The sequence below is a fragment of the Salmo salar genome, chromosome 05, assembly GCF_965601325.2.
Source record: "Salmo salar chromosome 05, fSalSal1, whole genome shotgun sequence".
Taxonomy (NCBI): Eukaryota; Metazoa; Chordata; class Actinopteri; order Salmoniformes; family Salmonidae; genus Salmo; species Salmo salar.
Window position 1 is genome coordinate 84,891,124 of NC_138295.1, and position 139,600 is coordinate 85,030,723.

General features: G+C 42.8%; 3 protein-coding genes and 1 non-coding gene across 10 annotated transcripts; 2 read left to right on the plus strand and 2 right to left on the minus strand.

The window, feature by feature from the left end:
• Positions 1 to 35,570: 35,570 nt before the first annotated feature.
• On the minus strand, positions 35,571 to 35,645 carry trnat-ugu (transfer RNA threonine (anticodon UGU)). The gene has a single exon. It is a non-coding gene; the product is annotated as a tRNA-Thr (tRNA).
• Positions 35,646 to 48,301: 12,656 nt separating this feature from the next.
• LOC106573674 (transcription factor Sp8) lies at positions 48,302 to 54,233 on the plus strand. 3 transcript variants are annotated; one of them, XM_045719151.2, is made up of 2 exons: positions 48,302 to 48,609; positions 51,738 to 54,233. In XM_045719151.2, the coding sequence occupies exons 1-2, from the start codon at positions 48,526 to 48,528 to the stop codon at positions 53,073 to 53,075; spliced, it is 1,422 nt and encodes a 473-aa protein (XP_045575107.2). In that variant the 5' UTR covers positions 48,302 to 48,525; the 3' UTR covers positions 53,076 to 54,233. The 3 variants fall into 3 exon arrangements, with proteins under 3 accessions (XP_045575107.2, XP_082831920.1, XP_082831919.1); XM_082975794.1 differs by lacking the exon at positions 48,302 to 48,609 and adding an exon at positions 51,061 to 51,209; XM_082975793.1 differs by lacking the exon at positions 48,302 to 48,609 and adding an exon at positions 51,365 to 51,502.
• Positions 54,234 to 56,302: 2,069 nt separating this feature from the next.
• Positions 56,303 to 80,060, minus strand: LOC106591193 (ATP-dependent translocase ABCB1). Of its 5 annotated transcripts, none has more exons than XM_082975796.1 (29): positions 79,926 to 80,060; positions 79,152 to 79,229; positions 78,456 to 78,573; positions 78,304 to 78,346; positions 77,956 to 78,106; positions 67,432 to 67,525; positions 66,865 to 67,056; positions 66,516 to 66,687; positions 66,095 to 66,219; positions 65,794 to 65,971; positions 65,523 to 65,636; positions 65,254 to 65,364; positions 64,926 to 65,051; positions 64,048 to 64,251; positions 63,594 to 63,764; positions 63,185 to 63,346; positions 62,685 to 62,915; positions 61,855 to 62,013; positions 61,505 to 61,609; positions 61,232 to 61,309; positions 60,969 to 61,052; positions 60,563 to 60,766; positions 60,174 to 60,274; positions 59,931 to 60,071; positions 59,310 to 59,466; positions 59,004 to 59,201; positions 57,856 to 58,062; positions 57,444 to 57,590; positions 56,303 to 57,245 (listed from the first exon to the last, which is right to left on the minus strand). In XM_082975796.1, the coding sequence occupies exons 2-29, from the start codon at positions 79,201 to 79,203 to the stop codon at positions 57,048 to 57,050; spliced, it is 4,023 nt and encodes a 1,340-aa protein (XP_082831922.1). In that variant the 5' UTR covers positions 79,204 to 79,229; positions 79,926 to 80,060; the 3' UTR covers positions 56,303 to 57,047. The 5 variants fall into 5 exon arrangements, with proteins under 5 accessions (XP_082831922.1, XP_082831923.1, XP_082831921.1 ...); XM_082975797.1 differs by having other exon boundaries at positions 61,855 to 62,010; positions 78,304 to 78,349; XM_082975795.1 differs by having other exon boundaries at positions 78,304 to 78,349.
• Positions 80,061 to 93,437: 13,377 nt separating this feature from the next.
• LOC106573372 (metastasis-associated in colon cancer protein 1) lies at positions 93,438 to 99,367 on the plus strand. The gene is made up of 5 exons (XM_014148377.3): positions 93,438 to 93,602; positions 94,924 to 95,049; positions 95,431 to 97,484; positions 97,648 to 97,836; positions 98,122 to 99,367. The coding sequence occupies exons 2-5, from the start codon at positions 94,932 to 94,934 to the stop codon at positions 98,323 to 98,325; spliced, it is 2,565 nt and encodes an 854-aa protein (XP_014003852.2). The 5' UTR covers positions 93,438 to 93,602; positions 94,924 to 94,931; the 3' UTR covers positions 98,326 to 99,367.
• The last annotated feature ends 40,233 nt before the right edge of the window (positions 99,368 to 139,600 follow it).

Consider the following 139,600-nt stretch of genomic DNA (forward strand, 5'->3'; position numbering starts at 1 on the left):
GAGTTAGAGGAGAGGAGTTAGAGGTGAAGAGTTAGAGGAGTTAGAGGAGAAGAGTTAGAGGAGTTAGAGGAGAGGAGTTAGAGGAGTTAGAGGAGAGGAGTTAGATGAGTTAGAGGAGAAGAGTTAGATGAGTTAGAGGAGAAGAGTTAGAGGAGTTAGAGGAGTTAGAGGAGTTAAAGGAGAGGAGATAGAGGAGAGGAGTTAGAGAGTTAGAGGAGTTAGAGGAGAGGAGTTAGAGGAGAGGAGTTGGAGAGGAGTTAGAGGAGAGGAGTTAGATGAGTTGAGGTGTTAGAGGAGAGGAGGTAGAGGAGAGGAGTTAGAGGAGTTGGAGAGGAGTTAGAGGAGAGGAGTTAGATGAGTTAGAGGAGTTAAAGGAGAGGAGATAGAGGAGATAGAGGAGAGGAGTTAGAGAGTTAGAGGAGAGGAGTTAGAGGAGTTAGAGGAGTTGGAGGAGTTGGAGAGGAGTTAGACGAGAGGAGTTAGATGAGTTAGAGGAGTTAAAGGAGAGGAGATAGAGGAGGTAGAGGAGAGGAGTTAGAGAGTTAGAGGAGAGGAGTTAGAGGTGTTAGAGGAGAGGAGTTAGAGGAGAGGTGTTAGAGGAGTTAGAGGAGAGGAGTTAGAGGAGTTAGAGAAGTTAGAGGACAGGAGTTAGAGGAGAGGAGTTAGAGGACTAAGAGGAGAGGAGTTAGAGGAGAGGAGTTAGAGGAGAGGAGTTAGATGAGTTAGAGGAGAGGAGTTTGATGAGTTAGAGGAGAGGAGTTAGAGGAGAGGAGTTAGATGAGTTAGAGGAGAGGAGTTAGATTAGAGGAGTTAGAGGAGAGGAGTTAGAGGAGAGGAGATAGAGGAGTTAGAGGAGAGGAGTTAGAGGAGAAGAGTTAGATGAGTTAGAAAAGTTAGAGGAGAGGAGATAGAGGAGAGGAGTTAGAGGAGTTGGAGAGGAGTTAGAGGAGAGGAGTTAGAGGAGAGGAGCTAGAGGAGTTAGAGGAGAGGAGTTAGAGGAGAGGAGTTAGATGAGTTAGAGGAGAGGAGTTAGATGAGTTAGAGGAGAGGAGTTCGATGAGTTAGAGGAGAGGAGTTAGATGAGTTAGAGGAGAGGTGTTAGAGGAGTTAGAGGAGAGGAGTTAGAGGAGAGGAGTTAGAGAAGAGGAGTTAGAGGAGAGGAGTTAGATAAGTTAGAGGAGAGGAGTTAGAGGAGTTAGAGGAGAGGAGTTAGTGGAAAGGAGTTAGAGAAGAGGAGTTAGATGAGTTAGAGGAGAGGAGTTAGAGGAGAAGAGTTAGATGAGTTAGAAAAGTTAGAGGAGAGGAGATAGAGGAGAGGAGTTAGAGGAGTTGGAGAGGAGTTAGAGGAGAGGAGTTAGATGAGTTGAGGTGTTAGAGGAGAGGAGAGGAGTTAGAGGAGAGGAGTTAGAGGAGAGGAGTTGGAGAGGAGTTAGATGAGAGGAGTTAGATGAGTTAGAGGAGTTAAAGGAGAGGAGATAGAGGAGATAGAGGAGAGGAGTTAGAGAGTTAGAGGAGAGGAGTTAGAGGTGTTAGAGGAGAGGAGTTAGAGGAGAGGAGTTAGATGAGTTAGAGGAGAGGAGTTAGATTAGAGGAGTTAGAGGAGAGGAGTTAGAGGAGATGAGATAGAGGAGTTAGAGGAGAGGAGTTAGAGGAGTTAGAGGAGAGGAGTTAGATGAGTTAGAGGAGAGGAGTTAGATGAGTTAGAGGAGAGGAGTTAGAGGAGAGGAGTTAGAGGAGTTAGAGGAGAGGAGTTAGAGGAGAGTTAGATGAGTTAGAGGACTGGAGTTAGAGGAGAGGAGTTAGATGAATTAGAGGAGAGGAGTTCGATGAGTTAGAGGAGAGGAGTTAGATGAGTTAGAAGAGAGGTGTTAGAGGAGTTAGAAGAGAGGAGTTAGAGGAGAGGAGTTAGAGGAGTTAGAGGTGTTAGAGGAGTTAGAGGAGAGGAGTTAGAGGTGTTAGAGGAGTTAGAGGTGTTAGAGGAGTAAGAGGAGTTAGAGGAGTAAGAGGAGTTAGAGGTGTTAGAGGAGTTAGAGGAGTTAGAGGAGTTAGAGGAGATAGAGGAGTTAGAGGAGTTAGAGGAGTTAGAGGAGAGGATTTAGAGGTGTTAGAGGAGTTAGAGGAGAGGAGTTAGAGGAGTAAGAGGAGTTAGAGGAGTAAGAGGTGTTAGAGGAGTTAGAGGAGTTAGAGGAGTTAGAGGAGTTAGAGGAGTTAGAGGAGTTATAGGAGAGGAGTTAGAGGAGAGGAATTAGATGAGTTAGAGGAGAGGTGTTAGAGGAGATAGAGGAGAGGAGTTAGAGGTGTTAGAGGAGTTAGAGGAGAGGAGTTAGAGGAGTAAGAGGAGTTAGAGGAGTAAGAGGTGTTAGAGGAGTTAGAGGAGTTAGAGGAGTTAGAGGAGTTAGAGGAGAGGAGTTAGAGGAGAGGAATTAGATGAGTTAGAGGAGAGGAATTAGATGAGTTAGAGGAGAGGTGTTAGAGGAGTTAGAGGAGAGGAGTTAGAGGAGAGGTGTTAGAGGAGAGGAGTTAAAGGAGTTAGAGGAGAGGAGTTAGATGAGTTAGAGGAGAGGAGTTAGAGGAGAAGAGTTAGAGGAGAGGAGTTAGAGGAGTTAGAGGAGAGTAGTTAGAGGAGAAGAGTTAGAGGAGAAGAGAGAGGAAAGGAGTTAGAGGAGAGGAGTTAGAGGAGAGGAGTTAGAGGAGAAGAGTTAGAGGAGTTAAAGGAGTTAGAGGAGAGGAGTTAGAGGAGAGGTGTTAGAGGAGAGGAGTTAAAGGAGTTAGAGGAGAGGAGTTAGATGAGTTAGAGGAGAGGAGTTAGAGGAGAAGAGTTAGAGGAGAAGATTTAGAGGAGAGGAGAGGAGTTAGAGGAGAGGAGTTAGAGGAGAAGAGTTAGAGGAGAGGAGTTAGAGGAGAGGAGTTAGAGGAGTTAGAGGAAAAGAGTTAGAGGAGTTAGAGGAGAAGAGTTAGAGGAGTTAGAGGAGAGGAGTTAGAGGAGAGGAGTTAGAGGAGAGGAGTTAGATGAGTTAGAGGAGAAGAGTTAGAGGAGAAGAGTTAGAGGAGTTAGAGGAAAGGAGTTAGAGGAGAGGAGTTAGAGGAGAGGAGTTAGAGGAGAAGATTGAGAGGAGTTAGAGGAGAGGAGTTAGAGGAGTTAGAGGAGAGGAGTTAGAGGAGTTAGAGGAGAGGAGTTAGAGGAGAAGAGTTAGAGGAGTTAAAGGAGTTAGAGGAGAGGAGTTAGAGGAGAGGTGTTAGAGGAGAGGAGTTAAAGGAGTTAGAGGAGAGGAGTTAGATGAGTTAGAGGAGAGGAGTTAGAGGAGAAGAGTTAGAGGAGAAGAGTTAGAGGAGAGGAGTTAGAGGAGAGGAGTTAGAGAAGTTAGATGAGAGGAGTTAGAGGAGAAGAGTTAGAGGAGAGGAGTTAGAGGAGAGGAGTTAGAGGAGTTAGATGAGTTAGAGGAGAGGAGTTAGATGAGTTAGAGGAGTAGAGTTAGAGGAGTTAGAGGAGAGGAGTTAGAGGAGAGGAGTTAGAGGAGAAGAGTTAGAGGAGTTAGAGGAGTTATAGGAGAGGAGTTAGAGGAGAGGAGTTAGAGGAGAGGAGTTAGAGGAGAAGAGTTAGAGGAGTTAGAGGAGAAGAGTTAGAGGAGTTAGAGGAGAGGAGTTAGAGGAGAGGAGTTAGATGAGTTAGAGGAGAAGAGTTAGAGGAGAAGAGTTAGAGGAGTTAGAGGAGAGGAGTTAGAGGAGAGGAGTTAGAGGAGAGGAGTTAGAGGAGAAGATTGAGAGGAGTTAGAGGAGAGGAGTTAGAGGAGTTAGAGGAGAGGAGTTAGAGGAGTTAGAGGAGAGGAGTTAGAGGAGAAGAGTTAGAGGAGTTAAGGAGTTAGAGGAGAGGAGTTAGAGGAGAGGTGTTAGAGGAGAGGAGTTAAAGGAGTTAGAGGAGAGGAGTTAGATGAGTTAGAGGAGAGGAGTTAGAGGAGAAGAGTTAGAGGAGAAGAGTTAGAGGAGAGGAGTTAGAGGAGAGGAGTTAGAGAAGTTAGATGAGAGGAGTTAGAGGAGAAGAGTTAGAGGAGAGGAGTTAGAGGAGAGGAGTTAGAGGAGTTAGATGAGTTAGAGGAGAGGAGTTAGATGAGTTAGAGGAGAAGAGTTAGAGGAGTTAGAGGAGAGGAGTTAGAGGAGAGGAGTTAGAGGAGAAGAGTTAGAGGAGTTAGAGGAGTTATAGGAGAGGAGTTAGAGGAGAGGAGTTAGAGGAGAGGAGTTAGAGGAGAAGAGTTAGAGGAGTTAGAGGAGAAGAGTTAGAGGAGTTAGAGGAGAGGAGTTAGAGGAGTTAGAGGAGAGGAGTTAGATGAGTTAGAGGAGAAGAGTTAGATGAGTTAGAGGAGAAGAGTTAGAGGAGTTAGAGGAGAGGAGTTAGAGGAGAGGAGTTAGATGAGTTAGAGGAGAAGAGTTAGAGGAGTTAGAGGAGAGGAGTTAGAGGAGAAGAGTTAGAGGAGAAGCGTTAGAGGAGTTAGAGGAAAGGAGTTAGAGGAGAGGAGTTAGAGGAGTTAGAGGAGTTAGAGGAGAAGAGTTAGAGGAGAAGAGTTAGAGGAAAGGAGTTAGAGGAGAGGAGTTAGATGAGTTAGAGGAGAAGAGTTAGAGGAGTTAGAGGAGTGGAGTTAGAGGAGTTAGAGGAGAAGAGTTAGAGGAGTTAGAGGAAAGGAGTTAGAGGAGATGTGTTAGATGAGTTAGAGGAGAGGAGTTAGAGGAGAAGAGTTAGATGAGTTAGAAAACTTAGAGGAGAGGAGATAGAGGAGAGGAGTTAGAGGAGTTGGAGAGGAGTTAGAGGAGAGGAGTTAGATGAGTTGAGGTGTTAGAGGAGAGGAGTTAGAGGAGAGGACTTAGATGAGTTAGAAAAGTTAGAGGAGAGGAGATAGAGGAGAGGAGTTAGAGGAGTTGGAGAGGAGTTAGAGGAGAGGAGTTAGATGAGTTAGAGGAGTTAAAGGAGAGGAGATAGAGGAGAGGAGTTAGAGAGTTAGAGGAGTTAGAGGAGAGGAGTTAGAGGAGAGGAGTTGGAGAGGAGTTAGAGGAGAGGAGTTAGATGAGTTGAGGTGTTAGAGGAGAGGAGGTAGAGGAGAGGAGTTAGAGGAGTTGGAGAGGAGTTAGAGGAGAGGAGTTAGATGAGTTAGAGGAGTTAAAGGAGAGGAGATAGAGGAGATAGAGGAGAGGAGTTAGAGAGTTAGAGGAGAGGAGTTAGAGGAGTTAGAGGAGTTGGAGGAGTTGGAGAGGAGTTAGACGAGAGGAGTTAGATGAGTTAGAGGAGTTAAAGGAGAGGAGATAGAGGAGATAGAGGAGAGGAGTTAGAGAGTTAGAGGAGAGGAGTTAGAGGTGTTAGAGGAGAGGAGTTAGAGGAGAGGTGTTAGAGGAGTTAGAGGAGAGGAGTTAGAGGAGTTAGAGAAGTTAGAGGACAGGAGTTAGAGGAGAGGAGTTAGAGGACTAAGAGGAGAGGAGTTAGAGGAGAGGAGTTAGAGGAGAGGAGTTAGATGAGTTAGAGGAGAGGAGTTTGATGAGTTAGAGGAGAGGAGTTAGAGGAGAGGAGTTAGATGAGTTAGAGGAGAGGAGTTAGATTAGAGGAGTTAGAGGAGAGGAGTTAGAGGAGAGGAGATAGAGGAGTTAGAGGAGAGGAGTTAGAGGAGAAGAGTTAGATGAGTTAGAAAAGTTAGAGGAGAGGAGATAGAGGAGAGGAGTTAGAGGAGTTGGAGAGGAGTTAGAGGAGAGGAGTTAGAGGAGAGGAGCTAGAGGAGTTAGAGGAGAGGAGTTAGAGGAGAGGAGTTAGATGAGTTAGAGGAGAGGAGTTAGATGAGTTAGAGGAGAGGTGTTAGAGGAGTTAGAGGAGAGGAGTTAGAGGAGAGGAGTTAGATGAGTTAGAGGAGAGGTGTTAGAGGAGTTAGAGGAGAGGAGTTAGAGGAGAGGAGTTAGAGAAGAGGAGTTAGAGGAGAGGAGTTAGATGAGTTAGAGGAGAGGAGTTAGAGGAGTTAGAGGAGAGGAGTTAGTGGAAAGGAGTTAGAGAAGAGGAGTTAGATGAGTTAGAGGAGAGGAGTTAGAGGAGAAGAGTTAGATGAGTTAGAAAAGTTAGAGGAGAGGAGATAGAGGAGAGGAGTTAGAGGAGTTGGAGAGGAGTTAGAGGAGAGGAGTTAGATGAGTTGAGGTGTTAGAGGAGAGGAGAGGAGTTAGAGGAGAGGAGTTAGAGGAGAGGAGTTGGAGAGGAGTTAGACGAGAGGAGTTAGATGAGTTAGAGGAGTTAAAGGAGAGGAGATAGAGGAGATAGAGGAGAGGAGTTAGAGAGTTAGAGGAGAGGAGTTAGAGGTGTTAGAGGAGAGGAGTTAGAGGAGAGGAGTTAGATGAGTTAGAGGAGAGGAGTTAGATTAGAGGAGTTAGAGGAGAGGAGTTAGAGGAGATGAGATAGAGGAGTTAGAGGAGAGGAGTTAGAGGAGAGGAGTTAGATGAGTTAGAGGAGAGGAGTTAGATGAGAAGAGTTAGAGGAGTTAGAGGAGTTATAGGAGAGGAGTTAGAGGAGAGGAGTTAGAGGAGAGGAGTTAGAGGTGAAGAGTTAGAGGAGTTAGAGGAGAAGAGTTAGAGGAGTTAGAGGAGAGGAGTTAGAGGAGTTAGAGGAGAGGAGTTAGATGAGTTAGAGGAGAAGAGTTAGATGAGTTAGAGGAGAAGAGTTAGAGGAGTTAGAGGAGAGGAGTTAGAGGAGAGGAGTTAGATGAGTTAGAGGAGAAGAGTTAGAGGAGTTAGAGGAGAGGAGTTAGAGGAGAAGAGTTAGAGGAGAAGCGTTAGAGGAGTTAGAGGAAAGGAGTTAGAGGAGAGGAGTTAGAGGAGTTAGAGGAGTTAGAGGAGAAGAGTTAGAAGTTAGAGGAGTGGAGTTAGAGGAGTTAGAGGAGAAGAGTTAGAGGAGTTAGAGGAAAGGAGTTAGAGGAGATGTGTTAGATGAGTTAGAGGAGAGGAATTAGAGGAGAAGAGTTAGATGAGTTAGAAAACTTAGAGGAGAGGAGATAGAGGAGAGGAGTTAGAGGAGTTGGAGAGGAGTTAGAGGAGAGGAGTTAGATGAGTTGAGGTGTTAGAGGAGAGGAGTTAGAGGAGAGGACTTAGATGAGTTAGAAAAGTTAGAGGAGAGGAGATAGAGGAGAGGAGTTAGAGGAGTTGGAGAGGAGTTAGAGGAGAGGAGTTAGATGAGTTAGAGGAGTTAAAGGAGAGGAGATAGAGGAGAGGAGTTAGAGAGTTAGAGGAGTTAGAGGAGAGGAGTTAGAGGAGAGGAGTTGGAGAGGAGTTAGAGGAGAGGAGTTAGATGAGTTGAGGTGTTAGAGGAGAGGAGATAGAGGAGAGGAGTTAGAGGAGTTGGAGAGGAGTTAGAGGAGAGGAGTTAGATAAGTTAGAGGAGTTAAAGGAGAGGAGATAGAGGAGTTAGAGAGTTAGAGGAGAGGAGTTAGAGGAGTTGGAGGAGTTGGAGAGGAGTTAGACGAGAGGAGTTAGATGAGTTAGAGGAGTTAAAGGAGAGGAGATAGAGGAGATAGAGGAGAGGAGTTAGAGAGTTAGAGGAGAGGAGTTAGAGGTGTTAGAGGAGAGGAGTTAGAGGAGAGGTGTTAGAGGAGTTAGAGGAGAGGAGTTAGAGGAGTTAGAGAAGTTAGAGGACAGGAGTTAGAGGAGAGGAGTTAGAGGACTAAGAGGAGAGGAGTTAGAGGAGAGGAGTTAGAGGAGAGGAGTTAGATGAGTTAGAGGAGAGGAGTTTGATGAGTTAGAGGAGAGGAGTTAGAGGAGAGGAGTTAGATGAGTTAGAGGAGAGGAGTTAGATTAGAGGAGTTAGAGGAGAGGAGTTAGAGGAGAGGAGATAGAGGAGTTAGAGGAGAGGAGTTAGAGGAGAAGAATTAGATGAGTTAGAAAAGTTAGAGGAGAGGAGATAGAGGAGAGGAGTTAGAGGAGTTGGAGAGGAGTTAGAGGAGAGGAGTTAGAGGAGAGGAGCTAGAGGAGTTAGAGGAGAGGAGTTAGAGGAGAGGAGTTAGAGGAGTTAGAGGAGAGGAGTTAGATGAGTTAGAGGAGAGGTGTTAGAGGAGTTAGAGGAGAGGAGTTAGATGAGTTAGAGGAGAGGTGTTAGAGGAGTTAGAGGAGAGGATTTAGAGGAGAGGAGTTAGAGAAGAGGAGTTAGAGGAGAGGAGTTAGATGAGTTAGAGGAGAGGAGTTAGATGAGTTGAGGTGTTAGAGGAGAGGAGAGGAGTTAGAGGAGAGGAGTTAGAGGAGAGGAGTTGGAGAGGAGTTAGACGAGAGGAGTTAGATGAGTTAGAGGAGTTAAAGGAGAGGAGATAGAGGAGATAGAGGAGAGGAGTTAGAGAGTTAGAGGAGAGGAGTTAGAGGTGTTAGAGGAGAGGAGTTAGAGGAGAGGAGTTAGATGAGTTAGAGGAGAGGAGTTAGATTAGAGGAGTTAGAGGAGAGGAGTTAGAGGAGATGAGATAGAGGAGTTAGAGGAGAGGAGTTAGAGGAGTTAGAGGAGAGGAGTTAGATGAGTTAGAGGAGAGGAGTTAGATGAGAAGAGTTAGAGGAGTTAGAGGAGTTATAGGAGAGGAGTTAGAGGAGAGGAGTTAGAGGAGAGGAGTTAGAGGTGAAGAGTTAGAGGAGTTAGAGGAGAAGAGTTAGAGGAGTTAGAGGAGAGGAGTTAGAGGAGTTAGAGGAGTTAGAGGAGAGGAGTTAGATGAGTTAGAGGAGAAGAGTTAGAGGAGAGGAGTTAGAGGAGAGGAGTTAGAGGAGTTAGAGGAGAGGAGTTAGATGAGTTAGAGGAGAGGAGTTAGATGAGAAGAGTTAGAGGAGTTAGAGGAGTTATAGGAGAGGAGTTAGAGGAGAGGAGTTAGAGGAGAGGAGTTAGAGGTGAAGAGTTAGAGGAGTTAGAGGAGAAGAGTTAGAGGAGTTAGAGGAGAGGAGTTAGAGGAGTTAGAGGAGTTAGAGGAGAGGAGTTAGAGGAGTTAGAGGAGAGGAGTTAGATGAGTTAGAGGAGAGGTGTTAGAGGAGTTAGAGGAGAGGAGTTAGAGGAGAGGAGTTAGATGAGTTAGAGGAGAGGTGTTAGAGGAGTTAGAGGAGAGGAGTTAGAGGAGAGGAGTTAGAGAAGAGGAGTTAGAGGAGAGGAGTTAGATGAGTTAGAGGAGAGGAGTTAGATGAGTTGAGGTGTTAGAGGAGAGGAGAGGAGTTAGAGGAGAGGAGTTAGAGGAGAGGAGTTGGAGAGGAGTTAGACGAGAGGAGTTAGATGAGTTAGAGGAGTTAAAGGAGAGGAGATAGAGGAGATAGAGGAGAGGAGTTAGAGAGTTAGAGGAGAGGAGTTAGAGGTGTTAGAGGAGAGGAGTTAGAGGAGAGGAGTTAGATGAGTTAGAGGAGAGGAGTTAGATTAGAGGAGTTAGAGGAGAGGAGTTAGAGGAGATGAGATAGAGGAGTTAGAGGAGAGGAGTTAGAGGAGTTAGAGGAGAGGAGTTAGATGAGTTAGAGGAGAGGAGTTAGATGAGAAGAGTTAGAGGAGTTAGAGGAGTTATAGGAGAGGAGTTAGAGGAGAGGAGTTAGAGGAGAGGAGTTAGAGGTGAAGAGTTAGAGGAGTTAGAGGAGAAGAGTTAGAGGAGTTAGAGGAGTTAAGGAGGGAGTTAGATGAGAGGAGTTAGAGGAGAGGAGTTAGAGGAGAGAGTTAGAGGAGTTAGAGGAGAAGAGTTAGAGGAGTTAGAGGAGAGGAGTTAGAGGAGTTAGAGGAGTTAGAGGAGAAGAGTTAGAGGAGAAGAGTTAGATGAGTTAGAGGAGAAGAGTTAGAGGAGTTAGAGGAGAGGAGTTAGAGGAGAGGAGTTAGATGAGTTAGAGGAGAAGAGTTAGAGGAGTTAGAGGAGAGGAGTTAGAGGAGTTAGAGGAGAAGAGTTAGAGGAGAAGCGTTAGAGGAGTTAGAGGAAAGGAGTTAGAGGAGAGGAGTTAGAGGAGTTAGAGGAGTTAGAGGAGAAGAGTTAGAGGAGAAGAGTTAGAGGAAAGGAGTTAGAGGAGAGGAGTTAGATGAGTTAGAGGAGAAGAGTTAGAGGAGTTAGAGGAGAGGAGTTAGATGAGTTAGAGGAGAGGAGTTAGAGGAGAAGAGTTAGAGGAGTTAGAGGAAAGTAGTTAGAGGAGAGGAGTTAGAGGAGAGGAGTTAGAGGAGAAGATTGAGAGGAGTTAGAGGAGAGGAGTTAGAGGAGTTAGAGGAAAGGAGTTAGAGGAGTTAGAGGAGAGGAGTTAGAGGAGAAGAGTTAGAGGAGTTAAAGGAGTTAGAGGAGAGGAGTTAGAGGAGAGGTGTTAGAGGAGAGGAGTTAAAGGAGTTAGAGGAGAGGAGTTAGATGAGTTAGAGGAGAGGAGTTAGAGGAGAAGAGTTAGAGGAGAAGAGTTAGAGGAGAGGAGTTAGAGGAGAGGAGTTAGAGGAGTTAGATGAGAGGAGTTAGAGGAGAAGAGTTAGAGGAGAGGAGTTAGAGGAGAGGAGTTAGAGGAGTTAGATGAGTTAGAGGAGAGGAGTTAGATGAGTTAGAGGAGAAGAGTTAGAGGAGTTAGAGGAGAGGAGTTAGAGGAGAGGAGTTAGAGGAGAAGAGTTAGAGGAGTTAGAGGAGTTATAGGAGAGGAGTTAGAGGAGAGGAGTTAGAGGAGAGGAGTTAGAGGAGAAGAGTTAGAGGAGTTAGAGGAGAAGAGTTAGAGGAGTTAGAGGAGAGGAGTTAGAGGAGAGGAGTTAGAGGAGTTAGAGGTGAGGAGAGAGTTAGAGGAGAGAGAGTTAGATGAGTTAGAGGAGAAGAGTTAGAGGAGTTAGAGGAGAGGAGTTAGAGGAGAGGAGTTAGAGTGAGTTAGAGGAGAAGAGTTAGAGGAGTTAGAGGAGAGGAGTTAGAGGAGAGGAGTTAGAGGAGAGAGAGTTAGAGGAGAAGAGTTAGAGGAGTTAGAGGAGAGAGTTAGAGGAGTTAGAGGAGAGGAGTTAGAGGAGTTAGAGGAGTTAGAGGAGAAGAGTTAGAGGAGAAGAGTTAGATGAGTTAGAGGAGAAGAGTTAGAGGAGTTAGAGGAGAGGAGTTAGAGGAGTTAGAGGAGAGGAGTTAGAGGAGTTAGAGGAGAGGAGTTAGAGGAGTTAGAGGAGAAGAGTTAGAGGAGAAGAGTTAGAGGAGTTAGAGGAGAGGAGTTAGAGGAGAGGAGTTAGAGGAGTTAGAGGAGAGGAGTTAGAGGAGTTAGAGGAGAGGAGTTAGAGGAGTTAGAGGAGTTAGAGGAGAGGAGTTAGAGGAGTTAGAGGAGAAGAGTTAGAGGAGTTAGAGGAGAGGAGTTAGAGGAGTTAGAGGAGAAGAGTTAGAGGAGTTAGAGGAAAGGAGTTAGAGGAGAGGAGTTAGAGGAGTTAGAGGAGAGGAGTTAGCGGAGAGGAATTAGATGAGTTAGAGGAGAGGAGTTAGAGGAGTTAGAGGAGAGGAGTTAGAGGTGTTAGAGGAGTTAGAGGAGAGGAGTTAGAGGAGTAAGAGGAGTTAGAGGAGTAAGAGGTGTTAGAGGAGTTAGAGGAGTTAGAGGAGTTAGAGGAGTTATAGGAGAGGAGTTAGAGGAGAGGAATTAGATGAGTTAGAGGAGAGGTGTTAGAGGAGTTAGAGGAGAGGAGTTAGAGGAGAGGTGTTAGAGGAGAGGAGTTAAAGGAGTTAGAGGAGAGGAGTTAGATGAGTTAGAGGAGAGAGTTAGAGGAGAAGAGTTAGAGGAGTTAGAGGAAAGGAGTTAGAGGAGAGGAGTTAGAGAGAAGATTGAGAGGAGTTAGAGGAGAGGAGTTAGAGGAGTTAGAGGAGAGGAGTTAGAGGTGTTAGAGGAGTTAGAGGAGAGGAGTTAGAGGAGTAAGAGGAGTTAGAGGAGTAAGAGGAGAGGAGTTAGAGGAGTTAGAGGAGAAGAGTTAGAGGAGTTAGAGGAAAGGAGTTAGAGGAGAGGAGTTAGAGGAGTTAGAGGAGAGGAGTTAGCGGAGAGGAATTAGATGAGTTAGAGGAGAGGAGTTAGAGGAGTTAGAGGAGAGGAGTTAGAGGTGTTAGAGGAGTTAGAGGAGAGGAGTTAGAGGAGTAAGAGGAGTTAGAGGAGTAAGAGGTGTTAGAGGAGTTAGAGGAGTTAGAGGAGTTAGAGGAGTTATAGGAGAGGAGTTAGAGGAGAGGAATTAGATGAGTTAGAGGAGAGGTGTTAGAGGAGTTAGAGGAGAGGAGTTAGAGGAGAGGTGTTAGAGGAGAGGAGTTAAAGGAGTTAGAGGAGAGGAGTTAGATGAGTTAGAGGAGAGGAGTTAGAGGAGAAGAGTTAGAGGAGTTAGAGGAAAGGAGTTAGAGGAGAGGAGTTAGAGGAGAGGAGTTAGAGGAGAAGATTGAGAGGAGTTAGAGGAGAGGAGTTAGAGGAGTTAGAGGAGAGGAGTTAGAGGAGTTAGAGGAGAGGAGTTAGAGGAGAAGAGTTAGAGGAGTTAAAGGAGTTAGAGGAGAGGAGTTAGAGGAGAGGTGTTAGAGGAGAGGAGTTAAAGGAGTTAGAGGAGAGGAGTTAGATGAGTTAGAGGAGAGGAGTTAGAGGAGAAGAGTTAGAGGAGAAGAGTTAGAGGAGAGGAGTTAGAGGAGAGGAGTTAGAGGAGTTAGATGAGAGGAGTTAGAGGAGAAGAGTTAGAGGAGAGGAGTTAGAGGAGAGGAGTTAGAGGAGTTAGATGAGTTAGAGGAGAGGAGTTAGATGAGTTAGAGGAGAAGAGTTAGAGGAGTTAGAGGAGAGGAGTTAGAGGAGAGGAGTTAGAGGAGAAGAGTTAGAGGAGTTAGAGGAGTTATAGGAGAGGAGTTAGAGGAGAGGAGTTAGAGGAGAGGAGTTAGAGGAGAAGAGTTAGAGGAGTTAGAGGAGAAGAGTTAGAGGAGTTAGAGGAGAGGAGTTAGAGGAGTTAGAGGAGTTAGAGGAGAAGAGTTAGAGGAGAAGAGTTAGATGAGTTAGAGGAGAAGAGTTAGAGGAGTTAGAGGAGAGGAGTTAGAGGAGAGGAGTTAGATGAGTTAGAGGAGAAGAGTTAGAGGAATTAGAGGAGAGGAGTTAGAGGAGTTAGAGGAGAAGAGTTAGAGGAGAAGCGTTAGAGGAGTTAGAGGAGTTAGAGGAGAAGAGTTAGAGGAGAAGAGTTAGAGGAAAGGAGTTAGAGGAGAGGAGTTAGATGAGTTAGAGGAGAAGAGTTAGAGGAGTTAGAGGAGAGGAGTTAGAGGAGTTAGAGGAGAAGAGTTAGAGGAGTTAGAGGAAAGGAGTTAGAGGAGAGGAGTTAGAGGAGTTAGAGGAGAGGAGTTAGCGGAGAGGAATTAGATGAGTTAGAGGAGAGGAGTTAGAGGAGTTAGAGGAGAGGAGTTAGAGGTGTTAGAGGAGTTAGAGGAGAGGAGTTAGAGGAGTAAGAGGAGTTAGAGGAGTAAGAGGTGTTAGAGGAGTTAGAGGAGTTAGAGGAGTTAGAGGAGTTATAGGAGAGGAGTTAGAGGAGAGGAGTTAGAGGAGTTAGAGGAGAGAGTTAGAGGAGAGAGTTAGAGGAGTTAGAGGAGAGGAGTTAGAGGAGAGGAGTTAGAGGAGAGGAGTTAGAGGAGTTAGAGGAGAGGAGTTAGAGGAGTTAGAGGAGAGGAGTTAGAGGTGTTAGAGGAGTTAGAGGAGAGGAGTTAGAGGAGTAGAGGAGTTAGAGGAGAGGAGTTAGAGGAGAGGAGTTAGAGGAGTTAGAGGAGAAGAGTTAGAGGAGTTAGAGGAAAGGAGTTAGAGGAGAGGAGTTAGAGGAGTTAGAGGAGAGGAGTTAGCGGAGAGGAATTAGATGAGTTAGAGGAGAGGAGTTAGAGGAGTTAGAGGAGAGGAGTTAGAGGTGTTAGAGGAGTTAGAGGAGAGGAGTTAGAGGAGTAAGAGGAGTTAGAGGAGTAAGAGGTGTTAGAGGAGTTAGAGGAGTTAGAGGAGTTAGAGGAGTTATAGGAGAGGAGTTAGAGGAGAGGAATTAGATGAGTTAGAGGAGAGGTGTTAGAGGAGTTAGAGGAGAGGAGTTAGAGGAGAGGTGTTAGAGGAGAGGAGTTAAAGGAGTTAGAGGAGAGGAGTTAGATGAGTTAGAGGAGAGGAGTTAGAGGAGAAGAGTTAGAGGAGTTAGAGGAAAGGAGTTAGAGGAGAGGAGTTAGAGGAGAGGAGTTAGAGGAGAAGATTGAGAGGAGTTAGAGGAGAGGAGTTAGAGGAGTTAGAGGAGAGGAGTTAGAGGAGTTAGAGGAGAGGAGTTAGAGGAGAAGAGTTAGAGGAGTTAAAGGAGTTAGAGGAGAGGAGTTAGAGGAGAGGTGTTAGAGGAGAGGAGTTAAAGGAGTTAGAGGAGAGGAGTTAGATGAGTTAGAGGAGAGGAGTTAGAGGAGAAGAGTTAGAGGAGTTAGAGGAGAGGAGTTAGAGGAGAGGAGTTAGAGGAGTTAGATGAGAGGAGTTAGAGGAGAAGAGTTAGAGGAGAGGAGTTAGAGGAGAGGAGTTAGAGGAGTTAGATGAGTTAGAGGAGAGGAGTTAGATGAGTTAGAGGAGAAGAGTTAGAGGAGTTAGAGGAGAGGAGTTAGAGGAGAGGAGTTAGAGGAGAAGAGTTAGAGGAGTTAGAGGAGTTATAGGAGAGGAGTTAGAGGAGAGGAGTTAGAGGAGAGGAGTTAGAGGAGAAGAGTTAGAGGAGTTAGAGGAGAAGAGTTAGAGGAGTTAGAGGAGAGGAGTTAGAGGAGTTAGAGGAGTTAGAGGAGAAGAGTTAGAGGAGAAGAGTTAGATGAGTTAGAGGAGAAGAGTTAGAGGAGTTAGAGGAGAGGAGTTAGAGGAGAGGAGTTAGATGAGTTAGAGGAGAAGAGTTAGAGGAATTAGAGGAGAGGAGTTAGAGGAGTTAGAGGAGAAGAGTTAGAGGAGAAGCGTTAGAGGAGTTAGAGGAGTTAGAGGAGAAGAGTTAGAGGAGAAGAGTTAGAGGAAAGGAGTTAGAGGAGAGGAGTTAGATGAGTTAGAGGAGAAGAGTTAGAGGAGTTAGAGGAGAGGAGTTAGAGGAGTTAGAGGAGAAGAGTTAGAGGAGTTAGAGGAAAGGAGTTAGAGGAGAGGAGTTAGAGGAGTTAGAGGAGAGGAGTTAGCGGAGAGGAATTAGATGAGTTAGAGGAGAGGAGTTAGAGGAGTTAGAGGAGAGGAGTTAGAGGTGTTAGAGGAGTTAGAGGAGAGGAGTTAGAGGAGTAAGAGGAGTTAGAGGAGTAAGAGGAGAGGAGTTAGAGGAGTTAGAGGAGAAGAGTTAGAGGAGTTAGAGGAAAGGAGTTAGAGGAGAGGAGTTAGAGGAGTTAGAGGAGAGGAGTTAGCGGAGAGGAATTAGATGAGTTAGAGGAGAGGAGTTAGAGGAGTTAGAGGAGAGGAGTTAGAGGTGTTAGAGGAGTTAGAGGAGAGGAGTTAGAGGAGTAAGAGGAGTTAGAGGAGTAAGAGGTGTTAGAGGAGTTAGAGGAGTTAGAGGAGTTAGAGGAGTTATAGGAGAGGAGTTAGAGGAGAGGAGTTAGAGGAGTTAGAGGAGAAGAGTTAGAGGAGAAGAGTTAGAGGAGTTAGAGGAAAGGAGTTAGAGGAGAGGAGTTAGAGGAGTTAAAGGAGTTAGAGGAGAGGAGTTAGAGGAGTTAGAGGAGAGGAGTTAGATGAGTTAGAGGAGAGGAGTTAGAGGAGAAGAGTTAGAGGAGAAGAGTTAGAGGAGAGGAGTTAGAGGAGAGGAGTTAGAGGAGTTAGAGGAGAGGAGTTAGAGGAGAAGAGTTAGAGGAGAGGAGTTAGAGGAGAGGAGTTAGAGGAGTTAGAGGAGAGGAGTTAGATGAGTTAGAGGAGAAGAGTTAGAGGAGTTAGAGGAGAGGAGTTAGAGGAGAGGAGTTAGAGTAGAAGAGTTAGAGGAGTTAGAGGAGTTATAGGAGAGGAGTTAGAGGAGAGGAGTTAGAGGAGAGGAGTTAGAGGAGAAGAGTTAGAGGAGTTAGAGGAGAAGAGTTAGAGGAGTTAGAGGAGAGGAGTTAGAGGAGAGGAGTTAGAGTAGAAGAGTTAGAGGAGTTAGAGGAGAGGAGTTAGAGGAGAAGAGTTAGAGGAGAAGAGTTAGAGGAAAGGAGTTAGAGGAGAGGAGTTAGATGAGTTAGAGGAGAAGCGTTAGAGGAGTTAGAGGAGAGGAGTTAGAGGAGAAGAGTTAGAGGAGAAGAGTTAGAGGAGTTAGAGGAAAGGAGTTAGAGGAGAGGAGTTAGAGGAGTTAGAGGAGTTAGAGGAGAAGAGTTAGAGGAGAAGAGTTAGAGGAAAGGAGTTAGAGGAGAGGAGTTAGATGAGTTAGAGGAGAAGAGTTAGAGGAGTTAGAGGAGAGGAGTTAGAGGAGTTAGAGGAGAAGAGTTAGAGGAGAAGAGTTAGAGGAGTTAGAGGAAAGGAGTTAGAGGAGAGGAGTTAGAGGAGTTAGAGGAGAGGAGTTAGAGGAGAGGAGTTAGAGGAGTTAGAGGAGAGGAGTTAGAGGAGAAGAGTTAGAGGAGTTAAAGGAGTTAGAGGAGAGGAGTTAGAGGAGTTAGAGGAGAGGAGTTAGATGAGTTAGAGGAGAGGAGTTAGAGGAGAAGAGTTAGAGGAGAAGAGTTAGAGGAGAGGAGTTAGAGGAGAGGAGTTAGAGGAGTTAGAGGAGAGGAGTTAGAGGAGAAGAGTTAGAGGAGAGGAGTTAGAGGAGAGGAGTTAGAGGAGTTAGAGGAGAGGAGTTAGATGAGTTAGAGGAGAAGAGTTAGAGGAGTTAGAGGAGAGGAGTTAGAGGAGAGGAGTTAGAGTAGAAGAGTTAGAGGAGTTAGAGGAGTTATAGGAGAGGAGTTAGAGGAGAGGAGTTAGAGGAGAGGAGTTAGAGGAGAAGAGTTAGAGGAGTTAGAGGAGAAGAGTTAGAGGAGTTAGAGGAGAGGAGTTAGAGGAGAGGAGTTAGAGTAGAAGAGTTAGAGGAGTTAGAGGAGAGGAGTTAGAGGAGTTAGAGGAGAAGAGTTAGAGGAGAAGAGTTAGAGGAAAGGAGTTAGAGGAGAGGAGTTAGATGAGTTAGAGGAGAAGCGTTAGAGGAGTTAGAGGAGAGGAGTTAGAGGAGAAGAGTTAGAGGAGAAGAGTTAGAGGAGTTAGAGGAAAGGAGTTAGAGGAGAGGAGTTAGAGGAGTTAGAGGAGAGAGTTAGAGGAGAAGAGTTAGAGGAAAGGAGTTAGAGGAGAGGAGTTAGATGAGTTAGAGGAGAAGAGTTAGAGGAGTTAGAGGAGAGGAGTTAGAGGAGTTAGAGGAGAAGAGTTAGAGGAGAAGAGTTAGAGGAGTTAGAGGAAAGGAGTTAGAGGAGAGGAGTTAGAGGAGTTAGAGGAGAGGAGTTAGCGGAGAGGAATTAGATGAGTTAGAGGAGAGGAGTTAGAGGAGAGGAGTTAGATGAGTTAGAGGAGAGGAGTTAGAGGAGAAGAGTTAGAGGAGAAGAGTTAGAGGAGAGGAGTTAGAGGAGTTATAGGAGAGGAGTTAGAGGAGAGGAGTTAGAGGAGAAGAGTTAGAGGAGAAGAGTTCCAGGAGTTAGAGGAAAGGAGTTAAAGGAGAGGAGTTAGAGGAGAAGAGTCAGAGGAGTTAGAGGAGTTAGATTAGAGGAGAGGAGTTAGAGGAGAGGAGTTAGCGGAGAGGAGAGGCACCACCGTGTGAGAAGTAGTGTGCCTCCTTCATGGTGGCTGATGACGGAGCAGCACAGATGGGCTTGGGGTTGGGGCTCGTTCCCCAGCATGCTCCTTTGTATGGAGCCCTGCTCACTAATTACAGCTGATGACTGTGTGTGAGGGGGAGCGAGAGGGGCGGAGAGGGGAGACTGTGGGCAGTAGAGGGGGTGAGGAGAGGGGTAAATGATGGAGAGGGGAGCAGAGGTAGAGGAGGGAAAGGCGAGGGGAGCAGGTGTAGAGGGGGAGAGGGTATGGGAGGGGAGCAGGGGTAGAGGAGGGAGAGGGGAGGGGGGCATGGAGGGGAAGGAGAGGGGTAGAGGGAGAGGGGAGGGGAGCAGGGGTAGAGGAGGGAGAGGGGAGGGGAGCAGGGGTGGAGGGGTGGAGGAGGGAGAGGGAAGCAGGGCGTGGGGAGGGGAGAGGGGGGAGGACTCAGGCAGGTGACAGGATGAGGAGAGGAACCTGTGGCAGATCACGGCACCATCAGGCACAACGGAGGCGCAAGCTGACAGCTAATTAGGAAAGACAGGGATTTCTCCCCGTGTAACAGATGTTGTCTAATCAGTCCAGCTCGGTAGAGCCCAGCGCCAGCGACATTTCATGCACAATTTAACCATCTAAAAGGGATGAAATACTTAATGCATTGTAAGGCCAGCACAGCTGTTTCTCTCTCTCATCAGAAAAAAAGAATCTCCCATGCAGTCCAAAAAATATACATGTTTTATGTAACTCCAACCAAGTGTTTATAATGCTATAATAGCTGATGGGGAAAAATGAGCTTCTGCACATCTGCCAAAAGATTTCAGCTCTGTTAGTTACTAGTACAATGTTAATAGACCAACAGATGAAAAGCAGAGTTTTGACTGTGTCTGTTTGACACTGCATAGCTTCTGTCTCACAGATAATCAGAGCAATTTTATTCTGAGCTTCTGTCTGTCTGCACAAAGCAAAAGCAATATCATTTCAAACCATTTCAAGCCAGAACCGTCATGTCAATAGATTTGGAAACACTTTAAAATGATTGCAACTCATGTGAATATTTTACGCATCATTAGATAAACCATAGAGGTTTCATGAAACAAAGATATTTATCCTCATGTCACTTTTATCACAAAATAAAATTAGGGTCACAATAAGTTGTGATCCAGGATCAAATAAGAGTCTTAAAATAATTGAAGAGACTATTAAACAAAGCTTTTAAACAAACTATCAACAAGCTATAGGGGCTGCTAAACAGATGCATAGCCAGCATGAAGGGACTCTAAGGTACAAGCCAACAACAACAGCCCACGCTGTATGAAAGGGCAGGACTATTGTAGGTCACAGAGAGACAGACTCATACCACTCATAATGATGTCCCTTTCTTCCACACCACTATCTCCTCTCTCTCTCCCTAGCAGCCCTGCTATTGGCTGGATCCCATCCCCCTGATGTCCCAGCTGTGCATGTTTATCTGATGTTCTGGATGACAGGTCATCTGGCTGAAAGTTCCAACAATTGCAAGCAGAGAGAGAGAGACAGAGAGAGAGAGAGAGAGAGAGAGAGAGAGAGAGAGAGAAACCCTGGCTGATGAAATCTGTGCAGTTATCACGCTAACCATTACCTGTCAAACCCTCCGCTTCAATTTAAGGGTGCATCAATTTTCTGAGGAGGAAATCAAGGACGAGGAAGACAAGCAGAGCAGATAAACAGTGACAAAGGCACCTCTCTCTTTCTCAGCTCACTATTTTATTTATGATGGGTTGCTGTGTGTGTGTGTGTGTGTGTGTGTGTGTGTGTGTGTGTGTGTGTGTGTGTGTGTGTGTGTGTGTGTGTGTGTGTGTGTGTGTGTGTGTGTGTGTGTGTGTGTGTGTGTGTGTGTGTGTGTGTGTGTGTGTGTGTGTGTGCGTGCGTCCGCGTGCACGCAGCCAGAGACCAGGCAGGCTGACGGCTTCATCAGACCCAGTGATACATCCCTGATAGCCAGGACACAGTCAGTCAGTCAGTCGGTCGGTCAGTCAGTCAGTCAGTCGTGAGGGTTTGTGGTGTTTGTGTGTGTGTGTGGGTAGAGAAGAGAGATTAGAGGGGGAGTATGAACAATGTGGTCCACTTGTGTTTGGATGGCAGGGAGACCGTTTTTATTTTTAGTTTTATTGAACCCTTATTTTACCAGGTAAGTTGACTGAGAACACATTCTCATTTACAGCAATGACCTGGGGAATAGTAACAGGGGTTAGGTGGGGGATGAATGAGCCAATTGGAAGACAGGGAGACAAGGAGACAGGCATGGAGGGAGGGAGGGAGGGAGGGAGGGAGGGAGGGAGGGAGGGAGGGAGGGAGGGAGGGAGGGAGGGAGGGAGGGAGGGAGGGAGGGAGGGAGGGAGGGAGGGAGGGAGGGAGGGAGGGAGGGAGGGAGGGAGGGAGGGAGGGAGGGATACTCTGTTAAACTCAATGGGTCCCGTCAGTCTGAGGCTCTATTTGTGATTCTCCATGCAAGCTTTCAGCCTCCCAGTATAGTTACTAATGTCCTGTCCAGGAAGTGTACTGGTACATCAAGCTGCCTCACTACAGTAACAGGAGATACACTAGTGTCCTGTCTAGGAGGTGTACGGGTACATCAACCTGCCTCACTACAGAAACAGGAGATAGACTAGTGTCCTGTCCAGGAGGTGTACTGGTACATCAAGCTGTCTCACTACAGAAACAGGAGATAGACTAGTGTCCTGTCCAGGAGGTGTACTGGTACATCAAGCTGCCTCACTACAGAAACAGGAGATAGACTAGTGTCCTGTCCAGGAAGTGTACTGGTACATCAAGCTGCCTCACTACAGAAACAGGAGATAGACTAGTGTCCTGTCCAGGAAGTGTACTGGTACATCAAGCTGTCTCACTACAGTAACAGGAGATAGACTAGTGTCCTGTCCAGGAAGTGTACTGGTACATCAAGCTGTCTCACTACAGAAACAGGAGATAGACTAGTGTCCTGTCCAGGAGGTGTACTGGTACATCAAGCTGTCTCACTACAGAAACAGGAGATAGACTAGTGTCCTGTCCAGGAGGTGTACTGGTACATCAAGCTGCCTCACTACAGAAACAGGAGATAGACTAGTGTCCTGTCCAGGAAGTGTACTGGTACATCAAGCTGCCTCACTACAGAAACAGAAGATAGACTAGTGTCCTGTCCAGGAGGTGTACTGGTACATCAAGCTGCCTCACTACAGAAACAGGAAATAGACTAGTGCCCTGTCCAGGAGGTGTACTGGTACATCAAGCTGCCTCACTGCAGAAACAGGAGATAGACTAGTGTCCTGTCCAGGAAGTGTACTGGTACATCAAGCTGTCTCACTACAGAAACAGGAGATAGACTAGTGTCCTGTCCAGGAAGTGTACTGGTACATCAGGCTGCCTCACTTCAGAAACAGGAGAAAGCTTGGGCCGTTCTGTCTTGGACAAGGCTTAATAACTTACTAACTTATAGCTACTAGTTAGTGAGGTCAGACTGAGAGGGACTGGATGACTCTGAAGATGGAGAGTAATGAAAGATGGCCAATACAATACAACACAACTTTATTTGTTCATTTGTTACAACGCAAATTGCTTGCCTTCTGCTTTGCACTCCCATGCACCAACATATTTTATGACCATTCCAAGATCATACGTGTCGAATGCACAGACAGATCTCACTGACAGGACTAGAGAGAGATAGGAGGAATGTGGTTTACAGTAATCATCCCTAGAACAGTTAAGTGGACACTTATACCATGCTTCACTGAGCCATCTCATTTCACCTACCCAGGCAAAACACGTGTCATGACAATGACATCACTTGTCATAAAACTATTTGGAATGTAAATTAAATTTGTTCCAAATGGCACCTTATTCCCTATATAGTGCACTACTTTTGACAACAGCCCCATAGGCAAAATAAGTGCACAGTAAAGGGAATATGGTGCCATTTGGGATATAGACATTTACATTCCTAATAGTCTAAATTAAATGTTTAGTGTTCTGCTGTATGGGAGCATTGTGAATGGTTTATGACCTGGGTTAAAGTAGGGAGGTGGGAGACTAACTACTAGACTGTCCTAATGTTGTGACGTCTCCCTCCGGGGGCTGGGCTTGTTAAGAGTTCCCGTGGTGACAGTAAACAGGAGAAACAGAGAGGAAGCGTAATTAGATGAATCTACTGCTATTGACAGACAACAGGAGACCCTCAAACTGATCAATATATAGACACACAGTGTCCACATTGTCCCAAATAACCAATATCTCCCAATAGTACTGTAGGACCAACTGAATTAGTTAGAATGAGATGAGTAAACCAGCTGGGATGAAAGTGATTCAATAGCCTATATCTTTATGTGCCAATACAAAGACAATATACATAACTGTAAGGGCTGCGTACTGGCGGCAGAGAAGTCAGACGCAGGAGAGAAAAAACAGTGTTTCCAACGGCGCAGTTTAATAATAAAAACCCATCGGAAAACAGAACAATCAATAAATGGGATCAAAACCCGACGCACACCAGACATAACGTGCACAAGCACTTACAATAAACAATTCCGGACAAGGACATGGGGGGAACAGAGGGTTAAATACACAACATGTAATGAATCGAATTGGAACCAGGTGTGTGGGAAGACAAGACAAAACAAATGGAAAATGAAAGGTGGATCGGCGACCGCCGAACGTCACCCGAACAAGGAGAGGGACCGACTTCGGAGGAAGTCGTGACTATAACGGGTTTCTGTGCTATACCTTTATGTGCCAATACAAAGACAATATACATAACGGGTTTCTGTGCTATTGACAGCACAATGACGAATGGAATATTTAGCTAGAAGAGAGACGAGCCTACCAGACGAGCTAAATGCCTTTTATGCCGGCTTCGAGGCAAGCAACACTGAAGCATGCATGAGAGCACCAGCTGTTCTGGCCGATATGAGCAAGACTTTTAAAAAGGTCAACATTCACAAAGCCGCGGGGCCAAACGGATTACCAGGACGTGTACTCAAAGCATGTGCGGACCAACTGGCAAGTGTCTTCACTGACATTTTCAACCTCTCACTGTCCGAGTCTGTAATACCTACATGTTTCAAACAGACCACCATAGTCCCTGTGCCCAAGAAACCGAAGGTATCCTGCCTAAATGATTACTGCCCCGTAGCATTCACATCGGTAGCCATGAAGAGCTTTGAATGGTTGGTCAGGGCTCACATCAACACCATCATGCTGGAAAACCTAGACCCACTCCAATTTGCATACCGACTCAACAGATCCACAGATGACGGAATCTCAATCACACTCCACATTGCCCTTTCCCACCTGGACAAAAGGAACACCTATGTGAGAATGCTGTTCACGGGCCTCCCGAGTGGCACAGTGGTCTAAGGCAATGCATCGCAGTTGCTAGCTGTGCCACTAGAGATCTTGGTTCGAGTCCAGGCTCTGTCGCAGCCGGCTGCGACCTGGACACCCATGGGGTGGCGCACAATTGGCCCTCAGTCGTCCGGGTTAGGGGAGGGTTTGGCCGGCAGGGATGTCCTTGTCCCATTGCGCTCTAATGACTTCGGGACGGGCGCATGCACACTGACAGAGTCGCCAGGTGTACAGTGTTTCCTCCGACACATTGGTGTGTCTGGCTTCCGGATTAAGTGGGCATTGTGCCAAGAAGCAGTGCGGCTTGGTTGGATCGTGTTTCGGAGAACGCATGGCTCTCGACCTTCGCCTCTCCCAAGTCCGTACGGGAGTTGCAGCGATGAGACAAGACTGTAGCTACCAATTAGATACCACAAAATTGGAGAGACAAAAAGTTAAAAAAAAGAGAATGCTCTTCATTGACTAGAGCTCAGCGTTCAACACCGTAGTGCCCACAAAGCTCATCGCTAAGCTAAGCACCCTGGGACTAAACACCTCCCTTTGCAACTGGATCCTGGACTTCCTGATGGGCCACCCCTAGGTGGTAAGGGTAGGTAACAACACATCTGCCACGCTGATCCTCAACACTGGGGCCCCTCAGGGGTGCGTGCTTAGTTCCCTCCTGTAATCCCCGTTCATCCACGACTGCGTGGCCAAGCACAACTCCCACACCATCATTAAGTTTGCTGACGACACAACAGTGGTAGGCCTGATCACCGACAACGATGAGACAGCCTATAGGGAGGAGGTCAGAGACCTGTCAGTGTGGTGCCAGGATAACAACCTCTCTCTCAATGTGAGCAATAAAAAAAGGAGCTGATCGTGGACTACTACTAAAACGAGTCCTATATCGACATAACCTGAAAGGCCGCTCAGCAAGGAAGAAGCCACTGCTCCAAAACCGCCATAAAAAAAGACAGACTATGGTTTGCGACTGCACATGGGGACGAAGATCGTACTTTTTGGAGAAAAGTCCTCTGTTCTGATGAAACAAAATAGAACTGTTTGGCCATAATGACCATCGTTATGTTTGGAGGGAAAGGGGAGGCTTGCAAGCCAAAGAACACCATCCCAACCGTGAAACATAGGGGTGGCAGCATCATGTTGTGGGGGTGCTTTGCTGCAGGAGGGACTGGTGCACTTCACAAAATAGATGGCATCATAAGGTAGGAAAATTAAGTGGATATATTGAAGCAACATCTCAAGACATCAGTCAGGAAGTTAAAGCTTGGTCGCAAATGGGTCTTCCAAATGGACAATGACCCCAAGCATACTTCCAAATTTGTGGCAAAATGGCTTAAGGACAACAAAGTCAAGGCTTTGGAGCTGCCTTCCCAAAGCCCTGAGCAGAACTGAAAAAGCGTTTACGAGCAAGGAGGCCTACAAACCTGACTCAGTTACACCAGCTCTGTCAGGAGGAATGGGACAAAATTCACCCAACTTATTGTCTGAAGCTTGTGGAAGGCTACCCGAAACATTTGACCCAAGTTAAACAATTTAAAGGCAATGCTACCAAATACTAATTGAGTGTATGTTAACTTCTGACCCACTGGCATGTGATGAAAGAAATAAAAGCTCAAATAAATCATTCTCTCTATTATTATTCTGACATTTCACGTTCTTAAAATAAAGTGGTGATCCTAACTGACCTAAGACAGGGAATTGTTCCTTGGATTACATGTCAGGAATTGTGAAAAACTGAGTTTAAATGTATTTGGCTAAGGTGTATGTAAACTTCTGACTTCTGCTGTAGACTCGTTATTGTTATGTAATTTTCTTGTGTTACTTTTGATTTGTTTATTTAGTAGGGGTTCTACTAAGCTATATGGAAATGTTTTAAAAAGGTCATACCAAGGATCATTTAGCTATTTGACTTTGAATTCTAAGACCCCTTGAAGTATCCTAAAAATATTTTGGCCTCACTGCTATTAGCCCATACAAACACATGAAATAACAGATTCACTACATGGAACAACAGATAGTCCCAAAACAATATCAAAACAAGGTTTGTTCTGAAGTGTCTGTCGTATATCCGAGAGATAGAAGATAAGGATCACCCAAAAAGAAGGTAAAAAAAATAATGCACAAACTAAGTCACTCTGGGTACGAGCGTCTGCTAAATGAATTAAATGTCAATGTAAATGCTGGCTATATTTTGTGCTTCTCTCTCCAGTCCAGACACTAATGGAACAAAAGCAACACATATTTCTGTAACCTGACGTTGTGTAAAAACTCAAGCAACAAGAGCGCTCTGAGAAGCTAGTCCTCTGGAAAACCATATGAGTTGGCCATTACAGAGAACGCTTGAGTGAGGTTGATTGGCCAAAATGGCCTCTCTAGTTGGGTAACCCTTGAACTGATTCAGAGTACAAACTCTGATTTTGAGTACAGACTCAGTGTACAAATTCAAAGTACAAACTTGGTGCACTAAAAGCCACCTTCGGTTGACAACAAGATTATAATGTCATGCAATATATTTTCCATAAACCAAAATCACAATGTTTAGGGAATAAATACTGTGCAAATAAAGACCTTCCTCAATTGATAGTATAGTGTATTCAGAACAGAGAGCAGTGAGATTATACAGGATCTTATAGTGACTTTACCTTATACCGTCTCTCTGTGTGTGTGTGTGTGTGTGTGTGTGTGTGTGTGTGTGTGTGTGTGTGTGTGTGTGTGTGTGTGTGTGTGTGTGTGTGTGTGTGTGTGTGTGGTGTGTGTGTGTGTGTGTGTGTGTGTGTGTGTGTGTGTGTCTGCATGTGTGTGTGTGTGTGTGTGTGTGTGTGTGTGTGTCTGCATGTGTGTGTGGTATACGTGTAACCTATCTCTCTAGAACAGCACTAACCCAGCCGCCCCCCCAAAGCTCTTTCCTCAGACTAATCTCTCTCTCTCAATCACCCCAAGCTATTATTGATAACAATCCCTCCCTCTCTGATAGTCGCTGCCATTGACGTCTGACCCCTTTAGTATTTTCCCTCTATTCAGTATCACTGATGCTATAACTGCTCTACACTTATGCCTCTGCAGATAGAGTCTTGCATTGATTGGCTGAGTGACTGAGAGCCGATAAGATAGCTGCAGGGAACACAGTGCATAACATATAATAGATGTGATATTTTCAAGCCATTTAAGAATAGAATACTTCACAGTTAAAATCAGTTCAACACTGAAGATCTTCCATGAAAAAGGAGGGCAATATGTATTTTGTGTAATTTGAGACACAATTAGTTTTCACAGCAAAATGAAAGGCACATGGTATGAATTGTTATTACAGCGAAGGCTGGGCTTGTTGTGTACCTTCCTTTTTTCGGGGATTATTTGTGTCTTAAGTAATGAGTGAGCTTTGCATCAACACATGAAACACATTCATTCTGTCAACAGGTAGACATACACCAACACATTCTGTCAATAGGTAGACATACACCAACACATTCTGTCAACAGGTAGACATACACCAACACATTCTGTCAATAGGTAGACATACACCAACACATTCTGTCAATAGGTAGACATACACCAACACATTCTGTCAACAGGTAGACATACACCAACACATTCGGTCAATAGGTAGACATACACCAACACATTCTGTCAATAGGTAGACATACACCAACACATTCTGTCAATAGGTAGACATACACCAACACATTCTGTCAATAGGTAGACATACACCAACACATTCTGTCAATAGGTAGACATACACCAACACATTCTGTCAATAGGTAGACATACACCAACACATTCTGTCAACAGGTAGACATACACCAACACATTCTGTCAATAGGTAGACATACACCAACACATTCTGTCAGTAGGTAGACATACACCAACACATTCTGTCAACAGGTAGACATACACCAACACATTCTGTCAATAGGTAGACATACACCAACACATTCTGTCAATAGGTAGACATACACCAACACATTCTGTCAATAGGTAGACATACACCAACACATTCTGTCAATAGGTAGACATACACCAACACATTCTGTCAACAGGTAGACATACACCAACACATTCTGTCAATAGGTAGACATACACCAACACATTCTTCACACTGTCAAACAACAGGCCGTATGAAAATCACTGCTACTTAGCTAGCTAAAAAAAGATAGAATTGCCAGTCAGTGTACATATACCATATAGTATATAGATGTTATAAAGAAAACATTTAATTGAAAATTACATAAATAATAACATTTTCTGCCTTTCATAAATAATCTATTTTCTCAGAGAGTTCCCAAAGTTGACGACCACAAAGTAAGATGAAGAAAGCATAGCAGCGACAGAGACATGGACGGTAAATCCTTCGACACATGAAAAGAATGGACCGACCATCTTTTAGTGCAGAGTCGGCATGCAAAAGTTGATAGCGCAGGGCTTTTTGTCACGGGGCCGTGGGACTTTTAAGCTTTAGAAAATACTATGTGTAGGTTGAGGTTAGTCAGTGTCTGACCAACTTCACTGGGCCTCAGGGTTCACAGGCTGTCACAGGTGATTGCTCATACTAACAGCTCATTGTGAGAGGCAGGGAGACGTTCATATTTGATGAATGATTCATTTGCGTTTTAATTTCTTCTGCCCTCTGACCTGTAAGGCAGGCTAATGTCTTTGGGTCAGTACACACACACACACACACACACACACACACACACACACACACACACACACACACACACACACACACACACACACACACACACACACACACACACACACACACATAAACACCCCATACAGAGAGAGAGACAGAGAGAGAGAGAGAGAGAGGGGGGGAGAGAGAGAGAGAGAGAGAGGGGGGGAGAGAGAGGGAGAGCAAGAGAGAGAGCGAGAGAGAGAGAGAGAGAGAGGGGGGGAGAGAGAGAGGGAGAGAGAGGGGGAGAGAGAGAGAGAGGGAGAGAAGGAGAGAGAGAGAGATAGAGAGAGGGGGGAGAGAGAGAGGGAGAGAGGGAGAGAGAGCGAGAGAGAGAGGGTGAGAGAGAGAGGGAGAGAGGGCGAGAGAGAGAGAGGGGGAGAGAGAGAGAGAGAGAGAGAGAGAGAGAGAGAGGGGGGCGGAGGAGTCACAGTTAATGGGATTACCGGGGCAGAGCAGGGCCGTTCCTAACCTCCCAGCCCACCCCTCCCCTCCCTCTCAAGTCCCAGTGTGCCAATCAGCCCCAGCAGTTCAGGGATCGCCACCTCTCTCTACTCTCTATCGCATCATGGAGAGTGCTTGTGTTAGCCCGGTGTGGGGACCCGCTGCTCTCTAACCTCTTCACCACAGCAGCACTTTGACTGGAGTGACCTCCGTTAGCAGAGAGAGCAGAGCTAACCGCTACCCCCCAGAGGAGACTTAAACACGGCACCCTACTGGGTCATAGGCTAGTGCTCTAACTATTAACCCAAACCTCTCAGCTCAGTCTGGACTCAATATGCACTGCCTTGTTCAGACATCCCTCCTACCGCAATCACACTACCATCAGAGTCCTTTGGCTTGACCCCAAGATATTACTCAGACGTCTGCAGGAAGCAGTAGGTGCAGACAGTAGATTTGTGACAGGAAGGTCAAAGGTTGACTTCTCTAATGGGCTCTGGACTTGTAGCGTGTCGTGATCCAGGCCGTGGTTGACTAAAACGGCAGCTTTTCCCTGCTGTTTTGATATGTTCAAAAACCCAGCCTGGCCAGTAGGCTAGTTCTATAACACATTCCTTCCACCCTTCTCTCCTTTTCCGGATTTCCCCCCGTCGCTGATCCCTCGGCGACGGCTTTGAAACGAAGCGGAAAATGGAAGCGATTTATTAACGAGACATTAGGGGCACTTTTTTTAATAACCTTCCCATCCTGCCCAGCGGGGTGCTGGGGGATTACACCACACAGGTTTCGGTGACACCAGAAAGGAAGTATCCCGCCAGGCGTGTGAAGAGTGCGGAGCAGGGCACAATGGCCGGCCCGGGGTTCTCACATCCCGCGCTGGGCCCTCACCCCGGGGGAAGGACAATGGGCTAAAAAGGCATGAATGTCCCTGCCCTTCCAGGACATAATGTAGGTGCTGCCACCAGGCTGAATGGGCTGACAGAGCAGCAGAGGAGGGAGAGAGAGGCACAAAGAAGGGCCATAATAAAGGAGATTCCTCGGGTCAGTAAAGCATTGCATTCACCTCTCCTCTAGGCCTCTACAGCTAGCTCTCTCTTCTGTTGGCTCTCTTTCTCTCTCTCTCTCTCTCTTTCTCTCTCTCTTTCTCTCCTGTCGTCGCTCTGTCTTTCTTTCTCTCTCTCTCTTTCTCTCCTGTCGTCGCTCACCTCTCTCTCGCTCACCTCTCTCTCTCTCTCTCACCTCTCTCTCTCGCTCTCTCTCTCTCTGTCTTCTCTCTCTTCCTCTCTCTCTCTCACACACTAGGCTGCACTCTAAAGCTAGATGCTGGATAGAGACAGAGACAATGAGGTGGACTTGCTGCCCTGAGATCAGTGGGCATGAGGATAAGTTATGGGCAGCAGTAAGATAAGTATGAGGGTAAACTACAGACAGAATTAGTCCTAATACTTGTCAAATATCTCAGCCTTTGACTACTGTTTATGTCTTACCAAATATTTGTGAATCAGTCTGAATTTTGTTCAGATTTGTTCACAGATTTGTTCGGATGTACATAACAGGCTATTCAAGGAAAATCTATTTGTCATTAAATTGAACAGGAATTAGGTTGAAATCAAAAGTCTGTTGAGTGTTTCTGACAGATTATGGTCAGTCTCTGGAGAGAGGGTGTTTGACAAAGCACAGTTAGAGAGCTGCTCCACTCCCTTCAAAGGATTAGAGACATTCCTTCCTAGGTATCAGATGGCATATGTTCGTGCAGAGGTGTGAGAAATGAACAGCTTTACAACAACACATTACTTCCCCTGTTAGAGGTCTGTGCTTATTCACAACACTGTAATTACTAAGCCTTTGTCCATGTCCATCTGTAGCTTACATTTCAGTCAGTAGGTTATAGAATTCCCTATCAAAATTAAGTTGATTACATTTTCTTTACGTTGTTCAAAAATAGTACTGAACGTGTTATAACTTATAAATTATGCTTATAACTTTGTATATTTAAAAAAAAAACAACGATATGTTTATTATTTTCATTCTTCAATGTATTGAAAACATCAACCTACCCCCTTGAATGGCATTGACCACCAATACATGTCACTGAGACTGAGTGCGTAATCTTTAAAATGTTTAGCCATTGTCTGATTCACTGGCCGGATGGATCAGATAATGGAAGGAGACAAGGGAGCTGTTCCCAGACAGACGCATGCCTTTAGCACACTTTAATCTAACTAAAGGAAATAAACTTACAACTGATCACCTTAGTGACAAAACGCTGCTGAGAAAGCTAATTTGCTTCCTCCCAATGGCTCCTGCAACAGATAATACAGTTTTATTACACAAAGGTCACTGGGGAAATTAACTTCTGGGCCAGCAAATAAAAGAAAGGCCTTGGCACTCAGAATAACAAGTATATACTGATTACATTGAATCAGGAGAATCCCAGTTCGATTGCGACACTGACCTTTCTGCCAACTCCAGAGAAGATCAGATATATAGAAGGATAGGACAGCAGGATAGACCACAGCCACAAAACAACCATATGTGTTGTATTGTGGGAATAATCAACCAGGGCAGCAACTACAAGGTAGATTCTACAAGTTATCAGTTTGAAAGTGGCTCGATTGTAATGCTTGGATTGAAAATTCAGGGTTTTTGGAGAGTCTTGAAAACACTAAATTGGGTTAAGGATCATCAGTTGAATTCACAACAGGGAAAGTACAAAAAAGTGTACATTTTTTGGTTGCTGTTTTTTGTTTTAAGTGTCGGTTGCATTGGACACATTGCTGTTCCTGTTTTTACAACAGTAATATCATGTATTTGACCACTACCACCGTGCTACCAAATTCATTATTTTTGATAAAGTGCCGTTTGTTTTTTAAACTTGAAACTAATACATCCCAGAATCATAGCACCCTTTCATTTCATCTTCTGGCTTTCATCGTGCAGATAGCAGTCAATCAATGTCTCCTTTGGTGTCTGTGATTAATGCTAACAGGTCATAGTAATACTCTTCACTCATTAGTTAGAAAGTAACAGATGAGAGCACTTTCTGCAGTGAGGTATGGCTTGAAATAAAGGGAGTGATTTCACTGGAGAGAGAGGGGGGAGAGAGGGGGAGAAAGAGAGAGAGAGGAGGGGGGAGAGAGGAGTGGGGAGAGAGGGGGGGAGAAAGAGAGAGAGTGGAGGGGGGTGAGAGAGAGAGAGGGGCGAGAGGGGGTGAGAGAGAGAGGGGGGAGGGAGAGAGGGGAGGAGAGAGAGAGGAGGGGGAAAGAGAGAGGGAGAAAGAGAGAGGGAGGAGGAGGAGGAGGGAGAGAGCGAGGGGGAGAGAGAGGGGGGAGAAAGAGAGAGGGAGGAGGAGGAGGGAGAGAGGGGGGTGAGAGAGAGAGAGGGGAGAGAGGGGGGTGAGAGAGAGAGGGGGAGGGAGAGGGGAGGAGAGAGAGAGGAGGGGGAAAGAGAGAGGGGGAGAAAGAGAGAGGGAGGAAGAGGGAGAGAGCGAGGGGGGAGAAAGAGAGAAAGAGGAGGATGGAGCGAGAGCAAGGGGGAGAGAGAGGGGGGAGAAAGAGAGAAAGAGGAGGATGGAGAGAGAGCGAGGGGGGAGAGAGAAACGTAACATCAGTGTGATAATAGCCCTCTGAACTATTGCATGTTTCAATCAATGGAGACAGAAGTGAATAAAAAAGCCGGGAGGGAAGATTCACAGACATCGATCCCGTCTCAACACAGAGAGAGCCGGCTGACAATCTAAGATCTGGCCCTGTTAATGCTCCCAGTCATCCACAAAATCAATAGAAACTCATCCTTTCAATAGCATCCAATTATTAGCACAAAGTAAAGGCAGGCTTCCACAATAAATCAGCAAACTTTATTGAAAAGAGACACAGACAAGATAAATGTTGATTGGAATGCAAATAATGCACAATACTGTGCTAAAAGATACAGCCTCCGATTTATTACTTACCATTTATTTGAGACGGTTATGTTTGATGAGATAGTAGTACAATTCAGTGACAAGTAGTTCAAGATAAATGAACAGAATGAATATGATCGTTCATCTATCTCTCCAACTCTAAGTCATAAACTTAATGTCAACAAATGATTTAGAAAAGGAACAGGTTTACCGCCGGCTTCTCTAACACCATCTCCATGATACTGTACTATCAGTGAGTCTATGGAAGTTCAACACTGTCCTTTCTTTATGCTGCTAATCATTCTCTCAACGGAGTGGACCTAAATAGATGACTGGATGACCGAGGGGCTCTCGTCTGATTGATCCCCAACAGCTATGAATTGAGGGAACACAACAGTTATTCATGTTCACAGTATAGGCTTAGAAGTCATGGAGAGGGATAATTACATTAAAGGTGGCCATTTTAAGTTGTCATAGAGAACTCTCACAAAGGATTGGATTAAATATGACACTATTAAATTCTGTATGTTTGGATTTGCACACGCTCTCTTTGTCCTGTATGCTGGGTGGTGGGGTGTAGGGGGAGGGGGGTGTCAACCCTTTGCTGCCCCCCCCCTCCAATAATCATTAATATCTCATCATAGTTTGTGTTAATTAAAAAAGCTACAAAGTGAATTGGCGTTAAATGTAATGATGTTAGATCTAATGTTCCTTTGTGAGGATCCCATCCATCATGGCTCTGGTTATTCAGACTTGGTTTAATCAAATAGAGAGGGAAGTCTTCTCCCCCTTTATATCGAATGATCTGTTCTACTTCATCATCTCATCTTCACGCCGAGACACAACACACACACACCACTTTACTACCATTGGCTAAGACTTGCCAATATTCATATTTGCAGAGCTAAAGAAATGATTTAAGTTGACACCAACAAACACATCGCAGGTAGTAGACATTGGATTGGATTGGAGTTTAGCAGCCATGGGAATCTTGGTTTGTTTGCCAGTGAGGTATTGTTCATCAGGATATGTGTTTGAGTAGTTTTATTAGGATGTATATGAGTTTGGTAGTTATAATGGTTTGGACAAGTATAGAGTGCATTCGAAAAGTATTCAGACACCTCGACTTTTTGCACATTATGTTATGTTACAGCCTTATTCTAAAATGGATCAAATAAAATAAAATCATTGTCAATCTACACACAATACCCCATAATGACAAAGCAAAAGCTAGTTTTTAGACATTTTTGCAAATGTATTACAAACAAAAAATGGAAGTATCAAATTTACATAAGTATTCAGACCCTTTACTCAGTACTTTGTTGAAGCATCTTTGGCACCGATTACAGCCTCAAGTCTTCCTGGGTATGATGCTACAAGCTTGGCACACCTGTAGTTGGGGAGTTTCCTATTTTTACCTGCAGATACTTTCAAGCTCTGCCAGGTTGATTGGGGAGCGTCGATGCACAGCTATTTTCAGGTCTCTCCAGAGATGTTCGATCGGGTTCAAGTCCAGGTTCTGGCTGGGCCACTCAAGGACATTCAGGGACTTGTCACGAAGCCACTCCTGCGTTGTCTTGCCCTGGGTCATTGTCCTGTTGGAAGATGAACCTTCACCCCAGTCTGAGGTCCTGAGCGCTCTGGAGAGGTTTTCATCAAGAATCGCTCTGTACTTTGCTCCGTTCATCTTTCCCTAGATCCTGACTAATCTCCCAGTCACTGCTGCTGAAAAACCTCCCCACAGCATGATGCTGCCACCACCATGCTTCACCGTATGTATGGTGCCAGATTTCCTCCAGACGTGACGCTTGGCATTCAGGCCAAAGAGTTCAATCTTGGTTTCATCAGACTTGAGAATCTTGTTTCTTATGGTCTGAGAGTCCTTTAGGTGCCTTTTGGCAAACTCCAAGCAGGTTGTCATGTGCCTTTTACTGAGGAGTGGCTTCCGTTTGGCCACTCTACCATAAAGGCCTGATTAGTGGAGTGCTGCAGAGATTGTCCTTCTGGAAGAGGTTGTCCTTCTGGAAGGTTCTCCCATCTCCATAGATGAACTCTGGAGCTCTGTCAGTGTGACCATCGTGTTCTTGGTCACCTCCCTGACCAAGGCCCCGATTGCTCAGTTTGGCCGGGCGGCCAGCTCTAGGAAGAGTCTTGGTGGTTCAAAACTTCTTCCATTTAAGAATGATGGAGGCCACTGTGTTCTTGGGGACCTTCAATGCTGCAGAAATGTTTTGGTACCCTTCCCCAGATCTGTGCCTCAACACAATCCTGTCTCAGAGCTCTACGGACAATTTCTTCGACCTCATGGCTTGGTTTTTGCTCTGACATATGCTGTCAACTGTGGGACCTTGTATAGACAGGTGTGTGTCTTTCCAAATCATGTCCGATCAAGTTGTAGAAACATCTCAAGGGTGATCAATGGAAACAGGATGCACCTGAGCTAAATTTAGAGTCTCATAGCAAAGGGTCTGAATACTTATGTAAATAAGGTATTTCTGTTTTTTACTTTTAATAAATTTGCTAAAATTATTATTAAATTATTATTTAAGATATTTTAGAAGAAGGCTGTAACGTAACAAAATGTGGAAAAAGTCAAGGGATCTGAATACTTTCCAACTGCACTTTGTGCTGGACCATTTTTAATAAAGAGTAGAGGAAGGGTTATCCACAAGGGGTTCAGGAGTGTTTGGTCTAACAATAATGGCTCCCACTGTAGGATGGTCAGCCTACCAGCAACCAGCCAGCCACTCCCTCTCTTTGATCCCCTACTGTCAGAGCTCCAGATAGATATGGATATATTGGCCTGGGTGAGACACAGTAATGTTGAGAAGCAACCAGATGAAGAGTGACAACTCCCAAATAAGTCAATTGAGTTGTCTGGTCACTCAACACAAGGTAACAAATGGTTCTGTTATCGTAGCCTTGTAAAAAATAAAGACATTGGACTGGCACTGCATAATGATATTGGCAATGTGCAAGATTGATGCTCATAACATAACGTGCTTGGTGCTTTTTTCATATACATCATTTGGCTATTTTAATGATGTAATGTGTTTTCAAACTAAGTTTGTTGCTCGTTTGTTCCTGTGTTCTTCACTTACTGTATGTCAATCAAGTCAATTATCGGCCTACTCCAGAATATTAGGCTAGCAAGCTAACAGAGATGCTAAGTGACTATACTAAGTGGCTATGCTACTATTATGATTAATCTGGTTCTTCTGGCTAATGGGACGTTCACATGCTGTCGGAGTTAACGGAAGTTCGGAGTTCCCCACTGGGAAGTTTCACTTGATCATCCTTCAAAGTCGTAACTACAAGTGGGAACCTCTGAGAAAATGTTGTTACCGGAGTTGCCGAGTTGTGACGTTTTCACCACTGACCTTTCACCTTTTCAACAAAAATCTGTTTTTGACAATAACAAACTTAGCAATGTAGCTAGTTTAATCATATTGTCAATGTCAAGCATGCAAGCTAGCTAACTTTATTATTACATTTTAGTCATTTAGCAGACGCTCTTATCCAGAGCGACTTACAGTAGTGAATGCATACATTTCATTTCATGCATTTTTTTTTTGTACTGGCCCCCCATGGGAATTGAACCCACAACCCTGGCATTACAAACACCATGCTCTACCAACTGAGCCACAGGAAAGCTTAGAAATGTTAGTGAGCTTATCAAGCTAGCTAAAATTGTATTGGTTGAAGAATTGGTCCGACTTCAAAAGCACTTGAACACAATCAAGTCAGACTAATGACTTCCTAATTCCAAGTTTCCCACTTCCCAAAAGCACACGAATGCCACATAAAGTCTACAGCTCTGTAATAATGTGAGGTGTCTTCTCAATACCCACTCTCGTGACACAGCTTGAAATATATCAGAAATATATCCATTATCCTTCATCCTCAATAACCAGGTGTCAAATCCCATATTCTTAGTGTTTTCAAGTCCTGTATTTATCAAAACAATAGTCCTGAGGGTTTCTGTACTTACTACCCAGACGATAAAGATCATGTCATTCACTTCTAGGATAGAATGAGAATGCTGTAATATTGTATACCATAGAATCTCTATGACCCATATACTGTAGGGGTAGAGTTGACATGATTGCCAACATCCCTTTACAACATAGCCTAGTCTCCGTTGTGATCCTAATATTTTTGGTTAATGAGCCATAAAATATGTTCCTTTGCTGTAATGTTGACCACTTAATTATAAAGTATTGCTGCTATTAAAAACCAGTATATGTCATTCAGACAAAATAGTGGAGGAGGGGAGGAGGAAGAGGGGATTAACGTTGTTAATTTATAAGCCTTCTCTCAATGCTATAAATCAACTACAGATGTAGGATCTTAATTTGATCAGTCTTTTCTTACTGATAATTGTTTTTAGATAAGAAAATGGGATGATTATACAGTGCATTCGGGAAGTATTCAGACCCCTTGACTTTTTCCACATTTTATTACGTTACAGCCTTATTCTAAAATGGATTAAATAAAAAAATCCTCACCAATCTATACACAACACCCCATAATGACAATGCAAAAACAGACTTTTCGAAATTTGTGCAAATAAAAAAATACTAATAAATGAAATATCATATTTACATAAGTATCCAGACCCTTTGCTGTGAGACTCAAAATTGAGCTCAGGTGCATCCTGTTTCCATTATCCATCCTAGAGATGTTTCTACAACCTGATTGGAGTCCACCTGTGCTAAATTCAATTGATTGGACATGATTTGGAAAGGCACACACCTGTCTGTCTAAGGTCCCACAGTTGACAGTACATGTCAGAGCAAAAACCAAGCCATGAGGTGGAAGGAATTGTTCGCAGAGCACCGAGACAGGATTGTGTCGAGGCACAGATCTGGGGAACTGTACCAAAACATTTCTGCAGCATTGAAGGTCCCCAAGAACACAGTGGCCTCCATCATTCTTAAATGGAAGAAGTTTTGAACCACCAAGACTCTTCTTAGAGCTGGCCGCCCGGCCAAACTGAGCAATAGGGGGAGAAAGGCCTTGGTCAGGGAGGTGACCAACAACCCGATGATCACTCTGACAGAACTCCAGAGTTCATCTGTGGAGATGGAAGAAACTTCCAGAAGGACAACCATCTCTGCAGCACTCCACCAATCAGGCCTTTATGGTAGAGTGGCAACACGGAAGCCACTCCTCAGTAAAAGGTACATGACAGCCGCTTGGAGTTTGCCAAAAGGTACCTAAAGGCCTCAGACAATGAGAAACAATATTTTCTGGTCTGATGAAACCAAGATTGAACTCTTTGGCCTGAATGTCAAGTTCCACATCTGGAGGAAACCCTACGGTGAAGCATGGTGGTGGCAGCATTATGCTTTGGGAATGTTTTTCAGCGGCAGTGAATGGGAGACTAGTCAGGATCGAGGAAAAGATGAAAGGAGCAAAGTACAGAGAGATCCTTGATGAAAACCTGCTCCAGAGCGCTCAGGACCTCAGACTGGGGCGAAGGTTCACCTTCCAACAGGACAACGACCCTAAGCATACAGCCAAGACAATGCAGTAGTGGCTTCGTGACAAGTCTCTGAATGTCCTTGAGTGGCCCAGCCAGAGCCCGAAATTGAAACCCATCGAACATCTCTGGAGAGACCTGAAAATACCTGTGCAGCGACGCTCCCCATCCAACCTTACAGAGCTTGAAAGTACAGTATCTGCAGAAAAGAATGGGAGAAACCCCCCAAATACAGGTGTGCCAAGCCTGTAGCGTCATACCCAGGAAGACTCGAGGCTGTAATCGCTGCCATAAGTGCTGAGTAAAGGGTCTGAATACTTATATAAATGTGATATTTCAGTTTTTTATTTAGAATAAATTAGCAAACATTTCTAAATACTTTTCGAATGAACTGTACATCATGATCTGATCCACCTTCTATCTCACCCCCCCCCCCCCCCCCCCCAACACCCCCATCATCATAACACAGTGACTGTGTCCCAAATTGCAACCTATTCCCTGTATAGTGCACTACTTTTGACAGGAAACTTGACAAAAGAGGTGCATTATATAGGGAATAGGGTTCCATTTGGGACTCCCCCACTGTGTGAGCCTCTGCTGTATTAATGCACAGTGCTGTGGATGAGTGCACAAGAGAGTGGCCTGACTTTTAGTTAACGGTGTTGTGAGGGGGAAAAAATCAGATTAAACAATTAGTGTCAATTAGCTGGCGGCCAAATCATTCTGCAAACAATTGGTCTCTAGTGCCCTGCTTAATTACGGACGACTTTCAGCTCCTTATCGTGAGGCGCGTCGCCCCGTGATTCATGTCCAACTCACGCCTGTCCCTCAAGCACCATCAATTATCCGCCCGTAAACAAATCCCCCAGAAGAAAAAATCACAACCACACCGAGAGGGAGGCCTGATTAGCATAGCACCGTTTGCATCCCAAATGGCACCCTATTCCCTGGAGACCCTGGTCAAAAGTAGTGCACTATATGGGGAATATGGAGCAATAGGGACCTAACCTCTATGTTATGTATGCAGGTCTGGCTGTCCTGTCTCCTGGCTGTCCTGTCTCCTGCCTGTCCTGTCTCCTGCCTGTCCCCTCTCCTGCCTGTCCTCTCTCCTGGCTGTCCTCTCTCCTGGCTGTCAGAGATGGACAGTGGATGGAGTTAGGATCCATCCTGCCCTGATGACAGAGATGGACAGTGGATGTAGTTAGGGACCATCCTGCCCTGATGACAGAGATGGACAGTGGATGTAGTTAGGGTCCATCCTGCCCTGATGACGGAGATGGACAGTGGATGTAGTTAGGATCCATCCTGCCCTGATGACAGAGATGGACGGCGGATGTAGTTAGGGACCATCCTGCCCTGATGACAGAGATGGACGGTGGATGTAGTTAGGGTCCATCCTGCCCTGATGACAGAGATGGACAGCGAATGTAGTTAGGGTTCATCCTGCCTTGATGACAGAGATGGACAGCGAATGTAGTTAGGGTTCATCCTGCCTTGATGACAGAGATGGACAGTGGATGTAGTTAGGATCCATCCTGCCCTGATGACAGAGATGGACGGTGGATGTAGTTAGGATCCATCCTGCCCTGATGACAGAGATGGACGGTGGATGTAGTTAGGATCCATCCTGCCCTGATGACAGAGATGGACGGTGGATGTAGTTAGGATCCATCCTGCCCTGATGACAGAGATGGACGGTGGATGTAGTTAGGATCCATCCTGCCCTGATGACAGAGATGGACGGTGGATGTAGTTAGGATCCATCCTGCCCTGATGACAGAGATGGACGGTGGATGTAGTTAGGGACCATAACAGATAAGAAAGGAGTCCATGACAAGGAGGCGGAATAGTGACCTTCTGTGGCCTGGTTCTGGTTCTCAATATGTATTGTACAATGTGCATTGAGGCTGGGTTGCAGCAATAAAGATGTACTTTAAATTGAGTTCAATAACTGTTTAATCAAGTGTCCAAAAATATTATGCACCGTATGCATTGCATCTGAAAATTTGTGAACGTAATGGAAAATAAAATGTCAAACCAAATCAAATTATATTTCTCACATGTGCCGAATACAACAGGTGTAGACCTTACTGTGAAATGCTTACTTACAAGCCCTAAACCAACCATGCAGTTAAGACAAATATTTACTAAACAAACTAAAGTAAAAAATAAAAGAGCAACAGTAAAATAACAATAACGAGGCTATATACAGGGGGTATTGGAACCGAGTCTGTCACGACTTCCGCCGAAGTCGGTTCCTCTCCTTGTTCGGGCGGCGCTCGGCGTCGCTGGTCTTCTAGCCATCATCGATCCACTTTTCATTTTCCTTTTGTTTTGTCTTGTCTTCCCACACACCTGGTCTCATTTCCCTCATTACATGTTGTGTATTTAACCCTCTGTTCCCCCCATGTCTTTGTGCGGAAATGTTTATTGTAAGTGCATGTGCACGTTTTCTCTGGTGCGCAACGGGTTTTGTACCCATTTGTTTGTTGTTCTGGTTTCCAGTGGTTTTAATGAATAAAACTGCTCCGTTGATTACCCAGTTTAGCTCTCCTGCACCTGACTTCCCTGCCGCCAGTTACGCACTCCCTTACAGAGTCAGTGTGCAGGGTAGAGGTTAGTCGAGGTAATTTAGGTAATATATACATGTAGGTACAGTAGGGGTAAAGTGATAAACAGTGAGTAGCAGCAGCGTAAAAAAAGGGGGGGGGGGTTAATGCAAATAGTCCGGGTAGCCATTTGATTAGCTGTCCAGCAGTCTTATGGCTTGGGAGTAGAAGCTGTTAAGAAGCCTTTTGGACCTAGACTTGGCGCTCCGGTACCGCTTGCCATGCGGTAGCAGAGAGAACCGTCTATGACTAGGGTGGCTGGAGTCTTTGGCAATTTTTAGGGCCCTCCTCTGACACCGCCTGGTATAGAGGTCCTGGATGGCAGGAAGCTTGGCCCTGGTGATGTACTGGGCCGGTATGCACTACCCTCTGTAGCGCTTTGCGGTTGGAGGCCGAGCAGTTGCCATACCAGGCGGTAATGCAACCAGTCAGGATGCTCTCGATGGTGCAGCTGTATAACTTTTTGAGGATCTGAGGACCCATGCCACATCTTTTCAGTCTCATGAGAGGGAATAGGCGTTGTCGTGCCCTCTTCACGACTGTCTTGGTATGTTTGGACCATGATAGTTTGTTGGTGATGTGGACACCAAGGAACTTGAAGCTCTCAACCTGCTCCACTACAGCCCCGTCGATGAGAATGGAGGCGTGGTCGGCCCTCCTTTTGCTGTAATCCATGATCATCTCCTTTGTCTTGATCACGTTGAGGGAGAGGTTGTTGTCCTGGCACCACGCTGCCAGGTCTGTGACCTCCTCCTTATAGGCTGTCTCATTGTTATTGGTGATCAGGCCTACCACTGTTGTGTCATCAGCAAACTTAATGATGGTGTGGTGACTTATGACTATAATACTATCTCTGTCTTCTATACTGATATGCACTGCACTAAGTCATGTGTATTTCTGCACTAAGCTATGTGTATTACTGCACTAAGTCATGTGTATTACTGCACCAAGTCATGTGTACTACTGCACAAAGTCATGTGTATTACTGCACTAAGTCATGTGTATTGCTTCACTAAGGCATGTGTATTACTTCACTAAGTCATACGTATTACCTCACTAAGTCATGTGTATTACTGCACTAAGTCATGTGTATTACTGCACTAAGTCATGATTATTACTGAACTAAGTCATGTGTATTACTACACTAAGTCATATATATATTATTGCACTAAGTCGTGTATTACTGCACTAAGTCATGTTGTATTACTGCCCAAATCATGTGTATTACTGCACTAAGTCATATGTATTACTGCACTAAGTCATGTGTACTACTGCCATATTCAGTATAAATAAAGTTTCTGATATGTTATTCTGTAATGCTGCCGTCACGCTAGTCTTTATCCCAGTAGTTGTCAACATTGATAACTGGGGGTTAGGTTGGTTTGGAGATTATACAGACTGTCACAAAGGGGGGGCGACGGGCCGCATCCTCGTCCATACCCTCTGAGACTGTGGCTGCATGTGTCAACTGTTGCAAACGACCATGGGGAGCACCTCAGACACACACACACACCACACACACGCGCAAAACGTGTTGCGGGAAGAGACCGCAGCAGGCGTGATGACATGTTAAATTACCCCGGTGATGTATAGTTTAATGAACCCCTTGTGTTGATCAGGCTCCACATTAATCAACAGCCATGAACAGATTCCCTTATTTTCTCAACGCTGCCTTGATAAACTGCAATTTCATTTAACCTTGGACAGCAACTTTAATAGCTTCCACAGGACAACTGTCAATACTTTCCTGGGTGTACAGTGATTAAATTGCAGGGCGAGAAGTGGGTCCCAGCTTCCTCCTCATACTCATCCCTCTATCCTCTCCCCTTCCTCCTCTATCTCTCCCTCCCTCCCCACCCACCCGCCTTTATTTCAAATCACAGTTTGTACTTCCACACTTGCACAGTCTGCATGTGTAGGTGCCACGTGAAGTGAAAACAGACATTTCGTGAAATCATCAAAATAATCCAAAGATATGCATTGTGGGTTTCTCTTTGACACATAAATGACGTTGTCATTCTAGCAACAACCCATGAACATTACATGAATGTATTGCGCCCAAAGGAGTGAAAGAAAGCCAGCGAAACCTGTTAATGTTTTGGCAACCTACAAGATTGTGTTGCTGGGGTTACAAACCAGCCTCACAGTTTATGTTTCTCTCAGCAAAGCAAAACATTGCTCCAAAATACCCCACACCACTTTGCTATTCTTCAAAGACGAAACAACACCAGGGACGTATAGGCTGCCACGGCAACAAATATCCTTGTAGAGAAAATATAGATGTACACCAGGATATGCTGTTTAAAAAGCACTAAAGCCAAAGATATTGACGCCAGTGGCCTTAGCCCTGTCATAGTGATTTTCAGAGGTATCCACCACCCTTCTCAATTTAGCAGAAATGATCAGCCTGGAGAGGCATGCTAGCTGATTAAAACCAATTGTCAGGGAAGGGAAGGACAAGGCAACCTCTTTGCTGCATGATAAACTAACTTCATGGAAGCAGACAATCTCCCCCCTCAGGGAAATCGCTCCAGTTGTTAATTAAAGCATTGTGTTTTCGCTCAGCTTTCTGTATTATCTCCACGTGTACGTACTTGAGAGAAGAATAAGGACGTTACCAAGAAACTAAGACATCAGATGAAGAGCGATGACAGCAGAGGACCGGCCCTGTTGTCTGTCAATGTAGGATAATAGAGAGGTGAAATGTTTAGTACACATTCAGTAATTAAAACTGAATAATGTTCTCGAAACGTGATAATTGTGTCACTGCTCACTCCCTCATACTAGAATATGTTCACAGATTGTAACAATTGATCCTCCGTCACAATAGAATATGTTCACAGATTGGAAACTTTGATCCTCCGTCACAATAGAATATGTTCACAGATTGGAAACTTTGATCCAATGTTCTGGAAAGATTGACTTATCTGAAACGTGGCGTTTCACAAGTCTATTATCACGCCCACAACTTTGTTTCCCTGCCGTGCTGCAGCTCTAAAGTCACAACTAAGGCAATGTGAACATTACATTTTAGTCATTTAGCAGACGCTCTTATCCAGAGCGACTTACAGTAGTGAATGCATACATTTCTTTTTTTTTTCTTCCCGTACTGGTCCCCCGTGGGAATCAAACCCACAACCCTGGCGTTGCAAACACCATGCTCTACCAACTGAGCCACACGGGACCGATTCATTGGCTACAGTTCACAAGTATAAAGAAACTACCCATTGGGCAAAAACTGCTTGAATCAATGTTGTTTCCACATCATTTCAACACAATCATTTTATGTGATGATGAAAAAAGTAATCAACGTAAGGTAATTTCGTATGTTTTTCACTCAACTTTGAACCTAAATCCAACAACGTCACATTTTTGGTTGTTTTCATGTTGAATTCACATTAGTTGACAACTCAACCAAATGTAAATCAAAACTAAACGTTGAACTGATGTCTGTGCCCAGTGGGTAGCTAAGTACTTTCTAAGCTAGCCATACTTCAGCCCCCATCCGTTCCGTTCAGTGAACTAACAAAACAAAGTCATGTGTATCTATTGTGTTCCATGGGTGACGTAACAAGGAAAGCAAACATTTCTCTCCTCTCGCTCGCCTTCTCCACCCACACTTGAGAGGTGATGGGCGAACACACAGACTTCCATTATTATCCCACACGGCCAGAATGCCTGCAGGCGGATAATTAGAGAAACTTGAAGAGCCAGGGCTAATCCTAGGTACTTGACTCTGTATGCCTGCCTGCCTCCCTCTCCGCCAGCCCGCCTGTCTCTGCCGCTCACACAGACAAAGTGTAACGCTTCGGCTCGCTGAATGCCAATAAGACGACCTCGTGGCCTGCAGATGCACTAGTCAAACCAAATGGCAGCACAATATACTGTTAACTGCCTTATTCCTGGATGCGCCTCAGACGCAGCAATCTATCGCTCCAATCATGTACCAAACACACAGCTACTAGACATAGAAAAGAGTGAGCGAGGCGTTATCAGCTAGGCCAACAGTTAATCAGGACTCGCTATAGGGATAATGCAACCACTTTGTATCTGTCGTAGATGGCCAGTCATTTGCGTGAACTGTGAAGCATATGTCAAATCAGAAGAAAACAATAACTTCACACTGAACACACAACACACTACTGGAGAAGATGTCTGAGTGTCTCCCAACAATGATACGTATTGATCCCAAAGTGAGTCAAACACACAGGCAGCTTGGGGAACAACAGTGCGTTGATAAGAATTGTATTATTATTATATCATATACTGTATGTATGGACCATACAGCCAACATTAAAGCCTAAATACGACCTAAAAGTAGCAACTAAACTTCCATAATGTCTCTTTTGTTCCTTCTGTTCCGTTTCCCTTGGTTCCTACAGTTGGATCTGAGCCTACATGCCTAACAGCCCAAGCAGCTGGAGACGTGCATCTAGGCTGATGTACATAGTCCCAGTGACAGACAGATGTTAAGAGTGATCATTAGCACACCATCACTGCCATCATGGTCTTACAGCCTCCACCAGGCTTCACTTCAGCCTCTGGGGACATGTGTTGTTTAGCGTACAATTAGCTTGATATTATACATAGGACCAATTATGTCCATGTAAATTACCATAGTAGCTCTCTTGGTGTTGAATCTTTTCCCTGTAAACTTAGAAACGTACTGCGTTGCGTCAGCAACACCTGTGCAGGAAACAGAGAATACGGTTCTGTTGTGGGTTGTTAAAACTCTAAAATAGAACCGTGGAGCTAACTAGGACATGGTCCGCAAGGAAGTAAAGCATTTATTAACTATCAACTATATTCCATTACCTAACTATTACATTGCCATAAAAAAGCTATTTTTTTTAATTAAACATAAAACATTTTATTACACTATTCCCCCCCCCCCCAAAAAAAAAAGCTAAGATATACGAGGATAAAAAGCTTTTGGAGGCCCCAGCCCCAGTCCATTCATCCCTGAACCAAAGAGGTCCTGCTAGACAATACCGCCAGCAGCTGGCTGATCGATATGCCACAAAAGATCAGAGGTTAAGGCAGTCAAAAGATTGTTAACTAGCCATTTGATCTGCCAGACATTTATATCAGTGTTTATGGTCCAGTGCTTCTCTTCAGTACAGGCCATGCTGCACACCTGTGCCTGGAACACTATGAGGGAACACTATTTTCCCAGTGTTGATGACCTCCTGGCCTGGCCCAGAAAACCTGCCTGCCACACCACTCCCTCTCTGACTGAAGTGACATCCCAGATAAAGTAGATTACTTCAAAACGTGTAAAAAACAAATATAGAGAGTTGCACGCTCTATAAAAGCTCCCAATACTGTGACGGATAAACACCAGTTTCAGCACACAGTGTCTTGTTCAGAGTTTGTTCACATGAAAACAAACATTTTGCATATCTTTGAGAGCTTTTAAAAATAGAATCATTATGATAGCTTTGCTTGGTTTTTGAAAATGCTAGCTACAGTTTCAATGTCATTTCTTAACAATGTCTTCAAGTTGTCTGATGTGTGTAATGGCTATACGTTAGGTAAATCTAGCCAACTCACTGTGATAAGAGATGTAGGAGACTTTAAATCTCTTCTGAGCGGAGCACCACCCACTGACAGTAATTTACTGATACAGAGTTGGATGTGATGTGAAAGCCACTGAAATAAGCTAAATTACACTGTATGTTGCATTGTTGCATGACACTGTGATTAGAAAGTATATTTACTCTCAATCAAAATATGGTCATCTTGGTCACCCATTGGTGTGTGTGTGTGTGTGTGTGTGTGTGGTGTGTGTGTGTGGTGTGTGTGTGTGTGTGTGTGTGTGTGTGTGTGTGTGTGTGTGTGTGTGTGTGTGTGTGTGTGTGTGTGTGTGTGTGTGTGGTGTGTGTGAGTGATACTTGAGTGGTTGAGTGCAACCATCTATACATGCATGTGAGTCTCTCTGTGCATGTGTGTATGTGTTTATATGTGTAAATGTGTGCATGCATCTCTGAACCACAACAGTATACTATGTAACACATGGGTTTGTTTGCTGCCCCGACTCTGTCCCTGTTCCTGTCTCTCTGTGTCCCTGTCTCTCTGTGTCCCTGTCTCTCTGTGTCCCTGGCTCTTTGTGTCCCTGGCTCTCTGTGTCCCTGGCTCTCTGTGTCCCTGTCTCTCTGTGTCCCTGTCTCTCTGTGTCCCTGTCTCTCTGTGTCCCTGGCTCTTTGTGTCCCTGGCTCTCTGTGTCCCTGGCTCTCTGTGTCCCTGGCTCTCTGTGTCCCTGGCTCTGTCCCTCTGGATGCATTCCAAATTGCACCCTTTTCACTATAGGGCTCCGGTCAAAAGTAGTGCACTATATAGGGAATATGGTGCTATTTGGAACACACAACCTCTGTGTCCCTGCTGGCTTTCTGGGAGAGGGGAGGCCCTCAGTGAGTGTGGCTCACCCAGGCGGAGACAGGCTTCCTGCACATCCTTTGTCACACCATTTGGGGCCTTGTGTCTTGTGGCTCCCCTGCTTCAGACCTACTTGGCAGCTCACAGGGCAGACAGACATCTGCTCCTCCTAACCTCCTGCATGGTGAACAGAGAGAGGAGAGGAGAAGAGAGAAGAGAGGAGAGGAGAGAGGAGAGGAGAGGAGAGGAGAGGAGAGGAGAGGAGAGGAGAGGAGAGGAGAGGAGAGGAGAGGAGAGGAGAGGAGAGGAGAGGAGAGGAGAGGAGAGGAGAGGAGAGGGAGGAGGAGAGGAGAGGAGAGGAGAGGAGAGGAGAGGAGAGGAGAGGAGAGGAGAGGAGAGAACCACCACTAGCCCACACCAGCAGTCAGTCAGTCAAAAACACTTGTGTCCCCATATCCTGTTCTGTCACTTGAGTTAACACCATGCTATAGATATGATCACATCTATGGGCAGAGTGAGTAACAATAGTGGAATAGTGGAGTCACTCAAAAACACTGTCCTGAAATCCTATTATGTCACTTGAGATATATTGCATAAAACAACATAACATAGGCTAAGTATGATATGGTTGAAACATGGGTTTGATAGGCATCTGTAAGCTACCCTAGGACACTATGCATCTGTATGCTACCCTAGGACACTATGCATCTGTAAGCTACCCTAGGACACTATGCATCTGTAAGCTACCCTAGGACACTATGCATCTGTAAGCTACCCTAGGACACTATGCATCTGTAAGCTACCCTAGGATACTATGCATCTGTAAGCTACACTAGGACACTATGCATCTGTAAGCTACCCTAGGACACTATGCATCTGTAAGCTACCCTAGGACACTCAACTCTTTATTTCTCGTGTAACTTCATTTAAAGGTCAGAAGTGAAATGAGGTGGTGCCCCTAAACCTACAAACAATGGTTTGGTTTTTGTTATTCTTCCAAGACAGTTATTTGCATGGTTTTATGCAAAAATGTAATTTAACCATGATAGTCGACTAATTGCTGTGGCAAGCCTCAACATGCAGTTTACTTCCGAGCATGGATCTTCAGCAGTAAGACCCTGAGATGATCGAGTTGCTTTGTAAATCACCACATTTAGAGTAAAGTTCTCCATCCCTTTCATCTGGCTACTCCCCCCCAGACTCTCCTTCCCTTCATTTTCTATGCAGAATAATTCTAAAGAAGACAATATTGAGCACATTTTGTTCGTGCTCAGCGGCCCTGAATAACGCGGTCATTATGGCGGTGAAAGCGACAGGTTTGGAGTTAGATTTCATGACGGTAATATAGTCCATGCGTGTAGGAGAAAGAAAGCCCTAAATGGGGACATCTGTTCAATGTGACGTACAGTTAGTTAGTGGGGAGATAGAGGATCAGAAAGAACAACCTGCGTCCGCCTCACCATGTGAACTCAGGCCAACCCACCCTCACTGTGACCGGAAGGTTTATGGGAGAGAGTCTGTGCGCACAAATAGCCGAAAAAGGGAATTATTTTAATTGTAAAATACGGATCCGTAAAACCACCCTAGTAAACATGTGAAAGTAAATTAACCATTTGGAAGTGTCCAATCTCTCTCTACCATGAATGATGTAGTTGTCCATCAGTGACATGCTGAAACATGTTGCATGGGGAACGGTTATCTTGCTGACCTATCAAATCAGTCTGCTTGATAATTCAATCCAGCAATTTGTCAATGTGACATACCATGGTTTCCACACATGGGGACTTGTTTAAAAAGATAACCTCTCCATCTTTCCCCATCATAGCAAAACGCAGCATCACATTCTTGCATCCCTTATGTTAGCTCTCATACCTACCTGGGATATTTAGGTAAGCACATGACTGCGCAACCTTGTCAGTTGGCTTGAACACATGTTGTGATTAGACCACCGGTGGATGAGCAAGCCTCTCTCTCCTCAGTTATTCCTAATTAAACGCAATTCCCAAAGTACCATTTATCTTGCAGGAGACAGGGTCTACTGTTGTACCGCCTGCGGGTGGAGGGGATGCAGCGCTGCGCTCAGCCTCGTGCACTACACACAGAAACACCGAGGGTCAATCGATATCAATATGGCGCCGAGTGGAGCACGGTATGTAAGCTTCTATCCAGGCTACACATTGTATTTTTCACTTCGTTTGGTGTATCTGTTTAACGTTTTCTGACTTTTTGTTGTTGTCGTCATTTGACCTAAATTGTTTAGGGAGAAATGACGTCAACTAATCCACTGATTGAGTTCTAGTATAGCGTGTACTTCTGTTCTTATGGAAACTCTGTATTGCTTTTTTATGGTTATCATAAATATTAAATAGCATATTAGTGAGTTTTAAGTTTGATATTGGAGACCCAGTTTTCTCGAAATTATAAGTTAAATGAATGGGTTGCATTAATTAAGCTACAGGAAAGTTTTACAAATCTAAAGTTTGATTTATTTCAGAGAAGGTTTCTATTTCAATATTTGCAGAAATTACAGTTAGTAATAACCAATGACAAAATGTCAAACTGAGATGTGAAGAACTCAAAGAGAAATACAAAGTAGTTTTTTTTTATCATAGGCCTACTACAATTGTTAAACTATTTCTACATTTATTGCATGAACACGAGAAATGATAATGTTAATATTATGCTACAAATAGACAGGTGCATAGACATGACACAGCACAACTGTTACTAAGGCGATATCAGCTACATGTATAGTCATCATTTTTAGACCAACGCTCTCTGTTACTCAGCCTAGATATTTATTCATTTCATATTGGGTTTTTACAGCACTATGGACACATTTTGGCTGCACCTTGTTCGCTCTAGCAGCGTAAATTAAATCCAAAAAGCTGTTGTCCAATCGAAGAAACAGAGGAATGAATCAGATAGTCCATCTATCACACAGTGTAATAAAGGAAGCGACATGGGTTAGGCAGATGATGTGATGAATAATCCCTGGTCGTTTTAATTAACTTTTCGCTGTCTTGTAATGACCAAGCTGGTCAACAGACCCGGTCAATAAGCATGTTAATATCAAACATATAAAACTACGCATGATTAAAAACCTCCTGCGTTATTAAATTTGAAATTCAAATGAAATTTATGCTGCCAATGCACACTGCATGCTAATATAGCGAGGGGAAGAGAGAGGGAGAGAGAGAGGGAATGATAGAGAGAGAGGAGAGAGCGACAGAGAAAAATGAGGGAGAGGGTCCCCGGGTTGTTATGGCCTTCAAGTCCCTGTTATGTAACGAACGGAAGCTATTATTATTATTATGTACATGTACTTAGCTACATGGGCTCATTACAATTGAGATGTGATGGAACATATTCGATATTATCAAAATAGCTTTAATTTTATATTTGATCGAATGTGTAAGATCCGTATAGGCTGTACGAAAAAAGATTGTACGGCTGTAATGCGCTTGTACGCTATACTGTTTAATCTAAGATCACATTGATTCATTATCAACGATATAATGAGGCATAACAGCTCTCACCTGGACACACAAAACAGGGAAAGGTAAAAATGATTCAATTAAATAAAGTTAATTTCCTTTTATTTGAGATGTGCTCTGTTCTCCTTTATGCCTCCTCCATTTCTCTTTCTACCCACCCACCACACACACACACACACACACACACACACACACACACACACACACACACACACACACACACACGCACACACACACACACACACACACACACACACACACACACACACACACACACACACACACACACACACACACACACACACACACACACACACACACACACACACACACACACACACACACACACACAGTGTAACTCCATGGACTGATGTACCAATGTAAACGAACTAGCTAAATGAAGTGTATAATTATTTTGTCATACTATGGAGTTAATGATAAAGTCAGTCATCTCTTTTAAGGAATGCAGTGCATTGTAGTTTTAATCAAAATTGTCAAAATAATTGAATGCAATTACAGTAAAGTGACATTTTGAAAAAAGGTAATATTGGTCCTGCATGTGAAAACAGTGGAGTCTTTTGTAGGCTTCATAATCGTTGTTTGTATGAACTAATTAAAGTAATGACAACTTTAATGTAAAACTTCCAAGGGAAATACGTCACAGAAGGTTAGCTAAGACATTTATGTCCTCAATGTAACACTGGTAGAAAGTGGAGCAAAAGTTTTGAAAAAAGGGATTGAAAATCTCCTAAATAGTCACATACAAATGTTTGATAGCACTCTAATAACACCAAAATATAAATAACAATAACAACAACAACGAATAATAACCTAATAACAATAATTACGTTAACAATAAATAATAGCACAAGTAGTCTAATTTTTATCGTAAATAAATACAATTCCCAAATGTACTCTTTCAGATTTCAATAAGTAATTATTTTCACTCTCATTTAACTTTACCTTCTTCCGTTCTTTTATTATGAAGAGGGTGGTGAAGGGGCGGAGAGCTGTCTGAAGTAGTCTACTGATGACCTCACGTTAGAATGTGGCAGTGTGGTGGAACAGGGGCGCTGATTGGTCGCCCGTGTCACAGCGGTACTTCAAAGCCGGAGAGGACCTACAATTGTGGTGGAATGGGCGGAACACATCATTGTATTGCACACCTCTAAAAAAACACTGCTGTGATTCATAAATATAAAAAGATCCTCTGAGGAGGGCACTTTTTGTGATGGCAACTTCACTTCTAGGGGTGAGTGTAAGGGCTTTCTTGCTGGTTTAATTAGTTATTTTATTGTCCAGCGGAGGGGATTAACATTGCTTCCGTCACACTAGGAAAGACAGTTCGTTGATTATGTTTTAAGCAAGTGGGTCACGAGTAAAAAGCTGAGATTCATTTCGCAACGACAGAGACACGCGCGCGGGATATAACTTTCTACTGATGTGCACAAGACGCGCATGTTGTTGTGCATGTCACATATAACGTCTTTTAATAGTTTTGTTATAGCTATATTTTGGTGCGTTCTATTTCATCTCAGTCTACAGGTATGTTATGACTCTGTTATGACTTGGAAAAGATGCCTGTTTAAACTGTCCCGCTAGTTGGTCTTTTGCAAATGGAAATAGTTTACAAAGTAGCTTTTGCATTAGCACGGAATGAACTTTTCACCGAGCAAATAATCATTGTTATTTTTGCCTACTATAGGAAAGGCTCTTATGCACTAACTGACCAAGCAAACTGAAAGGTTCGATATCAACATGTTGTTTCTTGTCATTTCAGGAGGAGCCGAGGCTAGGATCGACTCCTTTAGCCATGTTGGCTGCGACATGCAACAAGATAGGGAGTCCGAGCCCATCACCATCCTCCATTTCGGATAATTCTTCATCTTTTGGGAAAGGCTTCCACCCGTGGAAGAGAGCCACCGCCAGCAGCTGCAGCCTTGGGTCCGGCCTGTCCGGTTTTGGAGTGTCCCGTAACGGAGCTGGTCTATCGGACTCGTTTGGCACCAACAGCTCCCCCGGAACCAGTGCCTTCTCCCTGACGTCCGGAAACTCATCCACGCCCCACTTTGGAAACGACTATTCTGTATTTCAGGCCTCCGTTACAAACAGTTCTCAAGAACCCAGCCACCAGCCCGTCTTCATTTCCAAGGTGCACTCCTCAGTGGACAGTCTGCAAGGCATCTACCCGAGAATGAGCGTTGCACATCCGTACGAGTCCTGGTTCAAGTCGTCCCATCATGGTATCCCCACAGGAGAGGTTGGCACCACCGGCGCCTCTGCATGGTGGGATGTGGGAGCGGGTTGGATTGATGTTCAGAACCCGAGCGGAGCAGCTCTACAGTCCTCGTTGCACTCCGGTGGACTTCAGACGTCGTTACACTCTCCTTTAGGGGGCTACAATTCCGATTACTCCAGCCTAAGTCACTCAGCCTTCAGTACAAATCCCTCTCCACACCTTTTGACAACCGGACAACACCTGATGGACGGTTACAAGCCGGTGTTATCCTCTTATCCGGACTCCAGTCCGTCTCCATTAGGCGGAGCAGGGGGGACTATGTTATCTGGGGGGCCAACGGCCTCTCTAGCGGGGTCTCCCCGGTCCTCCGCACGGCGCTACTCTGGCAGAGCCACCTGCGACTGTCCCAACTGTCAGGAGTCGGAGAGGCTGGGGCCGGCGGGAGCAAGTCTGCGGAGGAAAGGGCTCCATAGCTGTCACATTCCGGGCTGTGGCAAGGTTTACGGCAAAACGTCGCACCTCAAGGCGCACTTGAGGTGGCACACCGGAGAGAGACCGTTTGTGTGTAACTGGCTGTTTTGCGGGAAGAGGTTTACGCGCTCTGACGAGCTCCAGCGACACTTGCGCACGCACACCGGGGAGAAAAGATTCGCCTGTCCGGTCTGCAACAAGAGGTTTATGCGGAGCGACCATCTGAGTAAACACGTAAAGACTCACAGCGCCGGGGGCTCCGCCGGGTCTGGCTCTGGCAGCGGGGGAAAGAGGGGAAGCGATACCGACAGTGAGCACAGCGCCCCGGGGAGCCCTCGATGCCATTCCCCCGACCCTTTGCAAGTTCCCGAATCTACCCCGGGAACGGGAAACGAACGGCCTTTCTAAACTCTCTCGACTAAGTATAATATCTGAGAAAAACACATGATCTGAGGGAAATGGCTAAACTACAGTGGACATACGTCGAGTATGCGTAATTATGCTAATGTGTGCAAGTTGAGTTAATCAAGTGATTTAGACTACTGATCAAATGATATCTCCTAGTAGCCTATTGATGCCGTGGGTGTACAGGTCTATTACAGTAGTGGTAAAGGAATCCTGAAGGCACACTGGAACACTGGGGCACAATGTAAACACATCGATGTTCTTCTAACGCACAGACTGATCCCACCGGGTAGGCCTATACTTTGGTGTATGTTCCCTTTTTGAGTGTTTTTACGCAACATGGTTATTACATGGGTATTACAATAAGCAAGAAATAGACAACGTTGTTCTATCACTTGGTGATAATATGTGTCCTGCAATATCGTGTTACTGCTGTGCTGACGTCCTTTTATTCAAAACCAAACTGTGGCACTTTATTAGCCTGTTGAACACTGAAATGATCAGTACGGTCCTTTTCGACGGCTCCTTTGTAAGAACAAATCACTGTAGCTGTCTATGTGTGGTGATCCACGTTTTCTTTCTGTCCTTATCTACCCTATCGAACACATCACCTGTTTATCAATAATGGAGGAAAAGTTATGTCGCCCGTTGATTAAACGCTCCACGGATACTATCAGAAAGAGCCTGACCAAGTCTATAATAAATACTTCAATTTCACGTCACTGCGAGGCTGTATATAATGAGAAATGTAATAGCCTAGAAAATTATTCCGCACCAATGTAAAGGTGAGTTATGTATTTGTCCATGAGACGATTTTGTATAGTCATTTCTAGTTGTACATTTGGCTCTAGTAAATATCTGAACATGTACGGAAGTGTATTTTGACATTACTGTTTTATTTTGTTTTGTTTGTTTGTCAGGATATAAAAAATGTTATTGTGGGGAGTTATATTTAACCACGAGTTTTACTTGTATTTCTGAGTCTTTTAATAGACGCACTTTGAATTTATTTGTAAGATGATTTCGAAATCATTCACTGTTTATTATTCTCATCTTTTAATTTAAGTAAGCATGTTGTAAAGTGACGTTAAATTCACAAGCATCATTTCTCAGAGACTGGCTTTCTTTAAGCCACTCAATAAAGTCGGTATGGATTCAGAATCAATTCGTTTAGACTCAGTTTGTTTGCTTCCTAATTGAAATTGAACACGTCATTGGCACAGTCGACAAAGCTATTCTCTGCTATTTAGAAGTAGGCTATAATTGTTATTGGTAGAGCCCACCTAAAATGTCGCTATGCTGTGGCAATTGCATGTATAGTTGACATAGGCCGATGCTCCACATGAATTGTATGTACAATTACAAGTTTCATTCAATCAAATTGTCTTTGATTCTCCGATCTGCTGCTTCTTAAACAAATAAGAAAGTTCAAACAAACTATTTAATAGAACATATTAATTCATCAGAATGTCATAGAATAAACCATAGGTTTAGTTTTTCTTCATAAATTACTATTAGCGCTGAACTTCCTTTCTGTGACGTTTTACATGCAGATGTGCAAAACATTTTATATAAAAACAAATAAAATTCTATATTTGAATGTATGTAATGAAATTGTTATTACCGATGGGCAATTATAATAAAAGTATATAGAGAAATGTGTCACGCAGGTGACGTTTCCACGCCAAGATACGTGTCTGAAAGTTTGGGTAGTTTGAGTAAACGAATATCCACATTAAAAACAAACATTTTAGCTGGATTGCATGACCATGTTTGAAAAATAAATACTGTAACTACTATTTGAAGTATTATCATTTTCTTGTGGTACTATCTCATTTTCTGAACATAAAAGCTCCCGTCCAGAGAAAGAAACTGCTGCGTGCGTAAAACGTGTTCCATATTTGGTTGCGAATGTACGTGTCACTTTTACAAATAGGCAGAAGTAGTTTTTCTTTCTAATATGTATAACTTTACAGCACTTGTTAATTTGCCATAAGGTAATATGTACAGGATGTTATTAATATCAGCATTATTAATATATATATATATATATATATATATATATATATATATATATATATATATATATATATATATATATATATATATATATATAATGGGCAAAAGTCGGATGAAAAAGTCGGATGTCGGATGAAAAAGTTGAGGCGCAAAACTTTTCTAGATCCGTGAAATAATTTCCATCATAATACTTATTATATTTATTGTAGTGCAAAACTATCGTAGTGCAAAACTTCTCTAGATCAACAAAATTATTCCCACGAAAGACTATATTATATTTATTGCTTAAAAAAACTATAGCCTGCCTATAGTATATATTTGAGTAATCTCGGCAGTGGAACCCAGAACCAAATCAGCTACTGGATTTGGGAAACAGTGCAGCGGTGCATGTTTCACCTGCTGTGGGAAACTTACTTTAAAATGTAGGTTAATTTATAAAACTCTTACAACTCTTAATAAATAAAACAAATATGTAACAAAGTGAATACATTGGCGAAGAATAATACATTTCCACCAAAATGTTTTAGATTGACTTGACTGAGAAGGGCATGTGCGATAGGGATAACTGGTTCATCGCTTCATGTTGGGCCTTTTGAAATAGGCCGACATCGTTTAACACCAAGCCTGGGCCTATCGCGATTTTATCATTTTAAGATCCACTACGATATGTTTTAACGTGTTTTTTAAATCATTCTCTTATGGCAAGCTGTAGACTATTATTCTGATTGAATTCGGGAGGTTGAAATACAATTAATGTTGCCGGCGTGCAAGAAATGTTAACTTTACACCAATTATTTTAGAATGTAAACCAAATAAGATCATTTCCATAACACTAGACTAAAACGACGTGGTCATATATTTCTACAATTTATTTTGCATAGGCCTAACACAATTATGCCACCTAGTGTTATTTAAAACTTCTTTTACAGTTGAAAACAAGTGGCATTTTTACCGAAGTTAGCCTTGGTTGGAGATAGGCTACATTTAGTGGCATTTGAAATAGGACTCAATCGAATTGAAGTCGTTTTCATTGGCAACGGGCGCCATCTTGTGTCCATCAGCCCTCTGTAGACTTCAGTAGCCTATTTAGTCGCATTTAAAATGAACGAGTTCCAAGTTTATTTGAAAATGTATTGACATATTCCCCACAATCTAATTTAGATTATAGATTAATCATTATGTCACTTTAGAATCAGGTTAAAAATAACATGTTATGGGATCTAATGTTTTATTTGAATGCATATTTACAAACAAGTAATAGCCTTGCATAGTGTACAAATGTAAATATATAGATATTCTTCAAATGCATACTTTGCCTTTTAGAGCATAGTGTCCCTGTTTAAAATAATCAAAATATCACAGTATATAATAACATACAACAGTCTTCTGAACATCAACCTCTCATATTTACAGGTATACAACCTTTCCCAATCACTGCTTTTATCCAGTCATTTAACTGTGATAATGTGTCTTACAGTTTTTCTTATAGAAATACATACTGTACTTGTTGTCTTCAGACAATGAAAGGTGCCATGGTCAAGAACAGTTCATTCATTCGAAGCAGCTTATCAAAATGTATTTACGCTGATGTCCATGCTCCAGCATTACTGCTAAAGTGAGTAATACAGTGAGTAACCCAATAGCACACTAACCCAATAGGCTACTGTGCACCACCTACATGTGATCAAACCAATTGACACTGAGACAGTTTGTATCATGCAATTGAACCTAATTTTAGCAGTCCATTCAAAGTGAGTTATGGCTGCCATACCATTATCCATATAGATTCCTTATTCTTTATATATCACCTTCATTTAACCAGGAAGTCTCATTGTGGACAGGAGACCTCTTTCTCAAGGGGGACCTGGCTAAGAAGTGCAGCTCAATAAAAAGAACTGACAAAACAACATTCAACAGAACAGTACATACGCTGCAAAACATCAATCTGAATATGAGTTAGTGATTGACCTGTGCGTTGACCAGGGCACAGTAAGCCCCCCCTTTAGCCATGAGGTCAGTATGTGTACCCTGCTCTGTCACCTGACCATACTGAATTACAGCTATCTGGTCTGCGTTCTGGATGGTAGACAGGCGGTGGGCGATCACGATGCAGGTGCGGCCCTGCCGAGCGGCGTCTAAAGCCTGTTGGACAATCTGGGGGAGGGAGGGATAGGGAGGGAGAGAAGGAGGGAGGAAACAGAAAGACAGAGAGGTTGTTTGGGAAGGAGGGAGAGGACATACTGTGTGAAGATAAGCTTGTGTGTGACCAGGCCATTAATGAATGAATGAATGAATGAATGAATGAATAGGTAGAAAATGAGATGGCCGACACACTATGTCCATGTGACTTACCTTCTCACTCTCTGTGTCCAGGGCGGAAGTGGCTTCATCCAGCAGCAGTACTTTAGGCTGCCTGACCAGTGCTCTGGCAATGGCTATCCTCTGTTTCTGACCTCCAGACATCTGGGTCCCCTTGTCCCCAACCCTGGTATTGTATTTCTGACAAAACAACAGCACAATTTATAGTGTTTGTCTATACTGAACACTTTTAAAATATAAATTAAAATATAAAGTCATAACAGCCCGTCTTGGGCTAGTCAATAGCTATTCTATATGAATATCTGTAGAGAAACATTAGTTTAGGTTCTACTGTGACCTCATCAGTGAAATTTTTTGGATCCCCTTTGAGAAGACTTCAAATATCATCCTACAGCTACAGCCTATTATGTCTCCTCCCATCTCCCTCACTATACTGTTACTATACCTCTGGCAGGCCCATGATGAAGTCGTGGATGTTGGCGTTCTTGGCTGCCTCCTCTATCTCGTCCTGGGAGACCTCTCTGCTGTTGTCCCCGTACTGGATGTTCTCTGAGATGCTGCAGTCGAACAGGATGGGCTCCTGGGACACCAGGCCCAGCTGAGACCTCAGCCACGACAGGTTCAGGGTCTTAGTATCCAACCCATCCACTAACTGAAACACCACAATAATACTACAGAGTTAGGTCAACACCTTCACTAACTGAGACACCACAATAATACTACAGAGTTAGGTCAACACCTTCACTAACTGAGACACCACAATAATATCACAGAGTTAGGTCAACACCTTCACTAACTGAGACACCACAATAATACTACAGAGTTAGGTCAACACCTTCACTGAGACACCACAATAATACTACAGAGTTAGGTCAACACCTTCACTAACTGAGACACCACAATAATACTACAGAGTTAGGTCAACACCTTCACTAACTGAGACACCACAATAATATCACAGAGTTAGGTCAACACCTTCACTAACTGAGACACCACAATAATACTTCAGAGTTAGGTCAACACCTTCACTAACTGAGACACCATAATAATACTACAGAGTTAGGTCAACACCTTCACTAACTGAGACACCACAATAATACTACAGAGTTAGGTCAACACCTTCACTAACTGAGACACCACAATAATATCACAGAGTTAGGTCAACACCTTCACTAACTGAGACACCATAATAATACTACAGAGTTAGGTCAACACCTTCACTAACTGAGACACCACAATAATACTACAGAGTTAGGTCAACACCCCTCTCACCTAACTCGAGCACACCCCACTCCCCAATAATACTACAGAGTTAGGTCAACACCTTCACTAACTGAGACACCATAATAATACCACAGATTTAGGTTTAGAATGTTTAAAATGTTCAGATTAAAAAGAAGTAACATCTTGGAATACCAAAGGAATTAATAATCCACCAATGTTACAAATATTAAATATTAAAATGCTAAAAAGTGGCCTAACAGTTTTACTATATATGTTGCATCCCAATTCACAGTATACTGGTTTAGCACTTTGAAATAGTTTTGAAAAGCTTGCTTTATATTACATGATTATTTTTGGGGTTGGTCTCACCACTTGTCCTTCAGCAGGGCTATAGAAGCGCTCCAGTAGTTGTATGGAGGTGCTTTTCCCACAGCCACTCTCCCCGACCAGGGCCAGGGTCTGACCAGGCCCCACTGACAGGCTCAACCCCTGGAGAACCCTCACGTTCTGACGGGTCGGGTACGCAAAGTGGATCCCTCGGAAGTCAATGTCCCCGACAAAGTCTGTCTGGAAAAGACAACATTTTTGTTCCAGATCATTGTTCCAGAAAAAACACAATGTCATATCATTGTTTTTTTGTTTACATTGGAGTAAGAGACATTGTAGCTCACTCACTGGCTTCTCTCCCTCCTCACTGTAAATGTCAATCTCTGGTTTCTTCTCCAACAAGCCAAGAATTCTCCCTGCAGCTGCTTTCGCTTTGGCAAAGTCAGGAGCAAAAGATGCTGATTCTCCTATGTTCATGGCAGCAAATATGATCACAGAAAACACACTGCGAAAGAAAAGGACAATGTTGGACTATCACTGCCACTATATTGGCAGACTCTGGTCATGACCCAACTCAGCGAGGGCGTCTCAGAGAGATTTGGGATATGCAAAAAACACACTTCCATTTCACACATGTGCGTTAATACACGTGTGTACATGTGTGAAATAGGACAAATATAAGCACCCACCAAATTAATGTTATAATGAAATTATTATTATTATATTACCGTGTAGTGACAATGTGGTAGCCAGGGCTTCTAGTCAGGGTTGGGGTACATTCCATTTCAAATGCAGTCAATTCAAAACCCAATTCCAATTCCACATTTTCCTCATTGAAAACCATTGAAGAGAACTGGAATTTCAGTGTACTTCCTGAATTGACTGGAATTGAAATGGAATTGATCCCAACCCTGGTGTGAATGTATTCATTTTAGATGAGGATATAACAGTACCAGTATGTATACTCACAGGAAAACATTTTCATATTCTGTGTGACAGTGAGCAATAAGCCAGGACCCAAAGCGGAAGATTGCAGCATTGACCATGTAAGGGATTGCTTGGGCAACGGCAAATGTTAGTCCGTAGATGGGGGCCTTCACCAAACCGTTCCTGGTGTATTCAATTGAAATCTAATCAGTACTTGATTGTAGGTTATAAGGTCAAACAATCCAAAAGCTGAGTCTATAACAAAGTGAATAACTGAACTCTTACTGGTATGGTCTTTCTAGACTGTCCATGAACTTGTGAAAGAAGACGTCCTCCCGTGTCAATCCAACAACTGTCTTGAAGTTTTCAACGGTCTCAGTAGATATCTACAAAAGAATAATAAAGATATATTAGCGTTTTATTTGAACACATGGTATCACACACTGATATAGCCCACTGTCCCAAAGTGCATTGCAATTGGGATTTCATAATAGCAGTAACCTTCCTGAAATTCCCTGGTTATCCAGATATCCTGTTTTAAGGTTTCCCTGATTTCCTGCTTATTCCCTCCTGATTCCGGAAAACCTATAACCGGGATTACTGGAAAATCTGGGAATTTTGGGAACATTACCGGAATTTTGCAACCCCAATTGCAATAGAAAGTTGATGTTTACCTTCCCAGACTGCTCCAGGGCACCCTGGTCTTTGGAGGCGTGGCCTGCCATGGCCCTCATCTGAATGACGTTGGCTCCAATGAGGAAGGGCACACAGGCGAGGATGAGGAGGGTGAGCTGCCAGCTGTGGATGAAGGCCACCACAATGGCAATGGTGAGAGCACAGACTGTGTTGGTGGCCAGACCCAACCTAGACCCTGTCGCCTGGTGGTGAGGAGAGAGGAAACAAGTAGGTTCCATCCATTACCAGACATTGTAACTCTAAAGAATGCAACTGTAAATACATAGAAGCACATGTAAAGGTAGACATTTTTAAAGACTTGTACAGTAGAATGATTCTGAATTGACATTGACTTGATAGGTTTTGATCGCTATCTCAATGTGTAAATCAGTGCATTGTGCTTACCCCTTTAACCAGAGATGCATCTGTGGCCAATCTGGTGGTTAGAACTCCCACTGCATTGTTGTTGTCATCAAACCATCCAATCTCCTGTAAGGAATGCATTTTAGTAAGGTTCTGAGGCAGAACACCACAAAGTGGCATTTCAGAATCATCCTTTTGCTGGTATTATCAATACAGTAAAGTCAATTAGCAATGACAAGTCAGTCTTTTTGAATTCATGTACAATGGATGAAGTATATATTTTCCCGCATGACAGTTTGTCCTACCTGTCTCATCATGGCATGGAATACCTGTCTCCTCAGCCTCATGGTAAGAAGCTCTCCTGATTTTCCAAACATGTAACCCTGAAACATAGAACATACAGCAGAAATTTACCCAACCAGGCATGCCCACAACATATTAAGGGTTTAAGATAGATACAGAATTGTACTTTAAAGTGCGTCCCAAATGGCACCCTATAGGCTCTGGTCCAAAGTAGTGCACTGTATAGGGCATAGGTTGCCATTTTGGACACAATTTAGATCTATAAATTAGAAAACCTTTAGGAAGTAGGTGACAAAAGCCACTCCTCCGATGAGAAGGAAGAGCAGGGAAAACATCATGGTTTTCTGTCGTTTGACTTCCGGGTCAACTTCGGAAAACACCTAGAGAAGGTCACGGGATGGAGAGAATCCCCCCAAAATAGATAACAGAAAATGAAAAGGTTGCTTTGGAAAATAAGAGCCAAAACCCACCAACCAACGACCATCAAATAAATGATGTGGAAAAATAAGACCACCTCGTTTAAATCAAACTCAATCAAGAGACCAAGGAAATGTGAGTAGTCTCTGCAGTATTTAACAATTCTTCATATTATGAACACAAGGAGGTGGTCTTGTGAAACACTTACTCCAATGATCTTGGCGAAGATGATGGCGACACAGGGATAAACGGCTCCCCCCACCAAGCTAGACAGGGTTCCTACCAACATGTACGGCCACTCGGGCTTGTTCAGGGCCAGGATTCTGGTGAAGGGGATGTCTGGAGCTTCCTCTGGTTTCTTTTCCTTCTGTCATCAAACATTGTCATCAATGACAAAACTAAATGACCAAGGACCAACATGATGTAACAGATCTTATTTCTGATGACAATGAACTATCACTATATACAGTAGGGTGGCAGGTTCAAATCCCCGAGCCGACCAGGGGAAAAATCTGTCCATGTGCCCTTGAGCAAGGCAATTAAACCTAATTGCTTCTGTAAGTTGCTCAAGATAAGAGCTTCTGCTAAATTACTAAAATGTAAATGAATGCAACCATACATTATAAACCTTACATTATATACCATTCATTATATTCCATTCATTATATACCATTCATTATATTCCATACATTATAAACCTTACATTATATACCATTCATTATATTCCATTCATTATATACCATTCATTATATTCCATACATTATAAACCTTACATTATATACCATTCATTATATTCCATACATTATAAACCTTACATTATATACCATTCATTATATACCATTAATTATATACCATTCATTATATACCATTCATTATATACCATTCATTATAAACCATACATTAGAAACAATACATTATATACCATACATTATATAATAAGTACGATGACAGTTCAGCAATAGCACTATAACAAAGCCATGTTCCTATATAACACATAAAGAACGTCATATTGTGCCCTAAAGGATTGTGTAATAGTACCTTCTTGTCTTTCTTGGACTTCTTAGATTTCCTCCTGGTCGGTTTCATTTCCACACGGCCACTGCTGATTGAGGTCCTTTCAAAGCCGCCGTTTTCTATTCCTTCCTCGTTTACCACTTCCAGCTCATCCATGTCAGATGAGTCATATAGGACATAATCCAGATCCTCATATTTAGGAGGGTTATCCTCTTCCACAGGGCCCTCTTCATCTTCCTCTGGCTTCCCTTGACTCTGAACAACAGACAAGGTGTGATAGTGGATTTGAACATGTTACATACAGAGCCTGTTTATTACTGATCATTATTCATATAGACACAGGCTTGATAAGGTATATTGCTCTGATACTGATGATATACGTCTCCAAATATGACTCTGAGCAACATGATTTAGACGTTGACTGATTCTACTGTTGAGGCAGAGTTGGGGCCCTGGTGGTCAAAAGTAGTGCACTATAAAGGGAATAGGGTGACATTTGGGATGCAGTGAGCGTGATACAGTACCTGCTGCATGACCAGAGAATAGTAGACCCCCTTCTTGGCCATGAGTTCCCTGTGTGTTCCCTGCTCCACCACCTCTCCGTTGCTGAAGCCAGCGATCACGTCAGCTGTTCTGATGGTGGACAGGCGGTGGGCGATCACTATTGTGGTGCGACCCGCCCTCGCCTATGGGAATGGGAGACAATATTGTCATAATTTATTACAAATCATTTTTTTATTACTTCTTCATTTTCGCTGAGATGGATTCCAACAGGATCTCATGGATTCACTCTGATTCTTGACGTTTGTCAACTGCTGCAAACGTGAACTTGCAAGGCTGCAGTCAAACAATCGAATTAGCCTATTAGGTTGCGCAAAACCAAGTTTGAGAACAACCTTAACCATGGGTCTGGTCCTCAGGGAGGGTACTGACCTTATCCAGAGCGGCCTGGACGACCGACTCACTCTGGGTGTCCAGGGCGGAGGTGGCCTCGTCCAGCAGGAGGATCTTCGGGTTTTTGACCAGGGCCCGGGCGATAGCTATCCTCTGCTTCTGTCCTCCACTGAGCTGGGCTCCCCGCTCCCCCACCATGGTGTTCAGCTTCTGTTAACGCCACATGGAATGGGATGGAGATGAAATAATCATGTTTAAATTTGTCCATTTGGATAAGATCATCACTATTTGGCCATTTCCTTACACTGTATACAATTTCAAAACAAAACAAAAAAACATTTCATTTCAACACAGTCGCCATAGAAACAACAGAATATCTGCTGTCCTACTCACTTCACATCATTTGTACACCATAGATAATTTAATATATAGTACATGTGAAACACTGAAGCCATTGTCAGGAACTCATTTGTCAGTATCCTATCCCACGTACATCGGGGAGTTTGGAGATGAAGTCGTATGCGTTGGCCTCTCTCACGGCCCGTTCGATGTCCTCATCTGTGGCATCCTCTCTGCCGTAGCGGATGTTTTCTGCGATGGTTGTTCCGAATAGCACAGGTTCCTGACTGACGATACCCATATTCTCCCTCAGCCACTTCACATTCAGGGTCCGGATGTCCCGACCATCCAGGGTAATCTGACAACAAACCAGGGTCATACTCATTAGGCATGCAAATTTCTCTGCTTTGCTGATGAGTATTTTCTATGCTCATACAGGAGTAATAAAGGTGGGAATGTTGTTTATTATTATTGTTGTTATTTTATTTATTATTTTCATTTATAAGGGGGTGCTGCAGCAGCCTCAGCACCCCTACTTCCCTCGGCTATGCAACCCAGACCAACAGCGTTCCTGACAAATGATATATCAACATTCCACAAGAGGGCACTATAATACTATTTGACTTTTTACTGAAATGAAGTCAACACTAAACCTGATAAGCCAGAATTTGGGAATGAGTGAACGTGAGTGAATGTTTGCGTGTACATTACGTGTGTGTGTGTGTGTGTGTGTGTGTACACATTACACGTGTGTGTGTGTACATGTGAGTCTCTGTATGCACTATGAGTCAGTTGTTTGAACTTTAATGCGCTCGTGTCCTGCGTACCTCTCCTGAGGTTGGATCATAAAGCATGTGAGTCCTTCACTGGAGGCTGGTGGGTGGTGCTATTGGAGGACGGGCTCATTGTAATGGCTGGAATTTATTCCGTCCTCTTATAGCTCCACCCACCAACCTCCTCTGGAGTCTTTACAGTGGGACGTGTGTCTCTTCTTTATGACTTTGAATAAACCTTGATCAGATTTGTTCATACCTCTCCTGAGTCTGGATCATAAAAGCGCTGCAGCAGCTGAATGGTGGTGCTCTTCCCACATCCACTGGCTCCAACCAGAGCTATGGTCTTCCCACGAGGCACTGTCAGATTCACTCCTTGAAGAATCTACAGCGACAGGGAACACATCCCACAACGTATTTAACATGTATTTTTACCGTCATTTATAATTGTATGGCTTGTCATTTTGTTTTTTCTAATCCAACTGGAAACTGAAAATTCAACTTAGCTTCTTCCTTATTGTGCATTTTCAAATCATTTGGGGACAGGTTAGTGTCTAGATCTGGTTCGATTCAAATCCACTACTTACTTTGACATCTTTCCTGGAGGGGTAGCTGAAGTGGATGTTCTTGAATTCAATGTCTCCTTTCACACAGTCTGGTTTGTGACCTTCCTTTGAACTGCTGTCTATGGGCCGCGGCTATGACAAACAAATCAACTCACCAACCGCGGCAGAAAGGACAAATGTCTAAATTCGACTTGAGTTCTTGAGATCATGTTGTTCTGAGTGAGTTAGAGTGAGTTCATACTGTTTCAATGCTATGGTGATTCAGGGGTTAAACTGAATTCTTCCAGTACCTGGTCAATGGTATTGTAGACTTCATAGGCAGCACCCCGTGCTTTGGCGATGGCTTCCAAGTTAGGAGCACCCTGGCCCAAAGAGAACGACCCAATCATCACTGAGAAGAAGACCTACAAACAGCAGCAACAAAGAATGTAATGAAGAAAGGAATTATATTAATGCCAGACAGAGTAACACGTGTGAAGACATTGCAGAGGCCTTTTCACAATAAAATGTATCTATTGGAAAATAGTAAATTCTTACTTAAAATCTTCCATAAAAGCTTACTGTAATGGTTTTTCCAATGGTATAGTTTTCAGGCTCGTCTACAGAGAGCTTGGTCCCGTACCAGAAAGCCAAGGCGTACGTCCCAAATATGACAAACTGGGTGAAGCCCATGGACACGTTAGTGGTGATGGCCTTCTTTATTCCAAAGTTTTTAGCATCCTCCAAGTTGTTTTCATACCTAAAATATATAGAAGACATGCCTAAATAGGGGAATGTGTCTTGATTTTGGTAGATCGTATTAATAATTATGGAAAGAAACACTGTTTTATGCAACACATTAGTTAGTGAATAACTGACTAACCTTTCCACAGCTTTCTTCTGCCCATTGAAAGCCACAACTGTCCTGATAGCCACCAGTATCTCTTCAGCTACCGCCCCTGCTTTGGCATAGGCAGACAGCTCCTTACTGGTCAGGGTGGCAAGTATCTGAAATCAAATACAAAATGTTCATGAATACGGTATCTTACACTGCTGATGTAAAAATGTCTTTATAAAAGAAATGCGATTGTGGAAAACTGAGAGGATTGGATAAGTATAAACTAGGGGTGGATTTGGGATTGGGCACAAGAGTAGTGATGCAACCACTGTTTAGTGACACATATGAAAACAATATGGCACATTATTCCCTATATAGTCTACTACTTTCAAGTAGTGCACTATATAGGGAACAGAGTACCATTTGGCATGAAGCCGTTGTCTTTGCAGGTCATTGGTAGTCTTACTTTGGACCAGACGGCAGCTGATCCTGCCAGGAGAGGACTGACGGCCAGGATGACGAGGGTCAGCTTCCAGCCGAAGATGAAACCAATGATGAACCCTGACAAGAAGGTGCAGAAGAACTGCACAAACACACAGATCTTGTCTCCAAGGCCTTCGTTGATTGTGTTGATGTCACTGTAGAAAGTAAAAGTATTATAAATGATTTATATTATAATAATTGACATTATTTAAACAATCTTAATAGCATTTTTTACATCTGTAGTTTCTCAATATGATCATATATGCTAAAATATGACATTGTCTTTGATAAAAAAATAAATCCCAATCATTCATCCAATGTATCAAACTTACTCTGTCAACCTGACGTTGAGAACTCCTATCTGGTGTGTATCAAACCAGGACATCTGTTGGTGAAGGATGGCATGGAAGTATTTCTCCCGAATCCGTTTGGTCTGTTTGGTGGCTGTCAGCAAGAACAACATCACCTGAAAGGTCCCCAGCAGGAACACAGCACAACCGATCCCGATGAAGTAATAGGCATGTCTGGAAATTCAAATGTATGTATCACACAGTATATCTTTAAGCAATAAGCAACAGAGGGGGGGGGGGGGGGGGGGGGGTGCCTGGATACAGCCCTTAGCCGTGGTATATTGGCCATATACCACAAACCCCAGAGGTGCCTTATTGCTATTATAAACTGGTTACCAATGTAATTAGATAAGTAAAAATACATGTTTTGTCATACTCGTGGTATACGGTCTAATATACCACGGCTGTTGGGCCAATCAGCATTCAGGGCTCGAACCACCCAGTTTATAATCATAAATAAAAGCGACATTGTATTTACATGAGGATATATTTATGATATAATATATTGATAATGTGTGTCTGTTATCTACTGTACTCATTATCACTTGCCGAGTCATTAGAGCCTCTATATCAACTCCAGGAATTTGAATACATCCATCAGTTGAGTTCAATAAAGCGCTGATCTCCTCCACAGTGAAATTGGCTATGGAGAAATGACAATACCAGTAGTCAATGTTCACAATCTGGCGTGACTAACATATGAATTGTGTAGTATAAAACATAATCCACAAGTCACCATTATATATGGTGAAGATATACCTAAACAATGCAACCCATAATAGAAATAATCACATAGGACTGTATGTGCATCTCACTGTAATACATGGCCACAAAGGATCCCTGCACTTTATAGCCAATACACAGATGTAAGATCTTAATTTGAGCCAGTTGCTACAGCAGGAAAATAATCCTGCAGTAACAGGACAGGTGAATTATTATGTGGATTATAATTAATGGGCATTTTTGTAGTGGTTGATACATTAAGAATGGTGCTGGATTGGATAGGGGCCGTTTTACTAGTTCCTGACCAATTCTGCTGTTTAGTTTGTTTTTGTGTGTTTTTTTTGCATATCCCCCCTGTGTTTGATGCTCTTTTTTGTTAGGCTACATATACATTTTACACACGTTTTACATACATGGCACTTTTTTTTCAGGAGTCAATTATTTGAGTACACAATATGACATTTTACAGGAAGGAAGTAGAGTTTACAATACAATATGTTCTATATTATTCTCAGAAAATAAAATGTCGTCCCACCACTCACTCACAGTGTAGGTCCGTTGCTTGGTCAAGGTCCGTTGCTGACATCTGATAGAGTTTCACATAATACATCCCATGCATCAACTGTATTTGCCTGAGCTTTGTTTATCACAGCCACTGATCGCTCCATATGAAAAATATCCTGGAAATATGATGATTGCAGGGGTAATCGAAGCACTAAGGATAACTTTTTTTGCTGCTGTTAACCCCGCATAAATGATTATTTTCTGAACCAGCTGCAGTCATACATGGTACTTTTATACACAGTAATTACACAACAAATATATCTCTTTCTGGATTATACACATTACATTTTGGATAGATACTGGATGTGTACTCAGACATCTATATAGTGTTTTCAGTAATAACTATTACTGATCATGAGCTTTTTAATCCCACCCCTCTGCTACTCTCAGTCCAGCACACCTAAATGTATCTCTGTAAGACCATCCTCTTTTGATTTCCACGTGCCATATAGCTTTCCACTGTGCTGTGATGTCTTATATGAAATTTGAACCTTTCTAATTGCACAGTATCCAAAGATTGTAAGTTAAAGATGAATATCTTTACTAAAATTATTATAATATTGTTGAATGATTGACTTTCCAAATCTCCCAACAGGGCTATTTGCAGAGTTAATTTTAGGTAAATGTAATAATTTTTCAGCCATTCCTGAAACTGAGACCAGAAACAAGCTCCATTGTGCTGATCAAAACTTTTTTGTACATAATGTTTCCCCCATTGTTTGCTATGACCGAAAAGAGCTTCTGGACATCAGAACAGCGATAACTAATCTCGTATTGGATGAAGATTTCTACTTCAACCAGTTGGCGGTGCAGGACATACTGCTCACCCCGGACCAGACCCTAATCCTCCGCACTCGGAGGAGAAAGTGCAAGAGAGGCCGACGTGCGGGCACCCTGACAAAACTACAGTCGTGGCCAAAAGTTTTGAGAATGACACAAATATTAATTTTCACAAAGTCTGCTGCCTCAGTTTGTATGATGGCAATTTGCATATACTCCAGAATGTTATGAAGAGTGATCAGATGAATTGCAATTAATTGCAAAGTCCCTCTTTGCCATGCAAATGAACTGAATCCCCCAGAAACATTTCCACTGCAATTCAGCCCTGCCACAAAAGGACCCGCTGACATCATGTCAGTCATTCGTTAACACAGGTGTGAGTGTTGACGAGGACAAGGCTGGAGATCACTCTGTCATGCTGATTGAGTTCGAATAACAGACTGGAAGTTTCAAAAGGAGGGTGGTGCTTGGAATCATTGTTCTTCCTCTGTCAACCATGGTTACCTGCAAGGAAACACGTGCCGTCATCATTGCTTTGCACAAAAAGGGCTTCACAAGCAAAGATATTGCTGCCAGTAAGATTGCACCTAAATCAACCATTTATCGGATCATCAAGAACTTCAAGGAGAGCGGTTCAATTGTTGTGAAGAAGGCTTCAGGGTGCCCAAGAAAGTCCAGCAAGCACTAGGACCGTCTCCTAAAGTTGATTCAGCTGCGGGATCGGTGCACTACCAGTACAGAGCTTGCTCAGGAATGGCAGCAGGCAGGTGTGAGTGCATCTGCACACACAGTGAGGAAAATACTTTTGGAGGATGGCCTGGTGTCAAGAAGGGCAGCAAAGAAGCCACTTCTCTCCAGGAAAAACATCAGGGACAGACTAATATTCTGCAAAAGGTACAGAGATTGGATTGCTGAGGACTGGGGTAAAGTCATTTTCTCTGATGAATCCCCTTTCCGATTGTTTGGGGCATCAGGAAAAAAGCTTGTCTGGAGAAGACAAGGTGAGTGCTACCATCAGTCCTGTGTCATGCCAACAGTAAAGCATCCTGAGACCATGCATGTGTGGGGTTGCTTCTCAGCCAAGGGAGTGGGCTCACTCACAAATTTGCCTAAGAACACAGCCATGAATAAAGAATGGTACCAACACATCCTCGGAGAGCAACTTCTCCCAACCATCCAGGAACAGTTTGGTGACGAACAATGCCTTTTCCAGCATGATGGAGCACCTTGCCATAAGGCAAAAGTGATAACTAAGTGGCTCGGGGAACAAAACATCGATATTTTGGGTCCATGGCCAGGAAACTCCCCAGACCTTAATCCCATTGAGAACTTGTGGCCAATCCTCAAGGGGCGGGTGGACAAACAAAAACCCACAAATTCTGACAAACTCTAAGCATTGATTATGCAAGAATGGGCTGCCATCAGTCAGGATGTGGCCCAGAAGTTAATTGACTGCATGCCAGGGCGGATTGCAGAGGTCTTGAAAAAGAAGGGCAAATATCAGGGAAATATCACTGCAAATATCAGGGGCGGAAATCCTAGGGGGGACGGGGGGGGGCACGACCCCCCCATCCTGGGAAAAATATGATTTGTCCCCCCCAATATATCACTGTAAACATAACTATGTAAATTAAATAATGTTAAAAATACGCAATGAAAGCAATTGTGCTGATTATATACACTTAATAGCGCGTTTTTAAGTTTCAATAGATTGCGACCCTCCACCCTTTGCCTCACAATGGTTTGATCCACTGCCAGTTCCTTAGTTGGCAAGGTAACAGAGGGTTCCTATCTACTGTCTGAAAGGCACTCAATGCACGTAACTGACGTGAGGTTAATCCAGTCAATCGCGCATAGCAATGTTTTGTTTTATGTTGGCAGGGTTCACACACACACTAGCTGAATTTGCAGAGCTAGCGCGCAAATATTAACTATTAAGCTAGCTAGTACCGATTCCATTTATGTGGCGTCGTCAAAGATGGAATCTTTGCTATCGTCAATTTATTCCAAGGTCAGCACGCAGATGTAAGTTAGTGCTTCAAAGTCCCTGTGATAAGGTTAGCGATAAACTGAAGTCCAAACTGAAAAGAACTACACTCTCTTCTACCATTGTCTTAAATATACACTTCTCAAAAAAATAAAGGGAACACTTAAACAACACATCCTAGATCGGAATGAAAGAAATAATCTTATTAAATACTTTTTCTTTACATAGTTGAATGTGCTGACAACAAAATCACACAAAAATAATCAATGGAAATCCAATTTATAAACCCATGGAGGTCTGGATTTGGAGTCACACTCAAAATGAAAGTGGAAAACCACACTACAGGCTGATCCAACTTTGATGTAATGTCCTTAAAACAAGTCTAAATGAGGCTCAGTAGTGCGTGTGGCCTCCACGTGCCTGTATGACCTCCCTACAACGCCTAGGCATGCTCCTGATGAGGTGGCGGATGGTCTCCTGAGGGATCTCCTCCCAGACCTGGACTAAAGCATCCGCCAACTCCTGGACAGTCTGTGGTGCAACGTGGCTTTGGTGGATGGAGCGAGACATGATGTCCCAGATGTGCTCAATTGGATTCAGGTCTGGGGAACGGGCGGGCCAGTCCATAGCATCAATGCCTTCCTCTTGCAGGAACTGCTGACACACTCCAGCCACATGAGGTCTAGCATTGTCTTGCATTAGGAGGAACCCAGGGCCAACCGCACCAGCATATGGTCTCACAAGGGGTCTGAGGATCTCATCTCGGTACCTAATGGCAGTCAGGCTACCTCTGGCGAGCACATGGAGGGCTGTGCGGCCCCCCAAAGAAATGCCACCCCACACCATGACTGACCCACCGCCAAACCGGTCATGCTGGAGGATGTTGCAGGCAGCAGAACGTTCTCCACGGCGTCTCCAGACTCTGTCACATCTGTCACATGTGCTCAGTGTGAACCTGCTTTCATCTGTGAAGAGCACAGGGCGCCAGTGGCGAATTTGCCAATCTTGGTGTTCTCTGGCAAATGCCAAACGTCCTGCACGGTGTTGGGCTGTAAGCACAACCCCCACCTGTGGACGTCGGGCCCTCATACCACCCTCATGGAGTCTGTTTCTGACCGTTTGAGCAGACACATGCACATTTGTGGCCTGCTGGAAGTCATTTTGCAGGGCTCTGGCAGTGCTCCTCCTGCTCCTCCTTGCACAAAGGCGGAGGTAGCGGTCCTGCTGCTGGGTTGTTGCCCTCCTACGGCCTCCTCCACGTCTCCTGATGTACTGGCCTGTCTCCTGGTAGCACCTCCATGCTCTGGACACTATGCTGATAGACACAGCAAACCTTCTTGCCACAGCTCGCATTGATGTGCCATCTTGGATGAGCTGCACTACCTGAGCCACTTGTGTGGGTTGTAGACTCCGTCTCATGCTACCACTAGAGTGAAAGCACCGCCAGCATTCAAAAGTGACCAAAACATCAGCCAGGAAGCATAGGAACTGAGAAGTGGTCTGTGGACTCCACCAGCAGAACCACTCCTTTATTGGGGGTGTCTTGATTATTGCCTAAAATTTCCACCTGTTGTCTATTCCATTTGCACAACAGCATGTGAAATTTATTGTCAATCAGTGTTGCTTCCTAAGTGGACAGTTTGATTTCACAAAAGTGTGATTGACTTGGAGTTACATTGTGTTGTTTAAGTGTTCCCTTTATTTTTTTGAGCAGTATATGTAATGGTCTTGTTGCAAAAGCTAAATTGTCGCAAGGGAACTTTTATTTATTTATTTTATTTCACCTTTATTTAACCCGGGTAGCAAAGATTATAGCAAACACCACTGAAACGGAATTGGTGCTCGCTAGCTTTGCAAATTCAGCTTTTGTTGGAAGCCAGCCAATATGAAACAAACGGTTAAAATTACAAAAGGTTGCAGCATATGTTGTGTAAATGGTGAACTCATTCAGCTGTCAACTCTTGTCACTGCAATCCGTTTCACATTTGCTAGCTACCTTTTAGATCGAAGCCCATATAGAATGATAGAAGATAAGATGATAGAAGCCCATCTCCAACTGTAAATAACCTACACACTGTGTGTGTGTAGCCAGCCAGCCAGCCAGGTAGAAAAATGGCAGAAAAAAGAAAAAAGACGGACATCAGAGTATTTTTCAGTACACCAAAACGCAAAGTCATCCTCTGCCTTATTATGGATTGAGAGTTACATATCTAATAGAACACAGAGGGTTTTCGTTAATGGAAGCCTCTCTCATGCAAATTCCGTTGAGTGTGGTGTACCGCAGGGCAGCCGGCTAGGGCCACTATTGTTTTCTGTTTTTACAAATGACCTTCCACTGAAATTGAATAAAACCTGTTTGTCTATGTACGCGGACAAAATCAACAGTATACACGTCTTCTGCAACAGTAACATTGTCACGACTTCTGCCGGAGTCGGTCCCTCTCCTTGTTCGAGCGGCGTTTGGCGGTTGACGTCACCAGCCTTCTAGCCATCACCGATCCACTTTTCATTTTCCATTTGTTTTGTCTTTGTTTTTTACACACCTGGTTTCAATTCCACCATTACATGTTCATTAACCCTCTGGTTTCCCCCATGTTTGTGCGCGTGTGTGTTTTATTGTAAGGCTGTATCTGACGGCTGGTATATTGTTACCGGATTCTTTTATTACGCCCGTTTAATTCGTGTTACCAGCTAATTTTCCAGCACCATAGTATTGTGTTTATACTGGTGTTTTCTTGAATTAAATACCTTGTCCACGCATCTCAGCTCTCCTGCACCTGACTCCTTTCACCAATTACCCACAGCCTTGACAAACATAAATAACTGAGACATTTAATATAGAGCTACAGTCAGTTTTAGAATGGGTAACTAGCAATAGTCTGGTGCTAAATATCTCAAAAGCTAAAAGCATAATTTATTTAACAAATCAATCACTCAACGTTAAACCTCGTTTAGATCTATTATTGAATAATGTGGCTATTGAGCAAGTTGATGAGACTAAACTGCCGGGTGTAACCCTAGATAGTAAGCTGTCATGGTCAAAACATATAGACTCAATGGTTGCTAAAATGGGAAGAGATCTGTCCATGATAGGGCATTGCTCTGCCTTCTTGATATCTCAGTTGACCAGACAGGTTCTACAGGCCCTAGTTTTGTCGCTTCTGGACTACTGTGGTCATGTGTAGCAAAGAAGGACATAGGTAAATTACAGTTGGTCCAGAACAAAGCAGCACATATCGCACTTAGATGTACAGTACTTGGAGGGTAAGTAACATGCATATCAGTCTCTCCTGGCTCAAAGGTGAGGAGAGATTGACTGAACCACTATTGGTCTTTGTGCGAGGTATTGATGTGTTGAAGATACCAAACTGTCTGTTCAAGCAGTTGGAACACAGTTTGGACACTCATCGGTACAACACAAGACATGAACCAGAGGTTTCTTCACAGTCCCCAGGTCCAGAACAGAGGCTGGGAAACGTACAGTATTAAATAGAGCTGTGACAACATGGAACTCTCTGCCACTCCAGGTAACTCAAGCTAGCAATAAAATCAGTTTAAAAAACAGGTAAAAGAACACCTTGCTGCACAAAGGGGACTGTGAAGAGACACAGCCATTTTATATATTTTGTATTGTAATTTTAATTGCACTATGTATTAGATCTAGATATTGTGTGTATGTACTAATACGTAGGCTATGTGTGATGTTTCAAATGTATGTATTTCAGTCCTTGACTAAAAATGTGCTGTACTATGTATGATGTTAGTATGTTTCATGTGGACCCCAGGAAGAGTAGCTGATGCTTCTGCAGCGGCTAATGAAGAGCCTAATAAATGTCAAATACCAAAACAATGCTGGCACTAAGCCCGCACTCAACAAGCTGTATAGGACCATAAGCAAACAAGAAAATGCTCACCCAGAGGCAGCGCTCCTAGTGGATGGTGATTTTAATGCAGGAAAACTGAAATCCTACCAGCATGTCACCTGTGCAACTCTAAATCACCTTTACTCCACAAAGAGAGATGCATACAAAGCTCTCCCTTGCCCTCCATTTGGCAAATCTGACCATCCCGCTATCCTTCTATGCTTGCTTCGAGGAAAGCAACACTGAACCATGCATGAGAGCACCGCCTGTTCCGGATGACTGTGTGATCACACTCTCCGTAGCCAGTCTGAGTAAGACCTGAAGGGCTCTTTTGCTCTCAAAACAGCCTCAATTCATCGGGGCATGGACTCTACAAGGTGTCGAAAGTGTTCCACAGGGATGCTGGCCCATGTTGACTCCAATGCTTCCCACAGTTGTGTCAAGTTGGCTGGATGTCATTTGGGTGGTGGACCAATCTTGATACACATGGGATACCAGCAGCATTGCAGTTCTTGACACAAACCGGTGCGCCTGGCACCTACTACCATACCCTGTTCAAAGGCACTTAAATATTTTGTCTTGCATTGACCCTCTCTGAATCCATGTCTCAATTGTCTAAAGACTTAAAAACACTTCTTTAAACCTGTCTCCTCCCCGTCATCGAAACTGATTGAAGTGGATTTAACAAGTGACATCAATAAGGGTTCACCTGTCATGGAAATAGCAGGTGTCCTTAATGTTTTCTATACTCAGTTTACGGTCCCTCAGTTGACAGTGCACGTCAGAGCAGAAACTATATCATGAAGTCCAAGGAACTGTCTGTAGATCTCCGAGATAGATTTGTGATGAGGCATATACAGTATTTGGGGAAGGGTATAAAACAATTTGTAGAGTTTTGAACGTTTCCAAAAGCGCAGCGGTCTCCATCATTGGGAAATTGAAAAAATATGGAACTACCCAGAGTAGAGCTGGCCATCCGACCAACGTCTGACCAAACTGAGCAACCGGGCAAAAAGGACCTTGGTCAGGGAGCTGACCAAGAACCCAATGACCACTCTAACAAAACTACAGAGTTCCTAGCAGTTAGAGCGTTGGGACAGTAACCGAAAGGTTGCTTGTTCGAATCCCTGAACCGGCAAGGTGAGCAAGACAGTTAACCCCCACAACTGCTCCCCGAGAGCCAATGACGTCGATTAAGGCAGCCACCCGCACCTCTCTGATTCAGAAGGGTTGGGTTAAATGCGGAAGACAACTGACTAGAGATCCACTTTCCCTTTCCTTGGCTGAGATGGGAGAAGCTGCCAGAAGGACAACAGTCTCTACAGCACTACACCAATCTTGGCTTTATGGGAGAGTGGCCAGATGGAAGCCACTCCTGAGAAAAAGGCACATGACAGTTGGAGTTTGCAAAAAAAAAGGCACGTGAAAGAGGCTGGGGCGAAGATTTACAATCCAACAGGACAATGACTGCTGACAGAACCAGGAAGTGCTGGAGTCAGTCAACATTCTCAGTGGGGAGGGGTGAAGTATATACAGTAAACATTCACAAGGTGGGATACACTAGCAGTGGGGACAGGGTGAAGTATATACACTAAACATTCACGAAGTGGGATACACTGGCAGTGGGGACAGGGTGAAGTATAAACAGTAAACATTCTCTGCATTGTTGGGAAGGACCCGTGAGTAAGCATTCCACCGATAGGGCTCTATTTTTGGCTGGCGTTAAGGCAGGGCTAGTGTCAAACTCACGTTCATTTGCAATTTCGACCTCTTAAAACCAGTGCTCTGCTATTGTTAAACTATTGCACAAGGACTGGTAATTTCCCTGTCTTGTTCCAGCTTGTTTGCGCTCAGATGGGAGGGGTGGAAATATTTGAGGTGCGTCCTTAAAAACATGATTGAAGTGCTAATTTCAGGGAGTGCTGGCAGGGATATATAAGACCAAACAGAAGCCGGTTTTACCGATTTATTCAGCGGATATCCAGCCGTGACTCCCACTGCCCTATGAATATGGAACAAGAGTAATGTGCTTTTGGTGCCTGTATAGGCCTTCATAGTATTTCAAAACATAAAACACTATATTTTCCCTCCATTTCGTTTTATTTGATTAAAAACCAAGCATTGCCTCCGCTTCTGTCAATCAAGTAGGTTAGTCAAGATCGTATAAAGGGTTGGAAACAAATCTTAATCACCAAAACTTTATTAAAAGATCAAGTTTAAGAGGAACAAAACAGTGAGCTGACGTTCCCTTTTTATCTATGTATTGTAGGCAGGCGTACATTATTTTAGCCATGCTTTGAACGTGCATTAAACCCCCTCCATGATGTAGGCTACATGTGTCCATGCCCATCATGTAACTCGGGGGGCCCCTCACTTTCTCTTTATATTGGATCTCTGTCCAGCTACTGTGAAAAGAAAACCCTCCACAGTCTGCGTTGTTCTAATATAATTATGGTGCCTGTAAGTGTATTTAGACATAGCCTATTTAATACAAGTTGTTGTTTCGTTTTGTTTCAAATGTGATCATCTTTCTTTTTAGGCCTTATCAATAATGAATTGTGTCTAGCTTAGTGACAACTTTTGGCATGTCCATGCTCAGCCATAATGCAATTTACAGTAGGCCTAGCCCCTATGTCAGTGTGAATGCTATGTTTATATGTCCACATTGAAACCATGGAATTACTTAGAACAATGAAGACTGCAAACAGGTTCAAGTTGACATATTTAGCAAAGATAGGATAGGTCTACATCGTGTTATTTAATTTCTGTATGCTGTTTAACAAACTATAATAGACTAACTTTGGATTTGGAGTTGATTCCAAGGCGATACATAAAAGACCATAAATACACAACTTGAATAAACCATGTATTTAGCCATGGAGCACTTTCTGATTGGCCAGTGAGGGGCCAAGCCTGACACACCCACAACTGGTTTAATCGTCAAAATGAAGCCCTTTCTCGCCACCGTCTGCACTGCGCCGATAATTTTTGGTTGTGAAAATAGAAAAATATTTCTGATAAACTCCAAACCTAAAGCTCTACCGCCAGCGCTTAGATTTACCATTGCATTAGGTTTGTTAAAATAGAGCCCTTGTCCTGCAACAGAGTGATCAAATTAAGATTCTACATCTGTACCTTGTCAAACAGAATATGTACCTGTCAGGTTGAGCTGTTGTCCACTTTGCACAAAGCTGTCGGTCATCTGTCCAAACACAACACACATAAGGGGCAGGGCTATCCCGTGGAGAGCAGCACATAGCAGGCCGATTATCATTAGGAGCACCTCACAACCAGTAGCGTAGCGGAACTGAAACCACAACACACATAAAACCACAGTCAAATGCAGCAGACGTTGGAATGACTGGAGAATATGAATCTTGTCATGATCACTTGTAACAAATGATCCCATTTTGACATATACTACATGTACTACAGTGTATGTACAGATTGCCAAAAGATTCTTGTGTATTTCCTACTATTTCTGAAACCAAAATCAGGACATACCAATTGGAAAAATCCCACTGCTTTTGCTGGTTCTTTTTTCTTCCTTCTTGAAAATGAAACATAGATTCATGAGAAAACCAACATATATTTAACAGTAATAGCACACTGTAATAGGAATAAAGTAGAAATACCATTATGGCAATGTTGCTTACAAAAGGCCCTTTTTTGGCTTGGGCTCCATGTCAACGGTTGGTTGCCCCTCTGTCATCCGCTCCTGAGGCTTCTTATCCTCATGGAAGGCCAGGTTGGGGTAGCCTTGTGCAATTACCTCTGAATCAATTAAACATTTACCAATGATCAATTAGCTAGCTCAATTTAGCTAACCCTTCCCCTAACCCTTTTAGTTACCCTTCCCATAACCATAACTCTAACCTTAACCCTTTAACCTAACTCTAAACTTAACCCTAACCTTAACCCTAACCCCTAAACCTTACCCCTAGCCTAGCTGACGTTAGCAAGCTAGCCCCCTAGCCACCTCGCTAGAATTCATAACATATCATACTTTTAGCAAATTCGAACATATTGATATTTTTCTAATTCGTAACATATAACACAAATTGTTATTCGTGACATGTCATACAAAATGGGTGATGGACATCCACAAAGTAATACATACCATACAAAACTTAGCATATCATACTAAATTGATTTTACGATTTGCATAGAGAATAATACGAAATGCTCTGAGACCAGGTTGAACGACACCTCTCACTTTGGTGTAGACAGTACAGAATTATTTTATTTCACTTACTGATTGTATCAATCAACCACAACTCCTTCTAATCTACTCTTAACTAGGAATTATATGCTAATAAATAAGACAGTAAATGATGTGAGACAGACATTACCCTCAGGGATGGTTGGTAGAGAGTCTGGCATGTCCCCATCCTCTCTCCCCATGGTGAATGAATTCAGACGCTGCGTTCCTGGAATTCAGAGAAAGCGATTTTGAACTGTAATTTCAATATAGTAAATATGAGAATATTTGCAGACCCTAAATGAATGAGGTAATGTACATTTTGAAAAGTGAATAATGATTTCTGTACTTAACAATCTGTTGAATACTATGCTAGGGCGAGTTGAGGTTTGCCTTCATGTATGTACACATGTTGCAGCACATGTTTTAAGCTGCTTTTAACTAGACAAACTTGATTTTGTTACGTCTATAAACTGTGATGTCATTTAGCAAATAATTACAGTAATGTATTTTAATGGAGGGTTCTTTCCGGAGCCGGGGAGGCCGGGGAGCCGGGGAGGCAGTACAAGGGTAATGCTCATCAACACTTGCTTTTCTTACTGAAGCTCAAATTATTTAATTTTTCAATATTCATTATGAGAGTATTAAATTGCAAATATTGGCAAATGTAATATTATAGTAATAATGTCTTTACAGTTCTAATACCGTGTTAAGCTACATATCAAAAAGTGCATATTGGTTTTTATATCTTGTGGAACTAAGTTCAACACTTAAAATGAATGAATCACAATAAGAGGGGTTTTGTCAACAACAACAACAAAGTTAAAGCTATGGAATATATATATTTTTAGGCATGTTGTACCAAATATTGTAGTCTACAAACATGTATAAATAGACATAATGTGTACAGATGTGGGCTACTTACCCTCAGAGAATCCAGTATGAGCCTTTTAGACAATCCACAAGCTATTCTCTCAACATAATACCACCCTTACTAATTGTCAGATGAATGTAATCATTCTTTTGGGAGCTGGGAGATTTTATATCGCTATGCAGGACAGCATCATCATCAGGTGTCAGGTTACCTCAAGTTCAGGATCCTATTGACATTCCACACGGCTGGGGGAGGTGCGTCATGACACATTATACAATTCATCAATAATCAAATCAAATCAAATCAAATTTATTTATATAGCCCTTCTTACATCAGCTGATATCTCAAAGTGCTGTACAGAAACCCAGCCTAAAACCCCAAACAGCAAGCAATGCAGGTGTAGAAGCACGGTGGCTAGGAAAAACTCCCTAGAAAGGCCAAAACCTAGGAAGAAACCTAGAGAGGAACCAGGCTATGAGGGGTGGCCAGTCCTCTTCCGGCTCTTCCGGCCACCTCTTCCGGTGAAGATTATAACAGCACATGGCCTAGATGTTCAAATGTTCATAAATGACCAGCATTGTCAAATAATAATAATCATAGTAGTTGTCGAGGGTGCAACAAGTCAGTAACGCAAGAGTAAGTGTCAGTTGGCTTTTTCATAGCCGATCTTTGAGAGTATCTCTACCGCTCCTGCTGTCTCTAGAGAGTTGAAAACAGCAGGTCTGGGACAGGTAGCACGTCCGGTGAATAGGTCAGGGTTCCAGCAGGTCTGGGACAACAGGTCTGGGACAACAGGTCTGGGACAGGTAGCACGTCCGGTGAACAGGTCAGGGTTCCATAGCTGCAGGCAGAACAGTTGGAACTGGAGCAGCAGCACGGCCAGGTGAACTGGGGACAGCAAGGAGTCATCAAGCCAGGTAGTCCTGAGGCATGGTCCGAGGGCTCAGGTCCTCCGAGAGAGAGAAAGAAAGAAAGAGAGAATTAGAGAGAGCATATTTAAATTCATACAGGACACCGGAAAAGACAAGAGAAATACTCCAGATGTGACAGACTGACCCTAGCTCCCCGACACATGAACTACTGCAGCATAAATACTGGAGGCTGAGACAGGAGGGGTCAGGAGACACTGTGGCCCCATCCGATGAAACCCCCGGACAGGGCCAAACAGGTAGGATATAACCCCACCCACTTTGCCAAAGCTCAGCCTCCACACCATTGGAGGGATATCTCCAACCACCAACATACCATCCCGGGACAAGGCCGAGTATAGCCCACAAAGATCTCCGCCACGGCACAGCCCAAGGGGGGGCGCCAACCCAGACAGGAAGACCACGTCAGTGACTCAACCCACTCAAGTGACGCACCCCTCCCAGGGACGGCATGGAAGAACACCAGTAAGCCAGTGACTCAGCCCCCGTAATAGGGGTAGAGGCAGAAAATCCCAGTGGAAAGAGGGAAAACCGGCCAGGCAGAGACAGCAAGGGCGGTTCGTTGCTCCAGCCTTTCCGTTCACCTTCACACCCCTGGGCCAGACTACACTTAATCATAGGACCTACTGAAGAGATGTGTCTTCAGTAAAGACTTAAAGGTTGAGACTGAGTCTGCGTCTCTCACATGGGTAGGCAGACTATTCCATAAAAATGGAGCTCTATAGGAGAAAGCCCTGCCTCCAGCTGTTTGCTTAGAAATTCTAGGAACAATTAGGAGGCCTGCGTCTTGTGACCGTAGCGTACGTGTAGGTATGTACGGCAGGACCAAATCGGAAAGATAGGTAGGAGCAAGCCCATGTAATGCTTTGTAGGTTAGCAGTAAAACCTTGAAATCAGCCCTTGCCTTAACAGGAAGCCAGTGTAGGGAGGCTAGCACTGCAGTAATATGATCACATTTTTTGGTTCTAGTCAGGATTCTAGCAGCCGTATTTAGCACTAACTGAAGTTTATTTAGTGCTTTATCCGGGTAGCTGGAAAGTAGAGCATTGCAGTAGTCCAACCTAGAAGTAACAAAGGCATGGATACATTTTTCTGCGTCATTTTTGGACAGAATGTTTCTGATTTTTGCAATGTTACGTAGATGGAAAAAAGCTGTCCTTGAAACAGTCTTGATATGTTCTTCAAAAGAGAGATCAGGGTCCAGAGTAACGCCGAGGTCCTTCACAGTTTTATTTGAGACGACTGTACAACCATCCAGATTAATTGTCAGATTCAACAGAAGATCTCTTTGTTTCTTGGGACCTAGAACAAGCATCTCTGTTTTGTCCGAGTTTAAGAGTAGAAAGTTTGCAGCCATCCACTTCCTTATGTCTGAGACACAGGCTTCTAGCGAGGGCAATTTTGGGGCTTCACCATGTTTCATTGAAATGTACAGCTGTGTGTCATCCGCATAGCAGTGAAATTTAACATTATGTTTTCGAATGACATCGCCAAGAGGTAAAATATATAGTGAAAACAATAGTGGTCCTAAAACGGAACCTTGAGGAACACCGAAATTTACAGTTGATTTGTCAAAGGACAAACCATTCACAGAGACAAACTGATATCTTTCCGACAGATAAGACCTAAACCAGGCCAGAACTTGTCCATGTAGACCAATTTGGGTTTCCAATCTATCCAAAAGAATGTGGTGATCGATGGTATCAAAAGCAGCACTAAGATCTAGGAGCACGAGGACAGACGCAGAACCTCGGTCTGACGTCATTAAAAGGTAATTTACCACCTTCACAAGTGCAGGTGGTAAAGGTTAGGTCAGGGTGTGACTCGGGTGGGAATATCTATGTTTTCTATTTCTTTGTTTTTGAGCCAGTGTGGTTCCCAATCAGAGGCAGCTGTCTATCGTTGTCTTTGATTGGGAATCATACTTAGGCAGCCTATTTTCCACCTGAGTTTTGTGGGAGGTTATTTTCTGTTTAGCGTATGTGCCTGACGGAACTGTGTGTTTTCGTTTTTCCCTTTTGGTTATTTTGTTTGAGTGTTTCTTGAAAATGAAAAAATCATGAGCACTTACCACGCTGCACTTTGGTCCCCGACAAGCGTTACATCAATAAATTAAAGATAGCTCTGTTATTGTCTGAATAATGTTTTCCTTTTAGTGGTTTTCAAAAATGATTGTTATTTTTAATGGTGAAAATATTTCTCTTTTCTATTGCCTCACATTTTCATATCTTACAATATGTGGCATAGCATTGACCATATCATTGACCGACTATTCAGACCATGAGGTCAGTGAATCATTCTATGCAGTCAGTCAGTCACTCAAGCGCAGATTTACGTGATAAGTGTATGAACTTTTGAATTGAAGTTCCTCTGACAGGTGCGCTGTCACACCTCAAAGTCATATGGTTGGCATCATATTTCTGCTTCTGTCGGTGTGACAAGCAACTTTCATAACCTTTGAAATGCATCCAAGTGCTAATCTGAAATTGTCCTCAACTAGGATCCTGAAATCTCAAAGGAAAAGAGCATTTAAATGTTTAATTATATTAATATTAAGAATCTCGACCCAGTGATCCAGTCAGATTAATCAACCTGACATTGATCTGATTTCCCTTACAGATTTTTTCCTCTACTTAATGGCGAATCTCAGGAAAACTTCATTACTTTGATGACATGTTAGTGATCGTGCTACTCAAGATACATGAACTCTCCTAACACCATGTTGTTGAGGAAATACAGTATGATCTGGCACTGAGATATACCTGATGTGTACGTGTGTGTGCACAACTGTGTGCGTGTGTTTGAATAATGCACAGGTCATGGCGAGAATGCAGAAGATGCTATCTACAATGTTTGAGATGCTATCTAGAAAAACAAGTTTGTCTGAGTATTTGGAGAACTGTATTGTTCAACATGTATGAACTCTGAACATACTGGCTTGTATAACCATGCATTCCAGATTGAATTACATAAACTACTACCCTACTGTTTAATCTAGAAATAGGATTCAGGCTAACTATGTTCTCTCAACAGCTGTTGGTCCCACTCTAGACAAAATGTAACTGTTAAGGCTTAATTGAAGCTTATGGACAGTAGATGCTGTGTTCATATTGCATTCAAATGCAACATTTGGAAAAGCATAAGAAGTAAAGACCGTTTTATATCACAATGAATGATGTTTGCATATCAATTGTTTGTGAATCAGTAGAGCTTAAAATATAATTGTATTGTAAGAGTCAATACTAGTCTACACATGTGTAGGCCTGACATAGCACACAGTAAATTAACTTCCTTCACATTAAATTAACCTTCTATGGCATTTGAAGCACCAGGAACCTGCATCCACTAGGCTCCCTGGAAGTAAATAGTCCCACTGATATAATCTACAGGTGTAGGATCTTAATTTGATCACTCCTTTGTTGCTCAGAATTTATGGCCTAAACGTTCAAATGCTTATTTTGTTGTGACAATATAGGTAAAATTAAGATTCTACATCTGTACACACTTTTAACTTTTAACCAGGTGAGAGAGCTTAACCCCTTGCCACTGTCACGTCTACTCCCGCTCCCCCTCTCCAGCGCTCGATGTCGCCAGTTTGCTCATTATTACGCACACCTGCCACCATCGTTACGCGCACCTGTACCTCATGAGACTCACCTAGACTCCATCACCTTCCTGATTACCTTCCCTATATCCGTCACTCCCTTTGGTTCTTTCCCCAGGCGTTATTGATTCTGATTCTGTTTCATGTCTACACTAATCGTGTTTCATGTTTTGTTCTGTTATATACTAAATTCACTACCTGTACTTGCTTCCCGATTCTTAGCATACACGTTACAGCCACGTGCAGGACCAGTCAAGTTTGGACACCTACTCATTCAAGGTTTATTCTCGCTATACACCAAGTCACTTAGCTCTGACATATCCTCACATGGTCTCTCCTATCATTGCTCCTATCATCTCCTATCATTGCAACGCAGACGACACACAATTAATCTTCTCCTTTCCCCCTTCTGATAACCAGGTGGCGAATCGCATCTCTGCATGTCTGGCAGACATATCAGTGTGGATGACGGATCACCACCTCAAGCTGAACCTCGGCAAGACGGAGCTGCTCTTCCTCCCGGGGAAGGACTGCCCGTACCATGATCTCGCCATCACGGTTGACAACTCCATTGTGTCCTCCTCCCAGAGTGCTAAGAGCCTTGGCGTGACCCTGGACAACACCCTGTCGTTCTCCGCTAGCATCAAGGCGGTGACCCGATCCTGTAGGTTCATGCTCTACAACATTCGTAGAGTACGACCCTGCCTTACACAGGAAGCGGCGCAGGTCCTAATCCAGGCACTTGTCATCTCCCGTCTGGATTACTGCAACTCGCTGCTGGCGGGGCTCCCTACCTGTGCCATTAAACCCCTACAACTCATCCAGAATGCCGCAGCCCGTCTGGTGTTCAACCTTCCCAAGTTCTCTCACGTCACCCCGCTCCTCCGCACACTCCACTGGCTTCCAGTTGAAGCTCGCATCTGCTACAAGACCATGGTGCTTGCCTACGGAGCTGTGAGGGGAACGGCACCTCCGTACCTTCAGGCTCTGATCAGTCCCTAAACCCAAAGAAGGGCACTGCGTTCATCCACCTCTGGCCTGCTCGCCTCCCTACCTCTGCGGAAGCACAGTTCCCACTCAGCCCAGTCAAAACTGTTCACTGCTCTGGCACCCCAATGGTGCTCCCTCACGACGCCAGGACAGCGGAGTCAATCACCACCTTCCGGAGACATCTGAAACCCCACCTCTTTAAGGAATACCTGGGATAGGATAAAGTAATCCTTCTAACCCCCCCCCCCCCCCCAAAAAAGATATAGATGTACTATTGTAAAGTGGTTGTTCCACTGGATATCATAAGGTGAATGCACCAATTTGTAAGTCGCTCTGGATAAGAGCGTCTGCTAAATGACGTAAATGACGTAAATGTAAATGTTATTGACTGCGTGAATCAAGCCTTCATGGTCGAATTGCTGCAAAGAAACCAATACTAAAGGACACCAAATAGAAGAGACTTATCATGTTTAAGGTATGACCCAGATGCAGACCGTTTTGAAGAAACAAAAGTTTATTCCTTAAACAGGGGCAGGCCAGCGACAGGGCAAGGCAGGCAAGTGTCCAGAACGGCAGGCAGTCTCAGGGTCAGGGCAGGCAGGGGTCAAAAACTGGGAAAGACAAAACAGGAGCAAGAAACAGGCAGGAGCAGGGAAACAAATGCTGATAGGTTCTACGGATGAAACAAACTGGCAACAGACAAACAGAGAACACAGGTATAAATACACAGGGCATAACAGGAAAGATGGGCGACACGTGGAGGAGGGTGGAGACAAACACAAAGACAGGTGAAACAGATCAGGGCATGACAGTACCACCCCCCCCCCCCCCCCCCCCAGGAGCGCCATACTTGGTTGAACAGGATTCCGGCGTTGGAACTCAGAGATGAGGCAAAGGGCTGCGAGACATGGGTTTAACTCTAGACATATGACAAGCAGGATGTATACGGAGGGTACAGGGCAAAAGAAGACGAACAGCAGAGGGGCTAATGATCTTGGAGCATGGGAGAATGGTCTCGACTTGTGGGGGTGTAGTCGCAGGGCTATAGCGGCGTGCCAGCACGTCTGGCTAGACATTGTAGGAGACACCTGAAACCCCACCTCTTTAAGGAATACCTGGGATAGGATAAAGTAATCCTTCTAACCCCCCCCCCCCCCCCTAAAAGATTTAGATGCACTATTGTAAAGTGGTTGTTCCACTGGATATCATAAGGTGAATGCACCAATTTGTAAGTCGCTCTGGATGAGAGCGTCTGCTAAATGACTTAAATGTAAATGTAATTGGTCGGTGCTGCGGAATCAAAGTGGCCTGGGCGTTACTGAACCCCTCCCGGAGGTCCTGGCACTCCGCGGAAATGGCGGAGAGGTCCGGGGCAATTTTCCAGCCCCCAGGAAGACGTCCTGGGGCAGGCAGAACTGACTTCAGGCAATGAGCGTGGCAGAATGGGCTCCAGCCCACTATAGCACCAGTAGACCAGTCAATAGAGAGATTGTGTCGCTGGAGCCAAGAGAATCCCAATACCATGGGAACCTGCAGAGACTTAACTAGCAGGAATCGGAGCGTCTCGCTGTGGTTCCCTGACACTCGTGGTTGATGGGGGTGGTATGGTGGGTGACCCGGCCTATGGAACACCCGTCCAGCGCTCTGAAATCCATGGGAATGTAGAGGGGTTGAGTGGTATGCCCAGCTCAGACACCAAGGTAACATCCAAAGCTCTCATCTGCCCCCGAATCGATGAGTACCTGGAGAGACTTGGACTGGTCGCCCCACAACAGGATGGCATGGAGAAGGGGGCAAGTGAGGGGAGAAGAAAATGTATCCGTAAAACCCACCAGAGTACTCACTCAAATGAGCTAGGTCTCTTGAAGGGACAGGTAGACACATAATGACCGGCAGTACCACAATACAGACAACTCTGGGTATTAAGTCTTCGTATGCGTTTGGCTAGAGACAGCCTAGCTCTGCCAAGCTGCATCGGCTCGGGAAGAGGTGAATTGGCAGTCTTCGAAGGCTCTCGGAGGAACTCGGGTAAGCTCGGAATCCTCTCTGGGACGTAGATGCCGTGGACTTCCGGAGTTCATCAGATGCAAGTTGGGATCCTTGAGTGAGTGATTGGGACCGCAATCAGACTTCTTCTGCCTCCTACGTTCCCCTATCCGTCAATCGATCCGGATGGTTAAGGCAACGAGTGAGTCGAGATCTGTTGGTAGTTCCTGGGCTGCAAGCTCGTCCTTTACTTCCTCCGATAATTTGTGCAAGAACGTGTCAAACAGCGCTTCTGGGTTTCAGACACCCTCCGCTGCTAGCGTGCGGAAATCCACCGTCTGTCACACTGAAGCTGGAGTAACTTCCCGGCAGCCACTCTCCCGGACAACGGAGCCTCAAACTTTTTTCACCTCCGCCATAAATTCCTCCAGACTGAAGCAAACGGCCGACTGTTGTTCCCATACGTCTGTAGCCCAGGCGAGGGCCCTCCCGGACATCAGCTTGATGAGATACACTATCTTAGAGCGGTCTGAGGGGAAGCAGGAAGGCTGCAGCTCCATGATGAGTGAACACTGAGCGAGAAACGCCCAACAGGTGCCCAACTCTCCATCGAAGCACACCGGGGGAGGTAAGCGGGGTTCCCGGGAAACCGGGGTGTGGAGCTGCTACCAGCTGGGTTACTGAGGGGCTGGGAGGTTACTGTCGTGGTAGACTGCATAGTAGCCAACCCACGGAATTGCTCGAGCAATGTGTTTAATGCTTGGTCGTGATGTTCGGCCAAGGTCTGGAACCCTTCCATAAGACCACGAGGCAACTCCTCGTGCCTTCCAATGGTGGATCCTTGGGAGGAGTGGGCGTTGCGAAGCTGGTACGAGTCTGCTGGGTCAGTCAGTGCCAGTTCATACTATCACGTTTAAGGTATGACCCAGATGCAGACAGTGTTGAAGAAACAAAAGTTTATTCCTTAATTAAACAGGGGCAGGCAAACGACAGGGCAAGGCAGGCAGGGGTCAATAATCCAGAGAGGTTGTAAGGGTCCAGAACAGCAAGGCAGTCTCAGGGTCAGGCAGGCAGGGGTCAAAAACTGGGAAAGACTAGAAAACAGGACCAAGAAACAGGCAGGAGCAGGGAAACAAATGCTGGTAGGTTCTACGAACAAATCGAACTGGCAACAGATAAACAGAGAACACAGGTATAAATACACTGCGATAATGGGAAAGATGGGCGACACCTGGGAGAGGGCGGAGACAAACACAAAGACAGATGAAGCAGATCAGGGCGTGACAAGACTTGCTTGGGCGAAGAAACATGAGCAATGGACATTGGACCGGTGGAAATCTGTTCTTTGGTTTGATGAGTCCACATTTGAGATTTTTGGTTCCAACTGTCTTTGTGAGATGCAGAGTAGGTGTGGTTCCCACCGTGAAGCATGGAGGAAGAGGTGTGATGGTGTGGGGGTGCTTTGCTGGTGACACTGTCTGTGATTTATTTAGAATTCAAGGCACACTTAACCAGCATGGCTACCACAGTATTATGCAGTGATATGCCATCCCATCTGCTTTGTGCTTAGTGGGACTATCATTTGATTTTCAACAGGACATTGACCCAACACACCTCCAGGCTGTGTAAGGGCTATTTGACCAAGAAGGAGAGTGATGGAGTGCTGCATCAGATGACCTGGCCTCCACAATCACCTGACCTCAATCCAATTGAGATGGTTTGGGATGAGTTGGACTGCAGAGTGAAGGAAAAGCAGCCAACAAGCGCTCAGCATATGTGGTAACTCCTCCAAGACCGTTGGAAAATCATTCCAGGTGAAGCTGGTTGAGAGAATGCCAAGAGTGTGCAAAGCTGTCATCAAGGCAAAGGGTGGCTACTTTGAAGACTTTTTTGGTTATTACATGACTACATATGTGTTATGTCATAGTTTTGATGTCTTCACTACTATTCTACATTGTCGAAAATATAAAAAATAAAGAAAACCCTGGAATGAGTAGGTGTGTCCAAACTTTTGACTGGTACTGTACTTCTCTCCTTCCTAGCTGGTTTGGCCATGCAATTCATAAATGTTGCTGGTCTGAAGTTCGCAGCGGTCTAAGGCACTGCATCTCAGTGCTAGAGGCTTCACTACAGACCCCCTGGTTCGAATCCAGGCTGTATCACAACTGGCCCTGATTGGGAGTCCCATAGGGCGGTGCACAATTGGCCCAGTGTCGTCCGGGTTTGGCCGGTGTAGGCCGTCATTGTAAATAAGAATTTGTTCTCAACTGACTTGCCCAGTTAAATAAAGGTTCAATTAAAAAAGGTTACATTAAAACATCTGGGTAAACTATCTTCATGCAATTCGAACATGCTGCTGCCCCAAAGTTAACAGTAAAAAAATATTTGAACTGTTGAATACAGTCTCTTCTGGCTCATAGATGACTTTCAGTGGTTCTCAACCTTTTTTGGTTACTGTACCACCAATTTAATTTTGCTCTGCCCGGAGTGCCCCTGAAGGAGCCTCTCATGTGCCATTTACCAGTAGGCCTATGATCTCATGAGTCTTCTCAAGTACCCTCTGTGTGTAGGTCAAGTACCCATAGCGGTCCAAGTAGCCCTGGTTGGGAACCACTGATGTAAGTAATGTTGTAATTTGGGTGAACTATCCCTTTAATACAAAGTGATTCACATATTGCTACTTTCCACAGAGACTCTAGCCCCGTTTATACCTGGTTCTAACATGCGTCCCTTGTCTTGATCTTGTCCACATTCTGATTGTGGCCACATTTTTAGACAGGTGTAGATGATTAACAGATGCATTATGAACTGATTTTGATCAGATTTTATAAGTGTAAACGGATAGGATCAGGACAAGATTGGGACAAGATCAGGACAAAGGATGCATGTTAGTGGCAGGTATAAACGGGCCTTATGATGATGCTCATGGCTCATTTTTGAGTGGCAAGGCTCTATATGAGGGGGAAAGACGTTTTCACTCAATGTACAGTCAGTCAAGTACATTTTTATCCTGGCACAACAACACCTTAAGAGCACCACTAGAGAGCAGACTTTAGTCAACTTTCTCAACAGCATAGTATCGAACCAGCATTGTGATGCGAGTTTGTTTAAGGATGACCAGTAGGAGGCATATCTGTCTCACTTCCTTCACGTCATTGTCAGTAGAGTTGTCCAAAGCATCGACTACTACAGTACCAGTTTCAGGGGTATGATATGTACCATACTGAAATATTTTATCAATCATATTTTATTTAAAAAAGCATTAATTTGAGGGCTGAGCACCAAAAGGGCATAACCTTAATCTGTAAGTGAAGTTTTATTTGCATTTTGCCTTTCACAATAATTGAATGTGCTACCCAGAGTTTTAAATAGGTGCTGTATGACCGTCTTTTCCCCATAAAAAATTAACATTCATAATCTACTCAGGAGAGCTTAGTCGCATTCCTCCAACACCAGCTACTTTCAGAGGCCAAGGTCAGCACGACACCACATCAGCTCTGGCCACAATAATAGTGGTTCTGGCCACAATTCAGCCACTTCAACTTTTCATTGAGTTTGGACATTAGGTTTGGATATTGAGTTTGGATATTGGGTTTGGATATTGAGTTTAGACAAGATATATGAGTGCAAACTCAACACCACAAACATAAGATGTGCATAAAGTCATTGGCTGGAAGAAACACCCACGTTTATACTAAGAGAGAGGATCACAATGTTATTCACATACAGTACCAGTCAAAAGTTTGGACACATCAACTCATTCAAGGGTTTTTCTTTATTTTTACTCTTTTCTACATTGTGGAATAATAGTAAAGACATCAAAACTATACAATAACACATATGGAATCCTGTTGTAACCAAAAAAGTGTTAAACAAATCAAAATATATTTTATATTTGAGATTCTTTAAAGTAGTCACCCTTTGCCTTGATGACAGCTTTGCACACTTTTGGCATTCTCTCAACCAGCTTCATGAGGTAGTCACCTGGAATGCATTTCATTTAACGGGTGTGCCTTGTTAAAAGTTAATTTGTGGAATTTATTTCCTTCTCAATGTGTTTGAGACAATCAGTTGTGTTGTGACAAGGTAACGGTGGTATTCAGAAGATAGCTCTATTTGGTAAAAGACCAAGTCCATATTATGGCAAGAACAGCTCAAATAAGCAAAGAAAACTGACAGTCCCTCATTACTTTAAGACATGAAGGTCAGTCAATGCGGAAAATTTCAAGAACTTTGAAAGTTTCTTCAAGTGCAGTTTCTTCAAGTGCAAACCATCAAGCGCTATGATGAAACTGTCTCTAATGAAGACCGCCTCAGGAAAGGAAGGCCCAGAGTTACCAATGATGCAGAGGATAAGTAGATTAGAGTTACCAGCATCAGAAATTGCAGCCCAAATAAATGCTTCACAGAGTTCAAGTAACAGACACATCTCAACATCAACTTTTCAGAGGTGGCTGTGTGAATCAAGCCTTCATGGTAAAATTGCTGCTAAGTAACCACTACTAAAGGACACCAATAAGAAGAAGAGACTTACTTGGGCCAAGAAACATGAGCAATGGACATTAGTCCGATGGAAATCTGTGGTTTGGTCTGATGAGTCCAAATTTGAGATTTTTGGTTCCAACCACTGTCTTTGTGAGACGCAGAGTAGGTGAACGGGTGACATCGCGGTTGCCACCGTGAAGCATGGAGGAGGAGGTGTGATGGTGTGGGGGTGCTTTGCTGGTGACACTGTTTGTGATTTATTTAGAATTCAAGGCACACTTAACCAGCATGGCTACCACAGCATTCTGCAGCAATACTCCATCCCATCTGGATTGTGCTTAGTGGGACTATCATTTGTTTTTCAACAGGACAATGACCCAGGCTGTGTAAGGGCTATTTGACCAAGAAGGAGAGTGATGGAATGATGCATCAAATGACCTGGCCTCCACAATCACCCGACCTCAACCCAATTGAGATGGTTTGGGATGAGTTGGACCGCAGAGTGAAGGAAAATCAGCCAACAAGTGCTCAGCATATGTGGGAACTCCTTCAAGACTGTTGGAAAAACATTCCAGGTGAACTTGGTTGAGAAAATGACAAGAGTGTGCAAAGCTGTCATCATTGCAATGGGTGGCTACTTTGAAGAATCTAAAATACTTTTTTGGTTTCTCTTTGCTAATTTTATATGTTCTTGCTATCATATGGATTTGGTATTTTACCATATAGGGCTATCTTATATACATATACCACACCTACCTTGTCACAACACAACTGATTGGCTCAAATGCATTGTGAAAGAAAGAAATTCCACAAATTAACTTTTAACAAGGCACATCTGTTAAATGAAATGCATTCCAGGTGAGTACCTCATGACGCTGGGTGAGAGAATACCAAGAGTGCGCAAAGCTGTCTTCAAGGCAAAGGGTGGCTATTTGAAGAATCTCAAATATAAAATATATTTTGATTTGTTTAACACGTTTTGGGTTACTACATGATTCCATATGTGTTATTTCATAGTTTTGACGTCTTCACTATTAATCTACAATGTAGAAAATAGTAAAAATTAAGAAAAACCCTTGAATGAGTTGGTGTGTCCAAACTTTTGACTGGTACTGTACATTTAATGTAGGCTATCTAGGCCATATTAGGCTACAAGTGATGACAAAACTTTCAAGCAATACACTACATTAACTAATTGAGTAACTCAATATATAACTTGTAATCAAAACTCTTTGTTTAAAGCAAACAGTAAATAGCTTATACATGTGTTATGACCCATAATTTATAATAGCTTAAATGATTATGCATGATGAGGCCAATTTTGTAATTGAACTGTCTGCCCTTCACATAATTGCATCCGCGGGAGAAAAAAAGTGTCTCTACCGTAATGACAGAACACTGAAACTACCTAGTTTCTGCTGCAGTTTTAGGTGTTGCAACACTCTTTGCGTAAATACAGGATTGCATTAGGGATATTGTAGTTTTATTATAAAGTTAAACCAGCTCATTTGAAGAGTAGCTTCATTGTTTTTGAACTACTAGTCCCGGAATGCTTGTAGTTTCAAAGCAAACAGAAGGCGAGAGTTGTGGCTTGAAGGTGTAAAGATATGATTTGGTCTGACTCGCTTCCTAAAAAAAAGTTAGTGTCTAAATAAGGCTATGGTGGAAACCTTATTACCATTGATCAAAAGTGAGATTCCCCGAAATCTCTGATACACAGTTTGGGGAGACATGGTAAGTAAATATTGTTACAATGTTTCTGCTGTTTCTACCGACGTTGGAAATTGTAGGCAAGTGTGCAAATCTAGTAGCCGAACGGAATCATAACATTTGTATGAACATAGTACAGGTTGGTCTATCTTGTGTTTGAACGTTTGACATCTAGGATATATATATATATATATATATATATATATATATATATATATATAATCATACAGAACTACATAGGCACTGGTTTACCGTAGTTGAAGCGCACAAGCGAGCGTTTGTAATACACCTGTTGACTCTGCGGAAACGGTATTTTTGTAAATATGGCAGAGACAGCGGAGCAGCATTTCTACATGGGAAAAAACAACTATTACAGTAGTCATACTGTATGTAGCCTAATGTTGATGATGATGGTTTATTCACATCTAGCTCTGTCTCTATATATTTTCTCCACGATAAGGTAGGCTATCCAACAGGTGCGCCTGAACTAGGCTTCTGTATTTCGAGATAAGGTGAAATTTGGCAGGAGGGTTGGCTACCCACCCACCCACCCACACATTCAAGAAGCGGCTTTGCGGAATAACTGATTGTTGAATCCCAGACAAGAGCAACCTGTTTGTGTGCACTCGTGTACAACCCAAATTAATTATGACTGACTCACTGCGACAGCAACATAGGCTATACATGAATGATAAGAAGTCTCCCTTTACGCAAACAAATGACAGTCTGAATGAGTTCATGCTTTCTGCTCTATAAAATATGTTACCTCAAACTAAACCCACAGGTAGCCCCAGGTAAAGAATCTCAGGTCTGAACCAGTGTGGAGGAAATGGACTAACAATGGCATAGAGCTGGGCCATATGGCCTAAAAATATAAATTCGAGGTATCGGCCATCCCTACTACGGCACCACAAAACTACTTTTGGTAAACGAAAGAAACTGTAGGCCTATCTAGATAGGTTGTTTCTCTGTGTTTTCATAGGCTTTTCTTTCGCTTCCGCTGTTGGCTACTTTATCCGTATTCTTAAACTATCATGTTTGTAGCCACGCGTTATAGAATAAACAGCCAGGGTAGAAAACATATAACAGTGTACGACATTGGCCTATATATTTTAGCGACCTTAACTTGACACCTAGCGACTTTGTCAAGTGGTTCGGACCTCTTGGCATAGCGATTAAGGTCTTGGCTTGACAGCCGCTGGACCCGAATTCGAGCCACGGCAACCCTCCGAATTCAGCAAAATAGTATATAGGTTATACTGTGTACTCTATATTATTATGCGAACTGATTGCAATTTGAGGTGTAGTAATTGTGTATGTAACTTATGAATCTTAATGTTTACAGATGTGAAGATGGCAGCTGTCAGAGCAAAGTCATTTCGTCGCCAAGGAAGTCTCATTAGGAGCAAATCTGAGGGGACGTTGATTGATCTAGACGACACTGGAACGCTGAACATCAACAATTTAAACGGTAGCCTACTCTAACGTTTATGAAATATATTGTCTTTGAACTAGATGTCATTAATAGGTTTCCACAAATCAGGTAACTTTCCCAGGTTTTCCAGAGATCCCAGTTGGAAGATTCACCGGGATTTTTGGAAAACCTGGTAGTCTTGGGAAAGTTACTAGATTTTTGCAACCCTGGTTATGAAACAATTTCAAATATCGGATTGCATTATGTGTATTGTACAGTAGCTCCTTTGAGTGGTACCTTCATTTAAAATAATGCCTGTTTAAAGAGCAACAACCAGTATTGAAGCCCATTCTGTGTGATTTTACCATGCGCTCATATGTATGTTTTATATTAGTAAGTAAGGCTTTGATTTGACACAGATATTTTGTATTTTTACAGGGAGTAGTTACATAATAAATCAAGTGACAAAACATTCTGAGTGGCCTGTGTTGCAGCCGGAGGTCAAACATGGAAGTCAAACCACAAATCCATTCTGGAACAAACTGTCTATATCCAATCCATTTTTGGATGACATTTTACACACAAACAATGACAAAACGTTAATGAACGCTGATCTATCAATACAGAAAGATGAACTTTCAACTCTGTTTGACAGTGAGAACTTTGATGCCAGTAGCACATCTTCGGACGAAACAAACTTCGTCCATTTTGCGGATACCAAGCGAAAGAGCATAAGACAATCAGGGAGATGGAAGAGTGCCTCGGATATTCTCGGCGACCTGGAGAGAAAGGAACCGAAAAGGGAAAACAGCTTCAAATTGTCAGCAGGCCCATTTCTGAATGCAGATTTTGAGTGGTTGAAAAATGACCGGGAGGCTTACAAAATGGCCTGGTTGAGTCACAGGCAGCTAACGAGGTCATGTCTTGACCTAGGCCTGATGAGTCAGAGTCCTGGATGGGCCCAGACCCAAGCCACCGACTCTCAGATAGTCTGCAAGATAGGTCACAACGGAGGGTCACTACAGTTACCAGACTCGGATATTACCGCCCATATTCCAGAGGGCCATGTTCCTGCTGGGGAGGTTCAGGAGGTTGCACTGAAAGCCATCCTGGAGCCCCCTCACGGGCTGAACAACAACTACATGACAACCGTGAGTCCGCTCCTGGAGGTGAGTCTCAGCAACACGAGCGGAAAGGAATCCATCTCGCTGGAAATGAAAATGGTCGCGGAGGTCAAGAAGGATCCCATAAGTCAGGTCATGACCACATTTGTGGGACTAGTGTCCAACAAGAGAGAGGGACCTTATCAGAAAGTCAAGGACTGTTACATTTACAAGAACATCATGCAGATGAATCTTCAAGACTTAAAGTCTAATTTCTATGTTATTGTAGCCGCAGAGGCCTCGGTTATCCAGCCCCCTGCTACATCCGTTTGGGATTACCTGGATCGTCAAGTCACCGTCGCCGTTTATGGCCCAAAGTATATCCATCCATCTTTCAAAGTGGTCGTGGTCGTCTCTTGCCACGATAACGTTCCACCGAGGCTTCCGTTCTCAGATATCCACAGGGGCAGCAGAAACTTGCCCCCTCTGGTGCTACAGCTCTGGGAGAAGCACCAGTTTAGCCCAGAGAGACTGAATGACCTACACATCGCGACTTCCGTCATAGCGTCAAAGTTCGAAGTCAAAGCCCAGGATAAAAGGAAAGAGGTGAGACAAGGGCTACTCAAACTGGGTAAAGTCATTCACCTGCCTCTTGAGCTGGCCAAGATGGGCAATGGGGAGATGGATTCCTTTAAACTACGCTTCCAGGTGAGGGATTCAAACAGTGTCACTGTAGCAGAGTTCCAGGTGTCTTCCCCTGCAGCGGCACCTATTCACTCTGAAAAGCGAGGTCCCATGCGAAACAAAATGTGTCAATCGCTAGCTATACCGGAGGAATCCGTCCCAGAGTTCCCCAAATTCGGGACCAGACCTGTGAAGGTGCAGTGTTACGGGGTGGCACTGAAGTCAGTGCTCCGTCAACCGCGAGTGGAGTACCTCCTGGAGTACTTCAAGGGTGACACCGTGGCTCTCCTTTCCAGAGAGACCGTGAGGTCGGTGGGCCAGTCCAAAGTCAAGGAGTGGTACATCGGCTTCCTCCGAGGCAGGACCGGCCTGGTCCATTGCAAGAACGTCAAGCTCATCACCCGAGACCAAGTGATCGACTTCAATGGCACTGACTTCACCACCGAGACCCTCTTGGACAACATGGCACTGCCGTTCAAGAAGCTCACCTACATCTACTCAGACATCCAGACACTGGTGACCAAACACATCCCCAGCTGGAGGGGCTTCGCTGATGCCCTGGGCTACTCGAGCTTGTTGCTCGACACAATCACACGGAGACATGCTGAAACAGAGGCTGAGAAGGTGGCCTGCGTGCTGGAGAAACTGAAGGAGGACTGCCACACCGAGAACAGCAAGAAGAAGTTCCAGCACAAGCTCATGATCGTAAGTGTAGAAAAGGAAGGGGCATGTTTGATAGGTCTCAGGTTTAGAGAAGAATCTTCAAACCAGCTTGACTTTTATTTTGAATGACTTTTTCTCTTTGCCAAATGCGCTTCATTTATTGCATTTCAAGTAAGTGTTTTGTATGTTGCTTTTTCCATCCTAGGGTCTGTTGAAGATGGACTCTCAGGCTCTAGTGGCTCATCTGATCCAGAACATGGTCATCCTGTCCACGGCGGTGGAGCTGGGTATCAGGTGGAGGGAGCTCGCTGAGAGGCTGGGGAAACTCTCCAGTGCTCAGATCGCTGCTTACGAGGCACCACACCGGGGGAAGAGTGGAGAAGTTAGCGCCGTGGTTAGTTCATTTTACTTTTATTTGTTGTATTTAGGAAAATGTGTTGTTCTTAGGAGATCACCCATTCATGATCTCATTGGATCAACAGACAAGGATTAGGAAGGCTGTACCAATACTTTTATTTGTATAGTCCATTATAGATGGGCTATAGATTTATTTCCACTGCTTTCATTGTACCGTTTACACCCTGCTGTATCCTGTGCATATGACGAATAAACTCTGATTTGATAGATTCCCCAACTATCAACTGAACTGAACTTGTGGATCTTCCTCTCTCTATTGTAGTCTATGTGGAAACCTGCCTATGACTTCCTGTACTCATGGAGCCAGCTGTACGGGGAGGGCTACCAGGACATGATCCAGGACCTCCACCTGGCCCTGGACAAGATGAAGAGCCCAATCACCAGACAGTGGAGGCAGCTGACCGGGGCGCTAATCGCAGTCAACTGTCTGGAGATCCTCAGGGTCTCGGCCTTCCCCAAACCATAGAACCATAGAATCCCACTGAGGAGCAGAATGAGCACGCTGGAGCGCTCAAATGGGTAAGAACTGTAGAACTGAGGCCACAGAGGCCCTTTGATAAAGCTTACTGTGCAGTTCCCACTATCTTTGAATATGGAGGTCCTTGTTACGATGCAGAGGGTGAGGCGAAGATTAAGTCAATGTTTGTTCTTGTATTGTGCCGTGTCTTTACCCACTTTGTCAGAGTTTCTTCTTAGAGTTCAGTTCATGTCGTAAACATAATTATAGCTATATTACATTTTTCATTGTGGGCAGATACTTAAACTATATTGCTAGATTTTGTTCATACAAAGCCAGAACCAGTGTATGAACACATTCTGTTACACAGGATGCAAACGAACATATCTCAGCCATATTAACCATATTTGTCTTTACATGAGTTTTTATAAAGGATTCGTTTTGATAATTTGTCTAACAGATATTTGCTTCCTTTGACGTCATTTCTTAAGACAAAACAGCAGAAACTATATTGAGGCCTGTTACTTTGGGTTTTTCTGTTTGACACTATGTGTTAGTGCTTGTTATTGATTTTACATTAATAGTAAGGTAACATACAGTAGAGTTAGCGCTTCCAGTTGTCACACGTTTTTATACCTTTATATTTTATGTTACAATGTTACATGAAGTCCCCCTGGTTTTTCATTACATTTTACATTTATTTTAGAGGCTGTATTTACGCTCATTTTGATTAAGGTTGGAAGGGATTACATTTGTTTTATCTGCCAAATCCAATCCTCAGTATTTAGATTGATATTTTTTAACTCCGTGTCTTAAGCCCATCCATTGAAACCTTTTTCAGTGCATTTAGTGTTGTCTACTTGAAAATAGCATATTATGTTGAAATATATTTTAAATATGTAATATAATGTAAAACAACCTTGTTGTGATTTATCTGAAATATAATATTTCACAATGAAGATTTATAACTGAAATGGTGACCTGGTGTGTATGAAGTATGAATAAATATTACTTACATTTTGATAGATAAGTAATATATATCTATTTTCAATGAATTGTCAACTAAAGTAGTTAATTGAGAAGACCCATTATTTATGTTCTAGTTCATCACCAGGTTGTGAGTCACATGTCTTGTCTTGTAAGAGTAGCAGGGATAGTGAGCAGTAAGGGTCTGTGTCTTGCATTGTGGGTAGTGTAATAATGTGACAAGATACTACGAGTAGTGTCATGCGGTTCACTTTGGTCTCTAACATGTCACATCCGTTCAGTTAAAGATAAATTACAATATTTGGGTTCCGTTAGGGACTCCATTGACCTTAATACTGAAGTCTGTTCATAGAGGGGGATGATTGAAACGACTTGATTTACCATGGAAATAACACTTTAATTACATAGGCCTAGATCACATTCTCTGTACAGCCAGGTTGTATCCACAGAGGAAACCCTTCATTTAAAAGACCTGAAACTGAAATTCCCAATCCTATCTCCCCAATTTATCAGCAATGAATCCTGTCCTTGAACCCTATACAGAATTGAATCCTGTCCTAGAATTTCCTGGCTGTGTGTTTTCTGTTGACTTACTCTTGTTGACCTTTTTAGTTTGACTTTCTCTCCTCTGTTTATTTAAGCTGGTTTCAACTGAGAGTTGCATTGTATGGTCTTTAGTCTTTATCTGTTGGCGTTGGCAACGGGAAAGCTCAGGATGTCTATCCTGTTTCTGTTCTGTATTACAGGTAAATGTTATGACTGCATACATTCTGGCTTAAAATAGAAGAACAAATAAATATATAATATACTGTATGTATCTCCTTCCTGATACATTTACAGTCCTAAAGCAAAAAGATGTTCTGAATAGCTTTAAACAATGGCTGTTACATCATAACTACTGAAATATCTTGTCATTGAAATGATTTATAGTTCATCTGTTGTTGACAACAGAGAGACAATGGTCTTATTCAATATCCTGGTAATATTCCATCCAGATAGTGGACCAGTGACATGTTACTGGACCAGCATCAAGTGCAGATTAATTATGGAGCTGCGACACTTCATTTAAACATGGGAAGACTACATCTCACTGGGCAAAACATCAAGTGATTGATGGATAAATCTCTGGGATTAATTGGGCGATCTAATTTCTCCCCACTGAAATGGAAGTCCGGGCCGATCCCAGATAAGGCTGACCAAGTCAAAACTTTGCCATGCGAGGGTGGAGGCACAAAGAGTCCTTTAAAACACCAGAGTGGAGGATACACTGAAGTCAATTGCCCGCACTGACTGAAACTTTAACTTGATTTATAATTGGAATCTGTGACTCTGACCGACACTTGAATGTGCACTTTAAAAGGCGGGGCAATAGCTGAGATCCTATATTACAACTTAAGCACTATCGGACTGTTTCCCAGACACAGATTAGTTCTAGTACTGGACTAAAAATACATCTCAACAGTGAATCTCCATTGAAAGTCATTTTTCGTCCAGGACTATATAGGCTTAATCAGTGTCTGGGAAACCGGCCCTACATGGAGGTAAATGTACAGTAACAGTCAACACCAACCCCTCATTCTGCACTGAGGAAACAATAAATTGTTACTATGTATTTTCATATACATGTAAAAAGAGGGATGATATCACTCCTCCAGCTTGCAGGGCAGTATTCTTTCTTTCTCTGCCAGACTGGTCAGCAGCATGAGAGACAGAGTTCATGTGTTGTCATGTGTTGCTGCCATGCTGTGTTGTTGTCTTTGGTCTGTCTTTATGTAGTGTTATTGTCTTAGGTCTGTCTTTATGTAGTGTTATTGTCTTAGGTCTGTCTTTATGTAGTGTTATTGTCTTAGGTCTGTCTTTATGTAGTGTTATTGTCTTAGGTCTGTCTTTATGTAGTGTTATTGTCTTAGGTCTGTCTTTATGAAGGTTTGTGGTGTCTTAGGTCTGTCTTTATGTGGTGTCTTATGTCTCTCTTTATGTGGTGTTGTGGTGTCTTAGGTCTGTCTTTATGTGGTGTTGTGGTGTCTTAGGTCTCTCTTTATGTGGTGTCTTAGGTCTCTCTTTATGTGGTGTCTTAGGTCTCTCTTTATGTAGTGTTGTGGTGTCTTAGGTCTGTCTTTATGAAGTGTTGTGGTGTCTTAGGTCTGTCTTTATGAAGTGTTGTGGTGTCTTAGGTCTGTCTTTATGTAGTGTTGTGGTGTCTTAGGTCTCTCTTTATGTGGTGTTGTTGTATTAGGTCTCTCTTTATGTGTTGTCTTAGGTCTGTCTTTATGTGGTGTTGTGGTGTCTTAGGTCTGTCTTTATGTGGTGTTGTGGTGTCTTAGGTCTCTCATTATGTAGTGTTGTTGTATTAGGTCTGTCTTTATGTAGTGTTGTTGTCTTAGGTCTGTCTTTATATAGTGTTGTGGTGTCTTAGGTCTCTCTTTATGTGGTGTTGTTGTATTAGGTCTCTCTTTATGTGGTGTCTTAGGTCTCTCTATGTAGTGTTGTGGTGTCTTAGGTCTGTCTTTATGTGGTGTTGTGGTGTCTTAGGTCTGTCTTTATGTGGTGTTGTGGTGTCTTAGGTCTCTTATGTGGTGTTGTGGTGTCTTAGGTCTGTCTTTATGAAGTGTTGTGGTGTCTTAGGTCTCTCTTTATGAAGCATTGTGGTGTCTTAGGTCTGTCTTTATGAAGTGTTGTGGTGTCTTAGGTCTGTCTTTATGTGGTGTTGTGGTGTCTTAGGTCTCTCTTTATGAAGTGTTGTGGTGTCTTAGGTCTCTCTTTATGTGGTGTCTTAGGTCTCTCTTTATGTGGTGTTTTAGGTCTCTATGTGGTGTCTTAGGTCTCTCTTTATGTAGTGTTGTGGTGTCTTAGGTCTGTCTTTATGAAGTGTTGTGGTGTCTTAGGTCTGTCTTTATGTAGTGTTGTGGTGTCTTAGGTCTCTCTTTATGTAGTGTTGTTGTATTAGGTCTCTCTTTATGTGGTGTCTTAGGTCTGTCTTTATGTAGTGTTGTGGTGTCTTAGGTCTGTCTTTATGAAGTGTTGTGGTGTCTTAGGTCTGTCTTTATGAAGTGTTGTGGTGTCTTAGGTCTGTCTTTATGAAGTGTTGTGGTGTCTTAGGTCTGTCTTTATGAAGTGTTGTGGTGTCTTAGGTCTCTCTTTATGTAGTGTTGTGGTGTCTTAGGTCTCTCTTTATGTAGTGTTGTTGTATTAGGTCTCTCTTTATGTGGTGTCTTAGGTCTCTCTTTATGTAGTGTTGTGGTGTCTTAGGTCTGTCTTTATGTAGTGTTGTGGTGTCTTAGGTCTGTCTTTATGTAGTGTTGTGGTGTCTTAGGTCTGTCTTTATGAAGTGTTGGGGTGTCTTAGGTCTGTCTTTATGTAGTGTTGTGGTGTCTTAGGTCTCTCTTTATGTAGTGTTGTTGTATTAGGTCTCTCTTTATGTGGTGTCTTAGGTCTCTCTTTATGTAGTGTTGTGGTGTCTTAGGTCTGTCTTTATGTAGTGTTGTGGTGTCTTAGGTCTGTCTTTATGAAGTGTTGTGGTGTCTTAGGTCTGTCTTTATGTAGTGTTGTGGTGTCTTAGGTCTCTCTTTATGAGGTGTTGTGGTGTCTTAGGTCTCTCTTTATCAAGTGTTGTGGTGTCTTAGGTCTCTCTTTATCAAGTGTTGTGGTGTCTTAGGTCTGTCTTTATGAAGTGTTGTGGTGTCTTAGGTCTGTCTTTATGTAGTGTTGTGGTGTCTTAGGTCTGTCTTTATGAAGTGTTGTGGTTTCTTAGGTCTGTCTTTATGTAGTGTTGTGGTGTCTTAGGTCTCTCTTTATGTAGTGTTGTTGTATTAGGTCTGTCTTTATGTAGTGTTGTTGTCTTAGGTCTGTCTTTATGAAGTGTTGTGGTGGCTTAGGTCTGTCTTTATATAGTGTTGTGGTGTCTGAGGTCTCTCTTTATGTGGTGTTGTGGTGTCTTAGGTCTCTCTATGTAGTGTTGTGGTGTCTTAGGTCTGTCTTTATGTGGTGTTGTGGTGTCTTAGGTCTGTCTTTATGTGGTGTTGTGGTGTCTTAGGTCTCTCTTTATGTGGTGTTGTGGTGTCTTAGGTCTGTCTTTATGAAGTTTTGTGGTGTCTTAGGTCTCTCTTTATGAAGCGTTGTGGTGTCTTAGGTCTGTCTTTATGAAGTGTTGTGGTGTCTTAGGTCTGTCTTTATGTGGTGTTGTGGTGTCTTAGGTCTCTCTTTATGAAGTGTTGTGGTGTCTTAGGTCTCTCTTTATGTGGTGTTGTGGTGTCTTAGGTCTGTCTTTATGTAGTGTTATTGTCTTAGGTCTGTCTTTATGTAGTGTTATTGTCTTAGGTCTGTCTTTATGTAGTGTTATTGTCTTAGGTCTGTCTTTATGAAGGTTTGTGGTGTCTTAGGTCTGTCTTTATGTGGTGTCTTATGTCTCTCTTTATGTGGTGTTGTGGTGTCTTAGGTCTGTCTTTATGTGGTGTTGTGGTGTCTTAGGTCTCTCTTTATGTGGTGTCTTAGGTCTCTCTTTATGTGGTGTCTTAGGTCTCTCTTTATGTAGTATTGTGGTGTCTTAGGTCTGTCTTTATGAAGTGTTGTGGTGTCTTAGGTCTGTCTTTATGAAGTGTTGTGGTGTCTTAGGTCTGTCTTTATGTAGTGTTGTGGTGTCTTAGGTCTCTCTTTATGTGGTGTTGTTGTATTAGGTCTCTCTTTATGTGTTGTCTTAGGTCTGTCTTTATGTGGTGTTGTGGTGTCTTAGGTCTGTCTTTATGTAGTGTTGTGGTGTCTTAGGTCTGTCTTTATGTGGTGTTGTGGTGTCTTAGGTCTCTCATTATGTAGTGTTGTTGTATTAGGTCTGTCTTTATGTAGTGTTGTTGTCTTAGGTCTGTCTTTATATAGTGTTGTGGTGTCTGAGGTCTCTCTTTATGTGGTGTCTTAGGTTTCTCTATGTAGTGTTGTGGTGTCTTAGGTCTGTCTTTATGTGGTGTTGTGGTGTCTTAGGTCTGTCTTTATGTGGTGTTGTGGTGTCTTAGGTCTCTCTTTATGTGGTGTTGTGGTGTCTTAGGTCTGTCTTTATGAAGTGTTGTGGTGTCTTAGGTCTCTCTTTATAAAGCGTTGTGGTGTCTTAGGTCTGTCTTTATGAAGTGTTGTGCTGTCTTAGGTCTGTCTTTATGTGGTGTTGTGCTGTCTTAGGTCTCTCTTTATGAAGTGTTGTGGTGTCTTAGGTCTCTCTTTATGTGGTGTCTTAGGTCTCTCTTTATGTGGTGTTTTAGGTCTCTATGTGGTGTCTTAGGTCTCTCTTTATGTGGTGTCTTAGGTCTCTCTTTATGTAGTGTTGTTGTCTTAGGTCTGTCTTTATGAAGTGTTATGGTGTCTTAGGTCTGTCTTTATGAAGTGTTGTGGTGTCTTAGGTCTGTCTTTATGAAGTGTTGTGGTGTCTTAGGTCTGTCTTTATGAAGTGTTATGGTGTCTTAGGTCTGTCTTTATGAAGTGTTATGGTGTCTTAGGTCTGTCTTTATGAAGTGTTGTGGTGTCTTAGGTCTGTCTTTATGTAGTGTTGTGGTGTCTTAGGTCTGTCTTTATGAAGTGTTGTGGTGTCTTAGGTCTGTCTTTATGAAGTGTTATGGTGTCTTAGGTCTGTCTTTATGAAGTGTTGTGGTGTCTTAGGTCTGTCTTTATGTAGTGTTGTGGTGTCTTAGGTCTGTCTTTATGAAGTGTTGTGGTGTCTTAGGTCTGTCTTTATGTAGTGTTGTGGTGTCTTAGGTCTCTCTTTATGTAGTGTTGTTGTATTAGGTCTGTCTTTATGTAGTGTTGTTGTCTTAGGTCTGTCTTTATGAAGTGTTGTGGTGTCTTAGGTCTGTCTTTATATAGTGTTGTGGTGTCTGAGGTCTCTCTTTATGTGGTGTTGTGGTGTCTTAGGTCTCTCTATGTAGTGTTGTGGTGTCTTAGGTCTGTCTTTATGTGGTGTTGTGGTGTCTTAGGTCTGTCTTTATGTGGTGTTGTGGTGTCTTAGGTCTCTCTTTATGTGGTGTTGTGGTGTCTTAGGTCTGTCTTTATGAAGTGTTGTGGTGTCTTAGGTCTCTCTTTATGAAGCGTTGTGGTGTCTTAGGTCTGTCTTTATGAAGTGTTGTGGTGTCTTAGGTCTTTCTTTATGTGGTGTTGTGGTGTCTTAGGTCTCTCTTTATGAAGTGTTGTGGTGTCTTAGGTCTCTCTTTATGTGTTGTCTTAGGTCTCTCTTTATGTGGTGTTTTAGGTCTCTATGTGGTGTCTTAGGTCTGTCTTTATGTGGTGTTGTGGTGTCTTAGGTCTCTCATTATGTAGTGTTGTTGTATTAGGTCTGTCTTTATGTAGTGTTGTTGTCTTAGGTCTGTCTTTATATAGTGTTGTGGTGTCTGAGGTCTCTCTTTATGTGGTGTCTTAGGTTTCTCTATGTAGTGTTGTGGTGTCTTAGGTCTGTCTTTATGTGGTGTTGTGGTGTCTTAGGTCTGTCTTTATGTGGTGTTGTGGTGTCTTAGGTCTCTCTTTATGTGGTGTTGTGGTGTCTTAGGTCTGTCTTTATGAAGTGTTGTGGTGTCTTAGGTCTCTCTTTATAAAGCGTTGTGGTGTCTTAGGTCTGTCTTTATGAAGTGTTGTGCTGTCTTAGGTCTGTCTTTATGTGGTGTTGTGCTGTCTTAGGTCTCTCTTTATGAAGTGTTGTGGTGTCTTAGGTCTCTCTTTATGTGGTGTCTTAGGTCTCTCTTTATGTGGTGTTTTAGGTCTCTATGTGGTGTCTTAGGTCTCTCTTTATGTGGTGTCTTAGGTCTCTCTTTATGTGGTGTCTTAGGTCTGTCTTTATGTAGTGTTGTGGTGTCTTAGGTCTCTCTTTATGTAGTGTTGTTGTATTAGGTCTGTCTTTATGTGGTGTTGTGGTGTCTTAGGTCTGTCTTTATGTAGTGTTGTGGTGTCTTAGGTCTGTCTTTATGAAGTGTTGTGGTGTCTTAGGTCTGTCTTTATGAAGTGTTATGGTGTCTTAGGTCTGTCTTTATGAAGTGTTGTGGTGTCTTAGGTCTGTCTTTATGTAGTGTTGTGGTGTCTTAGGTCTGTCTTTATGAAGTGTTGTGGTGTCTTAGGTCTGTCTTTATGTAGTGTTGTGGTGTCTTAGGTCTCTCTTTATGTAGTGTTGTTGTATTAGGTCTGTCTTTATGTAGTGTTGTTGTCTTAGGTCTGTCTTTATGAAGTGTTGTGGTGTCTTAGGTCTGTCTTTATATAGTGTTGTTGTGTCTGAGGTCTCTCTTTATGTGGTGTTGTGGTGTCTTAGGTCTCTCTATGTAGTGTTGTGGTGTCTTAGGTCTGTCTTTATGTGGTGTTGTGGTGTCTTAGGTCTGTCTTTATGTGGTGTTGTGGTGTCTTAGGTCTCTCTTTATGTGGTGTTGTGGTGTCTTAGGTCTGTCTTTATGAAGTGTTGTGGTGTCTTAGGTCTCTCTTTATGAAGCGTTGTGGTGTCTTAGGTCTGTCTTTATGAAGTGTTGTGGTGTCTTAGGTCTTTCTTTATGTGGTGTTGTGGTGTCTTAGGTCTCTCTTTATGAAGTGTTGTGGTGTCTTAGGTCTCTCTTTATGTGGTGTCTTAGGTCTCTCTTTATGTGGTGTTTTAGGTCTCTATGTGGTGTCTTAGGTCTCTCTTTATGTAGTGTTGTGGTGTCTTAGGTCTGTCTTTATGAAGTGTTGTGGTGTCTTAGGTCTCTCTTTATGTAGTGTTGTGGTGTCTTAGGTCTCTCTTTATGTAGTGTTGTTGTATTAGGTCTCTCTTTATGTGGTGTCTTAGGTCTCTCTTTATGTAGTGTTGTGGTGTCTTAGGTCTGTCTTTATGTAGTGTTGTGTTGTCTTAGGTCTGTCTTTATGTAGTGTTGTGGTGTCTTAGGTCTGTCTTTATGAAGTGTTGGGGTGTCTTAGGTCTCTCTTTATGTAGTGTTGTTGTATTAGGTCTCTCTTTATGTGGTGTCTTAGGTCTCTCTTTATGTAGTGTTGTGGTGTCTTAGGTCTGTCTTTATGTAGTGTTGTGGTGTCTTAGGTCTGTCTTTATGAAGTGTTGTGGTGTCTTAGGTCTGTCTTTATGTAGTGTTGTGGTGTCTTAGGTCTGTCTTTATGTAGTGTCCTAGGTCTGTCTTTATGTAGTGTTGTGGTGTCTTAGGTCTCTCTTTATGAGGTGTTGTGGTGTCTTAGGTCTGTCTTTATGTAGTGTTGTGGTGTCTTAGGTCTCTCTTTATGTAGTGTTGTGGTGTCTTAGGTCTGTCTTTATGAAGTGTTGTGGTGTCTTAGGTCTCTCTTTATGTAGTGTTGTGGTGTCTTAGGTCTCTCTTTATGTAGTGTTGTTGTATTAGGTCTCTCTTTATGTGGTGTCTTAGGTCTCTCTTTATGTAGTGTTGTGGTGTCTTAGGTCTGTCTTTATGTAGTGTTGTGTTGTCTTAGGTCTGTCTTTATGTAGTGTTGTGGTGTCTTAGGTCTGTCTTTATGAAGTGTTGGGGTGTCTTAGGTCTCTCTTTATGTAGTGTTGTTGTATTAGGTCTCTCTTTATGTGGTGTCTTAGGTCTCTCTTTATGTAGTGTTGTGGTGTCTTAGGTCTGTCTTTATGTAGTGTTGTGGTGTCTTAGGTCTGTCTTTATGAAGTGTTGTGGTGTCTTAGGTCTGTCTTTATGTAGTGTTGTGGTGTCTTAGGTCTGTCTTTATGTAGTGTCCTAGGTCTGTCTTTATGAAGTGTTGTGGTGTCTTAGGTCTCTCTTTATAAAGCGTTGTGGTGTCTTAGGTCTGTCTTTATGAAGTGTTGTGCTGTCTTAGGTCTGTCTTTATGTGGTGTTGTGCTGTCTTAGGTCTCTCTTTATGAAGTGTTGTGGTGTCTTAGGTCTCTCTTTATGTGGTGTCTTAGGTCTCTCTTTATGTGGTGTTTTAGGTCTCTATGTGGTGTCTTAGGTCTCTCTTTATGTGGTGTCTTAGGTCTCTCTTTATGTGGTGTCTTAGGTCTGTCTTTATGTAGTGTTGTGGTGTCTTAGGTCTCTCTTTATGTAGTGTTGTTGTATTAGGTCTGTCTTTATGTGGTGTTGTGGTGTCTTAGGTCTGTCTTTATGTAGTGTTGTGGTGTCTTAGGTCTGTCTTTATGAAGTGTTGTGGTGTCTTAGGTCTGTCTTTATGAAGTGTTATGGTGTCTTAGGTCTGTCTTTATGAAGTGTTGTGGTGTCTTAGGTCTGTCTTTATGTAGTGTTGTGGTGTCTTAGGTCTGTCTTTATGAAGTGTTGTGGTGTCTTAGGTCTGTCTTTATGTAGTGTTGTGGTGTCTTAGGTCTCTCTTTATGTAGTGTTGTTGTATTAGGTCTGTCTTTATGTAGTGTTGTTGTCTTAGGTCTGTCTTTATGAAGTGTTGTGGTGTCTTAGGTCTGTCTTTATATAGTGTTGTGGTGTCTGAGGTCTCTCTTTATGTGGTGTTGTGGTGTCTTAGGTCTCTCTATGTAGTGTTGTGGTGTCTTAGGTCTGTCTTTATGTGGTGTTGTGGTGTCTTAGGTCTGTCTTTATGTGGTGTTGTGGTGTCTTAGGTCTCTCTTTATGTGGTGTTGTGGTGTCTTAGGTCTGTCTTTATGAAGCGTTGTGGTGTCTTAGGTCTGTCTTTATGAAGTGTTGTGGTGTCTTAGGTCTTTCTTTATGTGGTGTTGTGGTGTCTTAGGTCTCTCTTTATGAAGTGTTGTGGTGTCTTAGGTCTCTCTTTATGTGGTGTCTTAGGTCTCTATGTGGTGTCTTAGGTCTCTCTTTATGTAGTGTTGTGGTGTCTTAGGTCTGTCTTTATGAAGTGTTGTGGTGTCTTAGGTCTCTCTTTATGTAGTGTTGTGGTGTCTTAGGTCTCTCTTTATGTAGTGTTGTTGTATTAGGTCTCTCTTTATGTGGTGTCTTAGGTCTCTCTTTATGTAGTGTTGTGGTGTCTTAGGTCTGTCTTTATGTAGTGTTGTGTTGTCTTAGGTCTGTCTTTATGTAGTGTTGTGGTGTCTTAGGTCTGTCTTTATGTAGTGTCCTAGGTCTGTCTTTATGTAGTGTTGTGGTGTCTTAGGTCTCTCTTTATGAGGTGTTGTGGTGTCTTAGGTCTGTCTTTATGAAGTGTTGTGGTGTCTTAGGTCTGTCTTTATGTAGTGTTGTGGTGTCTTAGGTCTCTCTTTATGTAGTGTTGTTGTATTAGGTCTGTCTTTATGTAGTGTTGTTGTCTTAGGTCTGTCTTTATGAAGTGTTGTGGTGTCTGAGGTCTCTCTTTATGTGGTGTTGTGGTGTCTTAGGTCTCTCTATGTAGTGTTGTGGTGTCTTAGGTCTGTCTTTATGTGGTGTTGTGGTGTCTTAGGTCTGTCTTTATGTGGTGTTGTGGTGTCTTAGGTCTCTCTTTATGTGGTGTTGTGGTGTCTTAGGTCTGTCTTTATGAAGTGTTGTGGTGTCTTAGGTCTCTCTTTATGAAGCGTTGTGGTGTCTTAGGTCTGTCTTTATGAAGTGTTGTGGTGTCTTAGGTCTTTCTTTATGTGGTGTTGTGGTGTCTTAGGTCTCTCTTTATGAAGTGTTGTGGTGTCTTAGGTCTCTCTTTATGTGGTGTCTTAGGTCTCTCTTTATGTGGTGTTTTAGGTCTCTATGTGGTGTCTTAGGTCTGTCTTTATGTGGTGTTGTGGTGTCTTAGGTCTCTCATTATGTAGTGTTGTTGTATTAGGTCTGTCTTTATGTAGTGTTGTTGTCTTAGGTCTGTCTTTATATAGTGTTGTGGTGTCTGAGGTCTCTCTTTATGTGGTGTCTTAGGTTTCTCTATGTAGTGTTGTGGTGTCTTAGGTCTGTCTTTATGTGGTGTTGTGGTGTCTTAGGTCTGTCTTTATGTGGTGTTGTGGTGTCTTAGGTCTCTCTTTATGTGGTGTTGTGGTGTCTTAGGTCTGTCTTTATGAAGTGTTGTGGTGTCTTAGGTCTCTCTTTATAAAGCGTTGTGGTGTCTTAGGTCTGTCTTTATGAAGTGTTGTGCTGTCTTAGGTCTGTCTTTATGTGGTGTTGTGCTGTCTTAGGTCTCTCTTTATGAAGTGTTGTGGTGTCTTAGGTCTCTCTTTATGTGGTGTCTTAGGTCTCTCTTTATGTGGTGTTTTAGGTCTCTATGTGGTGTCTTAGGTCTCTCTTTATGTGGTGTCTTAGGTCTCTCTTTATGTGGTGTCTTAGGTCTGTCTTTATGTAGTGTTGTGGTGTCTTAGGTCTCTCTTTATGTAGTGTTGTTGTATTAGGTCTGTCTTTATGTGGTGTTGTGGTGTCTTAGGTCTGTCTTTATGTAGTGTTGTGGTGTCTTAGGTCTGTCTTTATGAAGTGTTGTGGTGTCTTAGGTCTGTCTTTATGAAGTGTTATGGTGTCTTAGGTCTGTCTTTATGAAGTGTTGTGGTGTCTTAGGTCTGTCTTTATGTAGTGTTGTGGTGTCTTAGGTCTGTCTTTATGAAGTGTTGTGGTGTCTTAGGTCTGTCTTTATGTAGTGTTGTGGTGTCTTAGGTCTCTCTTTATGTAGTGTTGTTGTATTAGGTCTCTCTTTATGTGGTGTTGTGATGTCTTAGGTCTCTCTATGTAGTGTTGTGGTGTCTTAGGTCTGTCTTTATGTGGTGTTGTGGTGTCTTAGGTCTGTCTTTATGTGGTGTTGTGGTGTCTTAGGTCTCTCTTTATGTGGTGTTGTGGTGTCTTAGGTCTGTCTTTATGAAGTGTTGTGGTGTCTTAGGTCTCTCTTTATGAAGCGTTGTGGTGTCTTAGGTCTGTCTTTATGAAGTGTTGTGGTGTCTTAGGTCTTTCTTTATGTGGTGTTGTGGTGTCTTAGGTCTCTCTTTATGAAGTGTTGTGGTGTCTTAGGTCTCTCTTTATGTGGTGTCTTAGGTCTCTCTTTATGTGGTGTTTTAGGTCTCTATGTGGTGTCTTAGGTCTCTCTTTATGTAGTGTTGTGGTGTCTTAGGTCTGTCTTTATGAAGTGTTGTGGTGTCTTAGGTCTCTCTTTATGTAGTGTTGTGGTGTCTTAGGTCTCTCTTTATGTAGTGTTGTTGTATTAGGTCTCTCTTTATGTGGTGTCTTAGGTCTCTCTTTATGTAGTGTTGTGGTGTCTTAGGTCTGTCTTTATGTAGTGTTGTGTTGTCTTAGGTCTGTCTTTATGTAGTGTTGTGGTGTCTTAGGTCTGTCTTTATGAAGTTTTGGGGTGTCTTAGGTCTCTCTTTATGTAGTGTTGTTGTATTAGGTCTCTCTTTATGTGGTGTCTTAGGTCTCTCTTTATGTAGTGTTGTGGTGTCTTAGGTCTGTCTTTATGTAGTGTTGTGGTGTCTTAGGTCTGTCTTTATGAAGTGTTGTGGTGTCTTAGGTCTGTCTTTATGTAGTGTTGTGGTGTCTTAGGTCTCTCTTTATGTGGTGTCTTAGGTCTCTCTTTATGTGGTGTCTTAGGTCTCTCTTTATGTAGTGTTGTGGTGTCTTAGATCTGTCTTTATGAAGTGTTGTGGTGTCTTAGGTCTGTCTTTATGAAGTGTTGTGGTGTCTTAGGTCTGTCTTTATGTAGTGTTGTGGTGTCTTAGGTCTCTCTTTATGTGGTGTTGTTGTATTAGGTCTCTCTTTATGTGTTGTCTTAGGTCTGTCTTTATGTGGTGTTGTGGTGTCTTAGGTCTGTCTTTATGTGGTGTTGTGGTGTCTTAGGTCTCTCATTATGTAGTGTTGTTGTATTAGGTCTGTCTTTATGTAGTGTTGTTGTCTTAGGTCTGTCTTTATATAGTGTTGTGGTGTCTTAGGTCTCTCTTTATGTGGTGTTGTTGTATTAGGTCTCTCTTTATGTGGTGTCTTAGGTCTCTCTTTATGTAGTGTTGTGGTGTCTTAGGTCTGTCTTTATGTAGTGTTGTGGTGTCTTAGGTCTGTCTTTATGTAGTGTTGTGGTGTCTTAGGTCTGTCTTTATGAAGTGTTGGGGTGTCTTAGGTCTGTCTTTATGTAGTGTTGTGGTGTCTTAGGTCTCTCTTTATGTAGTGTTGTTGTATTAGGTCTCTCTTTATGTGGTGTCTTAGGTCTCTCTTTATGTAGTGTTGTGGTGTCTTAGGTCTGTCTTTATGTAGTGTTGTGGTGTCTTAGGTCTGTCTTTATGAAGTGTTGTGGTGTCTTAGGTCTGTCTTTATGTAGTGTTGTGGTGTCTTAGGTCTCTCTTTATGAGGTGTTGTGGTGTCTTAGGTCTCTCTTTATCAAGTGTTGTGGTGTCTTAGGTCTCTCTTTATCAAGTGTTGTGGTGTCTTAGGTCTGTCTTTATGAAGTGTTGTGGTGTCTTAGGTCTGTCTTTATGTAGTGTTGTGGTGTCTTAGGTCTGTCTTTATGAAGTGTTGTGGTGTCTTAGGTCTGTCTTTATGTAGTGTTGTGGTGTCTTAGGTCTCTCTTTATGAGGTGTTGTGGTGTCTTAGGTCTCTCTTTATCAAGTGTTGTGGTGTCTTAGGTCTCTCTTTATCAAGTGTTGTGGTGTCTTAGGTCTGTCTTTATGAAGTGTTGTGGTGTCTTAGGTCTGTCTTTATGTAGTGTTGTGGTGTCTTAGGTCTGTCTTTATGAAGTGTTGTGGTTTCTTAGGTCTGTCTTTATGTAGTGTTGTGGTGTCTTAGGTCTCTCTTTATGTAGTGTTGTTGTATTAGGTCTGTCTTTATGTAGTGTTGTTGTCTTAGGTCTGTCTTTATGAAGTGTTGTGGTGGCTTAGGTCTGTCTTTATATAGTGTTGTGGTGTCTGAGGTCTCTCTTTATGTGGTGTTGTGGTGTCTTAGGTCTGTCTTTATGTGGTGTTGTGGTGTCTTAGGTCTGTCTTTATGTGGTGTTGTGGTGTCTTAGGTCTCTCTTTATGTGGTGTTGTGGTGTCTTAGGTCTGTCTTTATGAAGTTTTGTGGTGTCTTAGGTCTCTCTTTATGAAGCGTTGTGGTGTCTTAGGTCTGTCTTTATGAAGTGTTGTGGTGTCTTAGGTCTGTCTTTATGTGGTGTTGTGGTGTCTTAGGTCTCTCTTTATGAAGTGTTGTGGTGTCTTAGGTCTCTCTTTATGTAGTGTTATTGTCTTAGGTCTGTCTTTATGTAGTGTTATTGTCTTAGGTCTGTCTTTATGTAGTGTTATTGTCTTAGGTCTGTCTTTATGAAGGTTTGTGGTGTCTTAGGTCTGTCTTTATGTGGTGTCTTATGTCTCTCTTTATGTGGTGTTGTGGTGTCTTAGGTCTGTCTTTATGTGGTGTTGTGGTGTCTTAGGTCTCTCTTTATGTGGTGTCTTAGGTCTCTCTTTATGTGGTGTCTTAGGTCTCTCTTTATGTAGTATTGTGGTGTCTTAGGTCTGTCTTTATGAAGTGTTGTGGTGTCTTAGGTCTGTCTTTATGAAGTGTTGTGGTGTCTTAGGTCTGTCTTTATGTAGTGTTGTGGTGTCTTAGGTCTCTCTTTATGTGGTGTTGTTGTATTAGGTCTCTCTTTATGTGTTGTCTTAGGTCTGTCTTTATGTGGTGTTGTGGTGTCTTAGGTCTGTCTTTATGTAGTGTTGTGGTGTCTTAGGTCTGTCTTTATGTGGTGTTGTGGTGTCTTAGGTCTCTCATTATGTAGTGTTGTTGTATTAGGTCTGTCTTTATGTAGTGTTGTTGTCTTAGGTCTGTCTTTATATAGTGTTGTGGTGTCTGAGGTCTCTCTTTATGTGGTGTCTTAGGTTTCTCTATGTAGTGTTGTGGTGTCTTAGGTCTGTCTTTATGTGGTGTTGTGGTGTCTTAGGTCTGTCTTTATGTGGTGTTGTGGTGTCTTAGGTCTCTCTTTATGTGGTGTTGTGGTGTCTTAGGTCTGTCTTTATGAAGTGTTGTGGTGTCTTAGGTCTCTCTTTATAAAGCGTTGTGGTGTCTTAGGTCTGTCTTTATGAAGTGTTGTGCTGTCTTAGGTCTGTCTTTATGTGGTGTTGTGCTGTCTTAGGTCTCTCTTTATGAAGTGTTGTGGTGTCTTAGGTCTCTCTTTATGTGGTGTCTTAGGTCTCTCTTTATGTGGTGTTTTAGGTCTCTATGTGGTGTCTTAGGTCTCTCTTTATGTGGTGTCTTAGGTCTCTCTTTATGTGGTGTCTTAGGTCTGTCTTTATGTAGTGTTGTGGTGTCTTAGGTCTCTCTTTATGTAGTGTTGTTGTATTAGGTCTGTCTTTATGAAGTGTTATGGTGTCTTAGGTCTGTCTTTATGAAGTGTTGTGGTGTCTTAGGTCTGTCTTTATGAAGTGTTGTGGTGTCTTAGGTCTGTCTTTATGAAGTGTTATGGTGTCTTAGGTCTGTCTTTATGAAGTGTTATGGTGTCTTAGGTCTGTCTTTATGAAGTGTTGTGGTGTCTTAGGTCTGACTTTATGTAGTGTTGTGGTGTCTTAGGTCTGTCTTTATGAAGTGTTGTGGTGTCTTAGGTCTGTCTTTATGAAGTGTTATGGTGTCTTAGGTCTGTCTTTATGAAGTGTTGTGGTGTCTTAGGTCTGTCTTTATGTAGTGTTGTGGTGTCTTAGGTCTGTCTTTATGAAGTGTTGTGGTGTCTTAGGTCTGTCTTTATGTAGTGTTGTGGTGTCTTAGGTCTCTCTTTATGTAGTGTTGTTGTATTAGGTCTGTCTTTATGTAGTGTTGTGGTGTCTTAGGTCTGTCTTTATGAAGTGTTGTGGTGTCTTAGGTCTGTCTTTATATAGTGTTGTGGTGTCTGAGGTCTCTCTTTATGTGGTGTTGTGGTGTCTTAGGTCTCTCTATGTAGTGTTGTGGTGTCTTAGGTCTGTCTTTATGTGGTGTTGTGGTGTCTTAGGTCTGTCTTTATGTGGTGTTGTGGTGTCTTAGGTCTCTCTTTATGTGGTGTTGTGGTGTCTTAGGTCTGTCTTTATGAAGTGTTGTGGTGTCTTAGGTCTCTCTTTATGAAGCGTTGTGGTGTCTTAGGTCTGTCTTTATGAAGTGTTGTGGTGTCTTAGGTCTTTCTTTATGTGGTGTTGTGGTGTCTTAGGTCTCTCTTTATGAAGTGTTGTGGTGTCTTAGGTCTCTCTTTATGTGTTGTCTTAGGTCTCTCTTTATGTGGTGTTTTAGGTCTCTATGTGGTGTCTTAGGTCTGTCTTTATGTGGTGTTGTGGTGTCTTAGGTCTCTCATTATGTAGTGTTGTTGTATTAGGTCTGTCTTTATGTAGTGTTGTTGTCTTAGGTCTGTCTTTATATAGTGTTGTGGTGTCTGAGGTCTCTCTTTATGTGGTGTCTTAGGTTTCTCTATGTAGTGTTGTGGTGTCTTAGGTCTGTCTTTATGTGGTGTTGTGGTGTCTTAGGTCTGTCTTTATGTGGTGTTGTGGTGTCTTAGGTCTCTCTTTATGTGGTGTTGTGGTGTCTTAGGTCTGTCTTTATGAAGTGTTGTGGTGTCTTAGGTCTCTCTTTATAAAGCGTTGTGGTGTCTTAGGTCTGTCTTTATGAAGTGTTGTGCTGTCTTAGGTCTGTCTTTATGTGGTGTTGTGCTGTCTTAGGTCTCTCTTTATGAAGTGTTGTGGTGTCTTAGGTCTCTCTTTATGTGGTGTCTTAGGTCTCTCTTTATGTGGTGTTTTAGGTCTCTATGTGGTGTCTTAGGTCTCTCTTTATGTGGTGTCTTAGGTCTCTCTTTATGTGGTGTCTTAGGTCTGTCTTTATGTAGTGTTGTGGTGTCTTAGGTCTCTCTTTATGTAGTGTTGTTGTATTAGGTCTGTCTTTATGTGGTGTTGTGGTGTCTTAGGTCTGTCTTTATGTAGTGTTGTGGTGTCTTAGGTCTGTCTTTATGAAGTGTTGTGGTGTCTTAGGTCTGTCTTTATGAAGTGTTATGGTGTCTTAGGTCTGTCTTTATGAAGTGTTGTGGTGTCTTAGGTCTGTCTTTATGTAGTGTTGTGGTGTCTTAGGTCTGTCTTTATGAAGTGTTGTGGTGTCTTAGGTCTGTCTTTATGTAGTGTTGTGGTGTCTTAGGTCTCTCTTTATGTAGTGTTGTTGTATTAGGTCTGTCTTTATGTAGTGTTGTTGTCTTAGGTCTGTCTTTATGAAGTGTTGTGGTGTCTTAGGTCTGTCTTTATATAGTGTTGTGGTGTCTGAGGTCTCTCTTTATGTGGTGTTGTGGTGTCTTAGGTCTCTCTATGTAGTGTTGTGGTGTCTTAGGTCTGTCTTTATGTGGTGTTGTGGTGTCTTAGGTCTGTCTTTATGTGGTGTTGTGGTGTCTTAGGTCTGTCTTTATGTGGTGTTGTGGTGTCTTAGGTCTCTCTTTATGTGGTGTTGTGGTGTCTTAGGTCTGTCTTTATGAAGTGTTGTGGTGTCTTAGGTCTCTCTTTATGAAGCGTTGTGGTGTCTTAGGTCTGTCTTTATGAAGTGTTGTGGTGTCTTAGGTCTTTCTTTATGTGGTGTTGTGGTGTCTTAGGTCTCTCTTTATGAAGTGTTGTGGTGTCTTAGGTCTCTCTTTATGTGGTGTCTTAGGTCTCTCTTTATGTGGTGTTTTAGGTCTCTATGTGGTGTCTTAGGTCTCTCTTTATGTAGTGTTGTGGTGTCTTAGGTCTGTCTTTATGTAGTGTTGTGGTGTCTTAGGTCTGTCTTTATGAAGTGTTGTGGTGTCTTAGGTCTCTCTTTATGTAGTGTTGTGGTGTCTTAGGTCTCTCTTTATGTAGTGTTGTTGTATTAGGTCTCTCTTTATGTGGTGTCTTAGGTCTCTCTTTATGTAGTGTTGTGGTGTCTTAGGTCTGTCTTTATGTAGTGTTGTGTTGTCTTAGGTCTGTCTTTATGTAGTGTTGTGGTGTCTTAGGTCTGTCTTTATGAAGTGTTGTGGTGTCTTAGGTCTGTCTTTATGTGGTGTTGTGGTGTCTTAGGTCTCTCTTTATGAAGTGTTGTGGTGTCTTAGGTCTCTCTTTATGTAGTGTTATTGTCTTAGGTCTGTCTTTATGTAGTGTTATTGTCTTAGGTCTGTCTTTATGTAGTGTTATTGTCTTAGGTCTGTCTTTATGAAGGTTTGTGGTGTCTTAGGTCTGTCTTTATGTGGTGTCTTATGTCTCTCTTTATGTGGTGTTGTGGTGTCTTAGGTCTGTCTTTATGTGGTGTTGTGGTGTCTTAGGTCTCTCTTTATGTGGTGTCTTAGGTCTCTCTTTATGTGGTGTCTTAGGTCTCTCTTTATGTAGTATTGTGGTGTCTTAGGTCTGTCTTTATGAAGTGTTGTGGTGTCTTAGGTCTGTCTTTATGAAGTGTTGTGGTGTCTTAGGTCTGTCTTTATGTAGTGTTGTGGTGTCTTAGGTCTCTCTTTATGTGGTGTTGTTGTATTAGGTCTCTCTTTATGTGTTGTCTTAGGTCTGTCTTTATGTGGTGTTGTGGTGTCTTAGGTCTGTCTTTATGTAGTGTTGTGGTGTCTTAGGTCTGTCTTTATGTGGTGTTGTGGTGTCTTAGGTCTCTCATTATGTAGTGTTGTTGTATTAGGTCTGTCTTTATGTAGTGTTGTTGTCTTAGGTCTGTCTTTATATAGTGTTGTGGTGTCTGAGGTCTCTCTTTATGTGGTGTCTTAGGTTTCTCTATGTAGTGTTGTGGTGTCTTAGGTCTGTCTTTATGTGGTGTTGTGGTGTCTTAGGTCTGTCTTTATGTGGTGTTGTGGTGTCTTAGGTCTCTCTTTATGTGGTGTTGTGGTGTCTTAGGTCTGTCTTTATGAAGTGTTGTGGTGTCTTAGGTCTCTCTTTATAAAGCGTTGTGGTGTCTTAGGTCTGTCTTTATGAAGTGTTGTGCTGTCTTAGGTCTGTCTTTATGTGGTGTTGTGCTGTCTTAGGTCTCTCTTTATGAAGTGTTGTGGTGTCTTAGGTCTCTCTTTATGTGGTGTCTTAGGTCTCTCTTTATGTGGTGTTTTAGGTCTCTATGTGGTGTCTTAGGTCTCTCTTTATGTGGTGTCTTAGGTCTCTCTTTATGTGGTGTCTTAGGTCTGTCTTTATGTAGTGTTGTGGTGTCTTAGGTCTCTCTTATGTAGTGTTGTTGTATTAGGTCTGTCTTTATGAAGTGTTATGGTGTCTTAGGTCTGTCTTTATGAAGTGTTGTGGTGTCTTAGGTCTGTCTTTATGAAGTGTTGTGGTGTCTTAGGTCTGTCTTTATGAAGTGTTATGGTGTCTTAGGTCTGTCTTTATGAAGTGTTATGGTGTCTTAGGTCTGTCTTTATGAAGTGTTGTGGTGTCTTAGGTCTGTCTTTATGTAGTGTTGTGGTGTCTTAGGTCTGTCTTTATGAAGTGTTGTGGTGTCTTAGGTCTGTCTTTATGAAGTGTTATGGTGTCTTAGGTCTGTCTTTATGAAGTGTTGTGGTGTCTTAGGTCTGTCTTTATGTAGTGTTGTGGTGTCTTAGGTCTGTCTTTATGAAGTGTTGTGGTGTCTTAGGTCTGTCTTTATGTAGTGTTGTGGTGTCTTAGGTCTCTCTTTATGTAGTGTTGTTGTATTAGGTCTGTCTTTATGTAGTGTTGTGGTGTCTTAGGTCTGTCTTTATGAAGTGTTGTGGTGTCTTAGGTCTGTCTTTATATAGTGTTGTGGTGTCTGAGGTCTCTCTTTATGTGGTGTTGTGGTGTCTTAGGTCTCTCTATGTAGTGTTGTGGTGTCTTAGGTCTGTCTTTATGTGGTGTTGTGGTGTCTTAGGTCTGTCTTTATGTGGTGTTGTGGTGTCTTAGGTCTCTCTTTATGTGGTGTTGTGGTGTCTTAGGTCTGTCTTTATGAAGTGTTGTGGTGTCTTAGGTCTCTCTTTATGAAGCGTTGTGGTGTCTTAGGTCTGTCTTTATGAAGTGTTGTGGTGTCTTAGGTCTTTCTTTATGTGGTGTTGTGGTGTCTTAGGTCTCTCTTTATGAAGTGTTGTGGTGTCTTAGGTCTCTCTTTATGTGTTGTCTTAGGTCTCTCTTTATGTGGTGTTTTAGGTCTCTATGTGGTGTCTTAGGTCTGTCTTTATGTGGTGTTGTGGTGTCTTAGGTCTCTCATTATGTAGTGTTGTTGTATTAGGTCTGTCTTTATGTAGTGTTGTTGTCTTAGGTCTGTCTTTATATAGTGTTGTGGTGTCTGAGGTCTCTCTTTATGTGGTGTCTTAGGTTTCTCTATGTAGTGTTGTGGTGTCTTAGGTCTGTCTTTATGTGGTGTTGTGGTGTCTTAGGTCTGTCTTTATGTGGTGTTGTGGTGTCTTAGGTCTCTCTTTATGTGGTGTTGTGGTGTCTTAGGTCTGTCTTTATGAAGTGTTGTGGTGTCTTAGGTCTCTCTTTATAAAGCGTTGTGGTGTCTTAGGTCTGTCTTTATGAAGTGTTGTGCTGTCTTAGGTCTGTCTTTATGTGGTGTTGTGCTGTCTTAGGTCTCTCTTTATGAAGTGTTGTGGTGTCTTAGGTCTCTCTTTATGTGGTGTCTTAGGTCTCTCTTTATGTGGTGTTTTAGGTCTCTATGTGGTGTCTTAGGTCTCTCTTTATGTGGTGTCTTAGGTCTCTCTTTATGTGGTGTCTTAGGTCTGTCTTTATGTAGTGTTGTGGTGTCTTAGGTCTCTCTTTATGTAGTGTTGTTGTATTAGGTCTGTCTTTATGTGGTGTTGTGGTGTCTTAGGTCTGTCTTTATGTAGTGTTGTGGTGTCTTAGGTCTGTCTTTATGAAGTGTTGTGGTGTCTTAGGTCTGTCTTTATGAAGTGTTATGGTGTCTTAGGTCTGTCTTTATGAAGTGTTGTGGTGTCTTAGGTCTGTCTTTATGTAGTGTTGTGGTGTCTTAGGTCTGTCTTTATGAAGTGTTGTGGTGTCTTAGGTCTGTCTTTATGTAGTGTTGTGGTGTCTTAGGTCTCTCTTTATGTAGTGTTGTTGTATTAGGTCTGTCTTTATGTAGTGTTGTTGTCTTAGGTCTGTCTTTATGAAGTGTTGTGGTGTCTTAGGTCTGTCTTTATATAGTGTTGTGGTGTCTGAGGTCTCTCTTTATGTGGTGTTGTGGTGTCTTAGGTCTCTCTATGTAGTGTTGTGGTGTCTTAGGTCTGTCTTTATGTGGTGTTGTGGTGTCTTAGGTCTGTCTTTATGTGGTGTTGTGGTGTCTTAGGTCTCTCTTTATGTGGTGTTGTGGTGTCTTAGGTCTGTCTTTATGAAGTGTTGTGGTGTCTTAGGTCTCTCTTTATGAAGCGTTGTGGTGTCTTAGGTCTGTCTTTATGAAGTGTTGTGGTGTCTTAGGTCTTTCTTTATGTGGTGTTGTGGTGTCTTAGGTCTCTCTTTATGAAGTGTTGTGGTGTCTTAGGTCTCTCTTTATGTGGTGTCTTAGGTCTCTCTTTATGTGGTGTTTTAGGTCTCTATGTGGTGTCTTAGGTCTCTCTTTATGTAGTGTTGTGGTGTCTTAGGTCTGTCTTTATGTAGTGTTGTGGTGTCTTAGGTCTGTCTTTATGAAGTGTTGTGGTGTCTTAGGTCTCTCTTTATGTAGTGTTGTGGTGTCTTAGGTCTCTCTTTATGTAGTGTTGTTGTATTAGGTCTCTCTTTATGTGGTGTCTTAGGTCTCTCTTTATGTAGTGTTGTGGTGTCTTAGGTCTGTCTTTATGTAGTGTTGTGTTGTCTTAGGTCTGTCTTTATGTAGTGTTGTGGTGTCTTAGGTCTGTCTTTATGAAGTGTTGGGGTGTCTTAGGTCTCTCTTTATGTAGTGTTGTTGTATTAGGTCTCTCTTTATGTGGTGTCTTAGGTCTCTCTTTATGTAGTGTTGTGGTGTCTTAGGTCTGTCTTTATGTAGTGTTGTGGTGTCTTAGGTCTGTCTTTATGAAGTGTTGTGGTGTCTTAGGTCTGTCTTTATGTAGTGTTGTGGTGTCTTAGGTCTGTCTTTATGTAGTGTCCTAGGTCTGTCTTTATGTAGTGTTGTGGTGTCTTAGGTCTCTCTTTATGAGGTGTTGTGGTGTCTTAGGTCTGTCTTTATGTAGTGTTGTGGTGTCTTAGGTCTCTCTTTATGTAGTGTTGTGGTGTCTTAGGTCTGTCTTTATGAAGTGTTGTGGGCTGGCCTCTGTAGGGGGGTCTGGCCTCTTTATGTAGTGTTGTTGTATTAGGTCTCTCTTTATGTGGTGTCTTAGGTCTCTCTTTATGTAGTGTTGTGGTGTCTTAGGTCTGTCTTTATGTAGTGTTGTGTTGTCTTAGGTCTGTCTTTATGTAGTGTTGTGGTGTCTTAGGTCTGTCTTTATGAAGTGTTGGGGTGTCTTAGGTCTCTCTTTATGTAGTGTTGTTGTATTAGGTCTCTCTTTATGTGGTGTCTTAGGTCTCTCTTTATGTAGTGTTGTGGTGTCTTAGGTCTGTCTTTATGTAGTGTTGTGGTGTCTTAGGTCTGTCTTTATGAAGTGTTGTGGTGTCTTAGGTCTGTCTTTATGTAGTGTTGTGGTGTCTTAGGTCTGTCTTTATGTAGTGTCCTAGGTCTGTCTTTATGAAGTGTTGTGGTGTCTTAGGTCTCTCTTTATAAAGCGTTGTGGTGTCTTAGGTCTGTCTTTATGAAGTGTTGTGCTGTCTTAGGTCTGTCTTTATGTGGTGTTGTGCTGTCTTAGGTCTCTCTTTATGAAGTGTTGTGGTGTCTTAGGTCTCTCTTTATGTGGTGTCTTAGGTCTCTCTTTATGTGGTGTTTTAGGTCTCTATGTGGTGTCTTAGGTCTCTCTTTATGTGGTGTCTTAGGTCTCTCTTTATGTGGTGTCTTAGGTCTGTCTTTATGTAGTGTTGTGGTGTCTTAGGTCTCTCTTTATGTAGTGTTGTTGTATTAGGTCTGTCTTTATGTGGTGTTGTGGTGTCTTAGGTCTGTCTTTATGTAGTGTTGTGGTGTCTTAGGTCTGTCTTTATGAAGTGTTGTGGTGTCTTAGGTCTGTCTTTATGAAGTGTTATGGTGTCTTAGGTCTGTCTTTATGAAGTGTTGTGGTGTCTTAGGTCTGTCTTTATGTAGTGTTGTGGTGTCTTAGGTCTGTCTTTATGAAGTGTTGTGGTGTCTTAGGTCTGTCTTTATGTAGTGTTGTGGTGTCTTAGGTCTCTCTTTATGTAGTGTTGTTGTCTTAGGTCTGTCTTTATGTAGTGTTGTTGTCTTAGGTCTGTCTTTATGAAGTGTTGTGGTGTCTTAGGTCTGTCTTTATATAGTGTTGTGGTGTCTGAGGTCTCTCTTTATGTGGTGTTGTGGTGTCTTAGGTCTCTCTATGTAGTGTTGTGGTGTCTTAGGTCTGTCTTTATGTGGGTGTGGTGCTGGCTGTCTTAGGGGGGGTCTGGTCTCTCTTATGTGGTGTTGTGGTGTCTTAGGTCTGTCTTTATGAAGCGTTGTGGTGTCTTAGGTCTGTCTTTATGAAGTGTTGTGGTGTCTTAGGTCTTTCTTTATGTGGTGTTGTGGTGTCTTAGGTCTCTCTTTATGAAGTGTTGTGGTGTCTTAGGTCTCTCTTTATGTGGTGTCTTAGGTCTCTCTTTATGTGGTGTTTTAGGTCTCTATGTGGTGTCTTAGGTCTCTCTTTATGTAGTGTTGTGGTGTCTTAGGTCTGTCTTTATGAAGTGTTGTGGTGTCTTAGGTCTCTCTTTATGTAGTGTTGTGGTGTCTTAGGTCTCTCTTTATGTAGTGTTGTTGTATTAGGTCTCTCTTTATGTGGTGTCTTAGGTCTCTCTTTATGTAGTGTTGTGGTGTCTTAGGTCTGTCTTTATGTAGTGTTGTGGTGTCTTAGGTCTGTCTTTATGTAGTGTTGTGGTGTCTTAGGTCTCTCTTTATGAGGTGTTGTGGTGTCTTAGGTCTGTCTTTATGAAGTGTTGTGGTGTCTTAGGTCTGTCTTTATGTAGTGTTGTGGTGTCTTAGGTCTCTCTTTATGTAGTGTTGTTGTATTAGGTCTGTCTTTATGTAGTGTTGTTGTCTTAGGTCTGTCTTTATGAAGTGTTGTGGTGTCTTAGGTCTGTCTTTATATAGTGTTGTGGTGTCTGAGGTCTCTCTTTATGTGGTGTTGTGTTGTCTTAGGTCTCTCTATGTAGTGTTGTGGTGTCTTAGGTCTGTCTTTATGTGGTGTTGTGGTGTCTTAGGTCTGTCTTTATGTGGTGTTGTGGTGTCTTAGGTCTCTCTTTATGTGGTGTTGTGGTGTCTTAGGTCTGTCTTTATGAAGTGTTGTGGTGTCTTAGGTCTCTCTTTATGAAGCGTCGTGGTGTCTTAGGTCTGTCTTTATGAAGTGTTGTGGTGTCTTAGGTCTTTCTTTATGTGGTGTTGTGGTGTCTTAGGTCTCTCTTTATGAAGTGTTGTGGTGTCTTAGGTCTCTCTTTATGTGGTGTCTTAGGTCTGTCTTTATGAAGTGTTGTGGTGTCTTAGGTCTGTCTTTATGTAGTGTTGTGGTGTCTTAGGTCTGTCTTTATGAAGTGTTGTGGTGTCTTAGGTCTGTCTTTATGTAGTGTTGTGGTGTCTTAGGTCTCTCTTTATGTAGTGTTGTTGTCTTAGGTCTGTCTTTATGTAGTGTTGTTGTCTTAGGTCTGTCTTTATGAAGTGTTGTGGTGTCTTAGGTCTGTCTTTATATAGTGTTGTGGTGTCTGAGGTCTCTCTTTATGTGGTGTTGTGGTGTCTTAGGTCTCTCTATGTAGTGTTGTGGTGTCTTAGGTCTGTCTTTATGTGGTGTTGTGGTGTCTTAGGTCTGTCTTTATGTGGTGTTGTGGTGTCTTAGGTCTGTCTTTATGAAGCGTTGTGGTGTCTTAGGTCTGTCTTTATGAAGTGTTGTGGTGTCTTAGGTCTTTCTTTATGTGGTGTTGTGGTGTCTTAGGTCTCTCTTTATGAAGTGTTGTGGTGTCTTAGGTCTCTCTTTATGTGGTGTCTTAGGTCTCTCTTTATGTGGTGTTTTAGGTCTCTATGTGGTGTCTTAGGTCTCTCTTTATGTAGTGTTGTGGTGTCTTAGGTCTGTCTTTATGAAGTGTTGTGGTGTCTTAGGTCTCTCTTTATGTAGTGTTGTGGTGTCTTAGGTCTCTCTTTATGTAGTGTTGTTGTATTAGGTCTCTCTTTATGTGGTGTCTTAGGTCTCTCTTTATGTAGTGTTGTGGTGTCTTAGGTCTGTCTTTATGTAGTGTTGTGGTGTCTTAGGTCTGTCTTTATGTAGTGTTGTGGTGTCTTAGGTCTGTCTTTATGAAGTGTTGTGGTGTCTTAGGTCTGTCTTTATGTAGTGTTGTGGTGTCTTAGGTCTGTCTTTATGTAGTGTTGTGGTGTCTTAGGTCTCTCTTTATGTAGTGTTGTTGTATTAGGTCTGTCTTTATGTAGTGTTGTTGTCTTAGGTCTGTCTTTATGAAGTGTTGTGGTGTCTTAGGTCTGTCTTTATATAGTGTTGTGGTGTCTGAGGTCTCTCTTTATGTGGTGTTGTGGTGTCTTAGGTCTCTCTATGTAGTGTTGTGGTGTCTTAGGTCTGTCTTTATGTGGTGTTGTGGTGTCTTAGGTCTGTCTTTATGTGGTGTTGTGGTGTCTTAGGTCTCTCTTTATGTGGTGTTGTGGTGTCTTAGGTCTGTCTTTATGAAGTGTTGTGGTGTCTTAGGTCTCTCTTTATGAAGCGTTGTGGTGTCTTAGGTCTGTCTTTATGAAGTGTTGTGGTGTCTTAGGTCTTTCTTTATGTGGTGTTGTGGTGTCTTAGGTCTCTCTTTATGAAGTGTTGTGGTGTCTTAGGTCTCTCTTTATGTGGTGTCTTAGGTCTCTCTTTATGTGGTGTTTTAGGTCTCTATGTGGTGTCTTAGGTCTGTCTTTATGTGGTGTTGTGGTGTCTTAGGTCTCTCATTATGTAGTGTTGTTGTATTAGGTCTGTCTTTATGTAGTGTTGTTGTCTTAGGTCTGTCTTTATATAGTGTTGTGGTGTCTGAGGTCTCTCTTTATGTGGTGTCTTAGGTTTCTCTATGTAGTGTTGTGGTGTCTTAGGTCTGTCTTTATGTGGTGTTGTGGTGTCTTAGGTCTGTCTTTATGTGGTGTTGTGGTGTCTTAGGTCTCTCTTTATGTGTGTTGTGGTGTCTTAGGTCTGTCTTTATGTGTGTCTAGGTCTGTCTTTATGAAGTGTTGTGGTGTCTTAGGTCTCTCTTTATAAAGCGTTGTGGTGTCTTAGGTCTGTCTTTATGAAGTGTTGTGCTGTCTTAGGTCTGTCTTTATGTGGTGTTGTGCTGTCTTAGGTCTCTCTTTATGAAGTGTTGTGGTGTCTTAGGTCTCTCTTTATGTGGTGTCTTAGGTCTCTCTTTATGTGGTGTTTTAGGTCTCTATGTGGTGTCTTAGGTCTCTCTTTATGTGGTGTCTTAGGTCTCTCTTTATGTGGTGTCTTAGGTCTGTCTTTATGTAGTGTTGTGGTGTCTTAGGTCTCTCTTTATGTAGTGTTGTTGTATTAGGTCTGTCTTTATGTGGTGTTGTGGTGTCTTAGGTCTGTCTTTATGTAGTGTTGTGGTGTCTTAGGTCTGTCTTTATGAAGTGTTGTGGTGTCTTAGGTCTGTCTTTATGAAGTGTTATGGTGTCTTAGGTCTGTCTTTATGAAGTGTTGTGGTGTCTTAGGTCTGTCTTTATGTAGTGTTGTGGTGTCTTAGGTCTGTCTTTATGAAGTGTTGTGGTGTCTTAGGTCTGTCTTTATGTAGTGTTGTGGTGTCTTAGGTCTCTCTTTATGTAGTGTTGTTGTATTAGGTCTGTCTTTATGTAGTGTTGTTGTCTTAGGTCTGTCTTTATGAAGTGTTGTGGTGTCTTAGGTCTGTCTTTATATAGTGTTGTTGTGTCTGAGGTCTCTCTTTATGTGGTGTTGTGGTGTCTTAGGTCTCTCTATGTAGTGTTGTGGTGTCTTAGGTCTGTCTTTATGTGGTGTTGTGGTGTCTTAGGTCTGTCTTTATGTGGTGTTGTGGTGTCTTAGGTCTCTCTTTATGTGGTGTTGTGGTGTCTTAGGTCTGTCTTTATGAAGTGTTGTGGTGTCTTAGGTCTCTCTTTATGAAGCGTTGTGGTGTCTTAGGTCTGTCTTTATGAAGTGTTGTGGTGTCTTAGGTCTTTCTTTATGTGGTGTTGTGGTGTCTTAGGTCTCTCTTTATGAAGTGTTGTGGTGTCTTAGGTCTCTCTTTATGTGGTGTCTTAGGTCTCTCTTTATGTGGTGTTTTAGGTCTCTATGTGGTGTCTTAGGTCTCTCTTTATGTAGTGTTGTGGTGTCTTAGGTCTGTCTTTATGAAGTGTTGTGGTGTCTTAGGTCTCTCTTTATGTAGTGTTGTGGTGTCTTAGGTCTCTCTTTATGTAGTGTTGTTGTATTAGGTCTCTCTTTATGTGGTGTCTTAGGTCTCTCTTTATGTAGTGTTGTGGTGTCTTAGGTCTGTCTTTATGTAGTGTTGTGTTGTCTTAGGTCTGTCTTTATGTAGTGTTGTGGTGTCTTAGGTCTGTCTTTATGAAGTTTTGGGGTGTCTTAGGTCTCTCTTTATGTAGTGTTGTTGTATTAGGTCTCTCTTTATGTGGTGTCTTAGGTCTCTCTTTATGTAGTGTTGTGGTGTCTTAGGTCTGTCTTTATGTAGTGTTGTGGTGTCTTAGGTCTGTCTTTATGAAGTGTTGTGGTGTCTTAGGTCTGTCTTTATGTAGTGTTGTGGTGTCTTAGGTCTGTCTTTATGTAGTGTCCTAGGTCTGTCTTTATGTAGTGTTGTGGTGTCTTAGGTCTCTCTTTATGAGGTGTTGTGGTGTCTTAGGTCTGTCTTTATGTAGTGTTGTGGTGTCTTAGGTCTCTCTTTATCAAGTGTTGTGGTGTCTTAGGTCTGTCTTTATGAAGTGTTGTGGTGTCTTAGGTCTGTCTTTATGTAGTGTTGTGGTGTCTTAGGTCTGTCTTTATGAAGTGTTGTGGTGTCTTAGGTCTGTCTTTATGTAGTGTTGTGGTGTCTTAGGTCTCTCTTTATGTAGTGTTGTTGTATTAGGTCTGTCTTTATGTAGTGTTGTTGTCTTAGGTCTGTCTTTATGAAGTGTTGTGGTGTCTTAGGTCTGTCTTTATATAGTGTTGTGGTGTCTGAGGTCTCTCTTTATGTGGTGTTGTGGTGTCTTAGGTCTGTCTTTATGTAGTGTTGTGTTGTCTTAGGTCTGTCTTTATGTAGTGTTGTGGTGTCTTAGGTCTGTCTTTATGAAGTGTTGGGGTGTCTTAGGTCTCTCTTTATGTAGTGTTGTTGTATTAGGTCTCTCTTTATGTGGTGTCTTAGGTCTCTCTTTATGTAGTGTTGTGGTGTCTTAGGTCTGTCTTTATGTAGTGTTGTGGTGTCTTAGGTCTGTCTTTATGAAGTGTTGTGGTGTCTTAGGTCTGTCTTTATGTAGTGTTGTGGTGTCTTAGGTCTGTCTTTATGTAGTGTCCTAGGTCTGTCTTTATGTAGTGTTGTGGTGTCTTAGGTCTCTCTTTATGAGGTGTTGTGGTGTCTTAGGTCTGTCTTTATGTAGTGTTGTGGTGTCTTAGGTCTCTCTTTATCAAGTGTTGTGGTGTCTTAGGTCTGTCTTTATGAAGTGTTGTGGTGTCTTAGGTCTGTCTTTATGTAGTGTTGTGGTGTCTTAGGTCTGTCTTTATGAAGTGTTGTGGTGTCTTAGGTCTGTCTTTATGTAGTGTTGTGGTGTCTTAGGTCTGTCTTTATGTAGTGTTGTGGTGTCTTAGGTCTGTCTTTATGTAGTGTTGTTGTCTTAGGTCTGTCTTTATGAAGTGTTGTGGTGTCTTAGGTCTGTCTTTATATAGTGTTGTGGTGTCTGAGGTCTCTCTTTATGTGGTGTTGTGGTGTCTTAGGTCTCTCTATGTAGTGTTGTGGTGTCTTAGGTCTGTCTTTATGTGGTGTTGTGGTGTCTTAGGTCTGTCTTTATGTGGTGTTGTGGTGTCTTAGGTCTCTCTTTATGTGGTGTTGTGGTGTCTTAGGTCTGTCTTTATGAAGTGTTGTGGTGTCTTAGGTCTCTCTTTATGAAGTGTTGTGGTGTCTTAGGTCTCTCTTTATGTGGTGTCTTAGGTCTCTCTTTATGTGGTGTTTTAGGTCTCTATGTGGTGTCTTAGGTCTCTCTTTATGTAGTGTTGTGGTGTCTTAGGTCTGTCTTTATGAAGTGTTGTGGTGTCTTAGGTCTGTCTTTATGTAGTGTTGTGGTGTCTTAGGTCTCTCTTTATGTAGTGTTGTTGTATTAGGTCTCTCTTTATGTGGTGTCTTAGGTCTGTCTTTATGTAGTGTTGTGGTGTCTTAGGTCTGTCTTTATGAAGTGTTGTGGTGTCTTAGGTCTGTCTTTATGAAGTGTTGTGGTGTCTTAGGTCTGTCTTTATGTAGTGTTGTGGTGTCTTAGGTCTCTCTTTATGAAGTGTTGTGGTGTCTTAGGTCTGTCTTTATGTAGTGTTGTGGTGTCTTAGGTCTGTCTTTATGTAGTGTTGTGGTGTCTTAGGTCTGTCTTTATGTAGTGTCTTAGGTCTGTCTTTATGTAGTGTTGTGGTGTCTTAGGTCTCTCTTTATGTGGTGTTTTAGGTCTCTATGTGGTGTCTTAGGTCTGTCTTTATGTGGTGTTGTGGTGTCTTAGGTCTCTCATTATGTAGTGTTGTTGTATTAGGTCTGTCTTTATGTAGTGTTGTTGTCTTAGGTCTGTCTTTATATAGTGTTGTGGTGTCTGAGGTCTCTCTTTATGTGGTGTCTTAGGTTTCTCTATGTAGTGTTGTGGTGTCTTAGGTCTGTCTTTATGTGGTGTTGTGGTGTCTTAGGTCTGTCTTTATGTGGTGTTGTGGTGTCTTAGGTCTCTCTTTATGTGGTGTTGTGGTGTCTTAGGTCTCTCTTTATGTGGTGTTGTGGTGTCTTAGGTCTGTCTTTATGAAGTGTTGTGGTGTCTTAGGTCTCTCTTTATAAAGCGTTGTGGTGTCTTAGGTCTGTCTTTATGAAGTGTTGTGCTGTCTTAGGTCTGTCTTTATGTGGTGTTGTGCTGTCTTAGGTCTCTCTTTATGAAGTGTTGTGGTGTCTTAGGTCTCTCTTTATGTGGTGTCTTAGGTCTCTCTTTATGTGGTGTTTTAGGTCTCTATGTGGTGTCTTAGGTCTCTCTTTATGTGGTGTCTTAGGTCTCTCTTTATGTGGTGTCTTAGGTCTGTCTTTATGTAGTGTTGTGGTGTCTTAGGTCTCTCTTTATGTAGTGTTGTTGTATTAGGTCTGTCTTTATGTGGTGTTGTGGTGTCTTAGGTCTGTCTTTATGTAGTGTTGTGGTGTCTTAGGTCTGTCTTTATGAAGTGTTGTGGTGTCTTAGGTCTGTCTTTATGAAGTGTTATGGTGTCTTAGGTCTGTCTTTATGAAGTGTTGTGGTGTCTTAGGTCTGTCTTTATGTAGTGTTGTGGTGTCTTAGGTCTGTCTTTATGAAGTGTTGTGGTGTCTTAGGTCTGTCTTTATGTAGTGTTGTGGTGTCTTAGGTCTCTCTTTATGTAGTGTTGTTGTATTAGGTCTGTCTTTATGTAGTGTTGTTGTCTTAGGTCTGTCTTTATGAAGTGTTGTGGTGTCTTAGGTCTGTCTTTATATAGTGTTGTTGTGTCTGAGGTCTCTCTTTATGTGGTGTTGTGGTGTCTTAGGTCTCTCTATGTAGTGTTGTGGTGTCTTAGGTCTGTCTTTATGTGGTGTTGTGGTGTCTTAGGTCTGTCTTTATGTGGTGTTGTGGTGTCTTAGGTCTCTCTTTATGTGGTGTTGTGGTGTCTTAGGTCTGTCTTTATGAAGTGTTGTGGTGTCTTAGGTCTCTCTTTATGAAGCGTTGTGGTGTCTTAGGTCTGTCTTTATGAAGTGTTGTGGTGTCTTAGGTCTTTCTTTATGTGGTGTTGTGGTGTCTTAGGTCTCTCTTTATGAAGTGTTGTGGTGTCTTAGGTCTCTCTTTATGTGGTGTCTTAGGTCTCTCTTTATGTGGTGTTTTAGGTCTCTATGTGGTGTCTTAGGTCTCTCTTTATGTAGTGTTGTGGTGTCTTAGGTCTGTCTTTATGAAGTGTTGTGGTGTCTTAGGTCTCTCTTTATGTAGTGTTGTGGTGTCTTAGGTCTCTCTTTATGTAGTGTTGTTGTATTAGGTCTCTCTTTATGTGGTGTCTTAGGTCTCTCTTTATGTAGTGTTGTGGTGTCTTAGGTCTGTCTTTATGTAGTGTTGTGTTGTCTTAGGTCTGTCTTTATGTAGTGTTGTGGTGTCTTAGGTCTGTCTTTATGAAGTTTTGGGGTGTCTTAGGTCTCTCTTTATGTAGTGTTGTTGTATTAGGTCTCTCTTTATGTGGTGTCTTAGGTCTCTCTTTATGTAGTGTTGTGGTGTCTTAGGTCTGTCTTTATGTAGTGTTGTGGTGTCTTAGGTCTGTCTTTATGAAGTGTTGTGGTGTCTTAGGTCTGTCTTTATGTAGTGTTGTGGTGTCTTAGGTCTGTCTTTATGTAGTGTCCTAGGTCTGTCTTTATGTAGTGTTGTGGTGTCTTAGGTCTCTCTTTATGAGGTGTTGTGGTGTCTTAGGTCTGTCTTTATGTAGTGTTGTGGTGTCTTAGGTCTCTCTTTATCAAGTGTTGTGGTGTCTTAGGTCTGTCTTTATGAAGTGTTGTGGTGTCTTAGGTCTGTCTTTATGTAGTGTTGTGGTGTCTTAGGTCTGTCTTTATGAAGTGTTGTGGTGTCTTAGGTCTGTCTTTATGTAGTGTTGTGGTGTCTTAGGTCTCTCTTTATGTAGTGTTGTTGTATTAGGTCTGTCTTTATGTAGTGTTGTTGTCTTAGGTCTGTCTTTATGAAGTGTTGTGGTGTCTTAGGTCTGTCTTTATATAGTGTTGTGGTGTCTGAGGTCTCTCTTTATGTGGTGTTGTGGTGTCTTAGGTCTGTCTTTATGTAGTGTTGTGTTGTCTTAGGTCTGTCTTTATGTAGTGTTGTGGTGTCTTAGGTCTGTCTTTATGAAGTGTTGGGGTGTCTTAGGTCTCTCTTTATGTAGTGTTGTTGTATTAGGTCTCTCTTTATGTGGTGTCTTAGGTCTCTCTTTATGTAGTGTTGTGGTGTCTTAGGTCTGTCTTTATGTAGTGTTGTGGTGTCTTAGGTCTGTCTTTATGAAGTGTTGTGGTGTCTTAGGTCTGTCTTTATGTAGTGTTGTGGTGTCTTAGGTCTGTCTTTATGTAGTGTCCTAGGTCTGTCTTTATGTAGTGTTGTGGTGTCTTAGGTCTCTCTTTATGAGGTGTTGTGGTGTCTTAGGTCTGTCTTTATGTAGTGTTGTGGTGTCTTAGGTCTCTCTTTATCAAGTGTTGTGGTGTCTTAGGTCTGTCTTTATGAAGTGTTGTGGTGTCTTAGGTCTGTCTTTATGTAGTGTTGTGGTGTCTTAGGTCTGTCTTTATGAAGTGTTGTGGTGTCTTAGGTCTGTCTTTATGTAGTGTTGTGGTGTCTTAGGTCTCTCTTTATGTAGTGTTGTTGTATTAGGTCTGTCTTTATGTAGTGTTGTTGTCTTAGGTCTGTCTTTATGAAGTGTTGTGGTGTCTTAGGTCTCTCTTTATGAAGTGTTGTGGTGTCTTAGGTCTCTCTTTATGTGGTGTCTTAGGTCTCTCTTTATGTGGTGTTTTAGGTCTCTATGTGGTGTCTTAGGTCTCTCTTTATGTAGTGTTGTGGTGTCTTAGGTCTGTCTTTATGAAGTGTTGTGGTGTCTTAGGTCTGTCTTTATGTAGTGTTGTGGTGTCTTAGGTCTCTCTTTATGTAGTGTTGTTGTATTAGGTCTCTCTTTATGTGGTGTCTTAGGTCTGTCTTTATGTAGTGTTGTGGTGTCTTAGGTCTGTCTTTATGAAGTGTTGTGGTGTCTTAGGTCTGTCTTTATGAAGTGTTGTGGTGTCTTAGGTCTCTCTTTATGTAGTGTTGTGGTGTCTTAGGTCTCTCTTTATGTAGTGTTGTGGTGTCTTAGGTCTGTCTTTATGTAGTGTTGTGGTGTCTTAGGTCTGTCTTTATGTAGTGTTGTGGTGTCTTAGGTCTGTCTTTATGTAGTGTCTTAGGTCTGTCTTTATGTAGTGTTGTGGTGTCTTAGGTCTGTCTTTATGAGGTGTTGTGGTGTCTTAGGTCTGTCTTTATGTAGTGTTGTGGTGTCTTAGGTCTCTCTTTATCAAGTGTTGTGGTGTCTTAGGTCTCTCTTTATCAAGTGTTGTGGTGTCTTAGGTCTCTCTTTATCAAGTGTTGTGGTGTCTTAGGTCTGTCTTTATGAAGTGTTGTGGTGTCTTAGGTCTCTCTTTATGTGGTGTCTTAGGTCTCTCTTTATGTGGTGTTTTAGGTTTCTATGTGGTGTCTTAGGTCTCTCTTTATGTAGTGTTGTGGTGTCTTAGGTCTGTCTTTATGAAGTGTTGTGGTGTCTTAGGTCTGTCTTTATGTAGTGTTGTGGTGTCTTAGGTCTGTCTTTATGTAGTGTTGTGGTGTCTTAGATCTGTCTTTATGTAGTGTTGTGGTGTCTTAGGTCTGTCTTTATGAAGTGTTGTGGTGTCTTAGGTCTGTCTTTATGTAGTGTTGTGGTGTCTTAGGTCTCTCTTTATGTAGTGTTGTTGTATTAGGTCTCTCTTTATGTGGTGTCTCAGGTCTCTCTTTATGTAGTGTTGTGGTGTCTTAGGTCTGTCTTTATGTAGTGTTGTGGTGTCTTAGATCTGTCTTTATGTAGTGTTGTGGTGTCTTAGGTCTGTCTTTATGAAGTGTTGTGGTGTCTTAGGTCTGTCTTTATGTAGTGTTGTGGTGTCTTAGGTCTCTCTTTATGTAGTGTTGTTGTATTAGGTCTCTCTTTATGTGGTGTCTTAGGTCTCTCTTTATGTAGTGTTGTGGTGTCTTAGGTCTGTCTTTATGTAGTGTTGTGGTGTCTTAGGTCTGTCTTTATGAAGTGTTGTGGTGTCTTAGGTCTGTCTTTATGTAGTGTTGTGGTGTCTTAGGTCTGTCTTTATGTAGTGTCTTAGGTCTGTCTTTATGTAGTGTTGTGGTGTCTTAGGTCTGTCTTTATGAAGTGTTGTGGTGTCTTAGGTCTGTCTTTATGAAGTGTTGTGGTGTCTTAGGTCTGTCTTTATGTAGTGTTGTGGTGTCTTAGGTCTGTCGTTATGAAGTGTTGTGGTGTCTTAGGTCTGTCTTTATGTAGTGTTGTGGTGTCTTAGGTCTGTCTTTATGAAGTGTTGTGGTGTCTTAGGTCTGTCTTTATGTAGTGTTGTGGTGTCTTAGGTCTGTCTTTATGTAGTGTTGTGGTGTCTTAGGTCTGTCTTTATGAAGTGTTGTGGTGTCTTAGGTCTGTCTTTATGTAGTGTTGTGGTGTCTTAGGTCTGTCTTTATGTAGTGTCTTAGGTCTGTCTTTATGTAGTGTTGTGGTGTCTTAGGTCTGTCTTTATGAGGTGTTGTGGTGTCTTAGGTCTGTCTTTATGTAGTGTTGTGGTGTCTTAGGTCTCTCTTTATCAAGTGTTGTGGTGTCTTAGGTCTCTCTTTATCAAGTGTTGTGGTGTCTTAGGTCTTTCTTTATGAAGTGTTGTGGTGTCTTAGGTCTCTCTTTATGTGGTGTCTTAGGTCTCTCTTTATGTGGTGTTTTAGGTTTCTATGTGGTGTCTTAGGTCTCTCTTTATGTAGTGTTGTGGTGTCTTAGGTCTGTCTTTATGAAGTGTTGTGGTGTCTTAGGTCTGTCTTTATGAAGTGTTGTGGTGTCTTAGGTCTGTCTTTATGTAGTGTTGTGGTGTCTTAGGTCTGTCTTTATGTAGTGTTGTGGTGTCTTAGGTCTCTCTTTATGTAGTGTTGTTGTATTAGGTCTCTCTTTATGTGGTGTCTTAGGTCTCTCTTTATGTAGTGTTGTGGTGTCTTAGGTCTGTCTTTATGTAGTGTTGTGGTGTCTTAGGTCTGTCTTTATGTAGTGTTGTGGTGTCTTAGGTCTGTCTTTATGAAGTGTTGTGGTGTCTTAGGTCTGTCTTTATGAAGTGTTGTGGTGTCTTAGGTCTGTCTTTATGTAGTGTTGTGGTGTCTTAGGTCTCTCTTTATGTAGTGTTGTTGTATTAGGTCTCTCTTTATGTGGTGTCTTAGGTCTCTCTTTATGTAGTGTTGTGGTGTCTTAGGTCTGTCTTTATGTAGTGTTGTGGTGTCTTAGGTCTGTCTTTATGAAGTGTTGTGGTGTCTTAGGTCTGTCTTTATGTAGTGTTGTGGTGTCTTAGGTCTGTTTTTATGTAGTGTCTTAGGTCTGTCTTTATGTAGTGTTGTGGTGTCTTAGGTCTGTCTTTATGTAGTGTCTTAGGTCTGTCTTTATGTAGTGTTGTGGTGTCTTATGTCTGTCTTTATGAGGTGTTGTGGTGTCTTAGGTCTGTCTTTATGTAGTGTTGTGGTGTCTTAGGTCTCTCTTTATCAAGTGTTGTGGTGTCTTAGGTCTCTCTTTATCAAGTGTTGTGGTGTCTTAGGTCTGTCTTTATGAAGTGTTGTGGTGTCTTAGGTCTCTCTTTATGTGGTGTCTTAGGTCTCTCTTTATGTGGTGTTTTAGGTTTCTATGTGGTGTCTTAGGTCTCTCTTTATGTAGAGTTGTGGTGTCTTAGGTCTGTCTTTATGAAGTGTTGTGGTGTCTTAGGTCTGTCTTTATGTAGTGTTGTGGTGTCTTAGGTCTCTCTTTATGTAGTGTTGTGGTGTCTTAGGTCTCTCTTTATGTAGTGTTGTGGTGTCTTAGGTCTCTCTTTATGTAGTGTTGTGGTGTCTTAGGTCTCTATTTATCTAGTGTTGTGGTGTCTTAGGTCTCTCTTTATCAAGTGTTGTGGTGTCTTAGGTCTGTCTTTATGAAGTGTTGTGGTGTCTTAGGTCTCTCTTTATGTGGTGTCTTAGGTCTCTCTTTATGTGGTGTTTTAGGTTTCTATGTGGTGTCTTAGGTCTCTCTTTATGTAGTGTTGTGGTGTCTTAGGTCTGTCTTTATGAAGTGTTGTGGTGTCTTAGGTCTGTCTTTATGTAGTGTTGTGGTGTCTTAGGTCTGTCTTTATGTAGTGTTGTGGTGTCTTAGGTCTCTCTTTATGTAGTGTTGTTGTATTAGGTCTCTCTTTATGTGGTGTCTTAGGTCTCTCTTTATGTAGTGTTGTGGTGTCTTAGGTCTGTCTTTATGTAGTGTTGTGGTGTCTTAGGTCTGTCTTTATGTAGTGTTGTGGTGTCTTAGGTCTGTCTTTATGAAGTGTTGTGGTGTCTTAGGTCTGTCTTTATGAAGTGTTGTGGTGTCTTAGGTCTGTCTTTATGTAGTGTTGTGGTGTCTTAGGTCTCTCTTTATGTAGTGTTGTTGTATTAGGTCTCTCTTTATGTGGTGTCTTAGGTCTCTCTTTATGTAGTGTTGTGGTGTCTTAGGTCTGTCTTTATGTAGTGTTGTGGTGTCTTAGGTCTGTCTTTATGAAGTGTTGTGGTGTCTTAGGTCTGTCTTTATGTAGTGTTGTGGTGTCTTAGGTCTGTTTTTATGTAGTGTCTTAGGTCTGTCTTTATGTAGTGTTGTGGTGTCTTAGGTCTGTCTTTATGTAGTGTCTTAGGTCTGTCTTTATGTAGTGTTGTGGTGTCTTATGTCTGTCTTTATGAGGTGTTGTGGTGTCTTAGGTCTGTCTTTATGTAGTGTTGTGGTGTCTTAGGTCTCTCTTTATCAAGTGTTGTGGTGTCTTAGGTCTCTCTTTATCAAGTGTTGTGGTGTCTTAGGTCTGTCTTTATGAAGTGTTGTGGTGTCTTAGGTCTCTCTTTATGTGGTGTCTTAGGTCTCTCTTTATGTGGTGTTTTAGGTTTCTATGTGGTGTCTTAGGTCTCTCTTTATGTAGAGTTGTGGTGTCTTAGGTCTGTCTTTATGAAGTGTTGTGGTGTCTTAGGTCTGTCTTTATGTAGTGTTGTGGTGTCTTAGGTCTCTCTTTATGTAGTGTTGTGGTGTCTTAGGTCTCTCTTTATGTAGTGTTGTGGTGTCTTAGGTCTCTCTTTATGTAGTGTTGTGGTGTCTTAGGTCTCTCTTTATCTAGTGTTGTGGTGTCTTAGGTCTCTCTTTATCAAGTGTTGTGGTGTCTTAGGTCTGTCTTTATGAAGTGTTGTGGTGTCTTAGGTCTCTCTTTATGTGGTGTCTTAGGTCTCTCTTTATGTGGTGTTTTAGGTTTCTATGTGGTGTCTTAGGTCTCTCTTTATGTAGTGTTGTGGTGTCTTAGGTCTGTCTTTATGAAGTGTTGTGGTGTCTTAGGTCTGTCTTTATGTAGAGTTGTGGTGTCTTAGGTCTCTCTTTATGTAGTGTTGTTGTATTAGGTCTCTCTTTATGTTGTGTCTTAGGTCTGTCTTTATGTAGTGTTGTGGTGTCTTAGGTCTGTCTTTATGAAGTGTTGTGGTGTCTTAGGTCTGTCTTTATGAAGTGTTGTGGTGTCTTAGGTCTGTCTTTATGAAGTGTTGTGGTGTCTTAGGTCTGTCTTTATGTAGTGTTGTGGTGTCTTAGGTCTGTCTTTATGAAGTGTTGTGGTGTCTTAGGTCTGTCTTTATGTAGTGTTGTGGTGTCTTAGGTCTGTCTTTATGTAGTGTTGTTGTATTAGGTCTCTCTTTATGTGGTGTCTTAGGTCTCTCTTTATGTGGTGTTGTGGTGTCTTAGGTCTGTCTTTATGAAGTGTTGTGGTGTCTTAGGTCTCTCTTTATGAAGCGTTGTGGTGTCTTAGGTCTGTCTTTATGAAGTGTTGTGCTGTCTTAGGTCTGTCTTTATGAAGTGTTGTGGTGTCTTAGGTCTGTCTTTATGTAGTGTTGTGGTGTCTTAGGTCTCTCTTTATGTAGTGTTGTTGTATTAGGTCTCTCTTTATGTGGTGTCTTAGGTCTCTCTTTATGTAGTGTTGTGGTGTCTTAGGTCTGTCTTTATGTAGTGTTGTGGTGTCTTAGGTCTGTCTTTATGAAGTGTTGTGGTGTCTTAGGTCTGTCTTTATGTAGTGTTGTGGTGTCTTAGGTCTGTCTTTATGTAGTGTCTTAGGTCTGTCTTTATGTAGTGTTGTGGTGTCTTAGGTCTGTCTTTATGTAGTGTCTTAGGTCTGTCTTTATGTAGTGTTGTGGTGTCTTAGGTCTCTCTTTATGTAGTGTTGTTGTATTAGGTCTCTCTTTATGTGGTGTCTTAGGTCTCTCTTTATGTAGTGTTGTGGTGTCTTAGGTCTGTCTTTATGTAGTGTTGTGGTGTCTTAGGTCTCTCTTTATGTGGTGTCTTAGGTCTCTCTTTATGTGGTGTTTTAGGTCTCTATGTGGTGTCTTAGGTCTCTCTTTATGTGGTGTCTTAGGTCTCTCTTTATGTAGTGTTGTTGTCTTAGGTCTCTCTTTATGTGGTGTCTTAGGTCTCTCTTTATGTGGTGTCTTAGGTCTGTCTTTATGTAGTGTTGTGGTGTCTTAGGTCTGTCTTTATGAAGTGTTGTGGTGTCTTAGGTCTGTCTTTATGTAGTGTTGTGGTGTCTTAGGTCTGTCTTTATAGTGTTGAGTGTCTTAGGTCTGTCTTTATGTAGTGTTGTGGTGTCTTAGGTCTGTCGTTATAAGTGTTGAGGTGTCTTAGGTCTGTCTTTATGTAGTGTTGTGGTGTCTTAGGTCTCTCTTTATGTAGTGTTGTTGTATTAGGTCTCTCTTTATGTGGTGTCTTAGGTCTCTCTTTATGTAGTGTTGTGGTGTCTTAGGTCTGTCTTTATGTAGTGTTGTGGTGTCTTAGGTCTCTCTTTATGTAGTGTTGTGGTGTCTTAGGTCTGTCTTTATGAAGTGTTGTGGTGTCTTAGGTCTGTCTTTATGTAGTGTTGTGGTGTCTTAGGTCTCTCTTTATGTAGTGTTGTTGTCTTAGGTCTCTCTTTATGTGGTGTCTTAGGTCTGTCTTTATGTAGTGTTGTGGTGTCTTAGGTCTCTCTTTATGTAGTGTTGTGGTGTCTTAGGTCTGTCTTTATGAAGTGTTGTGGTGTCTTAGGTCTGTCTTTATGTAGTGTTGTGGTGTCTTAGGTCTGTCTTTATGAAGTGTTGTGGTGTCTTAGGTCTGTCTTTATGTAGTGTTGTGGTGTCTTAGGTCTCTCTTTATGTAGTGTTGTTGTATTAGGTCTCTCTTTATGTGGTGTCTTAGGTCTCTCTTTATGTAGTGTTGTGGTGTCTTAGGTCTGTCTTTATGTAGTGTTGTGGTGTCTTAGGTCTCTCTTTATGTGGTGTCTTAGGTCTCTCTTTATGTGGTGTTTTAGGTCTCTATGTGGTGTCTTAGGTCTCTCTTTATGTGGTGTCTTAGGTCTCTCTTTATGTGGTGTATTAGGTCTGTCTTTATGTGGTGTTGTGGTGTCTTAGGTCTCTCTTTATGTAGTGTTGTGGTGTCTTAGGTCTGTCTTTATGAAGTGTTGTGGTTTCTTAGGTCTGTCTTTATGAAGTGTTGTGGTGTCTTAGGTCTGTCTTTATGAAGTGTTGTGGTGTCTTAGGTCTGTCTTTATGTAGTGTTGTGGTGTCTTAGGTCTGTCTTTATGAAGTGTTGTGGTGTCTTAGGTCTGTCTTTATGTAGTGTTGTGGTGTCTTAGGTCTCTCTTTATGTAGTGTTGTTGTATTAGGTCTCTCTTTATGTGGTGTCTTAGGTCTGTCTTTATGTAGTGTTGTGGTGTCTTAGGTCTGTCTTTATGAAGTGTTGTGGTGTCTTAGGTCTGTCTTTATGAAGTGTTGTGGTGTCTTAGGTCTGTCTTTATGAAGTGTTGTGGTGTCTTAGGTCTGTCTTTATGTAGTGTTGTGGTGTCTTAGGTCTGTCTTTATGAAGTGTTGTGGTGTCTTAGGTCTGTCTTTATGTAGTGTTGTGGTGTCTTAGGTCTCTCTTTATGTAGTGTTGTTGTATTAGGTCTCTCTTTATGTGGTGTCTTAGGTCTGTCTTTATGTAGTGTTGTGGTGTATTAGGTCTCTCTTTATGAAGTGTTGTGGTGTCTTAGGTCTGTCTTTATGAAGTGTTGTGGTGTCTTAGGTCTGTCTTTATGAAGTGTTGTGGTGTCTTAGGTCTGTCTTTATGTAGTGTTGTGGTGTCTTAGGTCTGTCGTTATGAAGTGTTGTGGTGTCTTAGGTCTGTCTTTATGTAGTGTTGTGGTGTCTTAGGTCTCTCTTTATGTAGTGTTGTTGTATTAGGTCTCTCTTTATGTGGTGTCTTAGGTCTCTCTTTATGTAGTGTTGTGGTGTCTTAGGTCTCTCTTTATGTAGTGTTGTGGTGTCTTAGGTCTGTCTTTATGTAGTGTTGTGGTGTCTTAGGTCTGTCTTTATGTAGTGTTGTGGTGTCTTAGGTCTGTCGTTATGAAGTGTTGTGGTGTCTTAGGTCTGTCTTTATGTAGTGTTGTGGTGTCTTAGGTCTCTCTTTATGTAGTGTTGTTGTATTAGGTCTCTCTTTATGTGGTGTCTTAGGTCTCTCTTTATGTAGTGTTGTGGTGTCTTAGGTCTGTCTTTATGTAGTGTTGTGGTGTCTTAGGTCTGTCTTTATGTAGTGTTGTGGTGTCTTAGGTCTGTCTTTATGAAGTGTTGTGGTGTCTTAGGTCTGTCTTTATGTAGTGTTGTGGTGT

What these genes read in the sequence shown, in the direction of transcription:
- LOC106573674 (XM_082975793.1), top strand. Translation starts at nt 51,416, where the DNA reads ATGTTGTTGTGCATGTCACATATAACGTCTTTTAATAGTTTTGTTATA. An exon ending in TATTTCATCTCAGTCTACAG is followed by an intron (nt 51,503 to 51,737) that starts GTATGTTATGAC and finishes TTGTCATTTCAG; the next exon opens with GAGGAGCCGAGGCTAGGATC.
- LOC106591193 (XM_082975795.1), bottom strand. Translation starts at nt 79,203, where the DNA reads ATGGGGAGAGAGGATGGGGACATGCCAGACTCTCTACCAACCATCCCT. An exon ending in CCCTGGAGCAGTCTGGGAAG is followed by an intron (nt 60,275 to 60,562) that starts GTAAACATCAAC and finishes ATTCTTTTGTAG; the next exon opens with ATATCTACTGAGACCGTTGA. An exon ending in TGGACACAGAGAGTGAGAAG is followed by an intron (nt 57,246 to 57,443) that starts GTAAGTCACATG and finishes TCCCTCCCCCAG; the next exon opens with ATTGTCCAACAGGCTTTAGA.
- LOC106573372 (XM_014148377.3), top strand. Translation starts at nt 94,932, where the DNA reads ATGGCAGCTGTCAGAGCAAAGTCATTTCGTCGCCAAGGAAGTCTCATT. An exon ending in TCCAGCACAAGCTCATGATC is followed by an intron (nt 97,485 to 97,647) that starts GTAAGTGTAGAA and finishes TTTCCATCCTAG; the next exon opens with GGTCTGTTGAAGATGGACTC. An exon ending in GTGGAGAAGTTAGCGCCGTG is followed by an intron (nt 97,837 to 98,121) that starts GTTAGTTCATTT and finishes TCTCTATTGTAG; the next exon opens with TCTATGTGGAAACCTGCCTA.